Here is a 144,179-nt window from a genome sequence, read left to right on the forward strand (position 1 = left end):
AATTTGATAGGAGAAACCAAGAAATTCACACTAAAATAAAGGCTGAAATGCAGTGAAAATTACGCAGGTACACATCCCAGTTCAACCACTAAATAATTCCATGAACTCAGTGAACTCACTCAAACTCAGTGGCCCAAATTCTAGAATAACAAGGAGGATGAGAAGGACAAGGGTGACGAGGGGTGGAGAAGGTTGGAAAGAAACGGTTTAAAAGATTCCTTGATTTAAATGAACCCTCCAGAGCTCCATGTAGATGTACTCTAATTTGAAATTAATAGTGTCTAGGATATAGTCATGGTTTGTGGGCATAAAAGTCTCTTTGATAATAATTTAGAAAACAACAATCATATGTCAGTCATATTTTAAAAGCTCATCGTTCTGGTTGGTGTGGTTCAGTGGATTGAGTGCTGGCCTGCGAATCAAAGGATCGCTGGTTTGATTCCCAGTCAGGGCTCTTGCCTGGGTTATGGACCAGGACCCCAGTGGGAGTCGCTTAAGAGGCAACCACACAGTGATGTTTCTCTCCCTCTGTTTCTCCCTCCCTTCCCTTCTCTGGTAATAATGGATGAATAAAAATCTTTTTTAAAAAATTATAAGAGCTCATGGAATAATTTTCACAAAAACTCAGTGAGATAAACACCATTAGTTTCATCCCCATTTTCCAGATTAGGAGACTGAGACACAGGGATTATGTAACTTGGCAATGTCACAAATGTAATAAAGAGCAGAGCCTGGGTTTGAACCCAGTCTAGCTCCAGAACCATACTCTTAAAATACTGTTATACTACTGCTCTGATGATACATGACATGGCAGGTTTGAGTGATTGATGAAGAGAGAGTTTAAGAGATTTTGACCAGTCTTTTAAGGTAAAATGGATAATAACTTCTAATTATACTATCCTTCTTAGGATTGGTTTCTTATATGGTTTATAACAGTGAGGCACCAATATTCATCCAGTTGCTCAGGTTAAAAACCAAAAAATAATTCTTGATATTTGCCTTCCTCTCACTCTAAAACCCATTAGCAATTCCTCTTAAATCTACCAACAAAGTATCCAAACACTTCTCACTACTCTACTGTTACTTGGTGCATCCTCATCTGCAGCTTCACCTGAAATATTACAATTATCTCCTAATCGACCTCCCTACTTTTACACCTACACTCACACATCACATCTCCATACAGCATACTGAGTAATCATTCTATTTTAAGTTATTTTTATTTAATTGTATTATTTTATTTTTTCCATGTTTGTGAAGTCTTTTTTTATTCCCACCCCGATGCACTGAGCATAGGACACACGTGGAAGTTAGAAAGTGATGGGTACAGTTTATTTTTTAATTTATATTTTATTGATTATTCTATTACTGTTGTCCCAGTTTTTTCCCTTTGTCCCTTTCCACCAGTACCCCTCATTCCCCAAGGCATTCCCCACACCTTAGTTCATGTCCATTGGTCATGTGTATAAGTTCTTTGACTACTCCGTTTCCTAGACTGTACTTGACATCCCCATGGCTATTCTGTAACTACCAATTTGTACTTCTTAATCTCCTCACCTCTTCACCAATTCCCCCACACCGCCCTCCCATCTGGCAACAATCAAACACTCTCTGTATTCGTGATTCTGTCTCTGTTCTTCTTGTTTGCTTAGGTTTTTTTTTAGGTTCAGTTGTTAATAGATATGTATTTATAGTCATTTTATTGTTCATAGTAGTTTTGATCTTCTTTTTCTTAATTCCCTTTAACATTTCATATAATAATGGTTTGGTGATGATGAACTCCTTTAGTTCTTTCTCGTTGGGGAAGCTCTTTACCTGCCTTTTAATTTTAAATGATAGCTTTGGTGGGTAGAGCAATCTTGGCTGTAGGTCCCTGCTTTTCATGACTTTGAATATTTCTTGCCAATGCCTTCTAGCCTGCAAAGTTTCTTTTGAGAAACCAGCTGATAATCTTATGGGAACTTCTTTGTAGGTAACTGTTTTCTCTCCCTGCTTTCAAGATTCTCTCTTTATTTTTAACTTTTGGCATTTTAATTATGATGTCTTGGAGTAGGTCTCTTTGCATCCATATTGTTTGGGACTCTCCGTGCTTCCTGGGCTTGCATGTCTATTTCCTTCATCAAATTAGGGAAGTTTTCTTCATTATTTTTTCATATAGATTTCCAATTTCTTGCTCTTTCTCTTCTCCTTCTGGTACCTTTATCATGTGAATGTTGGAACACTTGAAGTTGTCCCAAAGATTGCTTACACTATTCTCATTTGTTTTTGTGGGGTTTTTTTATTCTTTTTTCTTCTTCTTATTCAGATTAGCTGTTTTTTGCTTCTTTATATCAAATAATTGGCTTCATCCACTCTACTGTTGTTTCCCTTTAAATTGTTCTTTATTTCTATTAGTGTATCCTTCATTTCTGACTGGATCTTTTTTATGCTGTTGGGATTCTAAGTTCCTTGAGCATCCTTATAAACAGTGTTTTGAACTTTGTATTTGATAGATTGCTTATCTCCATTTTGTTTAGTTATTTTCTTGAGTTTTGATCTGTTTTTTTGATTTGGGCCACATTTCTTTGTCTCCTCAATTTGTCAGCCTCCCTTTGTTTATTTCTATGTATTAGGTAGAGATGCTATGACTCTGTGTCTTGGTAGTACAGCCTAAAGTAGTAGGTGTCCTATAGGGTCCAAGCTGGGTACTTGAGGTGTCCCCTTCATGTGGGCTGAGTATACCCTCCTCTTGTAGTTAAGCCTTGCTTGCTGTTGGCAGATCAATGGGAGGGATTTACCAAGGCCAGTCAGCTGTAAGGGCTGACTATGACCACTGACCACTAGACTCTACCCTGTATGGAGGCTCAGCTGTGCAGGGACAGGTTGGTGGTGCTCTGCCATGGTCTATAGCTGGACCACTGGGTGCGAGGCTCTGGGGTTTCCTGAGCGGTGCAGGCCAAGGTCAGCCTAACCTGTGTTCTGTCCATGGCCACCATGCATGAACAACAAAGCCATCTGCAGATGGCTGCTACTTGTGCAGGCCTTGGAGGTTCCCAGGCAAAGCCAAGCTGTGAACGTAGGCTGACTGCTGCTAATGCCTAGCTGGGCCACTTAGCAAGAGGTATGTGGATTGGGGGCTCAGGGACTGGGGGCTTGCTGAGGCCAACTGTTGCTTGTTTGAGAGAATTAAGGAAGTTGTGAAGCATGAACTAAGACCAGCCATTCACATGCAAAAGCCACTGTTAACAGTTTGGGTGGTCCTGTAAGTTGGGTGATGCAGAGTTTCAGGGGATCTCTAGGGTGGGGCAAACAGTGTTAGCCAGGTTGATGGAGTCTCACAAATGGCACCTGCTTGCTTACTCTGTGGCTCTGTGTGGGGAGGGTTCAGAAAACAAACTATAGCATCTGCCTGTCCTTCTGTCTGGAAGAAAGCTGTCCCCCAGCTCTCAGTCTGATGCCAGACACTTCAGTTCCTCCCCCATGCCACTGGTGTCTTTCAAGCTGCTACCCCAGAACCAGAGTTCAGAGGGAGTGAGTCTGAGTAAGTCCGTATGCATGTTCTTTAAGAGGAACTGCTTGAGGCTCCAGAAGTTTCTTCCACTGACTCAATCCCTGCTGGTTTTTGCAGCCAGAGGCTGTAAGGACTTATCTTCCCGGCACTGGAACCCTGGGCTGGGGGCCTAGTATGAGGCTGGGACTCCTTTCTCCCAAGATATCCTTCCCAAATTTTCATCCACCACATGGGTGTGGGTTCAGCCCATTCCATGGCTCTGCATTTCTTCACTTCCTACCATTCTGGATGGATGTGGTTTCTTTAATTATGTAGCTCTTGGACTTCTATTCAACTCAATTTCTGACAGTTCTAAGTGATGGTTGTTTTATAGTTTACTTGTAATTTTGATGTGGTTATGCAAAGAGGGAAGCCATGTTTACCTACGCCTCCCTCTTGACTAGAAGTTGAGTAATCATTTTAAAAACACAGAATATATTACACTACTCCACCACTCAAAAACCCTCCTATGATATACCATCATATTTAAAACAAAATCCAAACTCCTTGCTAAGCCTGACTCTACATGATCTACCTGACTACCTCTCCCATACCACCTTTGCCCACCCTCCCTAACTTCACTAACTTTCTGGCTGTTTCTCAAATATGCAAACTCATCAGGCCCTGATCACTGGTATTTCCCTTTGCTTGGAATACTTATCCCAAAAACATTTATACATTCAACACTTTTGTATCATTCAAGTCCCTAACTAAATGTCTCTTACATAAACAGCAATTCCTGGCCACCCTATATAAAACTACTCCATCTTTCATATTATCTCTTTCCCCTATTTTACATTTCTCTCCATAGTTTTTGCTATTACCCAAAATCACATTAATAATTTACTTGATGAAAACTTTGTTGAGGGCAAGACCTAGGTGTCTTGATAACTGCTTTATCTTCTAGTGCCTAGACAGTACCAGCTATAATAGTAAGTGCCCAATAAATATTAAATCAAATGAATGAATTCCTCCAGACTCCATCATTTTATGATGTTATAATACTCACAGGATTAGTGAAGTAGGTTGTATGCTGACTCTGTCAGATTGTGAATAGACTGGTAACTTCACCACCATTTATCTTAGGACAGATACCCAGATTGGCTGAGCATAATAGCACCTTCTTTTCCAAAATCAGGTGATGCTCCTACATCCTCCCCTGGTGCTGCTCCTCTCATACATCCTCGTATCCAGGGATGGTTGGAGGAGACTTTCACTGTTGCCTTTTTCCTTTGAAATGGACACACAACCTCATGTGCATTTTATCCTTTTTTTAGTTTAAATATTTTATTGTTTACACTATTACAGTTGTCTGAACTTCTCCCCCTTTGTCTCCTTCTGCCCAGCCCACACCCCTACTCCCACATCCATTTTCTTTTGAGGGAAAAAATTTTATCTCAATAAAACTTCCTGAAGTCTTATACTTCTGCTGTGATGTTCTGTATTTTTTTCCTACCAAAATATAACTGCTATATATTTTCTGGTTAAGAGTTAACTCATTAGCACTAAACAGTAAGGTAATTACTGCATTAAAAATCCCATGCCACTTGGAGATACAGAAATGAAGGCTGCCCCTTGCTTCCTTTACTCTTCTCAGTCTCTGGAGACTTTCTAGACTGCCTTTAGAATTTTTTTATTTTTCTTAAATAACAAAGGCTGCCTATTCAGCAGTCTTTTATTCTCTAGGTATCGTCTATTCATCATTACAAATGATAAGTTGCTGGCTAAGACTGACATTGTCCACTTAGATGGAAACTGTAATAATTGATTATATAGTTTATTTTTAAAACCTGCAGTAAGTGAGGTAGCATGCACATACATACATGAAAAGGAAAGTCTGCTGCTTCCTGGAACCTGACTTCCCTGTCATGGAAGATCAGATACGTCAAACATAGCTAATACATGAAAGTTGAAAATGAAGCCCTGATTTCTAGTGATAGTTCAGGAAAATACCCTAGAAGATTCTATGTGCATCTTTTAAAAGCATTCGTTCCTTACTTCGACTCTATGGAAGTAACCACTAGTAGTGATTTAAAAGACCATAAAATAGATATAACCCATTTTCTTTTCATTAAATATTCTACTGCAACATTGACGACTTGACTTTCATACATAAAGACAACAATAAAACTAAAAATGTCTGAACTGGCTGATTTCTCCATGCAAGCATAGGAATTGAAACAAGTTAGCTCTCAGTTTCCAAAAATACTATTAAGAGCAACAATCCTTTTTATGTGTTATCTGGGACTGTGCATTTAATTTTCTAGAAACAGATTCGAAGCTGTGCTCTGCTAACTTGCTATTAAGATTAGATCTACACATTTTAAACTTTATTTGATGGATATATTAAACTTTCTGTGACTCTATCATTAAAATAAATAACCCCAGGTAAAGTATAATCACAATGGACCAAAAAATTAAGGTGAAATACTAAGTTAGTAATTCATACAAAGGACAAGTTAGCTTCCCTGCTGTTAGCTTCAAAGATTTTAGATAGTGAACTAAAAACTATAAGCAAATTGAAACAAAGGGAGAGAACTAACTCTTGAGACTGATTTAGGTCTCTCCCAGAAGATAAAACAGAGACTGAAGTGTTGCTATACTAACCAAGAGAGACATTAAACATATTTTACAATCAATATGGTATTAGCACTGACCTGGCAGAAAAGACTCCAGCCTGCCAGAGTGAGGAAATAGGGTGTTGGGAAACGCCCTGTCTGGTTTCAGGAACTATAACCCTGCTGACAGGCAAGAGGACCCTAAGGCTGGAAATGAACAAGGAGGCTTTGGGAAAACAGGCCATTGAGGAGATGGAACCTGTCCCCCTGCCACCACCCTCCTTGGCCTTGTAATGGTTGCTTGTTGATGACAGCAACGAGGAGAAAGTGACGTAAGACAGGCATCGGCCAGTATGGGCAGCAGACATGGGCACGGGGGACACGGAGAAAGAGCAAAAAGGCCCGCATCCCTCAGTTCTGCTTCGACATAGCCGGAGTCCTCATTCTATCTGAAAGAAGTCTCCTTGTTTCTTGGAGGCTCCCTCCCCACACCTGGCTCAAGCTTGAAACAATACCAGAGACAGATCTGGAAGTAAATTCTTTAAAGTATGCTTTGTTTTTCCCTCAGAAGTTATGATAGCCAGTTCATGCTGGGAAGGAAATTTACATTATTCACAGACTCCAACCCTATACCCTTAGGCACTATCATGTTTACTATGCTGTCCTGTTTAGTCATCTCTCTGTCTCTCTTTTTGACTAGTCTCCTCTCAGACCCAAGTAAATCGGTGTGTTCCTGCCATTTGTTTTCTTCAAAACATCTAATCTCTGTAAACATTAACATACTGATGTAATGAGATAACCTGAGCATTCCTATTACCTGGCCCCACTGATAACCTTTTCAATGAAAGCCTTTGAACAAAGGGGCTCGGGGCCTTCCCCACTAGGGGGATGTGCCATGCCCCCTCACCTGGCAAACAGAGAAGTGTTTGTGATGACTCGTTTATTCCCTGCATCTGTGACAACCCCTGGACAGGCTCTGCAGGATTCAGAGTACACAGCCCCATCTCAGCCAGCCCCAGACAGTAACCCTCAGATCCCAGAGCGCTGCACTCTCTGTAATATGCTCTGCCCCCATAGCAGTTGTTCCCCAGACCAGGGACAGGAAGCGGCCCACCATGCTCCCCCCGGGCGTCTACGGCAATAGGGTCTTAGGGGACCCCATTTTGTGGTACACATCAACCATTTAATTGCTGACATGAGGATGGTCTGTCTAGTGTGTTCTGGGGGAAGGTCCAAGGCCAAGGTCGGGGTGGGCACTCAGGGAGCTTGGAATAGAAGCTTTTATTACCAACCAGTAAAAAAATATTTCAGTATTTTCAAGCCCTGGAAGAACCATACAGTGCATAGTAATTAAACATCACCCTTTTCAGTTCCATGAACCTTGAGTAACTGAGGAAGGGAAAGGAGAAACAAATCAACCTACCAGTCCCTCTAAAATATTTTCTATCTTGCTATTTCTCTTCTCTTTGTGAGATTCTACTCATCTCTCAAAACTCAATTCACTTGTCAATTATTAAGTCAACCTCCTTATTTCCAACACAAATTCCCTACCCTCCTCGTTCTCATTCTCCTCTTACTGTAATTATATATGTATGTGTATGGGTATTTGTTCAATGTTTCTCACATTAAACTCTAAGCCTCAGTGGGTCTTAGATCTTGTCTTATACCTTATCTTTTGGCTCACCATTTTCTTCCTACCAACTAGAAAAATACTTGAGGTACATACAATATTTTTTGAATAAACAAATGAAGAGGTTGGTTTGATTTTAAAATGCTGCATACTAAATAAGACAAAATGAAAGAGCAATTAACCATACTCTACTCATAGTAGGGAAGAAAGTTGTACAAGCAAAACAAATGATAATAAAAATACCTAACATTCAGTTCTTACTACAAGATACTAACTGTGCTAAGTATTTCAAATACAATGTTATTTAATGTTCCCAAAACCCTATGAGGTAAGTACTATTTTCATTGTCTTAATGTTGCAGATGAGGAAACTAAGGCTTAGAGCAGCAATTTTCAACCATTCTTCTGTGGCACACTGGAGTGCGGCAAGAAGCTCTAAAACATGCAGTAATACCTGACTACTTAGTCAGGAACACTGACCTATTTTTGTTTTTTCATAGACTGTTGAATTAAGAAAATGACAACAGCGAACACAACAATAGCTGTCCAGTGTGAATAAATCAAAATTATACCTATTTTCTTGTCAGATCGGCAAAAATATATTTTTTGGTGTGCCACAGAATTTTAGTAATTAGTTTATATGTGCCACAAGATGGAAAAGGTTGGAAATCACTTGCTTAGACAGAAAACGAAATGTTAAAATTCCAGAGCTAATAAGTGGTAGACCAGAGATTTGAAGCCAGGCTTGTCAAACACCAGAGACTGACTCTTTATATCCACACTTCTGCTTCTCCATGTTTAATCTCTTTTACATATGCCCATATCCTTTGCAGTAATGAGCTGGCAATTATTTTGTATTTCTGTATAGGACTAAATTAAGTATGCATAAGAACCAAAGTAATACATTATGAGGGGAGAAATAACTTCACAAGAAAAACTACTGCAGACATGTTCTGCTATCTATTCGATGAGCAGATGGTGTACTTCTGAGAAATATCAGGATATAGGAAAGAAAACATTTAGGCAACTGATGTTTATGTGGGTACAGATTTTTGGCTACAGCAGATGCCTGTTGCTTCCTGACATCTGTCATATTCCAATATAAGTAGTAAAAAAAAAAAAAAAAAAAAACAGCTGACAAAGTTGCATGGATTGTGGCTTTGCAGTTTTGTGCTTACAAGTCCTATAAGGCATCATTTAATCAAGAACTCAGGAAGTGAAACTTATCTCCCAGGTACTGTGGCATAACAGAAAAAACACAGATTTGGCATCAAATGAGCCTGAGTTCATAATCCCAGAACTGCCATTTAAATGCTGAGTAATCTTGAACCCTGTTGTTGACCTCACAGCATTTGTGTTTTTATTCAGTAAAATGATACAGCATTGCCTAATCTGATGGTTGCTTTATGATTTAAATAGGAATAAAGTACCTGACAAACAACAGGCACTTAATAAATGCTAGCCAAATATACAAGGCAAACCAAAGTCTGGCATAGTTAATAAAACAGTTAATTTAATATGCAGATTTGGAGGGTGTTTTGATGAGATTAACATTTAAATTGGTCAACTTTGAGTAAACAGATTACTTACTGGGTGAGCCTCATCCCATCCCATTGAAGGTCTGAACAGAACAAAAAGACCAGCTCCCTCAGCAAGAGGGAATTCTCTAGCTGACTGCCTTCAGACTTCACCTGTACCATTGGCTCTCCTAAGTCTTCAGCCTGCTGGCCCACACTGCACAATTGGACTCACCAGCTCCATGATCGCATAAACCAATTCCTTATAATCTCTCTCTCTCCTCTGTGTATGTATGTGGATGTATGTGTGTTTGTACACACATCCTATTATATACACATACTCACATCTATATACACATTTATATATACACATCCCATATATATATGTATCTCCATATATATACATATGTAATTTTTATATATGTATGTGTACACACACACACACACTCTCTCTCTCTCTCTCTCTCTCTCTCTCTCTCTCTCTCTCGGTCTGTTTCTCTGAAGAATCCTGATTAATGTTCCTTAACTGTCTGATGAAACAGAATAAAACAAATTTAGATCTGGTGACCTGGAGGGTAGGATTGGGCCTTTGGATGGAACAGGCTTGACACTGATAAAAACAGAGAGGGTTGGGCCTGAAATATCCATAGGCCTAAGGACCATCTCAGTTTGGAGCAATCACTTAGAAAAGGGCTCAGAGAAAGTGGACAGAAGTGTGGGAAATGGAACCACTGAGAGAGAAGATGAAAAGTAAATTCCACAAACCTGATTGTCCCTTTTGTAGAATAAGATTTCCAAATCTTAATTTGTGATGTTTAATTAAAGGAGAAAGGGGAGTCTTTGAAACAATGACCCATTAGGTGTTAATACCAAGGAGATACTCTAAGGCATGGCTCTCTACCTAGGAAAGGTAAGAGGCCCCTTAAAGGTTAACTCTCAGAGAGAGTCTAGGAACTCATAGAGCTCCCCTCTGTGCTTGCTCACACAACCAATGATCATGGGTCTAAATATGTTCATGAGAAAGCAGCAGGTCCCAAGGGCTGCTAGACTAACAAAGCCCAAGAGTGGACTCCCAACGTCTTGAGTAAAGTCCATTTTGATATTGTCTCCTGCATTCCCAGGAAAAGACTCTAAGGAAATTCATATCACTGAGATAATGCTTCTACAAAAATCTTTCATTGGTTCAGAACCACATTTTTTCTTCCAACTAACTGATTATACACCCATGCAGTAAATGACTGTCCATTCATGGATCAGCACATCAAATTTTTAAAAACTACCCTTAATTAATTTGGCACAATAACAACTGATTAGCATTGGCCTTCCTGTACGCAAAAGTCCATTATTATGCAGTTTTAAGCAAAGATGTTGTTAGTTAAGGAAGCTTTTAGAGAAACAGAACCAATAGTATATGTGAGAGATTAATTTATTAATTTATTATAAAGAATTGACTCAAGTAATTTTGGAGGCTCAAGTCCCATGATCTACCATTTGCAACCTGGAGACATAGCTAGGAGAGCTAGCGTAGTTCAGTCCAAGTACAAAGGCCTAAGAACCAGGGAAGCTGCGATGCAGTCGTAGTTTAACGGCAGGGAGAAAACTGATGTCCTAACTCAAGTAGTAAGAACAAAAGCCAAATCCTTTCTCTGCCCTTCTGTTCTATTCAGGCCCTTGGTGGATTTTGATGCCCATCCAAACTGGAGAGTACAATCTGATTTACTCAGCCTACTGATTCAAATGCTAATCTCATCTAGAAACATTCTCAGAAACACACCCAGCAAATGCCTGGGCACCCAATGACCCAGTCAAGCTGATACATCACAAAGAGTTTTGGTCATTAACAGGGGGATCTTTTTTCTAAGACCTTTTAAGAAAAGTTGTAACATTGAGAACTGGTGATTCTGTAAAACAGTCATTTAAAAAAAAAAAAAAAGTCATTTAAATTGTTATAGTCCAGTCCAGGAGTCAGCAAACTTTTTCTGTAAAAGTCCAGATGTAATATTTTAGGCTTTGCAGGTCATAAAGTCTCTGTCACAACTACTCAAGTCTGCCTTTTTAGCACAAAAGCAGCCATAAACAATACATAAAAGAAAACGTGTGGCTGTGTCCCCATTAACCTTTGTTCATGGATGCTGAAACTTGAATTTTACATAATTTACCTCTCACAAAAGATGATTTCTCTTTGCATTTATTTTTCAACCATTTAAAAATGTATAAACCATCCTTAGCTCACTGGCCATACAAAAACAAGGAGTTTATTAATCCTTGGTGGAGGCTAATAGTTCTAAAACTGTGGTCTTTGATAACTTGGGAGCAGCAAAATTCCCTACTGACAGTATCTGTCTCAAAATTGTGAGTTTCTTCTTTGGTTGTATGGACTGGAAAAATGACATGAAATGCTATAGACTTACTGTGATGTATACATAAGGCTACTTACTAATAACCTACTAAATGATTTATTAAGCATTACTTAATATAAAAACTAAAACTGATCCAATATTAGAATTTTTTTCCCTCTTAGTCTTTTTAGTTTTTATAAAGATGTTGTACACCCAAATTACTTCATAGATATGATATACTATCATAATCATAACACAATGTACTTGTATTCCATACCACTTTCCATAATTAATATGTTTAAAGTCTGTCACTATCACTAGATTATAAACTCTGTAAGGTCAGTGGTCATGTCTGGTTTTTCATTACTGTGTACCCAGTCCACAGCATATCTGGAACATGGTAGGTGTTCAGTATATATTTGTGGGCCGAATGAATAAATTGCTCTTGATTGTTGATTGCTTCAATTCTTATTTTTTAATCATAAAGAATGTTTTATTTAGTGAAAACATTATCAGTCCAGTTTGTTAATGGCTGTTTGATTGTTCTATTTTTTTTTAAATAATAAAAATTTTATTTTCTCACAGTTCTGGAGACAATAAATCCAAAGTCGAGTGTCAACAGGTTTGGTTAGTTCTGAGGCCTCTCTCCTTGGCTTTCAGATGGCTTCCTGGAGTTCGCAGGCAGTCTTTTCTTTGTGCAACAGTATCCCTGGTGTCCCTTTGTGTCTGATTTTTTTTTTTTTCTTATAAGGATACCAGTTGGATTGAATTACAAGCCACCCTACCAGACTCATATTAACTTAACTGAGCTTAAGCAATGTTACAATCTAAGAAAACTCATTTCCTTATTGTCTGTGTTTTATGAGTTTGATTTTTTTACTATATAGCAAGGTATGTGTTTTTTAAGTAAATATGTAGAATTGAGTGTTTTTCTCATTTCTTTATTATTATTATCTTCATGCAGACCTAATTCATACATCCAGATCTGAATTGGATGATTATTGTCCTTAATCCTATATTAACATTAATCAGCTTTGGGCTATCTTACTGGCTTCAGTTTATCTTGAAATAAAAATTTTGCATTTCATTCAGATGTGGTAAAGGTCTCTGCATAATGCATTATTTCTTTACTTAATTATTATTTAATAAATATTATTATTTAAACATTATTTATTTAAGCCACTGCACTAATAATGAATGGCCATCATTGTAGTTTTATGTTTTTATTGTATTCTTAGCATTACACATCTTCTCATCAGCCAAAAAATCAAAACACTTCCCCTTTCTCCTCTGGTCTAAGATTCTCTGATTTCTCTTTCCAAATGAAAGGAAAAGAAAAACTGTGTAGATATTCTTTACTTACCAACTGTTGTATATCATCAACACTATTTATAATGATATTATGTTTGTACCCACATTTTGGGTGTATAATTTTTCACTGTCAGGTCTTTAAGACAAGCATGAAATGTGGTTCTAACAGGAGTCACTCACACTTCTATTGTTAAAACAGTTACATGAAATTCACTCCTGGGGTGAGGATGCAAGATAGAGGGGGGAGGTTATGAGGGATGCTTTTATTATTACCTCCAAGTTCTTATTCCACTGGAAAATGGTCAAAAGGTGGAGAGTCACTGTATTTGCCAAAAAAGTGCTTTGGCGACAATAGGGACATAGCTCTTTTAATTGATACTCTCTGGTTCAGAGGTAATGAACACTTAATTTCTAGAAATTCTTGCTTCTTCTCAGCCATAGGCTAGACTTTCAAAATATTTCTGTGAAGCCTCACCTCAGCTCCACTTGGGAGTACTAGCTGTTTCTAAAGTGAGATGAGAAGGAAAAATCCTTCTAACCCAAGATAATATTTCCAAGTCCTTAGCCTTCTGTGTGTTTTGTTTTCACAAACGTGAAGGTACAAGATGGAGCTCCAGAGTAATGGCGTGGACCTCCGTGTCTTAAAATCCAGGCCTAATGTGAGACATGAGAAAGACTTCCTTGGAAAATGTCAGGACCACTGATCTGTACTCAAGAGTGTCAGATACAGTTTTGGTTTAATTAACTTCAGTATTTCTAGCATTTAATTAAGAAAGACCCAATTCAAGAACTTTTATTTTAAACTATTTCACTAAGGCCAGCAGTAAGGTAATTGAGATAAAAACAAAATTTAAACAAAACAAGAAAAAAGAATGTTAATTACCTAAGGGAAATGTGTAAACTTCCTGTTCATTGAATGCTCAATGGTTATTTGTTCTAATTGCTCTTTAGTGAGTATTTATTGGACACATTTGCAAGTGCAAGCTGCTCTTTAGAACTGCTGATTCAAGATAAGAGGAAATCTGTAAAACTACCAGTAAATTCACCAGATATAAAAAGTCATGAAGTCTCTTCTTATGTTCTTAACTCTTTCGGCAAACTTTGCACAAAGTTATCAATGAATCTAAAGACCTAGTTCTGCCAAACTCCAACCTGATACTCTGGTATGTAGTCAGAATTTAACCTACAAGTTTTATACAGATTGACCCAATCTGCAGAGTTGTAAGAGGTGGCTAAATTGTTCTTGACACTATAACAAGTCCTTGAAAATAGATTATCTTGTCAAACTGCGATGTCTAGCTATCTTTTAAAAACTTAAGAAAAGGAAGCTTTTTTTAAAAAGTGTGGAATTGTTTATAAAGGGGTGCTTATATTAAAACTGTCAACCTTTATATTGTTTGAGAAAGAACATTCTAGTACTAGCAAAAAAAAAAAAAATCTGCCCAAGTTTTGCATTCCATCTTTGGACTAATGTATATAAGTTAACATCTCTCAGAGAGCCCCTCCCATTCTCCATCTATCCAGAGCCAATCTCTTCTTCAAATTCCAGCTAAACTCTCTCCCTTCCAATTTCTGAGTAGCTTCCAAATGCTTCAGCCATATAAGTTCCCTTTTTTTCTAAAGCATCCTTGTCTCTGCTGTTCATTATATCTCTTATTTCTTTGTTGCTTTGCTTTCATTGAACGGTCCTCTTCTCCATAATCAGAGTATAAACTTCAGGAGGGTTAGGAAAGTGCTTTATTTCCTTTTACTCTAGGAGAGGGGTGTTATAAGGAGCTAGTCCTAGAGTGCTTTTAGAGTACCAACACAGACTGAGGGAGTCAGGACTGCCCAGAGGCAATACTCCAAGGCAACGTTCTGTCATTCCTAGTCTTCCACCTAACCAAATGATCCGTCAAAGGCTCTGGTTTTCTTTGGCTTACTTCTTTTTATACTTAACCTCTTTTTGAAAACACATCTAACATACTCAACACTTTTGGTTCTGCAACATTTTTGGTTCTGCAATGAAGGAAAGAAAAGACTTCCTTTGTTTCTTTCTCCTAAGGACAGAAAATGCTGAGCTAGAAACAAGTCTGCTGAAGGTTTAATGGGTACTCTGATGTATTTTTTCCTTTCTGATACCGCTGTATTATGTATGCTGTGATGCTACTGCATATGGATTGGTTACAGGTCACTGGTTGGCAAACCTGTACTACAGTTCCAGAGCAGTATTTCAATTGCAGACTTCACTGTCTGTTGAGCAAGTATGTTATTCATGTCAGAACAGAACATAAATAAATAATAATGCAGCAGACCTTCCACTCAGGGATTTTTGTGTCCTGCAAACAAGTACCACAGTAACATTATAGCCATTTTATTAGTAAGTGGCTCAGGATGGAAAAATTATATGCATCTAAAAAGCATAGAAATTAATTTCCAGTGGTTTTTCTTCCCTAAATTAGAAAAGAGGACTTCATACTTTTAACAGATATTTGCCCATGTCCATAGCAGCATTATTTACAAAAGTCAAAAATTGGATACAACCCAATGAATGGATAAACAAAACGTGACACAAGCATACAAGGGGATATTATTCAACCTTAAAAAAATGAAGGAAATTCTGACACATCCTCTGACACGGAAAAACGTTGAAGATGTTATACTAAGGGAAATAAGCCAGTCACAAAAGCACAAATATTGTATGAGTCCATTTATATGAGATACCTAAAGCAGTCAAATTCACAGAGACAGAGAGAAAAATATTTGTTGGAGGGAGAGAGGAACGGGGAGTTAGTGTTTAATAAGCGCCGAGCTTCAGCTGGGGAAGATGAAAAGTTCTGAAGATGGATGGTGGGGTGATCGCACAATGTGGATATGTGGCTGGTACCATAGAACTGTAGACTTAAGTGGTTAAAAGAGTGAATTTTATGTTATGCATATCTTACTACAATAAAAGGGGAAGCTTTCTTTACCAATGTCAATAATACTTCTTTTTTCCTCAAAAGTAACAGAAAGATGAGGGACTAATATAGGATCCTACCCATCTCTTCACTTGGCTGACTACAGCCTAACCGGTCCACCCATGAATGATGCAAATAAGATTAACCCCTAACTGTTTTTGACTTAAGGTGTTAAAAAAAAAAAAAAGTTGCCTAGAGGAATTATATTTCAATACCATTTTAAAGCTTTTCTTTAAATCATAACCTTCACATACCTGGCAGATTTTTATTGACTCTGCCTCTAAATATTTCCCACACATTTTGATATCTGAAATTCCATTCACAGTGACATACAACTGTATTCCAAAATAGAAAATAGGAATTAATATGTACAAATAACTTAGGAAAGGAAACATATTTTCTTAAATTCACTAAGCCAGTACTGTTCACAGTATGATCTTACAGCATCCTGCATTTCAACAACTAGAGAATCTATTAAAGTTTTCTCCCAGACCTACTAAATCAGCATCTTTGGAACTGGTGACTTGCAACCTACATTTTAAATTAACTCCTCTAAGTTACATTTAAGCACACTAAAGTTTGAGAATCAGTTAACTAAAGCAGAAGTAAATAATACCGATATCAGGAATATCTCTCCTAAGAAAAATATAATCAGATAGGAATCTGATCAGAGGACAGAACATGAGAATGGGTACACAGAAATCAAAATTATAACATGTCTTTGCCATGGCTAGCCCTTGTACCCACTGATCCCTTAACTAAGATAGACAACATTGGAATAAGCCACAGATTTTAATAACAAAAAAACAGAGAAGCAAAAGATTTCAGGAGGAGATACACTGAAGGGAACAATCTATCTTTATTAGGTGTTTTGCAGAACTTGAAGGAAAAACCTAGTGTGTCATTCATCAATAGCAGGAATGGGAAAGGGCACAGTCTCTTGGTATTTCCATCTTTGACCAGCCTGTCCAAAATCAGATATAACTTTGTATTATACAGAGCCCATGTTTTATTTGAATTGCCTAAGTAACTTCTATACAGGACCACCCAAAGATCTCTATGCTATGCTTCCTTGCAGTTTTCTATCTTTCATTTTTGAGCATTGTGGAATGTCTTCCTGTAGTCAAAAGTACAATATAGAAGGTGTCAAAGCAATTAAAAAAAAGCAAAAGATGACTGTGTCTCCCTATGAGCTACCATATTTTGCTGTGTATAAAGTGCACCCATGTTTTTGACCCAAACTTTCAGAAAAAAAATTTTAATTTTGTAATTCAATTTTTTATTTATGTTTAGATATTTTTTGTGTTATAAAGGAATTTTAGCATTTATTTTTAAACACACAGATATCATTATTGCTTTATAGAGTTACCCTGTTAACACATAAGCATAAATACAAGAATTAAAATCATTTATCAGAATTAGTACTGCCCATGTATAATGCTTGTTCTCATTCTTCCCTCAAAAATTTGGGGGAAAAAAGTGCACATTATACATGGCAAAATACAATCCTTTTCTATCCAAAAAAGATAAAAAGAGGAGGAAGGAGGCTGCTTAAAATCCAAAACAACAAAATATTAAATAGTTTAAAATATTGTGAGTGACGCAAAAGCCTTTGGGTTCACACAGCCTTTTTCAAAGCCCCAATATGGGAACGTCCAGTCAAGGTGGCAGCACAGACAGACATGGCTCGCCTCTACACCCAACCACATCAAAATTATAAAATATAGGACAACCATCATTCAGAACTGTCAGAAATCAAGTTGAATAGAAGTCCGACAACTACAGAATTAAAGAAACCACATCCATCCTGACTGGTAGGAGGGGACCAGATACAGAATGGGCTGGTCCCTCACCCATGTGTGGTAGATAAAAATTTGGGAGGGATATTTTGGGAGCAAGGAGTCCCAGCCCTACACCAAGCCCCCCAGCCCAGGGTTCCAGTGCCAGGAAGGTAAGTCCCCACAACTACTGGCTGCAAAAACTAGCAGGGAATGAGGTGCTGGAAGAAACTTCTGAATTCCCAAGCAGTTCCTCTTAAAGAACCCGCATATGAACTCACCTCCTGAGACTCACTCCCTCTGAGCTCCAGCACTGGGGTAGCAGCTTGAAAGGCGCCAGTGGTATACAGGGAGAAACTGTAAACCAAACCATTATTATATGAAATGTTAAAGGGACTTATTTAAGAACAAGACGATCAAAACTAAACAGTAAAACAGTAAAATGGTAAAAAATATAGATCTGTCAACAACTGAATATAAAAAACAAATTAAGCAAACAAGGAGAACAGAGACAGAATCACGGATATGGAGAGCATTTTGATGGCTGCCAGATGGGAGGGCGGTGTGGGGGAATGGGTGAAGAGGTGAGGGGATTAAGAAGTGCAAATAGCTAGTTAGTTACAGAATAGCCAGGGAGGTATAAAGTACAGTATAGGAAATGGAGAAGCCAAAGAACGTACACATGACCCATGGACATGAACAATGATATGGGGATCACCTGACAGAGTAGGGGAGGGGGTCCTGGGGGGAGGGGGTCAAAGGAGGAAAACCAAGACAACTGTAATAGCATAATCAATAAAATATAACTAAAAAAAAAATCACAGTCCCAATATGTATCTTATAAAGAGAAATTCAGAACATTGTGACTTCAATATGTATCATAGTCAATGTGGTTTGAGTGGTAAGACTCATTTTTCTTCAACTCCTCTAATGTTTATATTGTGCTCTCATTGTCTTTTCTGCCTATATGTCTACATTTAACTCTTTCCTTCCAAAGAAAGAATGCTACCTGTGAGTTTATAAGAAAAATTCCTTTTTTTAATCATTGTTTCATTCATGAGATTAGAATGTTATCTGTTAGCCTTTTTGTAAAAAGTAACATGAATAAGTCACCTTGGAGCAATTATCTACAAAAAGGCCATCATTTCTACCCACCTCATCCTGTGGTGTTTCATATCCATGCCATAGTCCCAGGTACTCTGTGTTCAGAAAGAAGCAGTTGTCTGAGCAGCATGTGAAGACATCAATCTCTGGCACCAGAGAGAAGAAATAGAAACAATGGGCATTAAGAAGTAAGAATCTTAAGGTCTTCCTGAATGAAAGGCTAAGAGAGAATAAAGTGTCCAGGTTAATTAAGAGATTTCGAGTTGAGTGATAAAGAGAATTATGACCCCACCAGCAGAAATAGAAAAGAGAACTGCTGTTACGAGTAAAATAATGTGTTTCACTTTGATATGGAATTTTCAAACTAATAACAGGATGTTCAAATAGAAACCTCTGGCATATAACTGCAGATACAATAGTGCAGCTAGCAAGAGGGGGCAGGCCTAGAGATGGTGATTTATTCATTTTCAATTATTCAATGGTTATGTCTTTATAATGGATGAAATATCTGAAAGGAAAAAGTGAAAACAGCATGTGACAGGACTTTTAAAGTGTGACCAGGAAGAGGAGCCAGTGAAAGGGACAGGGAAACAGTAATCAGAGAAACTGGATAAGAACTATAGTGGCTCAGAGTTACAGAGATGACGAGAGGAAGATAACCAAGAAAGTGGAGATTTCAGACACATGAAGCATTAAAACAAAAGACCAATGAAAATGGGGACCAAAAAAATTAGGTTTAAAAATTAGAAAGCAATTAATATGTCGCAGGAGAGCCAGATTTTAGGATAATGAGGAAGTGTGAAAGATAGGTGATATCTGCACTGGCCAATAGGAATAGAATGTGTATCACATATGTAATTTCAAATTTTCAAGTAGCCACATTAAAGAAGAAACATGTGAAATTAATTTCAATAACATACAGTTTAACCCCAATTTTTAATTTGCAATTAATATAAAAATTGAGAATTTTACATTCTTTCTATCTTTCATCATGTTCAAAATTTAATCTGGATTTTACACTTACAGCACATCTCATTTTGGTCGGTACCTTTCAAATGCTTACTAGCCATATGTGAATAGTGACTTCCTTATTGGACAACTCAGAGTCAGAGAATGTAAACATGAAACACGATGAAGACAGGGATGAGTCATGAAAGCCTGTAACCAATGCTGCAAGCAGGAATAAGGTAGCATAAATGGATTACCTGAACCTCAGATGAGACATAACATGACAGTGACAGATAAAGACCCTAAAAATGATATTGGAGAACAAGGAACAAACCTCTCTGTTGGCAGTTCAATGTACTGGGAGAAGAATGAGAAATGAAGATGAGGCCACGGTAAGAGGGTTAAGGGGGAGGTTGGCCTATCTGTAAAAGAGTCATGTTTTATTTACGTTGAAGGAAATATTTGATTATGAGTAAGAATAGTGGAGAAATTAAATGAAGACCAACCAAATTAAAACAAGCAAAGGCCACATATTCAGAGCTTGCAATAGCAAAAGAGTTAGCTACTATCACTTGCATTTTGGCAGAGACTCAAAGCAGGCAGAAGGGGTAGGGGAGCTTTGTAGTGGAAAAAAGGGAAGACTTCAAGTATGCCATGAATAGAGGCTATTAGCATGGGAAACATGTAGGCTGGCTAACTAGAAGTGATGCATGATATGTGATTGGTTAGGGGTTCTTATTGGCTTTCTCTGGTTAGTCCTTAGTTGGAAGCACAGACAAAAATTAGGGAAGTTGTTAGTTATTAAGTCCTGGCCATTTGGGGCAGATTGTTTATTGTTTAGTTTCAATGATTGTTACTAGAAATAGCAGTCTGACTTCCTACAGGCCTGATTTATAGCAATCGGCTTCCTCAGCTGCTTATTGTAAATATTGAGTTGGTTTCCTAGGCATGTTGCTGCAGATGTCAGAGTTCTATTCATATATATGTTCTGGCCTTTGTCCACTTGTATATTCAGTCTCTCAGTAGCCTTGTTTCTGTTATTCATTGGAATAGTCCTTTTAAATTTAGTATAGCTCACCAAGGTTCCATGCTTAAGTCAAAAGACCTGAGTCATAATCTCCAATCTAATTAGTAGGGTGAACCCAAACTCATAATTAAACTTCTCTGTAACTCAAATTTTATCATCCAAAAATAAAGAAAAATCAAAAGTTTTCAGCTTCATAGAAAGACAGAAAGCAGAGAAAAAGGCATTATATTTTTAAAAATTGGTAGAATTAGTATAAAGATAACCACTAGAACAAAAAATACCTTCTTAAGTACAAAAAAAATGTTATAAAAAGGACAAAGGAAACATGATACAAATGTATAATTGACAGAGACCAAAACTATCAAAGATGCTGATGAATTCAAATGGGTTTAACTCATATATTAAAAGCAAAAGATATTTTAGCTTACAGAGCAAAACCCAACTTGGTGGTATATAAGAAAACCTCTAAAACAAAATAATTCAGAAAGTTTAAATAAAAAATGATGGGCAAAGGTATACCAAAAATAAATGAAAACAAAAAGAAGGTAGGAGTTGTAATCGTAATATCGAACAAGTCAGGATTCAGTACCCAAAGCATTAAAGAAGGTAATAAATGACATGCCATTATGCAAAAGACCATGAATCACAATGGAAATAAAACAGCCTTAAACAATATAACCAATAAAATAAATTTATAAATATATTTCAGACTTTGCATCCAAAAAGAGAAAATACATCTTCTTTCTAATAGCACATAGACATTCATGAAGATAGACCATATATTATGGTCCCAAGAATATCAATGAGCTTTATAAAGTAGAAATGACAAGAAAATCATTCTCTCATATTAAAACATATAAATTAATAACAAAATCAAAACATAAGTAGGCCTTTCTAAAGTTAAATAACGCTATTAAAGAACTCAAAACAGAGTGGAACTGAAATTTCAGATTTCTAAAGTAACAGTAATAAAAAATATATATGTCAGAAGCAATGAGAGATACAACTTAAGCAAAGCAAAGAGAAGCAACCATAGCCTTAAATAGTTACAAAGAATTAAAGAATGAAAATAAATATATATCCAATTGAATTAATAGAAGTATATCCCATGTTCTTGGATAGGGTTTATTTAATATAACAAAGATATCAATTCATCATAAGTAATATAACATTTAAACTGAGATGAGTTAAAAAATAACAGAACACAGAAAGAAGGAAATATTAAAATAATGGCAAAAATAGTGAGTTATAAACAGAAAATAAGGTAGAATAATAAATAAATAAAATGTTGATTCTTCGGAAAAAATTAAGAAAATAGGGAATCCACTAGCTAATCAAGCCAAAAAATAAAGAAGCACAGAAGTGGAAGCTACACTAACTTCCTCCCGGGACCAATCTGGAACTGCAACTAAATTGTAGAGAAATCATACTGAATTACCAACTCAACACTAACAGGAGATTAGCCTCATGACCAAAGACAAACAGAAGAAAATACTTCATCACAACAAGCCTGGTAGGGAGCGTGGAGGAGGCAAGAGGGCTGGCTACGCTCCCACAGGCAGCAGCTGAAGTTCTGGAGAGATATTTCAGCAACTACCTGGGTTCCCCCTGAGAAGGGTGGAGTTGAAACCCCAGGCTGGGCTTCCCAGCCTGCAATACCAGATCCTGAAAAGAACCCAGAAACAACCAGCTGTGAAAAGGTTTTCTGGGAAACCAGGGTTTCTGTCTGCCGGGGAGTGAAGCCTGGAAACTGAGAGCCTCTTAAAGGGCCAAACTACAAAATTTTGCTTTCAGCCACTTACCCTGGGCTATGGCAAAGGGAGGGCAGAGTGGACAACAGACACTTGAGGAGAATTTGGTGTTGGTGGTCCTGGGGAGAGAACTGAAGGAACTGCCACCAGGATCCCTGTGCTGAGTCAATCCCCATATTGCAGAAGCCACCTTTCTCAAGCAGAGCACTCCTTTCTGAATGACATCAGCCTGAGGAGTAGCAATAGCCCCATCTGCAGGAATTATTCTGCTCCACCCTGTGGAGCTTAAGGAGGCTGCTGATTACAGTCTGAGGCTATATCACTTATTAGCTTAAAAGCTAATGTGCATCTCTGAGAGCTCTATGAGACTACAGCTGACCCTCCTCAGGGCTTGGTGCTGATAAAGCCAGCCTTGGTACACAGCCTGGCTCTTTCTGCACATACCCAGACCCAACAGAGGGAGCCACAAGTTGTGGATGGCTGATAGCTCCAAACAGGTTGACTAGGGCCAGCACAAGCAGCGTCTGACAAAGGCCTACACCAGAGACTTTGCAGATCTACCTAATACATAGAAACTAATATAAAGAAGCAGTCAAAATATGAAGGCAAAGAAATAGACCCCAAATGAAACAACAAGAAAATTCTCCAGAAGAAGAGCTAGATGAAATGGAGGCAAGCAATTCATCAGATAGAGAATTTGTAGTAATGATTATAAAGATACTTAACAGTATGAAAAAAGACATAGAACCATAAAAAGGGACCAGTCAGAAATAAAGCGAATATCTGAAAAAAATAATATACTGGAAGTAATAAACAGTGGGTTAGAGGAAGCAGAGGATTGCATGAGTGATTTGGAAGACAAGATAAAAAAAACAATAAGCATAACAGAAAAAGAAAAAAGAATTTTAAACAATGAGGAGAGTTTAAGAAATCTTTGGGACAACATGAAGTGTAACAACATCCACATTATGAGAATACCAAAAGGAGAAGAGAGCAAGCAAGGGATCGAGAACATATTTGAAGGAACAGTGACTGAAAACTCTACTAATCTGGTGAAGGAAAAAGACACACAAGTGCTGGAAGCTCAGAGAGCCCCAAACAAGTTGGACCCAAAGAGGCCTACACCAAGACATATCATAATTAAAATGATAAGGCTTAAAGACAAGGAGAGAATCCTAAAAGTCACAAGATAAAAGCAGGTAGTTATCTACAAGGGAGCACCAATTAGACTGTCATCTGATTACTCAACAGAAACATTTCAGGCCAGAAAGGAGTAGCATGAAATATTCAAGGTGATGAAAAGCAAGGACCTACAACCAAGGCTACTTCACCCAGCAAGGCTAGCATTTAAAACTGAATGAGAAATAAGGAGCTTCCCAGACAAGAAAAAGCTAAGGAAGTTTGTTAACACCAAACCAGGACTACTACAAATGGTAAAGGGCTTGCTTTAAGAAGAAGAAAAAGAGAAAGAGAGAAAAACAGTCTAACAATAAAACGACACTACATACGTATCTATCAATAATCACCTTAAAAGTAAATGGCTTAAATGTTCCCATCAAAAGACATAGGGTAGCTAAATGGATAAGAAAACAAAACCCATATATATGCTGCCTCCAAGAGACTCAACTCAGAATGAAAGAAACAAACAGACTAAAAGTAAAGGTATGGAAAAGATATTTCATGCAAATGGGAAGGGAAAAAAGCTGGGGTAGCAGTACTTATATCCAAAAAAATAGACATTAAAACTAAGGCTATGGTAAGAGACAGAGAAGGACAGTACATAATGATGAAGGGAACAATCCAACAAGAGAATATAATCCTAGTAAAATTTATGTACCCAACATAGGACACCTAAGTATGTGAAGCAAAAATTGATGGACATAAAGGGAGAGATGGACAGAAATACAGTCATAGTTAGGATTTTAACACCCCATTGACTTCAATGGATAGATCTTTCAGACAGAAAATCAAAAGGAGACAGTGGCCTTAATCAACATACTACATCAAATGGATTTAATTGCTATCTTCAGAGCATTTCACCTCAAAGTAATAGAATATACATATTTTTTAGGGTACATGGAATGTTTTCTAGGATAGATCACATTTTAGGACACAAAACAAGTCTCAATAATTTAAGAAGATTATAATCATATCAAGCATCTTCTCTGACCACAATGTTATGAAACTAGAAATCAATCACAAGAACACTGAAAAACAAACAAAGACATGGAAGGGTCAACAACAAGATCAAGGAAGAAATCAAAAGATATCTTGCAACAAATGAAAATAAGGACACAACAATCCAAAATCTGTTGAAGATTGGGAAAGCAATCCAAGAGGGAAATTCATAGCATTACAGGCCTATCTCAAAAAACAAGAAAAAAGTTCAGATAAACAATCTACCTTCACACTTAAAGGAACTTTAGAACAACAAAGTCCAAAGTGAGTAGAAGGAAATAATAAAGATCAAAGCAGAAATAAAAGAAATAGAGTCTAAACAATGATATAAAAGATCGATGTATCCAAGAGCTGGTTCTTTGAAAAGCTAAACAAGGTAGACAAACCTTTAACCAGACTTAACACAACAAAAAGAGAAAGGACTCAAATAAATAAAATGAGAAATGAAACAGGAGAAATAACAACTGACACCAAAGGAATACAAAGGATTGTAAGAAAATATGATGAACAACTATATGCCAACAAACTAGACAATGTGGATGAAATGGATAAATTCTTAGAAACTACAACCCTCCAAAACTACATTAGGAAGAATCAGAGAATCTTATTTGACAGATTACTCCTAGTTAAATTGAAGCAGTAATCAAAAAATTTCCAACCAAAAAAAGCCCTGGACCAGATGGCTTCACAGGTGAATTTTACCAAACATTCAGAGAAGAACTAACACCTCTCCTTCTCAAACTATTTCATAAAATTAAAGAGGAAAGAAGGCTCCCAAACTCATTTTACAAGGTCAGCATTATCCTAATTCCAAAACCAGATAAAGACACTACAAAGAAAGAAAATTATAGGCCAATATTCCTGATGAACATAGATAATAAAATCCTCAACAAAATATTTGCAAACCAAATACAGCAATGCATCAAAAAGATCATATACCATGATCAAGTGGAATTTATTCTGGGAATGCAAGGTTGGTACAACATTCGCAATATATGATTCACCACATAAACAAAATACAGGATAAAAACCACATAATCCTGTCAATAGATGCAGAAAGAGCATTTGATAAAATCTAGCACCCATTTATGACAAAAATCACTCAGCAAAGTGGGATTAGAGGGGTATCTAATAAAAGTGGAATTAGAGGAATACCTATTCATACCTAACCATAATAAAGGCCATATATGACAAACCCACTGTCAGCATCATACTCAACAGGCAAAAACTACAAATGTTCCCCTTAAAATCAGGAACAAGACAGAGATGTCTGCTTTCACCTCTGTTATTCAACATAGTACAGTTGTCCTAGCCACATTCCTAGCCACAGAGATCAGACAAGAAGAAGAAACAAAAAGCATCAAAATTGGCAAAAATTAAACTGTCATTAAATGCAGATTGCATGATACTGTATATAAGAAATCCCAAAGATTCCACGAAGAAACTACTGGGACTGATAAATGAATTCAGCAAAGTAGCAGGATACAAAATTAATATCCAGAAATCAGTTGCATTTTTAAAATATTATTTAAAGATTTTATTTATTTTTATAGAGAGGGGAAGGGAAGGAGAAAGAGAAGGAGAGAAACATTGATGTGCAAGAGAAATATCCATTGGTTGCCTCTTTCATGCCCCCAAATGGGGACCTGGCAAACAACCAAGGCATGCACCCTGACTGGGAATCGAACCAGCAACCTTTCAGTTTGCAGGCGAGCATTTAATCAACCAACCCACACCAGCCAGGACTATCAGTTGCATGTAGATATGCCAATAACAAACTAAGAGAAAAGGTAATTAAGAAAACAATCCCATTCATAATTGCTTCAAAAAGAATAAAATACCTAGGAATAAACCTAACCAAGGATGCAAAAGACCTGTACTCAGAAAGTTATAAGGCACTGAAGAAATAAAAGAAGATACAAATAAGGGGAAGCATGTACCGCTTTCATGGATAGGAAGAATTAACATCATTAAAATGTCCATACTGCCCAAAGCAATCTATAGATTCAGTGTAATTCCTACCAAGATTCCAACACCATTCCATTATAAACTTAGTCTGGGCTTTCCATTCCTTCTCCCTCTAATTTTCCAGCATGTGATACTAGAATGTTATTTTTTTGAAAATAAAAAATGACCCTATATTTCTTAGGTATGAAAATATAGCTAGAAACTCTGTTATCATCTTAAACATACTCTGTTTAATAAATCTGATTATCAATCGGTTTTCAGACATGTGGGGTTTAAGGGGCCTTCGGTACATGCAGGCAGATTCTTTGGGAGCCTTTATAGAATTGAAAAGGTAGTATGGCTGAGAATGGAATTCTAGAAAATATATAAGAGGACACTGAAGAAAAGAAAGAGAGAATTTAGTGGGGAAAAGTTGCGGGCATGAGACAATCTTCCCAGTGACTTTTGTGGGATGGGTAGGTAAGTAACTATCTTTGAGAACCTTGCCTCAGTATATTTAGCCAAAGCCACATAACTAGCATGTGATGTAGCAAGGACTAAAGCCCAGATTTCAGTCCTAGCCAGCATGCTGCACATGCTGCCTCTTTCTTCATCTAACAGTCTTAAGTATTCCTGTCCTCTGAAATGTCACGGCTTCTTATGCTGACTTGTGTTGATAGCTCACTTCTATTAAATTAAACTACAACCTCCTTAAGCAATAATCTTACCTTATTGTACTTTTTAATCAACAAAGGTGTCTAGTACAATGAAACACTAATTCCTGCTACAAAGCTCTTGGGTGATATTAACTATTATTATTACACATATTTTATTGAATTTATTAAATATTCTGAAGACTGGCACATAGTTTTTAAACTATTTGCTGCAGAAAGAGATTGAGAGGATGTATGCTACACACATAACGTGGTACTCATAGCAACCTTATGGCTTAGATTTTTTTTCCTTAGGTCAGGAGACCTATATTAGGTCAATATTTCCTTATGGAATATTTTGTTCCATTATTACCATCACTATACATTATGGTTCAAAAAATATGACAACTACATCCTTAATAGTATTTTGAACTGTTTTTTCAATGTATAAATTGTGCTGTAAGAGAAAACACAGATGAGGAAATAACTTGATTGATTTAGTAAAATGTTCTCAACTTAAAATATAAATAATACTTTGCTTCATCTTAAATATTAAATGTACCTCATATTCTCAGGGTAATATTGAATATCCACCTATTGTTAATCTATTATATATGTTCATTATAGTTAATTTTCAAAATATCGTATCATTTAAAAAGCTTATTAGTGGTCAACATTCAGACTACTTGAAAAAAAGGTTAACATGGTAAAAAGTTTCAATGACAAATTATGGTAAAGTAATTCACAACTTAAAATATTCAGAGTAATGATATGTATACTAGTTTAGTTGTTCAGAAATTTCTTCAGTGAATAAATTTGAAATTAGAGTGTTTGCAGCTATGTCCCTGAGAAGTATATAAAAACCTACAGAGCCCTGGCTGGTGTGGCTCAGTGGATTGAGTGCCGGCCTGCGAACCAAAAGGTCACTGGTTTGGTTCCCAGTCAAGGCACATGCCTGGGTTACAGACCAGGGCCCCAGTAGGGGTTGCAGAAGAGGCAACCACACATTGATGTTCCTCTGTTTCTCCCTCCCTTCCCCCTCTCTAAAAATAATTAAATGAAATTAAAAAAAAATAAAAACCTATAGAAAGTGTATTCCCTTAAGTACTTTTTAACATAAACCTACAATTTTGTTAACATTGTTAAATTTGCATAGAAAACCCTTTTAACATAGATGGCACAAAAGAAAATTTTGAACAAGTCATCATGGAAGGTAAATTCACTGAGTAAATGAATGATTTACTTTCATATAGATTGCTCTCACTTAATTTCTATATTATTTATTTATGAATTTTTCACAGAAATTCAAGTAGCTCTCTTTCTAATACCTGGAGAAGTGAAATGCATATTTGTGAGAACATTGTAATGCTTACACAGAGCTACTATGGATAGCAAGCCAGGATTCTACCATGGTTCCATTAAAAGGTAGTGATCTGGGAGCAATATACTAAAAAGGAATCAAAAATCTTGAAATAAGTCCCTGCTTATATAGATGCCAACAGCCCTCAGTTACCTTTACCAAAGAGTTATTAAAATTCCATGCATTTCAAATTTTTCAGGTAGATACCCAGTAGGGGGATTGTTGGGGGATTGCATGTGGTAACTCTATTGCTAATTTTTTGGAGGAATCTTCATACTGTTTTCCATAGTGACTGTACCAGTTTACATTCCCACCAGCAGTGACTGAAGTGTCATTTTTTCTCCACAACTTCTCTAACACAGTGACAGAAAATCTAACTTAAGCTTGTCTAAGCAAACAAAGGAATTTATTGACAAATATATCTGAAAACTATAGGGGTACCTCTATCTTCAGGCTATCTTCTAGCTTCCCCCCCAGCATCATCTCAAAGGATGTCATTAGGATTCAGTATCTTTCCATCTCTCAGCTCTAGTCTCTTCCATGTAGACTTTATTCAAAGTGTCAGGATATTTGATAGCAGTTTCATGTTGAAGTCCAGAAAAAAATAGTAAAATAATAATAAAATAAAATGAAAAATATAAAGTCTTTTCAATCATTTAATCAGAGTTACTGGGTTTGACTCTCCCTGGCCAAAAATAAAATATCTGTACATTCCTAAGCCAATCAATTTAATCTGAGAATAAAACATGATAATTGGCCTGTACTGAATCATATGCCTATCCTTAGACTCAATAGTTTAGGCCACACAAAGCCCAATGGCAGAGAGTGGGGAAAAGGTGGATGCTGTTAACAAAATTAGGAAAAACATATACTAGGCAGCAAAAAGACAACAAATGACTACTAAGGCCTATTTGATTATCCAGTACACTTCTCAACTCCAATTATCATCATGTTCAGGAATTTATGAAATCTACCATTTTGGGCTGACTAAGTAATGTTAAAAAAAATATGGTAACAACTTCCACCTTTGATTTAATTTCCAAACTTTATGCCAAAAGACCATGATACAAATATTTATATGTATATACTGGTATCTATGTAAGTATGTATATAAAACTTATATAAAACTTCCCAATATGCAATAATTTGATTTGTTGTGTTATTGAACATTTATATTAGCTTTATAGATCTATAAGCACTAAGCACAACATAAGCACTTTTTTTCAGAGTGCTAATTCCTAAAAAAGAGAGGCCATTTCTGTTATGATTGTTAGTTTAATTTTCTTTCCAAATTATTGGCATAGGAGGATGTGCTCGTATTAATAAGTCAATTTGATGTTAATGAGAAAATTAGACTTTGGGGTATTTGTCTTTGAAAAGGAAGTATTTTTTCCAACATTAAAGGCTTTGTAACCCAAAATAACACAGTCATAGAAGTTTAAAACTGAAAAGACCCAGACTATTTTAGGAACTGAGAACCAACAAAGTTCAAGTGACCTAAAACTAGATAGCATTTTAAAATCAAATCTTGAAGAAATGAAAGTCTATCTCCCAGAGAAATTATAGTATGATGAGTATGATAAGGTGATAGTAAATTTTACCATGTGAATAGCAAAGGACTATTAAGGCTGAGTTTAAATGTGTATTCCCCTTAAATCATTCTATTTAGAGTAGACATAGGATTCAGTTCTCTCAGCTCACATTGATAGGGTAAATGGAGTTCTTGTTGTTTTCTTTCTTTTTATTGCAGCTGTGTATTTGCTGATAAGGCAAAAAGAGGAATACAAGTACTTAATCATCACATCTTCTCTAAAATGATACAGAATAACATTTATTTTTAGCTGTCTATTGCGCTTCTTTACCTTTCCTCTCAATTATGTACTTATTAGTTATTAAGTTGCTTACCTACACAAAGCACATTAGCTTCTCATAGATTTGTAGTCTGGCTGCATGTTTACTCCTCTAGAGAAATGACTGCATCTCCAAAATTATCCAGTAATAAATCTAAAGCCAGATGCTTAGAAAAGCAATTGGGGAGAAGTAAATCTTTTTTTGTTTTTAGTTTGTTTAACTAGAAACAAACTGAAAGGTACCAAAATAAAAACTCTGTACTATTTGATTACTTCCCTTTGTCCTCTTCTTCTTTCCTGGGTGTTGCTGAGCTGGGGGACTTAACCAATGACATGATGATATACAAATAGAAGGGTTGTCCACTTTGAGTTTGAAATGATCTCATTTTTAGACACTGGTATCCTTGGAGACCATGTTTCCCCACTGTGTTGATAATCTACTGAGATGTGGCAGCATCCTCTTCTGATCTTCCTTCATCGTGCTCAGTGGTCTTCTTTCCCTGCTGAAAGTTCAACATAAACTTCCTGCAAGGCTACTTAATCTTTCTTTCTCACCTATATTCTGGGCCCTTTTTTTCTTGAGGACACAGGCAAATAAATGTTCACTGGTTTTTTGATATACCTGTTGGACCACAAAGGTTCTATGGATGTTAGCAGGCATTCACTATGCCATGCCAGCCCTGCACATTCTCTGTTCCTTTGCTCCCCAGTTCCTATGGTGTGGTGAACCTCAGAAAGCCTACCAAAATCCCTGAGGGAAAGCGTGATTCACAGAGACTAAACCCACCAGAAGAAGAAGGGTAAAGGGATTTACCATCATCCTTTCCTCTCTCTGTACCTGCTGCAGAATTCATTCCAAGGGAGAAATCTACACAGGAAATGCCGCAGCTCTCTTTACTTGCCTATGCCTCCATTCCCACTCTAAATCTTTATACGTATTTGTAATAGCTACTTTGAAAGTCCTTGTCTGTGAATCCCATCATCTCTATTATTTCTAGGTCTGTTTCTCTTAATGAATTTTTCACCTCACTATGGGTCACATTTTCATGCTTCTTTGTGTGTCTAGTAATTTTGATATATATTATACAGTGAATTTTATTGTTGACTGATTTTTATGTGTTTCATTAAAAGTAGTTGAGATTTGTTCTGGCAGGCAATTAATTTACTTGCAGATTACGTTGATCATTTTGAAGCTGCTTTTTCAACACTGTTAAGGTGAGTCTACTATAGACTTCACTCAAGGGCTAGGGTTAGCCTTCTTTTTAAGGACTAAAACTATAAATACAGACTTTTGGGGATTCTCTTTTGAATTCCCTCAGTCTCAATAGGCCTTTATACCCTAGTTGGTCATAATTCAAACTTTTCCCAACCCTGTAAAACTCTGATGGTTGTCCAGCATACAGCTTCCCTGTAGTTGGTCTTTGTCTGGCCTCGTAGAGTCTCACCCTACACATGTACAGTTTATTACTCAATCAAATAGTCAGAGGGTCATCTATCCAAATTATGGAGGTCTCTTCCTGCTTAGCTCCTTCCTCTTTGGTCCTCTGCTCCATAAATTCCAGTTGCTTAGTGCTCCCTGAACTCCCATATCTGTCTTCTTGGCTCAGTGAGGCAGCCATGCTCTGCCTGGGTTCCATCTCTGTGCACAATTGCCCAACCATAAAACTAGGCAATTGTAGGACATATCTAGCTTAATTTCCTTCCCTCAAACACTAAACCCCTGCCTCACCTATTGTAAAATGTCTGAAAATATTTGTTTCACATATTTTGTTCAGTCTTTTAGTGGGGGCTGGGGGTGTTTATTATGGAATAGTTAGTCTAGCACCAGTTAATCAGTCATAGCTGCAAGAGTCAAGGCTTTTGGTTTCCTCCATTTCTATCATTATTGACAATCCCTAAAATAATGAGTATCCTTCTAATTTTCCCAGCTGAGAAGTTCACCATTTAATCATCTGGACCAGAAAAAAATTAATAATTCATAAATCATACTGTCATATCTTATCCCCAATTTCCATAGATATATAAGCTAGATTGTAGAGTCAAATTTTATTACTACTATAATGACTATCATCTAGATATGCAATGCAGAGAGATAGGACTAGAAAATTGATTCATAAAATAAGACAAAAGAGAACTTACTGGAAGAGAGGAAGAAGATGCAATCTAAAAATGACTTATTGGACAACAAAAGAAAAGCAAATTTCTGGAGAACAAAGAAGGGATTAACTTCTCTTTTCTAATAAAATTGAGGAGTTTCAGACTTTAATAATATAAGAACCCACAGTCAAAGGCAAAATAGGGAGCTGGGGTTTGCACACTGAATAGCCTTAAAATATATATATATATATATATATGCACACACAATCATATAATGTACTACAAGAAGGCAAAGAGAAGCTCAAGTGAGGATGATCTAATAGAATTTTCATGGTTTCCTCCAGGACTAGAGATGGGATGTGGTAAGGCTAGCCTTAGATAAAAAGTATGTCATATGCCCCAGGTAAACATGGGTCTTTCATGAAACTTAGGAGAAACTAAAATAAACATTTATGATAGAGTTTCAGGAAAATTTAAAGGGTATACAACCTAAACGGACAAGCATGCCGAAATATCTCATATATGAGCTCTAAGACAAGGTAAGGCATCAATATTTGAAAAAATATATGTAGGTAAATAGTACCTACTGAGATTGTCCAGAAAATTTCAGCAACAATGTTATCAATCCACTTAGCATATCTTATATAAAACATATTATTGTTTAACCTTACTAATAGAATCTATAGGAACACTTACAATTCAATTCTGTTCATGAACACTGAGAAAGGGGATTATGTCAATTCTAAATATCCATAAGACTAATTTCCAAGGAAATAATATAAAAATTTCATTGATTCAGTTTTATGCCACTAATTACAAGGGTCCTACAGGGACTCTTTTGTTCAGAAAATGAGTTATCCTTAATTTGGCCAGAAAGAAGGGACAATGGCAAAGGCTTAAAAAAAATTTAATTGTACAGAGATAATCAATGAAAAAGTATTTGTTATTGTGAAATTATATTATACTAATGTGAATTTTATTATTCTCTAAATCTTTAAATTTTAATAAGGCTACCACTTCTTTTATCTGTGGAACTGATAAAAGCTATAAAAATAATCCACTTTCCCTTTCATATAAAAGTCCATACATGTAGAATTAAGGATGGTTCATCATGATAAAAACAAAACATCAGCAATAACCATTCATGCTATCTTTTCTCAATTAGGTTGTTCATATGGTTTGTTCATCACTGAACTCCAGCACCTACAGGTGCTTGGCACAAATAGATATTCAATAAACAGGCAAATGAATGAATTACAATTCTTATATTCATCTAGTCATCATCATGTCAATGAAAATGAACACAATAAATTCTGGATCATCATTCAATGAAAGGTCTAATTGCCACAAAAAAATAGCAACGGGAACAAAAAGAAATATTTTCTAACATGACAGTGTTTCATTTTGTTTGTCATTATTGGAAAAGAAGTTTAAATAAGGCCACAGAAATGAACATAAAATGGCTAACACCAAAGCCCAAGGCTGCTAGGGTTTTAGAGTAATATTTTATAGCTCAAAAAGTGAAGTCATCTGGAATCAATGACTCATGAAAAATAGAAGATAACTTTTTAATCAGTGTTCAACATGGAATTTGTTTTGCAGAAATCACCATTGTAGATAAAAAATTTCCTTAAGTTTTACCTCTTGCAGATAGCAAAGTAAAAGCATTATAATCTTAAAAATTCCATTTTTAACGGAAATTAAAGCAATTTTAAACCAAAAGTCATTGAAATGTCTACAATTCACACTACAACTTTGCTATAAATAAGAAATGACCCAACTCAGAAAGACAGGTATGGACAAGTGTGGAATACAGTAGATCAAACAATGCAGAATTTCTAAACAGTCCCAGTCCCTTCAGCTGTTCGTCATACAACATAGCCTCTAGCTGCTTTCCCATCATGGGTTGTACTGCTCCAAATAAACTCCATGGTCTTAACATGCAGCATTAAAGTAGAACATTATTGTAATGATTAATTTTATGTGTCAACTTCGCTGGGCCATGGTGCCCAGATATGGAGTCAAACATTATTCTGGGTGTTTTGGGGTGAGAATCACATTTAAATTTGTGAATACTGAGTAAAGCAGAATGCCCTCCACAATGTGGGTGGGCCCCATTCAGTTAACCGAAGGCCCCAATGGAACAATAAACCAAGTTCCCTGGAGCAAGAGGGAATTCTGCCAGCAGAGGGCTTTGAGATTTGAACAGCAAAATCAGCTTTTTCTGGGTTTCCAGTCTGATGGCCTTTAGACTTGAATTGGGGTATCAACTCTTCTGGGTTAAATAGCCAGCCCACCCTGTATATTTTGGACTTGCCAGCCTCCATAATCACATGAGCCCATTTCTTAATATAAATCTGTTTATATATATAGACATAGACATAGTAGAGTATAGACATAGAGAAGAATGATTAGAATACACACACACACACACACACACACACACACACACATCCTACTAGCTCTTTTCCTCTGGAGAATCCTGATTAATATAACAAATAGGCAGATATTTGTTCTAGACGAAGAGAACACCACAGACACTGTTCCAGATACAATGAAATCAACAATTAACAAAAGATAAAAGACAAAAACCAAATGTAAACCAAAGAGAAGAAAAAAATAAAAGAGAAAATTACATTTGTTCTTTTAGCTCTCACATAATTTAACTCATATTTGAGCTCAAAGGGGAAAAAATCCTTAAAAGTATAAAAAAGAAAATCATCCCATCTACTTCTGGAGTACCCAGTTATCATGCTCCCTGCACTTTTCCAGAAAGCACTTTTATTCCAAGTTGAATCAAGAACATGGCCTACTTTTCTGGAATATCACCTTTTGTCTGTTGCTGTAATTTCCAAATGACATGTTTTGTCTGCCATAACTTCCCAATGCCCAGAACTGAAACTTACTTCCAGGTTCCTTTCCATGTAACCTGGTTAATTAAATCTTGCTCTCCATAGATGTGATATTTATGATATATTATGTGTCATGCCTTATTCTGAATAAGTGTGGTATCTACATGTAAATATTTATACGTTGTCACTTATCCACTCAAACATATTTATGTAGGGTCTAGTATGTTCCAGGCACTGAACTAGTTATTGACTAGAGTCGTGAGCAAGACAGACATGGCCTTTACTTCATGGATCTTATATTTTATTGGGGAAGACAGGTAATCAATGAAAAATAAATTATGATAACTGTTATGATGGAAATAAATGAAGTGCTGTGAGAGAAGCTGTCTTTAACCTGAGACCTGAAGATAAAAAAGAAAATAAAAGTGAGGGAATAGCATATCAGAAAAGAGCAAGTATAAACACTCTGAACTGGGGAAAATTTGAAGTATTTAGAAAATACCACAAAATCTATGTTGAATCCCAATGATTGATGAATAAGGTTGAAAGTGAGGTAGGATACATAGAGACCAGATCATAAAAGGGTTTATAGTGAATTTATTAGGAAGGATCAAAGCATAATACAAAAGAATTACCATCTGTGGAAATGGCTACAAGCAGAGGTGCAGAAGGTATCCGGCCATGTAATATGAAAAACAGGGACATTAATTGAAGAAGTTATGGTACAAGGAACATTGTACACAGGACAATGACATCTCAGTTCCTTTCAAAGTAGGCACCATGGGACCTCACACATTTCTCCCAATTGCCATCAGCTGCCCTGTCATATTTTCCTGAATTTCATCAACAGTCTGAAATCTCTTCCCTTTCAAAGGTGATTTCAGTTTGGGGAAAAGCCAGAAAGCACAGGGTGCCAAATCTGGGCTGTAGGGGAGCGGAATCACCTGGGTGATTTGATGTGTCACCAAAAAACTGTGAGATGTGATATATGAGAGGGCATGTTGCCATGATGAAGCTGCCAGTTACCAGTTGCCCATAGTTGTGGCCCTCTCAATAATCCAAATAGTTTCCATTGAGAAATGTTGAAGCTTAATGCAAAATTTAATGCAGATGTGTTGCTCTACTCAGTCATTTTGAATGTGACAACCACACAGTACACATGCTTACTCAACGGCATCTACCACCACCACGGACTAGTATAGCGAAGTTGTCATTGTTCACACATGTGCATTCCAGTCCACTCTTCTTGGCTGGCAGGTTACATTGATGTCACGCAAACTGCTCTCATTATATTAACAATGGCTGTATTTTCTCCGAACAGACCTTCATATATATAAAATCCTGAAGTGAAAATTCCTATTTCACTAAAAGTAAAAGCCAAGTTTCAATAGCCTACAAACCCTGTACTTCCATGATTTCTTCTGTTCCTGTCACAGTCTTCCTTGCTACTCCTCAATACATCAAGCACCTTTCTGCCTTAGGATCTTTGTACTGACTTTTCCCTCTGCCTGGAACTCTTTTCTCCCAAATAGACTGAATGATTAATTCCTTCATCTCCTTTAAGTTTTTGCTCACATATCATCTTCTCAATGAGACTTGCCTTGAATATCCTATTTTAAAACTACTACACACAACCTTCTGTACTTCCAATGCACCTTACTCAGATTTACCTCTTTTTCTATAGGATTTGTCACCTTCTAATATACTTACTATGTTTATCACTCATGTCTATCTCCTTCCACCAGAATGAAAGGTCCCTGAAGGCAATAAGCTTGGTTTATTTTGTTTATTATTTTACCCCTACCATATGAAACAATGTCTAACCCTCAACAAATATTTGCTGAATAAATTCATTCATTAAATCAATTGCATTTGGAAATTTGACAACTCTATGTCTACTATTAATCAATTGTCATACCTAAAGTGAGTAGGATCAAAGTTAAATCTTTGCCCAGATATGCTGGATCTTCCAATGGAGAAGGGAAATGTACTAAACCAATAATACATTTCTATTCTCTGAAATTATCCTTTGGTTCTGTCATCAATAAAATAAAAACGTTAGTTAAACAATTAAAATATGATCAATCACTCTTTTTCAAAGAAATGTCCAAGTTGCATTAAAAATGAGTATCAAACCAATCCAAAATGTAGTGACAGGCAACACTATTTATGTAGCATCAATTAAGCTGTCGATTTTCCTTGGTTATAATTCTGACATGTTCCCTGACAGAAGTATTCTGAAACATTTCCACAAAATGGGAATCTAAGAAGCATGTATGTTAACATCTTTCTAAGCAGTCATGACAAAGTACTTGAAATAAGCACACTGACCTATTCCATGTCAGCATCACATACACCTTTAAACTGTATTTTTCAACAATTATAATGGATTTATTCCAAAATATCTTCATTCTATTTCCAAGTTCTTTATGTAAACAAAGAAAAACATGGGGAAAATCACTGAGAATAGCATGGCAGATGGCCAGAGCGTACAGTCAGGCATTGCACATCTCTGGGAGTGTCGGGTACATTATACATCATATATGGATTATGATGTAAATGCACCAACTCCACTCATGCTCTTCCCTGAGGTTTTTGCAGTGTTCACCTCTGGGTCTGTTCAGCATTAACTGGCTCAATTAGAACTGAAATCAGTGCTCTTTCCTCTTGGAAAGAGTAATTCAAGATTCCTGAGCTAATCAAGCCTAAACAATGAAAATGAACTGATTTACATTAAAATAATATCTTCAAAGCATTTTACAGGTAGCTAAAAAAAATGGAGGTATTAGAGACAGAACTATCTTAAAATGGCTCTATATGACAGGTTACAATTCCCCATCCTCAATTTTTGCTTAGTTGGCAGTAAGTAGGTTTTTTTGGTAAACAGTAGAAAATGTGATATCCACATGATCTTATAGCACCCTCAAGTGGATAAATAGTAAATTGACAATGTTTTTCTCTTGAGGTTTTGGTCTGTGATATGAAAAATAAAAAGAGAAGGTTGTGGAATCCCTTAAAACAAAGACTGTTGAATGAAGATACACCAACCCTTATCAGAAGAGCCTATAGTTTAAATTATTTCTTGAATAATGGGGATGGATTTTTGCCTGATCTAGCCATGCTTTCCATTTAGTATTCTTCATTCTTCCTCAAGTCAACTCAGGGTGCCTCTGAATAGAATTTTGAACAGAACAAAACTAACTACCTTAGATGGTAGCTAATCCATAATCTAAACCTCTTTCACCATGTGCTTATGAATGAAATCAAGAGTACCCATTATAGGAAAATGGTTCAAAGGTATCTTTAGATGTTAACATAATAATATTTTTAAAATAAGTTCCATATATATTTACAAACAATATCCTTAAAGAGCATGGTTTCAGCTGACCCTCTAAACCATATGGCATGGTAGAAAGAGTACTAGATATACAGTAAAGTTATTTTGAACAAATTATTAACCTCCCCATATGTTTGTTCATTTTTTAAACAGAAGCAGAGACACTAATTAGTGGCTTCTTAATGTACTAGTTAAGATGCTTTTGTTTCCATACCATAAATTTACTCAGGCTGGCTTAAGCAACAAAGGGGGATTTTTTCAAGAAAAAAAAGGGAGCTAAAAATGCTGAAAAATTAAAGGGAGAAGCATTAATATACCCATAGGGTCTTAATCAGTTCTATTCACCCTGTCCTGATACACACATCCCATCCTTTACCCTAGATAAGGAGGAGGTGAGGCTTTGTTGAAATTGTTTACATCAGGGTCAAGAACCAGGAAGAACCTGTCTACAAATATTTCTTATATAATCATAGATTATTTGTGTAAGTCCTTCCCAAATGATAATATACATGTTTCTGAGATCCAGATAGACTTTACCTTTTGTATATGATGTCATTGGCAGCTGTACATGTTATTTTGGGAAACATGAGGGATCCAAGAAGAGTTACTTTGAGACATGTTCTGCCCCTTCTTTATGTGGCTACCTTGCTTCTGCTAAGTTTTTGTGTTCTTTGCTAAATAAATCAGGCATTTCATCTGTGTGTGTATGTATGTGTGTGTGTATACGCTCACAGAGGAGACAGAGGGGTCTCTTCCGACCAATCTATAACCTACCTGAAATGACATGCTTACATAACTTATACATCCATAACTAAAATACTCCTGTCTACCTCCCTTTCACGCTTGCAGTCTCCAGAATGCATCTTCCTTTTCATATCTCTACTTTAATTATATTGCTCCATTTTCCTAAAATGCACATATTTGCTTCCTCTTCTCTCTTATCCCTATCAACTTCCACTATACCTCATCTCTCATTTTTTTTAAAAAAGGAATCTAAGCAGAAACTCAGTAGGTGTCCACAAAAATAGCCTTACCACTGTGCCATATGTGTTTCTTCTTAAGTCTGCTTCTCTACTGGATTTTTGTTGCTCAAGAATTAGGTGGGGTTTTTTTTTTCATCTTTGTATGTCCAGGCCTTAGAAAGTATTTTTTAAAAGATGTGCATGTGTTTATGTAGAAATGAAATTTGACATTACAATAAAAATAGTCCCAGGACCCAGACACCAAAGGTCTCACTTCTTGAATGCCCTGCCCTGTCTTCTCGCCCATATATTCACTTAATTATTAATGCTGCTTAACCTAGAAAAGGTATTTAGAAAAAGTTTTTTAAAGGTCAAACCAGTAAACAAAAAATTACAGCAAGAAGGAAAGAAAGTGTTTTCTTTCTTTCTTCATTTTGAAAAGCCCGATGTGTAGGACTGGTTTCTCTGATAAGCAAAATTAGTCCCCTCACTTTCTCTCCTCACTCCCTGTGGTCCTCCCTCAAAAATCCAGCACTCTGTCCCCTTCAAAGCCGAAGGATATCTTTCCCAGCATAAAATGAACTCAAATCCACCTGTAAGTGTAAAACACTTAATCCACTTATGTGGGAGTGGTATTTGGGAATGGAAGAACAAGCTTGCCTCTGGTACTTAACTACTGTGACTATTTCCATTTAAGGACAGCACTAACCACAGATTTTTTTTTTTTTTTAACAACCTGAGGTCTTATTACACCTGCTTGAAATTATACAGCAAGCATTCAACAATGGTCACATTTGATGAATGCTGCTTACCCTATAAAAGCAGCAACTTTCTCCTACTTTCATGGCCATATCACACCAATTTTAGATGGTCAAGATGTGAGGCATGATTGAATGTTACTCTAGTGTTGGAATTAGGAAAAGAGTAGACATATCCCATAGTGGTGAAGGCATGTACTACTCAAGAATGGCCTCGCAAGGTAGCATTCTCAGGGCAGGTAAAGGCCACTGTCTGCCATCTAGTTCTCAGACACTGAGCTTCTCAGTCCCTCCAAAGATAATTAGATCCTTAGTAACAGATCAACTCTAATTATAATTACATATCTTATTTTCCAGATGTGTATACAATTCCTTCTTAGTAATTGACTTCCTTTTCTATGACAGCACCCTCTTTCCTAAGAACAGCCAACCTCTGCAGTGATAATCTAATACAAATCAGTCTGTATCACTGATGAACCCTTAACAGCTTGATATTTATTATCTTCTAAACTTGCATTCTTCTTTGTTGCATTTTCTCAAGCCTCAGTAATGTTTACCTATTTGCCAGGATTTTTCACAAAATAGTATGTCGGCATACACTATATTCTGGACTGGGTCTTCTATCCAGGTGCTGAAACAGTGGAAAGCAAATTGATCTCCCCAAAGACACGTAGCTGGAGAGGCGGCAGAGTAACTTCTACCACTTACTTATGTTCAAGAAGACTATACTAAGCTAGCTACACATAGTTAAGTGGTACAGATTTTACTATTGCAATACAAATTCATATTGAAATAAAACTTATTCTCAAAATTAAAGTTAGTCTTTTTATGTGATAAATATATTCTCTCCAGCAACTCTGGCTGTGAGGAGTCTATTAAAGCGAAGTTGGAATCCTAACTCTACCTTTTATCAGCAAGATGACATTGATCAATTTTCTGATTCTCTGGGCCTGTTTCCTCAATCTCTTAAATGAGAGTATATGATATACAGTGGTTAGGTTTTCCACTCAATAGGTAACAGGGGGGAAAAAAGCCTAAGTGACTAATACTTTTGAAAAATGACTTGAATTACCCACACGTACAATATATTGACTTTAGTGTACACAACACCATACTGTAAATCTTATGGGCACTGAATTTTGAGAACCCACTTAGATAAAAGAAAAAAGAATTCCTATGTTCATTCCTATAGCCATTCTAACTATAAGTTAATGCCAAAATAACTACAGTGAATGGGGTTATGGAGAACATAATTCCAGTGCTTAACAAATGTTATTGTCCTCCCTTTAGCCTACCAAGCAGTCGTTTTATGTGGTTATGCCTGAGACGTATACAGTGATTTATCCAATTAGTACTTTGAAGGAAGGGCCTTTGTAACTCACTTGGAGTTCTCACCTGTTTGGAGCACTGGCACTCACATGCATCTCACTAAATTAAAGGATGAATTCTTATTTATCCTAGATTAAAGCTCGGGCCATTGCAATATAAGAATAACACCAGGGAATTTTCAAAAGTACACTTCTCAAACACACCACTACCTTGTAGCCGACCTCAGCCCTTAAATCAAAAAATGCTTGGCTCAATCCTTCAGGCTTCCGTAGTCTCGCTCAATTTCGCGAGACCGACGCTAGGGCGGCCCCGGAATACTTCCGGGAGGCCAATCAAAGTGCTCGTGATGTGTGCTTCCGGAGGTTCCCTGGCTGCTTGCTCAGGCTCAGGGATCACTGAGCTACAGTAGTGGACACTGACGCGGGGTTTCACGGAACCGGGGGCCTAGGAGCCCACCGGTAGTTGAGCCCTGCAGTCTCTAACCATGGACCGGGACCTTCTGCGGCAGTCACTGAATTACCACGGGCCGTCATTGCTGTCCCTGCTCCGTAGCGAACAGCTGGACAATCCGCACTTCCGGAGCCTCCTGGGGTCGGCGGCCGAGTCTGGCCGGGGCCCGCCGCTGCAGCAGCCGTTACAGGGCAGGTAATGGGACGGCGGCGTCGCGGCGAGGCGGGGGAGGGGGCCCAGCCTGGGGCATCACTGCCGCAGCCGGGCAGATGAGTCAAGACGGAGCGGAGCTGTGGGCTTGAGCACGTGAGGACTGGCGCTTGTGCGGAGGGCTGAGTGGGGGAGGGTTCGTGCTGCTGCTATGAGGGCAATGAGGGATACGGGCTGAACTTTTTCTGCAGTAATTGCTTATCAAAGGCACCGATTCTTTAGCTAAAACTCCCTGCGTTTTCGTATCTGGGGCTGCGGGCGTCACCTTTTAACAACTACAGGCTAGCGAATGAGGGAATCCCTGGTTAAAACTTTTTGTCGGAGGATGTACGGCCTGGAGCTTAGGATGGACCCGATTGGACGATGAAAGCGGAGGCTTAGACGTACCCAAAGGTTTTGTAAGTAAACCAGTTTTCGTGAATTTTGTTTTTTTGTTTGTTTTGTTTTAAGAAAAGAGAAGAGAGTCGACAACGTTGAAATACAAAAATTCATTTCCAAAAAAGCGGATCTGCTTTTTGCACTATCCTGGAAATCAGATGCACCTGCAACATCTGAAGTTAATGAAGACAGTGAAGGTGAGTCTTAAAATCTTTTCATTGCTGTTCGTTTTCACAGCACTTAAGATAAAGCAGAACACAAAACTATGGTTAGTAATTTTGTTATTTTTTTTCAGATTCTTACGCAGTCATGCCTCCTTTAGAGCAATTCATGGAAATACCTAGTATGGATCGGAGAGAGCTGTTTTTCCGAGATATAGAGCGTGGAGATATAGTGATTGGAAGAATTAGTTCCATTCGGGAATTTGGATTTTTCATGGTGTTGATTTGTTTAGGCAGTGGCATCATGAGAGATATATCTCACTTAGAAATCACAGTAAGTTACTCACTTTTTAGTTACTTGATTGCTTGTTTTTGATAGTCATCTCAGTGCAAGAATTAGTCTTTGCATCCAATTTTGTTTAAGTGTACCCTACTGACAGTTTTTAGAACTATTTTAATTTAAGAAAAATAGGGTAATTTTTTCTTTTTAAAAAATTATTAGCAGTGATAGAGTTACCTCTCCATTCCTGGTTGGTTTGTTGTTGTTTTTTTTTTTGTCCTCTTGCTTGGCAGGGGTGGAGTCCTTTTTCAAATATAAAAGAGATCTCAGTTGGTATGGTGAGGTTGATTGGTATTTGGAGCTTATTTTTTCCTAGCTGAATGTGTTTTTAATTAGTATTTGGCATTAGATATTTGCATATGGATAATTTAGAAATAAATTTCTGGCCTATTTATGTATTTATAGTGACTGAATGTGATTTGTACATTATAAGATACTTTGCCTGAGATAACTAGTTCTGAGTTTGAAATGATGCGTCACTTTAAAAGGTTTGATACTTGCTATCTGTCAAGGCAGATGAAAAGGAAGAAAAGCAGAAAGTATCACAGACAGGGTAACAGACATAAAATTTGGAGAATTCACATTCCATTTTCATTGGAATTCTCATACTTGACAAATTTTTGTTTCATTTTTAACAAGTGCAAATTATCTTTTTTCCCCATCATCCATGCTTATGGTATATTTGGTTCCTAAAACTAATTGCAAGTTTCATGAAATTTTGGCTTTTGAACTAAATCAAAAACTTACTTAATTTCGTTTGGGCACAAAAATTATTTATAATTGGACTCCTTACTTAAATTTAGACTTAAAGGTGCTAGTTGTCTTTTTAAGTTTATGTCAGCTATTAGCTGTTTATGCTGAACAACTAGGATAAAAGAAGACCTTTATCCACAAAGAATGGAATGTCTGTTGTTTTTAAATACTTCTCTTTGCAGGCTCTTTGTCCATTAAGAGATGTGCCTTCTCACAGTAACCATGGGGATCCTTTATCCTATTATCAGACTGGTGATATCATTCGAGGTGATCAATTTCATCATATTAAAAAGTAACAGTTGTCAGGTTTTTTTTATTTCATTAATTTTGAAAATGTAGTTTAAAAAGAATAATGTTTGAAATAAGGATTGGGGGACTACATTTTCTTCTTAATCAGCTTGGTTTTCATATTTTTTTTAAGCTGGAATCAAGGATATTGACAGATACCATGAAAAACTTGCAGTGTCTCTCTATAACTCATCTCTTCCACCACACCTATCTGGTATTAAATTAGGCGTAATTAGTTCTGAAGAGCTTCCTTTGTACTACAGGTAAATTACCCGTATCATTTCAATAGCAGTTAATTTCAAAACAGTTTCTTTACTAAATATAGCAAAGTTTATCCAACTTCTAACAGTAAAGCAGAATTTTAATTTCTCTTACTTTAGAGTACGCTCACTGTATTTTTATAACCCTTAAATTTCTTCATACTTGATAAAAGGAACCAAGGCATGATATTGCCACACCTTCATGTATACAAATAATATACGTATTTAAACCTTATTCAATAATAATATTTCTTTAACAGAAATGGGACATGCTAATTATATTAATCATTTTTATATTTTTATTGTGTGTGTGTGTTTTTGTTTTTAAGGAGGAGTGTTGAACTACATAGCAATTCTTTGGAATCCTATGACAATATCATGCAGAGTTCCTTGGGATTTGTTAATCCAGGAGTAGTTGAATTCCTTCTAGGAAAATTAGGAATAGATGAATGTAATCCACCATCTTTAATGAGAGGCCTGCAAAGGTATAGTAAATCACTGTTATTTTATTAAGTGGTAAGGTGACTGGTAGGAGCTCAAAAGCTATATAACTGAGGGACATATGTGATTATACTATGCCTAGTGGCAGCAATATGACAAAGGTTGAATGAACTAGGTGATCCTGTCTCCTGATACTAAGTCTCTTATCAGTGATTAGATGTGTACCATGTGAACAGAGAAAGATTTAGAAAATTTATAGGAGTTTTATATATATGCTAAAGAAAAATAATGTTTAAGAATAATAGTTATTCCTGAGAGGTCAAGATTGTGTGTGTGTGTGTGTGTGTGTGTGTGTGTGTGTGTGTATGCACGCGCGCGATGGTACGCAGATTACTTTTTTGGGATTTGTTTTTTCAGTGTTGAGTTTTTATTCTCTCTAGGCAGAGTAAACTGTAGCTCTCAGTAAAATGTATTTATACAGTTCGACTTTTATTTTCTTTAACAGCAAAAATTTCTCTGAAGACGATTTTGCCTCTGCATTAAGAAAGAAACAATCTGCATCTTGGGCTTTAAAATGGTATGAAGACTTTTTCCTTTAACAATTATCTAACCTAAAAGGTTAGGGTAAGGCAAGAATTCTAATGTCATCAAGACCAAATTTGTGTAAATGAATTAAAGTGAGTTTTTGACATTAGTTTTCTTACAGGTATAAATGCTGTTATGTTGTAAACTTAACAGACTTAAGCTTTAGGCAACATTAAATTTTTTTTTCAAAAAAAATTATTGATACCTAGATTTCATAAATTTGTTACAAAACTATCCAAAGGCAGAATACTTCTTAGTTATGGAGAGTATTGAAGACTAAATATTAGCCAAATTTTATTTGCTTTAAAATTTTATCCATGCTAACATTTTGTTTGGATATTGTGTGAAATGTTTGTGATGCTTTATGAATATCCTTTTAGTGTGAAGATTGGAGTTGATTATTTTAAGGTTGGGCGCCACGTGGATGCTATGAATGAATACAATAAGGCTCTGGAAATAGATAAACAAAATGTGGAAGCTTTGGTAGCCCGTGGAGCATTGTAAGTGGATCATGGGTTTTAAGAAATATTTATAAGGTGAATGTGTACAACAGTTACAAATGCTCCACAGGATAAACTCCTCTAATTATGTTTCATATCTCTAGATATGCAACAAAAGGAAGTCTGAACAAAGCAATAGAAGATTTTGAGCTTGCATTGGAAAACTGCCCAACTCACAGGAATGCAAGAAAATACCTCTGCCAGACACTTGTGGAAAGAGGAGGGCAGTAAGTGTTAGATTTTGTTTGATAGAGGAAATCTAATGTTCAGCCAACTACTGTAAGATATTGAACTTAAGGGAATAGCATCTTTAACTCAATTCAGAACAGTCTTAGTTTCAGTTTTGATTGAAAATGTTTTTTACTGGAGATATTTTAGTGACTTGAGTTTATTATTCTGAATACCTGCTTTCATTACATAGAAATATAAATGTAAAGGTACAAAAAGTTAGGTAAATATCCTTTTCCAGGACACACACTCGCAGTTTTAATAGAGAGGAATTTAATTTCTAATTCATTTCATCGTTTTGGTGGAAGAGTGCCAGAAATATTGAGAGTGAGTTAATTATGAGTGAGATTTGCACTGTAATATTCAGCTTACTGCTCTACTCTGTCCAGCAGAAACCACAAACTCATATTAAATGGAAGAGCAAATCATTAAGAACAAGCCCTATAACTCTTGTTACTCTCCTGAGATGCTGGCATGTTTCACATAGTAGTTGTATATTAATATTTAGAGACTAATCAACTAGTCTAATTTATAAAATATTTTGAATACTTAAAAATAATTTGCTAACAGCCTGATTAATAATTAAAAGCCAGTTTATAATTAATAGCATCTCTTTACTGTTAACTTTTAAAAATAGAATTATCTGTTTTTCATAGTTTGCCTCATCATTTCGGTTTGTATAATCATACCAGAATTCCAGTTAATAAGATTTTGCAGTAGTTGTTTTTAACTCATATGAACTTCTGCTTGGATTTAAGTGATTGGAGCAGTTTTTTACTTTCTTACTAGGTAGATAGCTAGTACCTACTTAGATGTGGCTGTCTTATTACCCACGCATTCACTTTTTACTAAGTGAATGACAATGCTACCTCTTCAGTTACCCAAGCCATAAATGTTGATCGTTTTTGACCAGTCCTTTACTCCCCACCCCATCTGACACAAAAGATATTCTATTGAAGCCATTGGGGTTTTCTTAATTTGTTTCACAGTAATTACTTTTTCCTGCTTTCTAAAAACTGAAAATATTTTGCAAAGTCCTTTCCCTGCTCTATATCCAAATTTTCTAAGTCTGATTTTTCATAGCATTGACTTCTCAGCATCATCTGATAATGATCTTTCCTGCAGACTAATTGTGATATACACGTACATGTTGGTATTTCCAACTTTATTCTGGGAAAATATTTCCGTTGAAAGGAAACTGCTTCATAAACTACTAGGAAAAGCCAGACTACTTAATTCTGTGCTAAAGCTCAAGATCCTGCTATATTTACAGAGGACATGAGTTGACGTGTTTTCAAATGCATTATACTAAAATGCCAGTGCTAGACCTACAGCATGGCTTTAGTTACCAGTACTGGATTCCTATTTGATTTTTTTTATTTTGGAGTTTATTTTTCAAATTGAGATGTAATTGACATTATAATACTTTCAGGTGTACAACATGACGACTTAATATCGTGTGTACATATTGCAGAGTGATCTCCACAAGTCAGGTTAACGTCCATTTCCACACAGTTACAAATTATTTCCTTTACTGTGGTGAGAACTGTTAAGTTTACTTTTAGCAGCTTTTAAATATAAAATACAGTATTATCAACTATAGTCACCATGCTGTACATTACATCCTCAAGATTTACTTATTCTTAGAACTGAAAGTTTGTACTTTTAGACCACTTTTACCTATTTCACTCGCCCTCTACCCCCACCTCTGGCAACCATCAATTTGTTCCCTATATCTGTGAGTTTGATTTCATTTTGTTCTGTTTTATGTGGTTTTACATGGTTTCTTTATCAAAGAAATAGTATTTAAAAGCTATTGGTTTAGGTATTGTTCAGTTTGGAAAATAACTTGCTAAACATGGTTTTTTCCTATGAAGTTTTCTCATATAAGCCTCTGACTGTATGCATGTTTGAGCACTTCTGTTTTTACAAAAAGTGCTAATCCCTTCCTCTCATTTTTAGGTTAGAAGAAGAGGAAAAGTTTTTAAATGCTGAAAGTTACTATAAGAAAGCTCTGGATTTGGATGATACTTTTAAAGATGCAGAGGATGCTTTACAGAAGCTTCATAAATATATGCAGGTGATTCTTTATTTCCCCTTAGAAATTTAGCGATATGTGAAATTAGTGCCAAAACTTAACTTTCTTCTGTGGAAAACTGTCCTAGATTACTTAAGGCATTGTGAAAGATTTCTTTTTAGATACAGCATTTCCTAATTGGTTTTCACGTTGCTTCATAATGCCTCTTTTTTTTGTTAGTACTCAAAAGTAAAACTAGTCCTATGAGAAAATTCTGATTACCTAAATTTGGTATGTGAGCTTTCCTGGTGGTTACAAAATTCAGTGATGTTACTGTAATTGAGCTAATTCTAAAGATCTTTTTGAGAGCTATTTTAAACTGTCTTTTCCTGTAATACTGATGATGATGTTTTCTCATGCATTTTCTTCTGAATTGGACCATTGCTGCTGTGTCTGTGACATCTGGTGCTGCTCATCCCCATCCTCAAACTGGAAAATGATATCTTATGTAATCATGCATCCAACTGGGCTGTGCTATTTTTTAAATGGTTTGTATTTGAACATGGTGATTTCCCCCTCAATTCACCTTAATGGAATTTATTTGAATTTCATTTATAAAATCTGTGTCCTGTTTAAATTTTTCCATTTTAAAAATAATTCTTATTTTTTTCCCCTTTCTTGCACTCTGGGTTATGGGTACCAATGCAATGGCTTCCCCTTTTTTATGGAATACCAACTGCAATATGGTCCTCAAAACTGTTCTGGCTATTCCAATGATTAATGCCAAACACCTGTACGATTAATTTTTATATGTTAAAAATACTTGTTTAATGCTGGATATATGGTTATTTGGGTATACCACATTTGGTGTCTGATGGGGGGATGGTTTTTTGAAAACTGGGTTTTATATATTCTGCTATTTTTAACGTGTGGTTTTTTTCGATATCTGGGTTCTAAAAGAAATCTTTGGAATTAAGAGAAAAACAAGCTGAAAAGGAAGAAAAGCAGAAAACAAAGAAAATAGAAACAAGTGCAGAAAAGTTGCGTAAGCTTTTAAAAGAGGAGAAAAGGTAAACTATAATATTTAGTATTTTTTAACTTAAAGCAACTACTGAGTTGAAACAGTGCCATATGGAAGTAAAGTAAGTAAAAATATATAAAAGTATTTCAAGTCATAACCAGTTATTCTGAACAATTACAAGTACAATAAACTTTTCTATGAGAGATTAAGGAAAGTGGAATTCTAAGGCTGGAAATCGGGACCGGTGGGGGGGAGGGATTAACCTTAAATTTAAAATTCATGATGTTATTTTAATTAGCTGTATTTTAGGGAGAAATGTTTTAGAAATAGAACAGTAGGTCTCAACTGGGGACAGTTTTGTACCCCAGGGACATTTCTAGTTGTCATACTAGTGGAGTACTTCGTCATCTAGTGGGCAGAGGTCAGGGTGCTGCTAGACATCCTACAGTGATTTTGTAGGACCTCTCCACCCCCGACACTGCCGCCCTATACTCCCAAAAGAATGTCAGTAGCGCTGAGGTGGAGAGACAATACACTTAGAGTGGCCAGATATAAAATTTTAATTCTTTCTTTTATGTGTTCAGGTGGTCTTGTTTTTAAGGTAATGTTGGAAATGTCACTGTGTCTTGCGGAAATGGATTTGCTTAGAGTGACAGCTGTCTATACAAGGATTTTTTTTTTTCTCCCAAAAGTAGTGCTTGATGGTAAAATTGGATCTTATAGTAACTAAGATTATTATAATTGCTTATCTAAGCCACAGCTCTTAGGAAATCTTTAAGAGGAACAAAAAAGAACTAAAATATATATGGATAATTAGGAAACATTTGTGTGCTTAACATTTGATGAATTAACCACTTTTTTAGGCTAAAGAAGAAAAGAAGGAAATCAACGTCATCATCTTCTTCAAGTGTTTCTTCTGGCGATGAATCAGTTTCTTCATCATCTTCCTCTTCTGGTCACAAACGGCATAAGAAACATAAGAGGAATCGTTCAGAGTCTTCTCGAAGTTCCAAAAGGCATTCAGCTAAGGCATCCTCAAATCAGATAGATGAGACTAGGAAAGATGAGTACTTCCCAGTTCCAGCCAATACATCAGCATCTTTTCTTAACCAAAGACAAGAAATGGAAAAAATACTGGAAAAGCAAGATAGGGTACCGTATGAAAAGAAGCAGGTAAAAGAGAAAGATAGGTGCCCTCTCTCTTCATCGTCAGTTGAAATTCCGGATGATTCTGGAGGTAGGTCTGAAGATCCAAGAGATTTTTATAATACCCATAAAACTCAGGCAGGTAGTAGCAAAACAGAAAAGCCATATAAATACGAAAGACATTTTTCCAGTAGAAGAGATTCCTCAGATTTCTTCCCTAGGAATCCAGAAGACAAGTTAAAAATTTATGGTTATAGAAAATTTGAAAAAGATACAGAAGGAAGAAAAGAGCACTACAGAAAGTGGGAGCCGGGTTCCATGAGGTATTCCACTTCACCAGCAAGTTCAGACTACTCTTCAAAGTCACTTGAAAAGTATAAAAAATATTCTGGGGCACGTGATTACAGTAGACATGAGCAAAGATACCAATTAAGTAAAAACCATAGAGAATATGAGAGAGAGGACAGTTATGAGGAGGATAGTAAAACAGCGGTTCCAGAAAAAGATGAACTAAATAGCAGAGAGCATTCAGAAAGCGGAGTTAAAAAAAATTTACCTCAAAATTTACTCAATATATTTAATCAGATCGCTGCATTTGAGAAAGAAAAAGGGAATAAGCAAAAAAATTAATGCCAAGGGAGTCAGCACTACTATCTAAAGGCCATTAATATAAGCTTTGGGTCTTTAGTCGTAACAGTCCAGTGCAGAAATCTGTGCTTCTAAAGTTATTTGTAGAGATCGAAGAAAGCAAACAATTTTTAGCTATCATTGTATATTTGTTTTAGTTCTTGGTCCTCTTTCACAGCTTGATTTGTAGGCTTTCATATGTATGTTTATGTACAGTATTTCTTACTCTGATGATTTAAACTTCAAGAAAATTCTCAAAGCGTTTCTTCATTGTATTATGTTGTATGAGAATTCCTTGGATCTACCTTATCCTGCTGTTTGAGAGAAAATTAAATTTGTGCACTGAATATTTGGGTCATTTTCATCAAAAATTATTTCTTTCATTTTTCTGTTAAAAGCCCTCCGCTTTGAAAGATACATTTAAATGTTCTTTAACACTTTATATTCATTTATTAAATTTTGACTAACTTTTGTTTTAAAATGGTATACAGGCTATCTATCTGGTGTAATTGGCCATTAATGCCAGATTCAATTAAAAAAAGACGTGTACCAGCTTAACAAATTTCTTAGGAATAAAGCATGAAAATTGAATAGGGGTCCATTTTCCTTTTCATTTCTTTCTCCTCTTCTCTCCCCTGCCCTTTTCCCTCCCCCTCCCCTTCATCTTCCTCTTTGTTTACCTACCTACCTACCTTACTGCTCAGCAGTATAGCTCTTGAGAAATTTTTTAACTTTAAAATATTGGCAAGACTGGAGACTACATTCCCAGCAAGGATGGATCAGAATAGAAAAGATTCCTTTAACAAAAACAGATAGCAGTGGCAAGAGCAGCACACTATAAACCTGATTTTCTCTGACAAGAGAGAAAACTAGAAACTCATAGTGTTGCATGTATCCATTTTGGAACATGCTGGTCATGTAAATAGTCTAGGGCTGGCCTGCACTTTTGTTTTTCTTCCTTGACACCTCTCCCTGATGCCTTTTTTCAGAGTCTGAATAAATGACTAGGTGAACAGAGCCTGGATTTACTCAAAGAATTCCCAGCAACTAGAGCCGAACAAGGGACCTGGGTTGTATGGATCCTCCCCAAAGTACTGAAAACAGTGTAGTTTATTATTTGGGAGATAGACATAGGAGTTGTAGGTGTTGTGTTTATGATGGCCTTTACAATCTTTCCAATTTAAGATTCTAGACTCCGTACATAATATTGGGCCTTTAAAATTATCATTCATGATGATGATGGGTGGGTGGGGGGATAGATGAGTATCCATCTACAAAGGTCTCAGTATGATTGAGGAGGAAGACACTTTCAGTCCTTGTTCTGTCTCACCATTCTTGCCACAGTAAAATACCAAAACTTTCAAGTATAACTGGTTATGTACTATTTGTGACCTTCAGACTTCAGTGATGGGAGCCTAATGATTTAGCTGAAACTTTTGCAATACAACAAAAACTAGTCAAAAACAATAGGTAGTATCAGGAGGAATTAGTTGGACATTAGTCTTTGCACCAACAAACATGTTTTAAAAGAGTCCTCAGATTCTATGTATTAAGAGCTTTGGTATCACTACATAATCCTACATGGTGTTTTTAAAGAATAAAATTCTCTTGACCTTTAGGAATTCCTAGTACAACCTCAGAATTTTACATACATCATTTTTATTTAATAAAATTAAGCATCACTATCAACCAGCACTGTAATTTCCCAGAGCATGTGTGTGGCTTAATGTGACATTCAGATACCAAAAACATCAGGATAGTACATTATACAACAACTTGTGTGAATTCCATCTTGCCCAGAGCTTGTTTCCTGGGATGTAGTAAATTTACGCAGAGTAGACATGCCACCACAGCAAAAAGGTATTTGGGATGTACTTGTAAAGAATCCCTAATGATAGTTTCAATTTTTTCTTCCTTACCATCCTCGTCTCTATATGTACCAGGCTGTGTCCTGGTTGCCATAGTAGATGACTTCCTAACACAACAGGTGAATATTAACCCCAGATTTGGTGGTGATGGGGTTGATCTGTGTGTCTCTATTTAGCATTGTTGCACTGAAGTTGGAACTGTTACTCTAACAGTTAAATGTAGATTTCTATGTTGGCTGGAGAGCCTAACCATTCCACAAATACTGTGCTAGTCTTTGGATAGTAACTCAACTAGAATCTATTGTGTGGTTCCTTTGTGTCAGGCCATGCACATTTTGTATGTGTTACCTGATTATTCCGGTAAACGTTTGATGTGGGTAACTGACTGTCCCTGTATTACAAATGAAAAAAGCATAGAGAACTGACTTTCCCAAGGTCACAGAGCTAGTAAGGTACAGTCCCTGCCTTCAGCAGTATGTAACACTATTTCAAGTTCCAATTAAGTTACAAAGAAATATAGGGCAGATAACTTCCAGTTATTTTTTTTAATTTTTAGATCTTATAAACTCCCATGCATTAGAACAGTATTTCAGCAAAAAACTTGGTATCCAGCTTTTTCACCCATCTTACGGACCTGGACATGCCATTGCCGGTTATTTCTGAAAGGAGTAATATTTTCAAATAATATTTAATACCACTACTGCCTTTCAGAAGGGAATACATGACAGTTCTAAGTAGTAACAATTATATTTTTTCCAAGGTTTGAAGGAGACGGTACTCATTTAAGCATTTAGATTCTAATACATTTATTTGAAAATTAGTTGAGTAACATACTTACACTCCACAGTATTCCAAGAGTTCAAAGTGTAGGGGACACGTTATAATGAAGTATTAACTAGAATGAGTAATTCTATATCCAGCGGTCTACCTCCTCTAAGTTTATAGAATTCCTATTGCAAATCAAATCAAACCTAGTATTCTTTATATTTTCTACATATTATTAAATTCACTCTTATTTATACTTGGTGGTTTGTATCTTGAGAGCAAAATCTTTAATGTGTATGATTCCTGAAAACGTAAGCTCCATTTTTATTGATGCACATTTTGTCTCTTTCCTATCAATTGTTTTCTTGGTGGAGGGGTGAGGGGTAATGCTATTTTTTGGTTAAAAAATTTTAAATTATACCAAAGAAGGAAGTTAACAGATTTCTCACCCCAAAGTCTGGGAAGTATATTTCTTTGAATAAAAAAACAATTTCAGTATCTTCTAGGGTAAATGAGAATTTTAGTAATGTTATAAGCTCTTTATGAATCTTCAAAAATTTCTTCCTGAATGATTCTAAGTGAATGTAGTTGCATGGCTAGCCTGAAATAATAAAGAAGTGAACTATTTTCTAATGTAACAGGCAAGAGTTAACAAAAAACATCATTTTCTCTATGCTTGTGTGACATGAAGCCTTGTTAAAATCAGCTACTACTGCTTTCCTTCCTTAAGAAGAAGATAGTAGGAAAAAAGAATATTAAACATTTCTTTGGCTTGGCTTTATCTACCAGTTTTTACATTTTCTACTGGATAAAACTTGTCTGGTCATTTCATTTTCTAACACTATTTCAGTAGGACTGTATCATACCACACCCAAAAGGATAGAGTAGAATTTACTATTTTAAAAGTCAAATTTTTGTTTTTGTGCTTACTATTCAAAAGAAAGATTAAAGTGTTTATTTGCTGCTCTTTTTGCTTTTACCATTACTGGAGCTACTGGTAGAACTAGTTGGCCTCAAAGCGCTGCCAGTTAGTGAAGAGGAAGCCGGGAAGGTTAGCTCTAATACATTAATCGAAGTCTGAGAAGCAGAAGTACTTGTACTCCTAGATGACCTAGAAGAAAAAAACAATTATTGTAAATTTAATTCAAAAATTTGTATTTTAATAGAGGCCCCCTCATTAAAAATGAAACATACCGTAATCCCACAAGAGAGCAAAAAGTACCTAATATTAATAGTGCTAATAAATTTTTTAAATGACCATTAATATCAACAAATTAGTTTTTTTAAGAAAAAGAAGAGTAGTGAACATAAATTTTAAACCAATAGAAAAATAGTTTAACAAATGTGTAAGGAAAACGTTTTCAGCTAATTTAGGGATGAAATCATAAGCATTGAAAGTTTGCAAAACTCATAAGCATAAAAGGTAACAGGAGCATGGGAATTTGGGTACTGTCAAAGGTAATTAAAATGATAGATTACATAAGAGGAGAAAGTGATTTCTGACTTGAGCATCTTTTCATATGTCTATTGGCCGGCCACCTGTATGTACTCTTTGGAAACGTGTCTATTCAGGGCCTTGGCCCATTTTTTAATTGGATTGATGGGGGTGGGGGGTTGTCAGGGCTTGGGGGGAGTTTTTTTGGTGTTGACTTTTTATAAGTTCTTTATAAATTTTGGATATCAACCCTTTATCCGATGTATCATCGATGAATATGTCCTCCCATTTACCTGGTTGTCTTTTCCTTTTGTTGATGGTTTCTTTTGCTGTGCAAAAACTTTCTACTTTGATTTAGTCCTGTTTGTTAATTTTTCTTGTGTTTCCTTTGTCCAAGGAGATGTATCCGAAAAAAAATATTGCTACAAGAAATATCTGAGATTTTATTGCACGTGTTTTCTTCTAGGATTTCTATGTTTCCGGGTCTAACATTTAAGTCTTTAATCCATTTTGATTTTATTCTTCTGTGTAGTGTAAGAAGGTGGTCTAGTTTCATTTTTCTGCACACATCTGTCCCAATTTTCCCAACACTATTTACTGAATAGACTATCTTTAGCCCACTGTATGTTTTTGGTTCCACTGTCAAATATTAATTGACTATAACGGTGTGGGTTTATTTCTGAGCTTTCATATTCTGATCTATTGATCTATATGTCTGTTTTTATGCCAGTACCAGGCTGTTTTGATGACTATGGCCTGGTAGTATAGTTTGATACTAGGAAGTGTGATGGACCTGGAGAACATTAGGCTAAGTGAAATAAGCCAGTCAAAGACAAGTACCATATGATTTCATTCATATGTGGAAATCTAATGAACAAACGGATGTAACAAGCAAAATAGAGACAGACTCAGATAAAGAGCAGGATGATGGCTCCGGGCGAGGGAAGCTGGGGTGTGGAGAGATTGAGGGTTTTTTTTTTAAGATAAATAAACTCAAGGGCATGGACAACTGTGGGATTGCGGGGGGGGGGGGGGGGGGGGGGGGGGGAGTGGAGATGGAAGAGGGTATGGGGAAATAAATGGTGATGAAAAAAATAAAGTAAGACCCATTTATAGAAAAAAATGGTGGGGTCATTTGAAAATCAGTACTAGTTATACAATTCTGAAATGCTAAACTTAAATAATATGTTTCATGACAGTTATAGGGATGTTAAAGTAACTGCCTACCATGTTTATGTAGAAACAGTTCTTTCTACTTAAAACCTATCTTTCAAGATGTCCCTTTGTTTTTGTGAAATCCCAACATGGAATAATGAAAAGTTACCGCTGAATGTAGGAGACAGGGACTTTTTATTTTATCACTAAAACACAAAGACTGTTGACTGAACATCCCTGATGATAGAATTCTGGATTAACACTAAAGAATAATTTCCTTTTTATACATCAAAGTAGCATAAATAAAATCAAATCCCAACTGTTTACATGTCTCTACATCTAAGTTGCCCTTTTATGGTTAAAAACTTCCCCACTCGGGGTTGATCATGCTAGAGGTAACCTCCAAAAGGTCTCCCTGCTTCGCCCTACTGGTAGTCACAGAGCCGTAATGGAAATGGTGGCACCAGATTTAGGTTGGAAAGGAAGTTGCTCTGCTGGCCGTTTCTGCATCTGACATAGGCAGGTGGGTAAGGATGAGGAGAGCGGCGGCAGATCCAACCACTTTGGTGATGTGGAAGTGGCTGGGTTCACTAAGGGTAGCAGTTAAGGAGATGGCTCTTTAACCTTCCACTTACCTTGCTGATAACAGTGAAGTCTGTGAAGAAGATCTAGAACTCTGACAGCTGCCTCTAGTACTAGCTGTAGGTAGTTCTAGGCCATTCTGGAAGAATATTCAATAGCAATCATTAGTACCACTGCATTTTAGAAGAAGGATATTTTTAATTAGAATGCACTTTGATGAATGCTATAAATTATCTTCAAGAAGTGTTTAAGAAATGTATTTAACTAAGAAGGTACAGTTACTACCTGTCGAAAGTGTGTTTGAAGGATAATACAGATCTCAGCATTTTCTGTGACGTCAACCAACATTCCATCAATGATCTTGTGAAACTGTTTCAATTCACGAAGGTCAATGTCATCTTCTTCTAGTGTTTTACCTTTTGTGTCTTTCATAAGACGGATTTCCTTGGTGAGTTTTGCACACTGTTGGTCAACAGTAGTTCATTATTATATAAACCTATTTCCCAGAACTTAATATCTTAAATGAATGAAGGAGGATTTGGGCTTACCATTTGAAACTTGAAAAAAAATGTAAATATGACAGGTCAGGGTTTGTTTTTTTTAACAATATCAATACCTGTTTGGTTACTCTCTCTAATTTTGGCTTCTGCTCCTCAATTTCTTTACTTAGTTGAAGTGAATAAGCCTGCTTCTCTAATAATTTTTCTTTGACATTATTTATTAAGTGTTCCATAACTTCTAAAGTATTTTCCATGCTCTGCAGAAAATAAAGTATTAAAATATGAGAATCAAAATAAGTTCTATCACTTGCTATTTGTGACGTATCCATTTAACCCTAATTCATTTATCTTTGTATATACTATACATTCTATTCATATGTAATACATATAGTGGCTTTGTGGATTAAACTTTGTATGTAAATCCACCGATAAGTATTTTTATGGTACTTGGAAAAATAAACAACTCAAAAACTATTGAATGCATGCAGTTTTCAGAAATTCACAATTCATCTTTTCCTTCAACTTTATTAGCAAAAAAAAAAAAAATCTAAATTTTATGTAGAGCCTGCTTACCAAGCATCTTATTTTCTTTCAGTGATGTGCTTCAGTAACTTCTTTGTACTAGATTATTTGTATCTTTCAGTTTCTTTTTGTTTTATGGAGCAATCTTTAAGGTGATTTTTAAAGAATTAAATGAAAAGTACGTTAAATAAAAGGAATAGATTATAATTTAGCAGTGATTCATCAGCTAATTAACAGGTGATAATCTGGAGTCCACCTTGTGCTTACCACTGGGATTTTAACTATTTAATGCTTTAATCACTTACTTTTTTTCTCATTTAAATAAGACATCCCCTGCTACCTACTTTTCTAAAAAATTGTCTTCGTACAGGCTAACAAGAAAGTAAAGGTAATAATGACAGGTGACTTCTACTAAGGACTTATTACTAGAGCTTGTAGAATTCACCTGGATATCTTCCTGTAGCTCTCTCAGTTGTCTTTGTTTGTATCTGTATTTTTCATCAGCAGCTCTTTTCTGTTCTTCTAGTTGGATTTTTAGTTCATACTCATCACCTAGAATTAACAGAATTTTTAATTTAAATTTTTACCATACTGTGTAGAAAGTGATCAAAGTTTTACATATATTAAAGTCCTAACACTTTTTCCTAATGAAAGGTTAAATTCTCTACATCGTCTTATTGAAAAATATGGGAATATGTAGTAGCCACTCTTTTTAGTCAACACAGAGCAGATAATGTGCTGCTATTTTCTGCAGATTGGAAATTAATCCCCTAGAGAAGTGATATGTTGTATCAACAGAACTACTAATGGAAATTAACACCTGGTCACTTATTTGGGGGGGGGGGGGGGGGCGTTTTGTCTGACTCAGTCAAACATAACTATACAGCTTTCATTGCATATATTCATGTAAAAATGTTAACTCCTACATACTAGATGGAGTCACTTTTTTAAAAGATTGTCTGTAGTTGTTGTTGCAACTGTTCAGGACTTGCAAGGTGTTTTCTAGAGCATAGATTTCTTTTTCAGCTTTGTTGATCTTAGCATCCAAACTGTCACCTTCCCTTTGAAGTTCTTCTTTTTCTTGAGCAGCCTATAAAATACAGAATAGAATGATTAAATAAAAGTATTTCTCATGAGGGAGAATGCTTGTTTTCAGGGCAGGAAATAGTTAACTCACAATACCAATTTGCCTTGAGGTCCACATAAAGCACCATTTATTTCTTCCACTTGATTTACAGAAGATCAAATCCTCAAGGCCTTCAAGTTACAGCACATAGGGTACAAAACCATGATGAAAATGTAGTAACTAACCAAAGCTTACATAAAACTCCCCAACAGAAATCACCAAAAAGTTAAGCAGGTATAAACTTCACTGAGAAACGAAATAGTTAACTAGATGAAGGTTTCAGAGGGGATATCAAATAGAATGTATATTTCTGGTCTGAAGGAGGCTTGGGGACACTTTCTCATTTTATATCTTACAAGTAAAAGAGGTGAGGCAAGGTGTTTACCATTTCCAACCCAGCTGTGTTTGTGTGTGTGCGTGTGTGTTATTAGAAGTAGTGGTTCAACATTTTTGAGCAGTTAGTAATGTTAAAATTGGAGGAAACTTACTACAAGAGCACAAACTAAAACTGGAACAATACAGAGGTCGTCAGCATGGCACTTAGGCAAGAATGACATACAAATTTGTGAAGTGTTCTGTATTTTTAAAAAGGTAAATACTGCATGATTCAACTTAAATGAAGTACCTCAAGTAGGTTCATGAAGACAAAGTAGAATGGTGACTGCCAGGATTTGGGGCAGGGGGCATGGAGAGTTACCGTTAAATGCGTACAGGGTCAGTTTTAGAAGGTAAAACAGTCCTGGAGGTTGACGGTGATGTTATATCACAACATGAATATACTTAATACCATTGAATTGTACATTTAAAATGGTTAAAAAGGCAAATTTCATGTATATTTTATATTTTACCACATTTTAAAATTTTTTTAGAGAAAGAATTGTGATAAATATGGCTAGAAAAAAATGAAATTTTATAAATCGCTGAAAACCAGAAATTGCCCAGTGAGCGGGCACATTCAATGACTTTTTCCATCTTATGTCTGTCACAGGGCTGGGCTCTCCAGGGCTGTACCCAAACAATTCGAGAGAACTTCTCCAAGTAAAGGTTAACAGGGACAGCATGCATATATATTTAAAAGTGCCCCAAACTCATTGTTAGTCAAAATCAGCTAATAATTTCATTTGTTAATATATTCAACCCCTGGGTATATATATTCAAACCAGAAGATAGTCTTTGGAAAAATATTTTTTGGTAATGTTTCAATTCTTAAAGTTTTCACTGGTATTTGTTTTATTGTGCTACAAAACTATGGATAACATATAGTAACTAATAAAAAATAAGGCAAATAGTGTACATAATAAAAATAGTAACAAATAGTGCATAGTAAAAATGCCTTGCAAAAAACTAAAGCTTTTAGATAAATTACATCTAATTCCCTTAAGTCTAGAATTAGCAATGATTTCATTCAGAATACAGCATAGTGGGAGAACTAGAATAAATCAAAACAGCTAGATTCTAGTTGTGGACTTCCTACTAGTGAGTTGAGTGACATTAAATAATTCTCTTTTTTGAGTTCAGTTTATTTTTCAAATGAAGAGATTGAATTTGTTCATTTATACAAATTTCTGATCTAATCCCACATATACCTTAAACTTCTAAAAATTCTGACCCCATTTGCCTCTAAATCAGCTTATATAATGTATACCTTTTATACTGGATTAGAAAAACTGATATTTGGAAAGATTTTTTATTTATACATTTATGTCAACATTTTAAAACATGTTTCTAGTAACTTCACTGGAGAGTTTCATTAAGTTGTCAGAATTGAACTGTTTCCTTACAAAGACTAAGAGAAACTTGTAAATGAGTTTTGAAAGGTGCTAGTCCTTCACTGGTTACTGATCACATTTTTCAGTCTGGCTCTTAAGAGTCAAATACTAAAAGGTACAGGGTGGGTAAAAGGGAAAACAAAGCCATGTGTTCCCCATAGACATGAACCTATTGCAGGACCAAAAATGAGGGCTGCTGAAATACCCCCTCTACTTAAGAGTGTGATCTTATCTGGAAACAGGGTCTTTGCAGATGTAGCAAAGTTACCATGAGGTCATTAGGGTGGGCCCTAATTCCATATGACTTGTGTCCTTATAAAAATGGGGCATTTAGACACAGACATTAACAGGGAAGACTGAAGAGACGGGAAAGAGGCATGTGAAAATGAAGGCGGAGATCATGGTGATGCTTCCAAAAGCCAAAGAACACCAAAGGTTGCCAGTAAACCACCAGAAGCACAGGACAGATTCTCCCTCAAGAGCCTTCAGAAGGAACCAACCCTGTTGACACCTTCCTCTCAGGCTTCCAGCCTCCGGAACTGTGAGACAAGAAACTCCTATAATTTAAACTGCCAAGTTTGTAGTACTTTGTTACGGCAGCTTAGCAAACCAATACAAGAGATCAGTAGACTGTAAAGAGAGAAATAGTACATATTTTAGGCTGTGTGGACCATTCCATCTCTGTCAAAACTACTTGTACTTAATACACTGCTACTGTAGCATAAACACAGCCATAGGCAATACATAACTGAGTGAGGCGATACATTGTGTGTATAAAACAAGTGGGCAGCATTTGACCCAGAGTCCGTAATTTGTGTACCCCTGAAATACAACATACAGGATACAGAACAGGGGTTAGCATTGTGACCAAATTTCTCTTCAGTGCTATAAACACATGCATATATATATATACACATTGGGAAAGATCAACTTGGGGGTAACTTAAAGGATATAAAGAAGGGAAAGAATTTTGATCTGACTAAATTCACAACCTAAATCTATCTACCACATTCAAAAACAAAAGTGACAGTTAACTTCTAATGGCAAGTTTAAGTTTTTCCCAGTGGTGAACTGCTGAAAATTTTCGAAGGGTCAAAAATTATGCAAATACAAAATCAATGTGTCAAAGATTTTATTCAACTCATTAATGAGGGAACTAGTAAGATGTTCAGACAAGTTCAAAAGGAGAATTGGGACAGAATATAGAGAGTCAGAAATGCTGAAACAAATTTGCTAAGAGATATGAATCATACATTTTTATGGCAATAAAACATGCTTGGGTTATCTTTCCTACAGAGTATAAGTCAGTTGTATTTTTACTAGCTAAAATTCATTTGCATTTTGGACAAGAATCTTGCTTTAATATCAGTTTTCTACAAGTTAACACCTATCCCTACGGAATTATAAAACAGATCAATAGAAACTCTGTCAAAGGTGTACCTTCCTACAGAATCAGATAATCCCTGCAGGGTCCACAGGAAAATGCTAAGTCTGCAGTCACCAAGCGGTGGCATCATTGCACACCCACTGATTGCTTTTCCGATTTTTCAGGCCATGGATAATTTTGCTCAACATAAGACACATTAAGTTTAGTTATAAAGAAAGTTTCATTTTTACACATTTGGCACATGTGAAATGTTATGTACAAAACAAGTAAGTATGCTATACAATGAAAAATGTGAATAACTAGTAAGCTGTGGACCCTGGAGAAGGGAAGCGTGGCATCAGGAAATAGAGAAGTGTAGGATAGTCTTGGTTCATTTAACACACTGGCATTTATTCAGCACCTTCACTGAACCAAAGGAATACTGCTCTCGGAAAATGTGCCTGTTTTCCTGAGAAGTGGATTATTACTACTAATAACAACAACAGTGATGATAGCTAACTTTTATTGAGGGCTTATTTTGTTCCAGGCACTGTCTTAAGAGCTTATATATATATTTCTCACTCTTGCAACAAAAGTAACTATCATCATTTTGCAAGTGTTGCAAGTGAGGAAACTAAGGCTCCAAGTGGTTACATAACTTATTCAAAGTCACCTGCCTAGTTGGTGACAGAATAAAGACATCGACAAAGACACTCTAACACTAGTGCTTTTAGGTAACTCATCACAGCCCTTGGTAGAGAAACTTAGCTGGACCTGCAACATCTAACTTCTTCCCAACGCTTTACAAGCTAGAGCACACCTCTCACCCCCGGGGAACTCTCAAACCCCAAGAAGGGGAAAGTCCTGTTAATATTGGGCAGAACCCTGCAGTACCACAGGCTGATGAGTTATAAAAAGGGTCTGACAACTGAGACTCATTTCTTATACAGATCAGGTAGGACTTCCTGAGGTAAAGTGGCAGGATGTCACACTTAGCGATGCGTTAGGAGCAGCCTCCAGGGCTACAGTAAGAAACTTGGCAGACTGTGTGATGTAAGTCCAAATGGAGGGAGCGCCCACAAAGGCCAGTCTCTAAAGGTGAGAGCCGGGGGGTCTCCTGCCTACTCCTATGCATGTATGAGGCAGGAAGAGTGAGTTAAAGTCGCAATTTCCATTCCTCCTTTGTCATGTTTTGAACAACTAGCGAAACTTCTCTGTAAAGGAAATCATACCTGTTTAGGGGTTTGTTTTTTTTTTACATGAAAAGATGACTATATTCAGGAAGGGAATTACATCCAATTCCTAATCACTTCTTTATTTTCCATTATGGATTCCTAGGTAAATAGAACCATGTGGTAGCAGACAGCTCTCAAACATCATAAAGAACAGGGCAGAGTCACCTGTTTAGTTTATCTCCCACCTAATATGAAGGAAAGGGACAGCCTCTCTTCCTCTCTCAGCATCTGCCATACCAGGACTGCAGCGGTAAACTGGAGAGTAAGATTTCAGAAGTGGTAGGAATCCAGGTGACGCTAAGGTCAAGGGGGTGTGGCCAAGTGAGTGGGAGGCTATAGTGAAGTAAAAGCTTTGAGCCTGAAGTGTTGAGCAGATTGTCACACGTATGCTAAATACACCCGGAGTGATAGTAGGTCTCAGGGTAAAAGAGATTATGAATCTTGAATAAATGAGGGAAAATGACAGGACACAAAGACGGTTAAAAAAAAAGTGTCAAAGTAGTGCCCCAGACCTCTCAGTGACCTCACAGGCAGGAGGTGTATAACTAACAGCGCTTCAGTATTTCCATTAGCAACTAATGTTTTATGGCCCTAATTAAGTGCAATAGCTACCACAGTGCTCTAACATTTTAAATTTCATGGCAAAAAAAAAAAAAGCTATTCTGGTTGTTAACCAAGAAAGGATACTTCATTCTATCACAAGCGTAAATCGATTAAGAGTACCTTTATTACATAATAGGCCTGTGTCTTCTCCTCTTCTCCTTCAGGGGGCAGCATAACAACAGTAAGAATTTCATATCTGCTCTTCAGCTTATCAATTTTACTTAGCCGCTCATGAAACTCAGCACTAATATGGGAAGAAAGAAAAACACTGGAAAACAAATACTTTTTTTAAAGGAGTATAGTGTTCCTATAAGAGACATTTGTGTTTGTGTTACTACTCTACTGAGATTAAATATGTTCTCACTTTTCAGTTTTGTAATTCAGAGTGAAGGGCCTCAGATTTCACCCTGTTTGAAAGGTAACATATTAGCCTGCCAGTTTCGTAGGTGCTGGCGGAAGACACAAGGTTCCTGGGTCAGAGGAAAAGAGCTTCTTGTTTACATTGGTTCCTCTTGCTCCCAAATTACCATGCGGGCGAGGAGGGGCTCAGAGGAATGCTGCACTCACAGTAGGTGTGTATGACAACTGAGGAACCTCAGGCTTAGGCAATCTAAATACTTTATAATAGGAAATAAGCAAATATACCTAACCTTTTCTCCAGAGGGAGATAATCAGTACCTCTGGATTCTGAGACTGTTCACTATCCAAACATCTTTTAAATGATAATCTTAATGCAAATCAAAACTGCAATGAAATATCACCTCGACCCTTTGGGAGGGCTACTATCAAAGAAACAAAAAAATAAAGTATTGGCAAGGATGTGAAGAAAAATGAAACCCCTAAGCACTGCTGTTGGGACTCTATAATGGTGTGACCATTATGGAAAACAAAAAACTAAAAATAGCATATGATCCAGCAATCTCACTTTTGAGTATATATCCAAAAGAATTAAAAAAGATTCTTGAAGAAATATCTGCACAGTGTTCATAGCAGAATTATTCACAATAGTCAGGTGGAAGCAACCCAAATGCCATAGACAGAGGAATGAATAAATAAAATGTAGTGTATACATACAAGGAAATATTATTCAGACTTAAAAAGTGAATTTTGTCACATGTTACATGAATGAAACTTGAGGACATTACGCTAAGTAAAATAAGTCAGTCACAAAAAGATAAATATTGGAATAAGTAGACATAACTTTAATAACCTGATAACTTACAAGGGCTGTAGAAAAAGGAGAGTTATGAGCATAGATGAAAAATTGCATAAAAATATTACCCCAAAAAACTATATGTATACAAAATACAATACATGACAGACAGGCTTAGTTTATTTCAGAAACATATGGCTGTTTAACTTTGAAAAATCAATCAACATATTTAATTATATTAACAGATTCAAGTAGCTATGCATCAATGCATGCAGAAAAAGCACGTAAGAAAGTTCAACATCAACTTCAGATTAAACAGATTAAAATAATCTCTAGACAAAGAATGAAAATATGTGGGAACACCCTAATATTATAAAGAGCAGCTCAAAAAAGCTTACCACAGCAAACTTCATGCTTAATGATCAAGCAGTGAAAACTTTCCCTTTGATTTCAGGCACGAGACAAGGGTGCCTGCCGTCACCACTGCTGTTCAGCAGTGAACTGGAGGTTAGACAACAAGAGCCATGGCGCAAGGAAAGGGTATAAAGATTGAAAAGGGATGCAGAAAAAGTTATTTGCAAATGATTGAGTAAAATACATAGATTATGTACATAACATACATAGAAGTTGATCTAATCTACAATTAGATCAGTTACTAGAATTAATAAGAGTTTAAGCAAGGTTGCCGGATACTTAATAGACAGAAATCAACTGTATTGTCATATTCCAGCAACAAACGAGAAATGAAATGTTTTAAAAGGAGATAACACTGACAGTGACATTAGAAAATTAACATGTAGCCAGGAAAAAAATCTCATAAAAGATATGCAAGATCTCTAGGGAAAATTTACTTCAATGAACAGTTATTAGGTATCCATAAGGGAAAACATGTTAATGAACCCTTACACAAACCATACAAAAAATCAGTTCCAAGGGAATTAATGATCTTAGTGTTAAAGGGAAAATGTAAAGAAAGAGGAGTTAGCTGAAAGAAAAAGGAAAAAAGCACAGGTTTATGGCTAAAATACATCCCATATATTATATTAAAAGGTTTTTCAAACGAATAAGAAAAAGATGGACATCCAAGGGGGTAGGGGGAGGAGTCAGTTCTTCTGGCATCACCCTTATGTTTTCAAAATTCATTAGCAGTATGTGAAAATTCTCATTATTACCTTATGTTTTGCCGTTCTTGATCAACATATCTTATTTGTGATGCAAGCATTGTTTTGTGAACCTTAATTTCTTCAGTTCGTTCTTCCATAGCTGTTTGTAATTGCTGTTTTCTTTTTTCCAGAGAAAGAACTTCTTCTGCTTTACTGTGAAGCATTTCACGAGTACGTTTAACTTCAAGTTTTAAAAGATTGTCTTCTATCATCAAATCCTATCAACAACATTATCAAATATTGAAATAACTATTTTTATACCCAAACACATTTTTCTTTATTATTGCTACAAAAGTCATACTTGAAAATATAACTTTTTTTAATTTGACCATTGACCAAGATATATTAACTAAGGTTAAACTTTGATTGTTGAACTGAAAGGAAAAGAAATCAACAGAGACAAGAGGGAAGGAGGGAGCGGGGGCGGGGAAAAGGAAGGGAAGGGGAAAGTCAAGGAACATATAGCAAGGTCTCATGGACAAAACCAAAGGGGAAGAGCTGAGGGAGGGAAGGAGGGAGGGGGCAAGGGAAAGTGGTGGGGGGTAGACAGAGGCAAATGTATTTGAAAAAATAAATTAAAATAAAAAAACTAAAAAAAAAAAACAAGCAAAAAAAAACACTTTGATTGTTGAGTCATGACTCTGGCTTTTATTTTTTCCTCTTCCTTTCTTTCCTTTTCATTTATTTAAAAAACAAAAAAACAATTTGTGGCTATTCCAAGTCTTTATTATAATTCAATCTTAAATTCAAGTTTTGCTAGGAAAAAAAAGGCATAGTGTTCCTAAAATTGTGACTTAAAGTATATAAATCCCTATAAATGAGCATTTTTATATTCTAAACTAAATCTCACAAAATAATGTGTATATAAATGTGTAAACAATTCTATCATGAGAAGAAAATTGGTAAAGAGTACACAAATAATTTTCAGAATAGAAAGCCCAAAAACAAACACTCCAGAATATAATATTTTACTATTTCAAAAATATAGTTTTTTGGTTAGAGAAAAGATTATATCCCTACATTTCATGTGCACCAAAAATAAATTCTAGATGAATGAAAAAACTTAATTCAAGAGATAAAACCAATGTAGCTACTTGAAAAAGTAAACATTTCTTTGATTTTTAGTGTGACAAAGAAGTTTCTAAGCACTAAAATTATACAGGGGAAAGCACTTAAGTATTTGATGTTTAAAAAGTTTTTAATGTCAACTCTTTCCAAAAATTCAAGAGGAAGGATGACTCCCAAGCTAATTTTATAGGCCAGCATTATCCTAATTCCAAATGAGATAGACACTACAAAAAAATGAAAATTGTAGGCCAATATCCCTGATGGACATAGGTGCTAAAATCCTCAACAAAATATTAGCAAACCGAATACAGCAATACATCAAAAAGATCATACACCACAATCAAGTGGGATTTATTCCAGGAATGCAAGCTTGGGATGATATTCACAAATCAGTAAATGTAATACACCACATAAAATGAACAATAAAAACCTCGTGATCATATTAATAGATGCAGAAAATGCATTTGATAAAATCCAGCATCCATTTATGATAAAAACTCCCAGCAAGTGGGAATAGAGAGAATGTAACTAAACATAACAGAGGCCATATATGACAAATCCATTGCCATCATCATACTCAATGGGCAAAAACTACAAGCTCTTAAGATCAGGAACAAAACAGGAATGTCTGCTTTCACCTCTCTTATTCAACATAGTACTGGAAGTCCTAGCTACAGCAATCAGACAAGATGAAGAAATAAAAGGCATCCAAATTGGAAAGAAGTAAAACTGTCTTTATTATATATGACATAATACTGTACATAGAGAACCCTAAAGGGTCCGCCAAAAAACTATTAGAACTGATAAATGAATTCAGTAAAGTAGCAGGATACAAAATACCCAGAAATCAGTTGCATTTTTATATGCCAATAATGAACTATCAGAAAGGGAAATTAAGAAAACAAATCACATTTACAATTGCTTCAGAAAGAACAAAATACCTAGGAATAAACCTAACCAAAAATGTAAAAGACCTGTACTTGGAAAATTATAAGACACTGAAGAAAGAAACTGAAGAAGGTACAAATAAGTAGAAGCACATACAGTGTTCATGGATAGGAAGAATTAACATCATTAAAATGTCCATGCTATCCAAAGCAATCTATAGATTCAACACAACTCCTAGCAAGATACCAAAGATTTCACATAACTAGAACAAATATTTCAAAAATTATATGGAACTACAAAAGGGTCCACATAGCAACAGTGATCCTGAGAAAGAAGAACAAAGTTGTAGGAATCACGCTATCTAATATCCAACTATACTATAAGGCCTTAGTAATCAAAAGAGCAAAAATTTAAAGACAAATGGAAAAATACTGCCACCATTTATGATAGTTAATATTTTTATATATGAAGATCTTTTGCAAAGCAATTTAAAAATATAAACTCCTAATGGAAATATGGACCAAGAACATAAACTAAAAAATCAAAAAAAATTATGAAACACAGTATAATAAAAAAATGTTTTAAACATTTGTATTTAAACATAAATATTTAAAATTGTATGTAATGTTTAAACACAAAATATTTCCAAATGTCACCAATTTTTAAAATGCAGGCTAAAACAATGAAATACCATGTTAGATCATAAAATTGACAACAATATTATAAACTATAAGATCTAGCTTTGGGGGTAGTGAGTAAAATAGAAGGTTCACACACTGCAACTGGGAGTATTAATTTAACCCTCTAGAAGACAATTTGGCTTAAAAATCGTTTCAAGACACTGAAAATATTCATTCTTTTTGAACTTTAATGATATAGCTAGAGATTTATCCTAAGGAACTAATTGAACAACTGTACAATGATACATGTGCATAGAACATACAATACTACTAAAATAGCCAAACACTGGAAACAAACACAAATTAAAAAAATAGGAGATGGCTAAATAAATTACAGTAACTTCATGCAATAGACTGTAGGAGGACTCCAAAAATATTTTTAAGGATATTTAACATTTTGGAAACATATACTATATAGTAATCAATTTTAAATACAATATATAATGCCAATTTTCTTTAAGATTGGAAAGAAATACTTTTATACTGTTCATCTTGAGTACAGTAACTTATTGTGTAAATTTCTGTTTTTAATTTTTTCTATAATTAGCAGGAAAATGTGGTTTTTATTATCATATACAATATGATTTTCTTGTACCTGTTTAAAAGCTTTAACTTTAATGAGTTCCTTCTCTGATCTGTCATTGAAAAGGTTTAGTTCATTTATTTTGTTCGTGAGAGACTCCTTTTCATCACAATTTTTACTGTTTGACTTCTTGAATAAATAAAGATCGTTCTGTAAAAAGGTAAAAAGGCACATAAATATAATTTTAAATAACAATATTAAACACATATTATTAAACACCTTACATTAAATTACATGCTCCATTAAATATAATAATTGAATTTTTAAAAACCTTATTCTTCATGCTCTAACATCTCTAATACAATATACATGGATATTCCCATAAATTTTTTTTTCATTTTTATCATCGACTGATTTTTTGGGTTTAGTTTAAGTATACATGGTTACTGTTCAACCTGAATTCTTGGGTGATCACCGTTTATGGGAAGAAATAGGAAAGGGGAGCCCAAGCTTTGGTTCAATACATGGCTCACCTTCTACAGTTCATTATTTGATTCAGCCTAAGTCCCAGGAGGTAAAAATATTAACTGTATTCTTTTTTGTACAGTTAATGTTTTTACCTTCTTCCTTCCCTCCTCTGTCTTTCTCATTGCCTGTATGTCTCTGAAGTATCAAGACCTAGGACTGCAGCAAGACAGTAAGAAGAGGAATTTTGCATAAATATATGATTTTATAAAACTAACTTTAAGAACAAAAAATTAAATTTAAGGTGAATTTCAACCAGAAGAAATTAATTTCTACTATGCAAAATAAGAGCTGGAGTGGCACGGGAGAGGAAACACAGGGTGACTTTACAACCCGATGCTACCAGTGAGGGCAACCTTCATTAGGAGGGTAATTAGCGTCAATATCTTTAAAAATTAACTTGCATTTCTATTAATTTCTCTATATTAAAACCAGAGTTAGACGAGGCATAAGTATAGCCAACTACATAATGGACAGAGCCCCAGCACAGATCAAGAGGGAACACTAGAACCATCCCCGTGCAGCAAAACACACGTGGGTCAAGAAGCACGTTCCGATACACAGCTCTGCCTTCTCATGTTTCTATAGCATTAGTATTCTCATACTCTGTGTAATTAAAACAATACCATTTATTGAGTACCTGCTAAAAAGCAATGTGTTAAGATGTAAATTGCTTGTAATTCTCCCAAATGCCCTAAAATAATATCAATTTTTCCCTAGTTTACATGCTCCATTAACTATAATAATTGAATTTTTAAATTTTTAAATAGATGAGTAAATTAGGGCTCAGAAAAGTTGAAATAGGAGTGGTATAACCCTGACATTCAAAACTAATTCTTTCTGTTTCCAAAACATGTGCTCTTTGCTACTAAACCAAGGAAACAGTTAAAAATATATTTCATCACGCTGCTCCAAATCAAAATTTTGTCATCATAAAATAAAATGTGTTCTATTGTAAGAAAAGTGAATAATAGCTCCCTTTCTCCTGTGTTAATTCCAGGCAATTCTTTTTATAGCCACTAGAGGACATTCATCACTAGGCCTTCCCAGCTGTTTAAAAAAACATTTAAACTGTTCGGAGTTCTCACCCATTCGAGCCCATGCTCTCAATCTTTCACTCTTACTCTCCAATTAAACTTTAACCTAGGTATTATATTAGATAGGTTCCCCTGACATAGGTTTTATATTACCATAAATATTTAATATACCTAAATATTAAGAATATTTTTACCTTATTGGCAAAACCAAGTTATTTGAAATATGTAACTGAAATCTTAATAATACCGATAGATGACCCATACAAGAGCATCTTCTTTTAGAGGTCATTTTATACATAAAAGGTAATCAAGTTATTATGGCAGATGCGTAATAGAAAACTGGAATTTTCCAATGTTTTAAATCACTAAGAGTGTTTTGAAGTCATTTAAACCAGGGATCAAATCCTAGCTCCCCATGTATTGTACTAGTTATGTAACTGTGGACAAGTTACTTAATCTGTAAAACAAGTCATATTATCTTCTTCACAAAACATTTATAAGGATTAAATAAAATAAAATACCAAAGGCATGTGATATCTATATATATATAGAAATTAATATATATATGGCATATAGAAAATATATAATCAATGGTAATGTTACGTTTTCATAGTCAAGATAGAAATATGTGTATTAGTTCATATGTTTGTTATATATCTGGGTAGCTTTGCAATCATCTATCCAAAGTAAAGTCTTAGGAACATGTTCTCTTAAAATAGAATGATTAATGACCAGCATATCTTAAGCATAAGAAGTGTTCTGGATAAGTTACATGAAGCTTCTTGATCTGTGTTTCCAAAAGGCCACATGTAGATTTTTTCTCTTCCAACATCTTTTTAAGTTCAACAATTTTTGCTTCAAGAGCTTTTTTTTCTTCTGAATTAATGTCTCCCTTTAACCGTGACATTCGGCGTTCCATTTGCTGAATGTGAAAATCCTGTTACAGTTTTTAAAAATAAGTTAGTAAGGAGACACAAATGGTGCAAACCATTTCTGTAAATATAAAGACAGAGTAAAGACTTTTCCGAGTTGGCCTTAGTGTCACCGTTTACTAAAGTCACTTTAAACCTTCAATAATTTAGGATAAACATCCTTCTTAACCCTAAAAGGAGAAACAACAACCTATTCTTAAACAACCAGGGTACGTGATAGTGACATATAAGCAATTTGAAAATATAAGAAAATCATATAGGGAGCTGTTTATTGTACTACCATGATGGAGCCTCAGTAAATCCATTGGATATACAAGGACATAAATTTTGAGGGTATAGTTCTTAAGAGATGCAAAAAAAAAATGATATAGTCATAAACTGTTAGCCAAAAAAGGCTCAAAAGTTCTAATGAATTATTTTTAAAATTATGCTTTAGCATTTGTAATTTTGAGAAATGAAAATTATATTAGATGGGAAGATTAAGATGTAGAAAGGGAGGACATTAAGAAACTAATGAGAGAGATCATACAAATAGAAGAAATAAGGAAAACTGAAAAAATAGTTTTAACCTATTAGTCTAGGGATGGGGGTGGGAAAGCCTAAGTCTGCACAACTAAGAATCAGCACAGAGTTCTTCTAAGCTTTGGATGTCCAGCTTGTTCTGTTTTCCTCTGCATTCTGCATTCAGTTGGCCCTGGTTCCTTTAATGCATGGTTCTCCCTTGCTAGAGTTATCTACCCTCTTCCCTGTCTATTTCAGATCAAGAAAAAATAGCATTTAAGGCTCTCTCACCCTACTACTGACCTTACATGATATTCCATCTTCAATATCTGTCTATCCCTCCAAGAGTGCTTAGAAATCTTTGTTTTCTCAGAACACACTGCAGTACCTTACATCACAACTATAACAAATCAGTATGGAAGATATTCATAAGAGTAACATCTACCTGACTGTACATAATTTCTTGCTGCTTCAAAGTTTCAAAATCCAGTTTATGTAACTGGTGGTTGAGATGCTTTAGAGAGGAACGGGTACCTTCAATTTCTGATACAATAGCTTTTTCTTTCATTGTCTCAGTTTGTAATTCCTGAATTTTCTTAAATAGCACTTCTTTCACTATTTTCAATTGAACTCCCACTTCCTGATGAAAAGAATAATATTAGTTAATGAAATTATAATACCTTAAAATATTTTATTTTAAAAACAACATAATTTAGGGGCTCATAAAGAACCCTCAACGTTTTAGCCTTTGAGGTATAAAGGCCTTCCCACAATTTTAACAAATCCCCAACATTTCTTATAGTCTATTCTAGTAGACTACAATAGTGGTTTTCTATTCCTGTAATTATGTACCTTCATCTGCCACCTTGTTTCTGCCTTACCCTGGACTTAGAACTTAGCCATTCCACTGGTTTCCTTAGAAAACAAAATATTACACAGCATATAAATTCACAAAGTATATTGATGTCTTGAGGGAGTTACAGGGAGGAAATCACATCACCCAGTCTCCACCTTCTTTGGGTCACTATCCAGTAATGAGCAGGTAAATGTTTAACCACCAGCTTTCCAATAGATGAGAGATTAGGGGGAAGAGGCTGACTTTCATGGTGTAAATACTTCCACTATAGCCAATTTCAAGCTCCTAAAATGATTCCACTAAATGCAGAGTTAGGAAGAGAAACACATTATGCAGTATTTCCATTTTACAATGTAATCTTAAGTAACATCAGAAGCATAGGTAATAGTAAAATAATTTGGAAATGAGGACTGCTGAGTATTTGTTACTTTTGCTTTTAATATAATTTACTTAACTGTAAGTCTATATAATTTAATTTTAATAGTAGCTCTGTCTAGCAGCTAACTTGCAAAATTCTGGAAAACCTATCATTTCTTGTGAGCTGGTCAGGCTGGCCCCAGCACACTACTGGCACTATGTCTAACCCACACGTGTTTCCAGCTGGCCTCCCTCCACATGCAGCCCCACCGGAAGTAGCAGTCAATCCCTATTCTCATGGCTCCTTCCTTATGAGGCAGACCAGTCTTGACCTCAAGGCTTCACAACAAGTGTATTCTAGGCTTCAAATAGATCTACCATGACAAGATGTATTGGAAGTTATCATTTTAAAATGTTGAAGTGATTTCCCTCTGTGCTCTTATACCAGGATTAGCATATTTTCCTTTGGCAACCAGTGAACCTCAATATAAAACAACAGATGTCTGTGACAGGCACATTTAAATGTTCACAAATTGAGAAATATAATCTGATATCATCATATAAAATGCATTATTTTTCATATAACAGACAATTTTCATTGAGTTTAATACCTTCTCAAAGATTGCCTAGCTGTGTTTTCAAGTCAGTGCTTAGTGGTGAATAACACAGTACATCTTGAAAACATACAGGGCTGGGATTTTCCCAAACAAACAAAAAAAAATCCAGCAGCTACATAAATTAAGATAATGAACACAACCCTGCTAGAGCACATTTAATGCAAATACTGCAAACTTATTTTTTTCAAATTGAGCTAATTTCTTCAAAAATGTTACTAGTTTTTCATTCTGTCACCAAAAAGTCTATTTCATATGAATTTCACAGTTTTTACAGATTTCTCATAAGTTCTAGAACTGTCTCATCTCATGTGCTACATAAAATTATGCTCTTAGGAGAAAAAGATAACTTAAAAAAAATAATGTTGGACTCAAACGCCACCCAAGACAAGACTGCAGCATGACTTTGCACACTGTGGAAGCCAATTCTCTCCAAACAGAAGTGGAACCGTCCTTGAAACAAACCTCAACAAATGGGGGGTTTTGCTACCATCTCCAGCTACCCCTCTGCCTCCTCCGATCCCTGCCCCCCAAAAAAAAGGGTTAAACACAAGTAGTGCTCACAGGTTCAGGTCACACAGTCACTTTGAAGTTTTCAAAGAGGAAATGCTGACCCAATCTTTTCCAGTTTCTCAACATTGGCTGTAATGCTACCAACATGCCAAAGAGATTAAGGGGGGGGGGTGCCAGTAGAGTTAGGAAAGTGATAGCATTTAAGAACCCGATTACTGATAAATGATGCCTAACTATAAGAGGTTAAAAAGGCAGTAGTAGCAGATGATGAAGAAATACAAGTAATGAATGTAGACCATTGAGGGGAATTTGATCACAAACAAAAAGAAAGATAGCTATATAGAAATGAATTGTAAAACAAGGGCACCTTTTCAAGGTACATTCGCAATATAGGAACATAAATATATGAATGACAAGCAGGAACATGGACACAGCAGGCATTGGGGAAGCATGGAATCTAAGGTACAGGGCTACCTTCAAAAGACAGCATCAGCCCTGGCTGGTGTGGCTCAGTGGACTGAGCACCAGCCTGTGAACCAAAAGGTCACAGGCTGGATTCCCAGCCAGGGCCCATGCCACAGCCAGGGCTGTGGGCCAGGTCCTCCGCTGGGAGCGCAGGGGAGGCAACCACTCCATGCATATCACACACTGATGTTGCTCTCCCTCTCTTCCTCCCTCCCTTCCCCTCTCTCTAAAAATAAATAAAGTCTTTAAGAAAAAAAAAAACATCAAAATTTAATGCTGAAAACAGAGCAATTGGAGAATTAGGAGCATAAGACAGCAGGTCACCAAGAGCCTCAAAAGCAATAAAAAGAGAACCAACAATGCTCATTATAAATGTGATCACCCCAGAAAGCAGAGCTTCTTAAAAGACTGTCTACTCTTCTGATCTCAAAAGTCTAATTAATTGACTACTGCTTAATTCGCTGTGATTTTTTTAAATTGAAACTAAACTTTACCTTTACACTTTTGTCCTCCTCCTTTAGCATATCTTCCAAATTGGTAGCTTTCTCTTCTGCTGACATAGTTTTCTCAGTTATCGCCTTTAATTTGTTTTTGGCAATCTCATTATAATTTTTAATTTTATATAACCTAGAGAGGGTTTATGAGGACAAAACAGAAAACATGTCTAAAGGTATTTAATAGAAACAAATAAGAAATAGTTTGTCCAATGATTTCTTCATAGAACTTGAAGGTTTCTTTAACCATAAACCTTTTTATTACCAATACATATTTAATGAGCCATAACAATATTGCTCCTGAGCCTTTGTGATGAAAACCCTGGGAAATTTTTTAACTTAGTAAGTTCAATATTATAGTTATTTAATAAAAAATTTTATTTTCCTAGCAATAGTCAAAAACTATAAACATATTTAAATATCTTTTTTTCTTACCTTGTTGTTTCTTCATGAATATCCTTCTTTATTCTGGAAATATGTTTCCTCAGAGCTTCTAAATCACTGGAACTTCTATTCACAGTGGCTTTTAAAGAATCCAGCTATTTATTAGTTAACAGACAGAAATTATATATTTACTCTATATTTTATGAATTAATTTCATTTCCAAAAAGTTTTCTTTGGAACATTTTATGTTCTAACCTTCATCATTCCCATAAACAGTAACCATATTGCTGTAATACATATTAAGTTTTTCTTTTTAATCTAATATTAAGTTTTAAATGACTTGTATAATACTGGCAAATTATAGAGACCCACATATATTTAAAAGACATTAGAGCAAAACTTCACAACATTGGAAGGAAGGGAGAAGAAATTAAAAGAAAAATAACAAGTATTGGTGAGAATGTGGAGAAATTAAACTCTGTTGGTACAGCCACTGTGGAAAACAGTACAGTAATTCTTCAGAAAATTAAAAATCGAATTACCACATGACCCAGAAATTCTGAGGTAACTGTGTACCCATGTTCACTGCAACATTATTCACAACAGCTAACACATGGTAGCAACCCAAATGTCCACAGACAGATAAACAGATAAGCAAAATGTGGTGTATTCATATCATGGAATAGTATCTAGCCTTAAAAAGGAAGGAAATTTTGATATATGCAACAACATGAATGAATCTTGAGGATATTATACTAAGTGAAATAAGCCAGTCACAAAATACTGTATGGTCCACCTACAAAAGAAACTTAAAGTAGTCAAAATCACAGAGACAAAGTAAAATGGTAGCTACCAGGGGCTGGTAGGAGGCAGGAATGCAGAGTTATTGTTAAATGGGTACAGAGTTTCAGTTTTACAAAGGAAAAAATAAGAATTATGAAAAAAAAAAGAATTATGGAGATGGACCGTTGTGATAGTAGCACAACATTAGGAATGTATTTAATACCAGTGAATTTAAAATGATTAAGCTGGTAATTTGTATGTTATGTATATTTTACCACAGTAAAAAAACTGGAGAAAAGAAATGAATGTGCTACAACATGGATGAACCTTGAAAATATTATGTAAGTAAATGAATCCAGACACAAAAGGCCCTATATTATATAATTTCATTTATATGAAATTTCCAAAATAGGCAAATCCACACAGATATAAATTAGATCAGCAGTTGCCAGGGACTGATGGGGGCGGGGCCGGGGGGAAGGAGGGTGACTGCCAATGGGCGTGGGGTTCTTTTTAGAGAGACAAAAATATTCTAATATTAGATGGTGGTGATGTTTGCACAATTCTGTGAACACACTAAAAATCATCAAGCTATACACTTTAAAGAGGTGAATTGTGATGTATGGATTATATCTCAATAAACAAATTATGAATGAAGGCATAAATGAAGCCCTTGCACTCTTTTCTGCAATTGGTTTAAACTTCACAATGTTTAAAAATGAGTTATTAGCAGTGACATTTAGGTTAGGCAAGAAACTTATTTATTTGACTTTCTTAGGATCTTCTGTAATTGTTATCTTTGGGCAGAAGAAAAACCTTTCCTTCTTTATCAGAAATAAAAAGTATAACAACTTGTAGAATAAAATGCTCTACAATATTCCAATTTCCCACCTAAACAACATTAACTTCAGATAACACATAAATTTCATAAAGATTTCTTTATTGCTAACTAAGGAGAATGCAACCTCTCCCTATGGAATAATCTAGTTAGCATGTATACCACAAAAGAAGAACACAAGAGAGGTTTTCTTCTTTCTTAGTCTGTTTCAAGGTATTTGACCACTACATAGTCCTACCGCCAGACTGAAATTTATTCCTTAACAAGATGAGAAACTAGACTTAAACAGGTAGCTCCACCTAGAATTTCAGAGTTAAAACCACCATACATGTCTCACTGGAAAGACACTTCAAGTTATCGTTAACGTCAATATTCACCTTCACATTTTCCCATTTGTCAGTGACAGGCAAGTTGGGCACAGACAAACCTCCAGGGGAGCCCTTCACACGACCTGTCATGTGAATGGCGCCCCTCTGATGCCTTTGCTAATCAGGAGCTCCATCAGAGTATCCTAAAATTTCCACAACTTGAAAAGGTGAAACAAAAAGAACTATAAGGCAATTCCTTAATCAAAAGAAAGGCTTTGTGGTTACTTTTATTTGACATACCAGTCTTTTTAGTTGACATACCTCATCCTTCAACTGATTTCTATTAGCTTCATGATGCTGATATTCCATTCTACATTTTAAAGCTTTACGATCAGCAGCAGAAATCCTTTTCTCATACTCTGCATTATTTCCAATCTCACTTTCCAAAAACTTGATCTTTTCCTTAACCAAATTTTCTTTTTCTCTTATTTCTTGCTTTATTCTTGTTAATGCCTAGGATTTTTAAAAAATGTTAAGTATATGTTTAATATGATGAACAAAACAAAAACTAACAGGAATTTAGTTTTATTTTTCTATTATCATATTTAATATTTATTTTATCAAAACTTCTTAAGAGAATGTTTTTAAGAGAGACTATATTTATATGATTGTATACTTATATGAACTACATACTAAAAATAGTGAGTTCATATTTTTAAAGGTGTCTGTATTTCCTTTCATTTACTTGGCACTTAACTAAAAAGATGAGGAAAATATCAATCTTTTATAAATGAAAGGTGACATCTAAAAAATATAACAGTGTTAAATATTCTTCCACACAGAAAGTTGAATTTCAGTGAAATTTTCCAAATATTTCACAGGACCAGTTTTGTTGTGTGCTTTTTCCATCTTTTGAGAGTAGCATTTTAGCTATTGGCCACGATAGAAATGCCTTCACTCAGCCTTTTTGCTTGTCTTGATTACACAAAATTGAATATACAAAGTAGTAACTGAGATGTGGACAAAGTACTGTGGAAACAAAGAATAAAGTCTACCCAAAAGGAACCTTAAAAGGCATTACTATCTAAGAAGCTTAATTTAGGTCAGGCCTAAAAAGATAAATAGAGATGCGTAAAAACTCCAACGTGGTTAAAGTGCAGGGGTGGGAGGGCAGGGATAGAATGGAGATACATTCAGAAAGGGCAGGTGTACGATGAAAGGGATGCAACTGGAAAAGTTAAAGTTGGAGCCAAACAGTGAAAAAAATCACATTTTCAATTGTCATGTTAAAGAGGGTCAACTTTTGAGCAATGTGGAATGAAGATGATTGTAGAGCTAGGGAATAAAAAGATCATATGCAACATGTTAGATGAATTGAAGGGAGAGGAAAATTTATCCTAATACATTTCTTTCAAGTTTTCCAAAATGAGGTCCCACTAAACAACTAATCCTAGGAGATAGGGTTGGCGGAGGTATGTGATCTGAAATCAGTAGGTTTCAGAAACACTGCATAATAGTGTACACATTAGCATATTCAATGGCTATACATCTGAGATGCACTGCATTTAAAAAATTGTTTAATTTGTTTTATCTAGCATTCCTGAATACTCTCTATAACAATTAGCATTCTATAATTGTAGCATTCTGTATGTTTGCTGCGTTCATTCAACCAAATGACAGGTCAAAAGTTCTTAGGTTTGTATAGGTATATGTCAAATGATTTCTAGAATTTCCTGCCTTATACTGATTTTTCTACTACTTAATCAATGCTTTAATATCTACATCAATGTTCACATTATTTAACAGTGCTATCTATTCACAGTTCAGTTTTCATGTAGGTAATGCCTATAAATAATATCCCAAATTTTTTATACTTGAATAAAAGCATGATAGAAAAATGTTTCTAAATAATGTAAAAGTTTCTTTTTAGAGGCCAATTTCAGGCTCCTGTGGTCAGGCTCCTGCCAAGAAGACACAGGAAGGCAGGAACTGTTCTGGAGGAAAAGGAACAAAAGGATCCAACTCATATTTAATCCCCTAGCGACGTGAACTGGTATCACTGGCTCCCCACAGCTGACTTGCACATCTCTTCCCAGTGCTGTGTTCAGCGGAGCCATGCTGGCATGGAAGCAGTTTCACCACAGAAAGCAGAACTGCTACAGATAGCGAGCCACTGTAGACACTTAGAAGCATACCTCTAAGAGTGGTTAGACACTTAGAAGCATACCTCTAGCTACGGAGCTAGCACCCTCCCTATTCTCCTACAATAGACAGCCAGGAGACGTCAACCCCTAAGTAAGGAAGGAAGGAATCACTGTGACTGACAAGTTGTGTATTCTGCCGAATCGGCAAGCTGCATCAATTCAGCTGTGGGGTTGTATGAGAATTCAACTGCAGATCTGCAATCTTAAATTGGACAGATTGTATTTACACAGAGGAAATAGTCAGGATGTTTGAAAGCAATAAGAAGTCACAACAGAGAAACCAACGTCAGTCAGCGTTAAGAAACAAGAGGAACTCAATAGTTAAGATTGGTTCTCCCTTGTTTCTGTCAGGGAGACATATGCCATTTTGTTAATAAAACGTTGGTCACTTACAGAAATTTAAAACGAAAGAGTAACACACTTGTAAATAACAAGTTGCATAGAGCAAGTAAACTGCATCCAGATAATCAACATTCCTAAGTCAGGGATATGAGCTGCTTGCCAAATGCCTTTCCATGGTCTAGATTCAGACTGTTGACATACCTTCTCATCTGTCTTTTTTCCTTCAATCCCTTCTCCTTGCCAAGTTCCCCTAATTTTCCCATTTTTACCTACCACTATGTCACTTATTAATGAATTCCAAACAAAAAGTTCCAAAGTTTTGGAAAGTAGCAAAAGATGACACTAGTTCTGTATTTAATCAGTGTAGTGCTCCTCCCCTTCCGAGCTTCTACCCCACTATAGGTATCTCAGCTTCAAAAGTGAAACTTGACTGTGGTTCCCGTTTCTTCCCTGACTCTCCCTCCTATCTCTTGGCTCTCTCTAACTCTCATTGCCCTGTATCTACTGTCTACACTGATAGCACACGTTAAATCCAAGGCACCTTAAACAACTGTGTGTAAGTAGGACATTGGTTTTACTGCAATAACATTACCTGTTAGCTTTCTCTTGTTCCGTGTTTCAGAGATGGCAGGGTTTAGCCTTTGTCATAACATCATAAATAATATATATAAAATCACATTTCTAAATGGGTATGGAGTCAGCTTTGAAAAACATTTACCAACACTACTAAATCTCTTACAAAAGTGACTTTCAAATAACAATGTGATTCATGTTTGAAATGAGTTAGTTAAATACAAAAGAGATGAGTACAGCTGAACATTGCAAGGACCAAATAACTACTTTACCAAGGCACAGTTATCAATGTCTCGATCTCTCTTCTGCATCTGTTCTATTGTGTTTTCCCACTGTGTAATGAGTTCTTGTCTTTCATTATGAATCTTACGAAAATCTTGAGCTGCTTTATCCAATTCTAACTGTCAAATAGAGAGCAAATAACATTTCTGTGAATATAAGTGCTTTGGCAAACATCGCTGTGACGATTAAATAAAAATCTTCTCAAAACCAACCTGTGCACTCAGAGTCTCTGTCAGTTCGTTGTCAAGTATCTTTTTTTTCTGATTACCTTCCAAAGTCAGCCTTTCTAATTGGAGAGTCAGTGCCTATGAAATTACATGCAAAAATAAGTCATGATTATCATTTGATTAACTTAAAAGCTGTCAGCATATCTCACACTGAGTATTATATTATAGACATATATTTTATATCTAAAACACCTACAAAATATATATACTTTATTTTTTTTAACCTCAAAGTGCTGCAATCAAATCTCAATTGTTTTTTAAGACTTATAACACATTTTAAAGTATGTTAGGAAAAAGATTAAACAATGTTCCACTTAAAATAATGCATTTGGTATTGTCTATTAGAAAACAGCATGTTTCATAATACTAAAGTATTACCAGATTTCATTACAAGTAAATTTTAAATAATGACTATAATAACATATTAAATAATTAATAGCACTAAGGTCTCAAATAAGCAAAAACTATGTAACACTCAAATTATGATTTAGACCAAACAAGTTTATACCAAACATAGTTCAAGTATAAAACTTTTCTGAAATGCTTTTGAGAACCCTCCTGAACCAGGATTCTTAACCCAGAATCCAGAGATCCCTAAATGGTTAAAGGGCTTCGGAGGATCTAAAAAAAACTTTCAGTAAAATTTTGTAAGTATTTTAATATAATCATTTTCCTAGAGAGGATACTTGGCTTTAATAGATTCTGAAAAGAAACTCTGACCCCCCCCTCCAAAAGTTTAAGAGCTGCTGCTTTAAAATTCTAAGTCTGGCTTTGATAAAAAGGTTGACACACTACAGATTCAGAGAAAACCTAACATTACAATTTCTAATTTCTCACCCTAATTTTATTATCATCTTGTTTTGCATACTTCTGAAGAGTGAAGGCATCGCTGTCTTTGTGAGCTGATTCTTCTAACCAGGCCTCCAGTGCTTGTTGGTCCCAGTTCATTTGACATTTCAAACCATCCAATTTTTGAGTTAATTTAAATATGTTATTCTAATATCCAAAGAGAGGGAATGGGGGAGATTACAAAACATTATTTACTGTACGAACTAAAATAAAATATAATATTGCATACCATACAGAACATATAAAAAAGGGAAGAAGAAATCCTGTCCCTGTATCTGACCTCCAGATGAATATACCACATTTAATTACATAACTAGCATACTTGTATTTTAATTCTTTAGTTGTAAAACAGAGGAGAAATGATTATACGAGGTGAGAAGAGGAGTTGAGCCAAAGTTTGCTTGAAAAGGCTTTAGGGTAGTTCACCCAAAGCAATCTCAATTTCATTCCATCATACCTACCCCGAGGGAATGTGCAATCTTCGTAAAAATAATGCACTTGATACGCTAACTAAAATCCCCTATGCCTAACACAAATCCCCTTCAGCCCCATTTCCAGTCAGATTGCTACCTCTAAGAACCATCTTATACACAAATTATGGAAGCACCTTTAATTGAAATAAATATGCAGTTAAGAAGATAAAAATATTTCTGTTCATGTATTCATTTAACAAATCTAGATTCATAAAAGAAAATTGATGAATATACAAATACAAATCAATAAAATATGTATGTGTACACTCTCCCTTCCTTTCTCCCTAAAATCAATAAGCATATCCTTGGCTAAGGATTACAAAAATATATGTATGTGTGTATGTATACATATACATATGTATGTATACATTTCCATATTCATATGCATATGTAAAGAGAATCAAATTTGGAAAGAGTGCCCAAATCAAGTAACTAAAAACTAAGGAGAAGAAAAAAATAGGTATAGTAGTTTAATAATATTCACAAGCTGATAAGTTAATATGAAAGGTAAAAATTTTGAATAAAGAATAAAATTCAATATTAGATGATTTTTTTTAAATGAAGCTTTTAAAAATGTATCACTTATAAATAAATTATGCCTAGTATTATATAACAGGCAACCAACATGGGACTTTGCACATAGTAAGGCTCAGTGAGTACTTGGTAAATGAATATGGGAAAAATACATGTAACACTGTCATTGTTCTATTCAAATCACGGTTCCATTTGCCTTTTATTGCCCAAGAAAACAATATAAGTAAATGTCAGGAAACTAATGAATGCCTTTCCCATAAAGAAAAAAAAATGACTGTTTGTTTGGTAAGGGAAGAAGGAACAAGGGCACAAAATTTTAAGTAACATTTCAACACCTACTTCTTTATCACTTTTCTTTTCCTGTAGTGAGGCCATCTCATTCTCCAGTCGTTGGATTTCATTCTTCATTCTCTTCAGTTCTCTTTCGGCAATGATTTTAAAATGTTCTTCACTTTCAATCTCATGCTCCCTTGCTTTGCAAAGAGACTACAGAAAAATATACAAGAGAGACTTTTCAAATTTTAATATTAAAAAAATGTATAATAATCCATTAGACAAAAACATAACAGTTACCAAAAAATGCTTAAATTAAGTATTATTAATTCCACTTCTCTTAAACAAGCACCATATTAGACTCTGTGATTCAGTGTAGTCAGTGTTATTTACTAGTTTTAAGAAAGTTAGTTCCTAGAATGTTCTAAGAGAAAATATTGTCATCAGCAGTTTCCAGATATTATATTAGTCTAGGGAAACTGCAGAAAACCAAGGTTTACATTGTCTCTATTATCCTAGTTAATTGACATTTGGCTATAATAAAATACACCTACAAAGAGCCTCTCTTAAATCCCCAATTCAGTGGTTTAATAACGAGGAAAAGATGTTGTTCCTAATAATTTATTAATTACTCAATCATATCAGGATTGAAAAATCTTGAGTATTATTTTTAAAGTACATTAAATTTTTAACTTTCTAATAAGACTTGTTAAAGCATGAAATAGTTACTTATCTATATTAATTACAAATTGGTATTAAAAATGACTGTTCATTTTTAAAAATTGTATAATTTTTCAAAGAAAGGTAGATGCATTTTAAAACAATAGCTTTAAATAGAAGTTAGTAAACTCTCCAGTGCTGATGTGCCAAGCTGACTGATTTGCTGGGCATCATTAGGGAATGAGAGTCTACACATGAGTAGATTTTCCATAAAACAGGTGCTTTAATTAATCGCCCTAAGTTTTAACTTGCATTATTTGTATTAACTTTTCTAAAATGCATTATACTTTCCCCAGTTATCCTAAATAGTCTCCTAAATATAATTTAACTTATGTTTTACCTCAGGATTGTCATTATAAATTTCAACTCTTAAACTAAGCTAAAAGACTGTGGTGCCCTAAGGGCTACGGAGGTATGTGGACTATTCACTTCCACTCAAAATGGTCCCAGTGGGTAGGTTGTGCTGAATAATTAAAAGTAAACAGAACCTCTACTATGTGTTATATTAGGTCTGTTCCTGCTTAAAGTTATCATTTCTCATTGCATTACTGTACCCTTTCTCGGATAATCTGCTGCCTAACATTATATTAGACTGTTTGAATGGTGATTTCTCCTTTCAAATGAATTAATTATCCCTTGAACTTGGTGGCAGTACTGAGTTCCTCAAAGACTCTTTTCTACCTATTTTCAAATTCAAGGTTATGGTGACAATTGCTTAGTTACGCTAAACTTTTCTATTATATCTATAAAATAACACTACAGATGTAAATGCAATGGGAGCTATCCCGTGACTACATGTGATAAAATCGGCATTATTTCAATATTATATACCTGTGTAAATGAGAACTCTTGCTTAACATTTTTGAGGTGAGAAGTCATAGCATTGATTCGCTCTTCATAGTCACGTAGCTGATCTTGCAAGTTTGACTTTTCATTCTGCAGCTTTGACAACTGTAAATAACAAATACAATGATTAGCCAAAGTCTACTAAATTTTTACCATATTAAAGGATGTAAACTCAAAAGAAAATTAAATCTTAATTTACTTTGCTTTTTAAGATATCCATTTGAACTTCCAAAATCTATTGCCCTTTCAATTATAAAATAGTGTTGTGATTTAGAGATTACTGTGGGAAAATTAGCATCATATTAAAACAGAACAGAAATCTCTCTCAGATTTGCAACATTAGCAGCATCCATAGCCAAAATGCATTTTACAGAGAAAAAAATGAGATTCTGTCACTAATTAAATGGCAAGATTTGTAAACCAAACAAGAGCATAGTAACAATGCCTACCAAAAAAAAAATATATCATGAACCATAAATTTGAAAAGTACCTGGACAACAGGCATAAGAGCTCCTCTCTGAACAGCCACTCAAAACCAGTAGATTTAAGGCTATGCTTAACAGAATTAACTTCCCTGTACTTAGAACCCATTTCTTAATGTATTTCGTGTCTTTGAATTATAACCCCGAGTAAAAACAAAACAATATAAATGCAAAACAAGTAAATAAACAAAAAAGTCTAGAAAAATACAAGATAGATTCTCAGGATTATTAGAATATGTCATTCTCAAGCGATATAAATGCTCAACAAAACAAAAATATGCTTCTTTATAGTCTTGAGCTATGGTTCCCAAGATTGGAGGTGCAAACCAGGAGATGCACAACACAGTTCACTGAAGTGCATAAGAAAAATATTTGAATTTTAAACTAAACAAGAAAGAAAAACATACTGATGTACTCATTTGTTATGCCCTATATTTTATTAACTTACTAAGTAATATTAAATATGCATTTTTTCTTTTTACTTTATTAATTTAAATGTTTAAGTCCCTCTTTTGCTTACTTTGTTGTACTTTTGTTGTTAATCTATTAAAAGGAGTTCTTACTTATTTTTCGTCTTACTGATTGTTATGGGCTAAATATGTCATCCCCAAATTCAGATGTTGAAGCCCAAATCCTCAATGTGACAGTCTCAGGAGGCGGCGGGGGGCGGGGGGGGGGGGGGCAGGGCGGGGGGTGGGGGGCGGCGGGCGGTCCTGTGGGAGGTAAGTAGGTTTAAATTAGGACATGACGGTAGGACACTCAGGATGAGATTAGTGTCCTTATAATAAAAGAAACCAGCACCCTCTTTGCCATGTGCAAACATAGCAAGAAGGCAGCCATCTACAAGCTGGGAAGCCTGCTCTCACCAGACGCTGGCCCTGCTGACACCCTGATCTCGTCTTCTACCCTTCAGAACTGTGAGAAATAAATGTCTGTTTTTTTAAATCGCTCAGTCTACGGAATCTTGTTAAGCATGCCAAGCCAATTAAGACACTGATTCAGAATGAAGGTATTTAAGGCTGTATTTTCTGAGTTTTGCTGTTTCCCACGGATATGGGTATGAAGCAGTCTGCTTTTATAGTTTTCTAAGTGGTGACTTTTCCTTTTCAATTTTTCTTTGATATAAGAGTGATCCAGAAATATATTTCTGAGAAACTTGCCTAACGATTTCTTAGCTCAGACTGCCAAAACAAAACAACACAGACTCTTGGCTTAAACAAAAGAAACTGATTTCTCACTGTTCTGGAAGCTGGAAAGTCCAAGATCAAAATGCCAATCAGTTTGGGTCTGGTGAAATATCTCTTCCTGATTTGCAGCCTGCCTCCCAATCCTCACACCCAGTAAAGAGTTACTGGTCTCTCCTTCTCCTCTTGTAAAGAAAGGAATCCTATCATGAGGACCTCACCCTCATGGACCTCATCTAAACCTAATTACCGCCTAAAGGCCCTACCTGCAAATACCATCACATTAAGGTTCAGGGTTTCAACACGTGAAAGGTTGGTGGGGGAGAGTCACAAACATAGTCTCTAACACCAGAGGATCATTTTTTAAATTAACACAAATTCTATGGGCTTATAAATCAGAGAATGTGACCTATACAATTTCTATCACTAATTTTTAAACCATATTTCAAATGACAACCATTTTATAAAGTACATTTAGTGGCATTAAGTGCATTCACATTTTTGTACAACCATCACCATCATCCATCTCCAGAAACTTTTCATCTTCCCAAACTGAAACTCTGTAACATTAAACACTAACTCCCCATTCCCCTTCCTACCCCACTGCCAATATCACCATTCTGTGTCTCTATGAATTTGACTACCCTTAAATATCTCATATAAGTGGAATGATACACTAGTTGTCCTTTTGTGTCCAGTTTATTTTACTTAGCATAGTGTCTTTAAGGTTTATCATTCGCTTTTAATACATTAAAGTTTTCATTTTGGTCTAGCACATGATCTACCTTTGTAAATGTCTTATGGACAAATTTTTTAACATGTATGTTCTCTATTTAAAGGATATATGCTTTCTCTGTTTTTATTTTTATTGCCTTATTCATATCTTCTATATCTCATTTTTGTCTATTTGATTTATCCAATTCTGAGGAAGTCAGTATTGAAGTATCTCACTGTAACTGTGTTTTTGTCAAATCTACCTTTGTGTATGTACTTAGCTCTGTGTTGTTGTGTGCATATAGCTTTATAACTTTTATTGTTTCCATCAATTAGGACATTTATCATTGCATAATGAACCCCCAAAAAGCATCTCTTTTTTATGAAAGCATAATGATTAACTCCCCACAATTGATAATTCCTTCCCCATAAAGTTCTCTTGCCTCTTTCCTACATAAAAAAGTACACGCAAGGGCCACTAGACATTTATTGAAAACTTACATCATCTGAGGAATATCAAGATAAACAAACAAAAAGATCCCAGAAGAAACAGATAATTAAACATACAAAAGAAAAGAACCAAACACAAACACACACACCCAGAGAGATTGGAAATGGTATTATATACATCTAAAACAAGACCATGCGGCACAATAAAGCAACAAGAAAATAACTTGAGAATTAAAGATATGCTTGATATAGTTGCCAAAATGAAAATTGCGTTGTAAAGATGAAACAAAACTCTAAACACTTCCAGAGGTTAAAAAAGTAACCTACAAAGATATGAAAATCATTTAATATTAGATTTCACACTGCTGGAAGATAATAGGGCAGCACTTTCCAAATTCAACTGAAAAATTATTTTTAATCTAGAATCTACCCAGTCAAATAACCATAAAATGTTAGAGCAAATAAAAACATTTTAATTAGATTGTTTACCTCCCATACACCCTTCTTAGGGAGACACAAGAAAAGTATCCCATCAAACAAAGAGAATAATCCAAAAGAGAAGAAGACATGTGATCTAGAAAATAGAGTGACAGCCCAGTAAGGGGACAAAAAAGAGAATTCACAAGTCAACAGTTGGGAAATAAATCTATGGGAAAATTGTCCATATTGGAAAACATAGGACTCCAAAAGGAAGGAATAGGAAAGAAAGTATCTTGAAGATCTGATATAAACTTAAAGCAGTCAATGCAATGATTCAAACTAGCAACTGAGGATGCAAGGAATTAAGAACACAGTACAAGGGGCCCTTCTTTTGAGGGGAGAACACAACCAGTCTAAAGATGAGTCAAAATGAAGTAGTCAAGAAAAGATAAACTCAGTAAAAGTGGCTACATTAGAACAACTAAATCATTTTAAGTATAAAACTAAGACAAACTACTTGCAGTAGATTAAGGGCATTAACAGAATGAAAATAAGCCTTGATAATAAAAAAAATAATAAAACCACTATTTTAATGGGATAAAAGAATGTGTAAAGAGATAAGAGAGCTAATGTCTTCATTTAAAAGATGAAAGAACGAGGAGTCAACCAATACTATTTACAATTGGAACCAAAAAAAGGTTAAACAATTATTTAACCATTTCATTTTTTTCTTGTGTAGTTTTTCTTAATGTTAAAGAAATTTTTTAGCAATCACTCTCTTATAATCAAGTAATACCTGAAATTCAAAAATTCCTTTCTTTTTTCCTCTCTTAAATGTAACTAAAATTAAATTTAAATTTTTATGTTAAAAACAGCATGTACAGCCTTGGTCAGTATGGCCCAGCTGGTTGGAGCGTCATCCAGAAAACCATATGGTTGCAGGTTTGATTCTTGGTCAGGGCACATGCCTAGGTTGTGCATTTGGTCCCCAGTCTGGAAGCACATGAGAGGCAACCCACTAATGTTTCTCTCCCTCCTTTTCCCTCCCTTTCCCTCTCTCTAAAAGCAATAAGCATGGCCTTGGATGAGGATAAGAAAAAAAAAAAACAGCATATATAGTAGGACTCCATTTTTTAAATATTCCTGTGTGTCTTTCAATCTATGTATTGTAGCCCACGATGTCTGGAATATTTGTTTATGCCATGATAGTCACTTCTATGGTCAACAGTAGATAACTTTTGGAAGGCAGTATTTTATATTTTTAATTTTATGTACTTCTGTCTGAATATCTTAAATGTACAGGAGTTGCTTTTTCAATATCAGAATTTATTCAGGCAAAGTAATTATGGCCCCTTCATGCTTTTTTTTATTGCTTTGTAATATTTTTTAAAAAGCTTGTACAGGTAATATGTATGTAAATATCCTATGGGACAAATACTATGGCACTAATACCAAAAACTAACATTGGAATGGAACTTTAACCTACTAATACATTAATGTCTTTAGAGCTGTATAACAACCCTTTGAGATACTTATTTTACTTATCTTCAGTTTACAGAAGAAGAAACTGGCTCAGTGCTGGTAAGTAGGATCTAAACCCAGGGCCGGATACTTCTTAATCTTAGTACGCTTCAGTACTCAGTGCTAGATCTCTTACATTCCCTAATTTTGCCCTTCACTGAATACAGAAACTGCAGCCATCTAAATTAAGCATGAGTAAATAGGTCAGAATATTTTGGGAAAAAAAAAGAGTGAAGGATTTTTATTTTCATTTTTTATTGTATCTTTCCCATTGTGATTTATCCCCCCATACCCTCTTCCACCTCCACCCACACCACCCCCACGCCCAATCACCACATCATTTTCATTTTTCAGAGGAGAGAAAAACCTCTTCCATTCTCTAAGTAGTGTAAACATCATCTGTTCTTCTTGGATCCTCTTCCACACAAGACGTTGTCATATGACGGAACTTTAGACTGGCTGCTGAAGGTTTTTTCAAGTTTCCTGAGCTGTGTGCAATTTTAATTTGAACAACTGCTATTCACTGGTTACAAGCTGATGTAAAATATTCCCTGCAACTAAAATATTTTACAACATTCTGTGACAACAAAATCCTCCATTTGAAAAGCTGCACATTTTACATTCTTACTGGAACGTCCCTCTTAAAAACACTTCTTCAAGTCACTTTCAACTTGAAACATCATAGGCAGAACTCAAAGAGAAATGTCAACCAGAAGAGTTTTGTTTACACACATCCACGAATAACTGTTGCTACGCAAACCGTAGACGCCCCATTGCAAAAACGCTTAATTCTGAGGAAGGAGAAAGTGGGCACAGGAACCAGACTTTCCTCTTCTGCCCAAGAGTCTGGAAATGAGTACATGAAGGGGGAGAGGAGGAGGAAGTAAACATTCGGATTTTATAATCCTGACTATCAAGTATCGTTTCAATACATTTTTAATGCTTAGCAAGTACAGAAAAGGGCGGGCAGGTGAGGGAGAAAGGAGAGGTGCGGGAGAACGTCAGGAAGAGAAGAGATCGGATTAGGGAAGGAAAGGAGAGAAATGAAAGGATTGGGGTAGTCTGCCAACCAGAAAATGCTCCTTACTCCTCCTCCCCAGCCCAAAAGACCCCCCTTCTCCCTCAACCTTCTTCACCTGATCCTCACCTGATCTTCCAGTATCTTGTTCTCCTTGTTCGCCACTGGGATGGCGAACCCATCATCCCAATGCAGCTCCGCCAGAAATTCGCTACTCATGACGGCAAATGGTACAGGCGCAGAGAAAAGATTCGCCTTTTCGTAAGACCCATGAGCTGCAGCCGAAGAAACCCGCCACACCTGCAAAGCTTCGGTGTGGCGGCCTCCGGAGCCCTAGCAACCGTTCCGCGCCCTTAGTTACCAAACAGGAAGCGCTCAGACCTGGGGGCGAAACTTCCGGTTGAGAATTCACTCCCAGGTGCCCCCCAAACTTTCTCCTGTTAAGCACCCAGGAAAGCGAAGCAACTTATTCCTTTAGGGTTTTGCTGGGGGTAGCCAGGCGCCAGCATAACTTCCCCTCAAGGTGCGGCTCCAGATAAGTCCCCCCGGTGCAGTCGCAGGGGGGTCACAGGGAACCAGGATGGCGTTGAGCTACGCGACTGCCGGATAGAGGGCGGAAAATGAGTTACCGAAAGGAATAACCCGGGCTTCCTTTGCAAGTGGTGTGGGTTGAGTTTCATCCATCGATGAAATCTCGTAGGCTGAAATAGACTGTATTTTGAAGCAGAATTCTATTACCAGAATCATTGCTAGGTGTTTGGATCTTTTATTTTAATCTAACGCTGTTCCTCACCTGCCCCACTGTAGTGCCCTCGCGGAACTTTGAGATGGCAAACTTACAGAGAAGAGTTTGGTGGTCCCTCCCGCGCCACTCTACACCTTTGTTTCTCTTTACACTTTCGTTTGTTAACATTTACAGATCTTCAATTTTACATAAAAATCGGTATTCCTAATTTCGAAAAAGGCCAGGAAACACTGAACCCACATTATCGGCTAAAGAGGCTCCCCCTTTAGACTGCACCTACAATTTAAATTACCTGCTTGGTTGGCGCTCAGGCGTGTGAGTTTACAGCCTCTGTTGTGTATAACATTTCAGAACTGGAAAGGACAACACAGTCAACTAATGTAATCCTTTCATTTTTCTAAATAAATAAACTGAGGATCCCTGAGGGGAAGCCATTAAAGTAGGTGTTCTTGGCTGAAATACCCTCTACCACCGCAACGTGAGCATAAATTAATTTTGCTTATTCAATAAACTCTGTGGGGAGGTGCCCTTTTGAATCTTACTTTAACTTGTACTTTGTTCATCATCTTGATTTAACATTCATATTTTGCCAAATTAGTTTCCTCTATGTCTTTTGGTGAAGTATGTAAAGTAAATCACAAATATTATGTTTCACCCCTAATAACTTGAGCATGCATCACTATTGTTTAATGTTTTCTAACACAAATATAATATTATCACATCTAGCAAAATTACCAACAATATAAAAATTCTTCAATCTCTTCTAATAACCATTTCATATTCATGTTTCCTCAATTATCCTGAGACTCTTTTTACCATTGACTTGTTACTGTACTTTTGAAATCCTCTTGCAGTAGCTTCATCTCTGTAGTTACATGGTTTTCCATATATTTAATATTATGGACTTAGAAATGTCTTCAAAGACTAGAATTAGCAAGACATTTTATTCTGCACTTCTACAATACCTAAATTCCCAAGATGGTGGGGGAGAAAGACTCAGCTTGTAGAGGGAATTTTGACCTATATGGACTAGTGGAATTTTAAAGCTTCAATAACCTTATAGAAGATCATCTTTTATTTTATAATAGTTTAGTCATTCCTACTAATGAAAATGTTAGTATCCATTTCCTAATGTGAACACTGAGGCAGCTGGCTTGGCCTGTGCAGATCCCAGCGTCAGCTATAGAATCCCTTGACAGCAGCTGACTTTGCTGCGTACTCCCCTAAGCCCCAAGGGCATAAGAAGTCTGGCAGCCAAATCCCCACAAAGGGTCATATCTCTCACATCTCAAGGATTCTATTTCCTGAATTTCAGGATGACAGTTATACAATGTTGAATTTTAAACAAAATTTCTATACATTTTCCATATTCTATGTTTCTTCCTTAAAACAATATTCCTGCTTCTCCACTTTATCACCACAACATTCTACATCATCAATTTCCCACTTATAATTCTATAACTTCTAGATCATAATTCTCTTTCAATTCATTCATATCTAATTTAGGAAACATGACCCAAACTTGTAGAACTTTGTTGCTGACTATGAAATATCCAATTTACTCCCAAAATGCTAAAGTAGATGTTAGCTTTTACTAGTTTATTCTCAAGTAGATAACTTTATCTAAATCAGGTTGTTCAGGCTAAAACATAAAGAGATATTTTTGTTCTGAAAAAAAGATGTGCTTTTTTAATTGAAAATAAATATATGCAAAAAGAAAAAGGAAAAGGTAGCCTTCACTTCCGTGCCAATCTCATTCCCAAGAGGATGCCACTGTTTTGTTTATCGTAGTAGAATTTTTTAAATGAAGCTATAACTATATATATGTTAATTTTTTCTTATAGAAATGGCATCATATTACAGGTATTCTTTTGCCAATTTATTTTACACTTAACAATAATGGAAGAATCAAGATGGCAGAAAAGTGAGTGGAAGTCACACTGACCTCCTCCCAGGACCAATCTGGAATTACAGCTAATTGTGGAGAAATCTCCTGGAACAGAAAACTGAACAATAGCAAGAAAGGAGCCTTGTAACCTTGGAGACAGAAGAATCAGCTTTAGCGCAACTTAACTGGTAAGGAATGTGGTAGAGACTCAAGAAGGCGGGCAGGGTGCTCATGGGCGGCAGCACCACCAGAAACATTGAAAGGGCCACTTGGATCCACCTGAGGAGACTGTGGTTTAAACTATAAGTGTGGATCTCCAGCCTACAGCACCAGAGCCCAAAAAGTACACAGAAAACAGCAAGCTGCAAAAAGTGGCACCGTTGCTTTCTGCCAGAGACGGGCAGCTGGAGATGCAAAGAGCCATTTAAAGGGCCAATGCATAAATTTTTATTTGCAGCCACTTACCCTGATCTCTGGCAAAAGCAGGGGCAGAGTGGGCTAGAGACACTGGAGGAGAGACTGAGGAAGGAGGCTTTGGGGAGACTACAGAGAGAGCAGCTGGCAGGATCCTGGTGCTGTCTCATCCCCCATCTGGCAGCAGCCATCTTGCTCAGGCAGAGACCACTACCCCTGAATGGCAGCAGTGTCAGAGGACCCAGTAGCCCCGTCCCCAAGGGGAAATTCCACCATGCCCTGAGTTGTCTAAGCCGGCCTGCTGAGTGCAGGGTGACTTGATTAACAGCTGAACGCAACAACCACACACAGGAGATTCCTGGAAGTCTTGAACAGACTACCTAAGGTCAGACAGGGACAACATCTGACATCATCAGAGGCAGATCCAGAAAATAAAAACAGCAGTCTCCTACCAGAGAAGTTCACACCACAAAGTCAGGAAGTGAAGACAGATCAATTTAAGAAGCAGAAACAAAAAAGAAGAATCTCACAAATAATCAGAAGGCAAAGAAATACCCCCCACTTGAAGGGAAAGGAGGAATCCCCAGAAAGAGAACTAAATGACATAAAGGCAAGTGAACTATCAGATATTGAGTTCCAAACAACAGTTCTAAGGAAGCTCAGTGAGCTCAGAGAGAATTACAAAAAAACTACAGGGGAACTATGAGGAACTTATTGCAAACTATATCAGCATGAAAAAGGACATAGAAACTATCAATGAGAGACAAGAGGAAATGAAGAATACAATTTCTGAATTGAAGAACACAGTAGAAGGAATCAAAAGCAGGTTAGACAAAGCCAAGGATCAAATCAGCAAGCTGGAGGACAAGGTAGAAAAAAGCTCCAGAAAGAGCAAGAAAAATAAAAAAGACTCAGAAAGAATGAAGAGGCATTTAGAGAAATGCAGGACAACCTGAAACAATAATATCTATATAATAGGGATACGAGAAGGAGAAGAAGAGGAGTAAGGGATAGAGAACCTGTTTGAAAAAGTAACAATGGAAAACTTCCCTAATTTGAGGAGAGAAAAAGTCACACAAGTCCAGGAAGCACAGAGGGTCCCATTCAAGAGGAACACAATGAGGCCCACTCCATTAAAATGGCAAATATCAAAGACTAACAGAGAATCCTAAAGGCGGCAAGGGAGAATCAGGTAGCAACATATAAGGGAGCCTCGGTATGGCTAGCAGCTGACTTCCCAACAGAAGCACTGCAAGCCAGAAGGGAATAGCAAAAAATATTCCAAGTCATGAGAAGCAAAGGCCTGCAACCAAGACTGCTCTACCCAGCAAGGCTCTCAATTAAAATGAAAGGTAAAATAAGGAGTTTCCCAGACAAAATAAGGCTAAAAGAATATATATCCACCAAACCAGCATTGCAAGATATGCTAAGGAACTGCTTTAAGGAGATGAAGAAAAAGAGTCTATGAATACCCAGTTTCTTTCACAGTCACCAATACTTGATATTACCAATGCTTTTAATACTTAATAATCTGATTGTGACAATGATGTGTTATTTTAATTGTTACTTTATTATTTGTTGAAACTAAACCTGTTTTGTATATTTCTTGTCTATTTCTATTATTTGTTTAAAAAGCTTTAAATGACTTTCTGGTATTCTTTATCCATTTATCGATTAAAGCTTTGTAGAATTTTTTTTCCCTAAAAACAAAACAAAACAAAATAACTATTAACCCTATTTTAGATGTGTGGCGAATACTTTCTCATTCTATTACTTGTCCTTTAACTTTTTTATATGTATATTCCTATATAGTCTTAAATGTTTAATATAGTCATATTGTCAATATTTTACTTCATAGCTTCTGGGTTAGAATATTTTACTTCAGGATAAGAAAAAATATTAGTTTGTACTGTCTCCTAAAACTCCTTAGATTCTACATATTGATTTTTAACTCACCTGAATATTTCTTGTATAATGTATAATGAAAAAGGGCTCTATATTTGTTTTATTTCAAGTAATAGTGGTCCATGCACCTTATTTGTTGAATAAGACTTATTTTCCCCATTCATTTGAAATATCAATTTAATCATATATTACATTGTTAGATAGATACGATTGTTTCTAGAATGCTCATTGTATTTATTTGATCTGCTTGATTATTTCTGTGCTGGCATCATGTTGTTTTAATTGCTGAGAATGTATAATGGTTTTAAATTTTTTAATATTTTATAATTGACTTTGACATTTAAAAAAATAAAATCAGTCTGCCTTAGAAAGAAAGAGAAAGAAAGGAAGGAAGGAAGGAAGGAAGGAAGGAAGGAAGGAAGGAAGGAAGGAAGGAAGGAAGGAAGGGAGGGAGGGAGGGAGGGAGGGAGGGAGGGAGGGAGGAAAGAAGATGGAACTCCTACCTTTTGCAACAACATGGATGGAACTGGAGGATATTATGCTAAGTGAAATAAGCCAGTTGGTGAAAGACAAATACCATATGATCTCACCTATAAGTGGAATCTATTCAACAAAATAAACTAATGAACAAAAGAAACCACAGGCATGGAAACATGGAGCAGACTGAAAGTGACCAGAGGGGATGGGGAAAGAAGACAATGGTGGAAAGAAGGGGAAGGGACTAGACAAAGAACATGTATGAGTGACCTATGGACATGGACAACAGAGTGGGAATCGACTGTGGGGAGGTGGAGGGGATCGTTGGAAGAGGGTAAAGGAGGAAAATTGAGACAATGGTAATAGAATAAACATGATTTAAAAATTTAAAAAAATAATAGTGGCCATGTTTCCATGTTAGTACATTGTATCTTTGGTCTTTAAATACCAGATTAAAATCCAGCATTATTAATTTTAACTTTTTAAACAGTGCTGCAAAGAATATCTTTAAAGTACTGTATCTCATCATTTCCAGTGCATACTTATCTTCACATTTTAATATCTCTGAAATTGGGACTTACCTTTCAACCTGTGGTGTCTTAGATTTGTCAAATAAGATATATACTTGCACTCTTATGTCTACATTTCTGCTGAACATATTCTTAGAAGTAAAATTAATGGAAAACAAGTCTAAGTAATTTTATACATACCACTAAATTATCTTTCAAGATGTCCTTACCAACAAAGTATTATAGTACCTTTGCATGTCCTGAAGATTATGAAGTATTAAATATTTTACAACCCAGAAAAGAAAAATATGGAATCTCATTGTTGTTTATTGACAATTTTAAAATTATGAGACTTAGCTTCACATTTGTTTTGCTAAGAATTCCTTTATCACATCCTTTGTCCATTTTTTCCCATTTGCTTGTTTCTTCTTAATGAATTATTGCAGTGCTTTACATGTTATAGATAGTATTTCTTCTGTGTGTAAGTGTATGAATAACATTTTCCCCCAATCTGTTTATTTTGGTTTCTTTACCTTGGTTTTTAGTCCATCATGCCATACACACCTGGGAAACTGCTCTTGTTGTCATCAGTGTGCTTCATATTCCAAGGGATATGTTCATCATCAATCAACTCACCCAATCTATGAGCTCTTCCTTCATTCAGTTCAGCTCTTCCTTCCCTATTAAAACACATTCTTCTCTTGGCTTTTATGACTCTTTCTCTGTCAGTTTCCAATTAACCTTCTCCATCTCCTTCGCTGGTTTTTCTTGTCCTTGTTGGTGTCCTAATATTGCTGTTCCTCAAGACACAACTCTGCTCTTTCTACTCTTCTTTTTACACTTGCTTCCTAGGTTATTGTAATCATTTTGATTGCTTTAAATCCCATGGCTGTTATTTTTTTTCATGACTCCCATGAATATTTTTGTAGCTTAGATGTCTCTTCTGCACACCAACCTTGTATCCAACTGCCTATTGACAATTGGATAATTCCATTGAGATATATTCTAGATATCTCTCCCTTGTGCACTCTATCTCGGCTTTAAGGACAGTGACTGCTCATCATATCTCCTATTTCTATATTCTTTAGAGTTTTCTTTACTTTTTAACACCCAACCCATTGTTACTCCAATCCCCTGTTACAGTTAACACTTACTTATATTAAACTTTCCCTTTTAAATTACTGTGTGGATTCTCCCTCCTGATTGGACCCACACTGATACAAATGTACACTTTTTAATGTCACACTATTTTTCACTCAGCTTAATGTTTTTGATATTCATTCATATTGTGGTATGTATCAATGGTTCATTTATTTTTACTGCTGAATAGAATAGTATTTATTTACATAGATATAACACCTTAAAACAAAGACATACTTTGTTTACACATTCTCTTCATGCTGAACACCTGGGTTATTTTAGGTTTGCGGAAGTATGAATAAAACTATTATAAACATCTTTGTGCAAGTCTTTTAAATATATATTTTACTTGAGAGTAATTTTTGATTTGCAAAAATGTTGCAAAGATAATACACAGAGTCCCCTTATATCCCTCATTCAGATTCAGTTTCCTCTAATATTATCCTTATACATTACCAAAGTACCTTTTACAAAACATAGACACCAACATTGGTACATTACTGCAAACTAAACCCCATATTATTCAGTCCTTCCATTTATGTTCTCCTCTTGCGCCAGAATCCAATCCGGCACAGCACATTGTGTTTTGTTGTCACATCTCCTCAGTTTTCCCTGGTCTGTGACAAGGTCTCAGTTTCTTTCTTTTTCTTTCTTTATTTTTTCTCCCCATGATCTGGACAGTATTAAGAAGCACCAGTCATGTATTTTGTAGACTGTCTCTTGGTTTGGTTTATCTGATGGTTTTCTAATAATTAGGCTGGAGTTATGGTTTGGGGAAGAAAACCGTAGAAGTAAAGTGCACTTCTCATCACATGGTATCGGGGACCCATGATGTTCCTACGACATTACTAGCAATTTTAATCTTGATTGCTTTGTTAAGGGAGCATCTGCCAGGTTTCTCTATTGTAAAGTTACTATTTCCCCTCTCATACTCTACAAATAATTCACTAAATTTAACTTGACCTCAAGGAGGGAGATTACACTTTACCTCCTGAGGGAGAGTATCTTCATATATTATTTGAAATGTTTCAGTAAGTAAGAGTGTACCTTTTCCACTTATTTATTTGTTTAATTATTTATTTAATCACTATAGACACATATATATTTTATACTTCAGATTATAATCTAGACTACACTACCTATTTTCTTGCTAAATTTGTTCTAGCTTTGTACATCGGCCCCTATGCCTTTCTGATACGTCTTCATCTTTTGGATTTTTGAGTGCCTCCTTACTTTCTGGCATTGCAAAATGTTCCAGGCTCATCTTGTTATTTTCTCCTACCCAGTCTGTGAATAAACCATTTCTTCCAAGGGCCCTGGTTCTTTTTATTTTTCTTCCCGTGCCTTTTACTGTGGTATGGTATTTAGAAATGTAGATCTGGGCTCTCGATATGTTGGCCGTTACTGGGCTATTATTTCTGGGTCCTCTCAGCAGACAGAACTAGATATTATATGCATGCATATCAACCCAAGAATTCATACACATTTATGACTGTCTTTGTATCTATCTATCTCTGTAAGCTAAACACTAATGTATACTGATGTCTGACTCCAATCCAGTACCATAGATTTCATTCTAGTCTTCCCTTTTGATATTGAGAAACTTTGCTCCCACCATCTATCATTCATTTACTTGTTTGTTCAACCCCAATATACATTTAAAGTAGTTTCAAAATTATTAACATGTACTCTTGGTACAAGCCTTTTAAAAAGACATATGTTTTTATTTCTTTTAGATAAATACCAAGGAGTAGAACTGTTGACAATAGAGGGTGTGTGTGTTTAGTTTTATAAAAACATGTCAGACCTGTCTCAAAATAGCTGTGCAGGTCTAAGACTACTTTTTTAAAAATGTTTTTTAAAATCAGATTTTTTTCAGGTTAAAACTCTCCACTGGATTCCCAATTTAGTTAGAATTAAATCCAAACTCCTCAGCCCGGTCTACAAAGCCCTATGTGGTCTGATCCCTGTCTATATTTCCAATCTTACCTCTTGCCGTCTTTCCCCTCATTCACTGTTTCAGCCACCTTGGCTTTTAAAAACTGTTTTGTCAGAGCCTCAGAAAACCAAGGATTGTTTCAGCTTTGGGGTCTTCATATATGCCAATCCTTCTACCTGGAACATTTCCCTTCCATATAGGTAGTTCTAGAGTATTCAATGGAGCTCCATGTTCCTTAGTTTATATATAACATCCCTAGAAAGGCCTTTCTTGCCCATTTAATCCAATATAGCATTTTCCTATTATCCTCTTTTATAGTAAATTCTTCACATTTAGCAATTACATTCAGAGAATTTGCCACAATTAGTACTTGTATTTTTATTTGCTTGTTCACTTGTTTTTTTTATCTTTACCACTAGCCTACAATATCCATGACAGTAGAAATCATATGCATTTTGTTCACCCTATATTCAGAAACTAGAACAATATCTGTGCATGGTAGTGTTCAATAAAAATCTGCTGAGATAGTAAATATAAAAATGAAAAGAAGAGTTTTAAATTTTTATGTAGTTAACTCTGTCAGTCTTTTTCCTTGATAACTTTTGTCTTGTGCCACACTAAGGAAAACCTTTACCAGAAGACTATAAAAAAATTATCCTCAATATTTTTCCTAGTTCTTTTATAGTTATATATTCTACATTAAAATTTTAATTCACATAAATTTTACATTTGTGTATGAAAGTAGATTCATAGTTCTTTTTCAAAACAAATAGTAATTTTCCCAGCACCATTTATTAAATGGTATATCTTGCTACTTTGATTTGAAATGTGTCCTTTTTCTATACTAAATTCTCATATATACAAATCTATGTTTCTGGATATCTGGTACTTCATTTATTTATATATTGATCTCTACAAAAGTACCACACTGTTTTGAGTAGCATAGCTTCTTAGTATGGTAGGGCCAAGCATACCATCGGTCACTACCAGCACAACTATTCTTGTTGTTCTCAAACACTTCCTTGGAATCAAGTTGTCCAGTTAAAAAAAAATCCCCAGAACTCTAAGGATTTTCATTGAATTTCCTTGAATATGCATAATAATTTAAGAAGAACTGGGCCTTTCATTCTATTGTCTTCCTATCCAGAAATATGGTAAATGTCTCCTTTCTCAGATTTTATTTTATGCAACTCATTCTTAATATATTTGTATATGACTAGCTCCAGAGCATTTATATAACTTCAGAATTAGAAGAAACTTCCAAGATTTCCCCTGGCCATAATAGACACTTCAGCAACATGCAATGCTTTTACACTTCCACTGCTTAGGTGCTCACTTCCTCCCAAGAAAATGCATTTTAATATGAAATAGATAATGACTTGGATAATGATACAGGAATTTCATTGGAAGACTGTCAAAGGAGTCTCGTTACTGTCCTGTTCCACAATGCCCCTACAAAACATGTTTTTAGTGGTGAGTATCTTGACCAGTATCTATAACGTTTTGCAAATGTATACATTTCACAAGGCTGTATCTGATATTTAGCTGCTCTGTTGGGGGTCTGTGAGTGAAAAATGGATATACTGCTACAAATGAACATTTTCCTCACAACCAAATATTGTGCAATTTTCTGAAATCACAGTTTCTTTTCTTCAGTGTTTTTATCAATAGTGCTGAAACATAGAAATCCCTTGATCAATATTTGCTGGATTAATGAATGGATAATGCATAAGGATCTATTTGTCTTGATAACAGTGGGTATTACTAAATTTAAATAAAACAATTTTTACAAGAGAAAAACAGGAAACAAAACCTCTTTAATTACAGACTCTCTAATATCATTTTTATGGGAAATATATATTCACAAAGTTTATTTGCCTATGACAATCACTGGCTTGTAAAAAAACTGAGTTTGGTACAATGAAATGGGTTTGTGTGTATGTATGTAAAATCAATTGCTGTAAGATGGCTACATTTAAATAACAGCTAACAATTTTCTGTGACTATTTCGCTGATGCAAAGGCAAAGGGGAAAAGAAGACTGTTTTTATCAAAGTATTCTTATCTATCAGTAGAACAATCCTTAAAATCAAAAGAATTGGCTAAACCAATACTGTAAGGAATTTTGATACTCATAATTTTGTGTTTTTGCAAATAGAATGCATAATTTACAGATTTTATTCATTGACTATAATCCAGTAGGTGGTGCTACATGTCTGTATATGTAAAATACCACAAATGCCTTTTTAAAAAAAAAAAATCTTTTCTTTCTTTTTTAGCCAGAACTCTCATCAAGGCCTACTATTATAATGAAGCTCATTATTCCTGACATCCGAGCGAAATCTCTAGGTGCAGCATTAAAAATGTACTTAAGGAGAAAACCCCCCAGAAATAATTGTGGACCAAATACCAACCTAACAATCTATTAACAGGTTGTTTTTTCCCTCAGCTCATGCTCACTCTAAAATGATAAAAATCTTTCATGTTACACAGAACTTCATATCAGTCCATTAAAAACATCCAGATGCAGAAATCATAGTCCCTCTTGTTCTAAACACTGCTAGTTGCCATTATTGGGAAGCAACCATAACAATAATGACAATTAACTAACAATAAAAGTTTAAATTTAGTTTGTAATGGGTAGGTCAACCTGTAAATCAATCACTTAAGAAGATAACATGTGCTAAAAATCTTAGACATGTGAAATTTTATCAACAACTTTGGTTGTTGAATCATTGACTAAGATAACCGTATTGAGTTCATGTTTCTTTGTGAATTTGAAAGCTTTAGAAAAGTAGAGGCTCTAAGTATCAGCACAAATAATCCATATTACCCCACAACCTATAAGCAGTTAATTTATATTACTTATTTATTATAAACATAACTAAACTTCACATATAATCTGAATCAGAAGTTACCAATTTTTTGTCTCCTTTTACTTTGCAGATTTGTAATGTTATTAGCTCACAAATTCAGAATGCTTTGAAAGTGCTATTGAATTATAAATCAAAGATAAGAAGACATCAACTAATAAAAAATTAGAACATTTTTATTACTGTAGTAGTTTATTGTATTAAATTTTGATTTAGTTAACTGATGAAATTTCATAAAGTCCTTTCACATTCTTTGAAAATTCCTTCACTCTTTATTGTATCAGAAGAAAATGAGAGCTGTAGTCACTAATTTTAGATGAGTTCTATACATAATATAGGTGTTAATAATCTGTGGACTAAAGACTTAATAAAATCATCTTATTCAGTGAATAATATCACTTTAAGGACTAGATTCTAATACAAATACAGGGAAGTCAGAAGTAACCTTTTAGGTGACTACTTTATCATTTATGTTTTTCTTCATTCATATCCTCAGGAACTCTTTCACCAGTCCTCAAACAAACTCAAAAAGGCGGAATTGAATTGGGTATTCCTAAATAGATTATACAACATGGAAAAGCCACGATCTTAATCCAGGAACGACATCTTTATGAAAAAGACAAAAATAAACCCCCACAATTCAGTTACAATATAGGCAAGGTAAGAAGATATAAATCAATTTATCTATTGTGAGCAAAGTCAGGGTGGGGAGTCACTAAATCTCCTTTACATGACCAGCTTACCCGGAGGCAGTAACACTGATCCAGTGACGTGGGCCCACAAGGGGTACAACTTCTTAAAGGAAGCAGCCTTTTTATTTTTGTTTTTCTGAAGCATGATAATTGATATATAGAGAGTTCTTCATTGACAAAAGAAACATTACATTTGACCTAAGCCCTTGAGTTACAAAATTTAAAAAGTGATTATGTTTTCCCTCAAAGAGTTTGCTGTCAAGTGGAGAAACTGCCCACAAAAGCTGCCTCTTAACTGGTAACTTCCTCCAAAATTGATCTCTCCACACGTCAGCCAAAATGATTTTTCTAAACCTCCAATCTCAACACATCATCCCACCCCATAAAAACCTCTCTCTGGCTCTCGGAGACATTCCAGACGCGGCTTACTTAGCCCTCGTGCACGGGAACAGCTTCCTGCCTACTCTCTTCTCTCACTGTCTTTCACCTTGAATGAATTTGTTTTCAAGTTCTCTCTCACTTCAAGCCTTAGCACATCTCCATTTTCTTGGCCTGAGCACTTTTACCCCATTGGCTCAACCTTCCCTGACCTGTCTGTGCTACCCTTAGCCTCGTATTTTCACTGTCATGGCACTTACACTCCTTGATTCTCCATGTTCCCTATCACACTGTAAGCAACGTAAGTCAGAGAGTGCCTAGGTGATTCAACACATGCTCCCAGGACTGGGCACACAGTAAACATTCATTCATTCATTTTTAGTTATTGAGCACCTTATGTGTCAGATGCTCTCTGTAGTAAGTGATAAGAACATATATCAGAGAATAAACAGACTAGGATGCTGCCTTCGAGAACTTTTGTTAAATTAACTAAAGCGGGCAGTGCACACAGTATGGCAATCCTATCAGAACTCACCAGGGAAAGCCTGCTGGTCCCCAGGTGGGAGGGAATTAGGGCCAGAGGAGTCAACCCATTAAAATAGGGTCTTACCTGAAAATTCAGAGATGAGGATGCAAAAGCTTCTGGTAAAAAGTTGAGGTGAAAGTGCACTCCAGGGAGAGAAAATAACAATAAAAAGTCAATAATGTGGAAAATCTTGAGCCTGGGAGATGAAGGGAGGTAGGAGATTACAAGTAGTTCAACACTGCTGAATGGGGAATGGGGTGACCTTGCAGGGTAGCATTTACCTGGGAGAGTAACACGAGATAAGGCAGGGAAAGTTGAACGGTACCAGGTCACAAGATATTTTCTTGTAGATGAAAGGAATACATTGAATAATTTTAAATGGGGAGGATGAGCAGAGAAAAGATTCGTAATGATGATCTGAAGTAGGGGAAGAGAAAAGAGGCAGAAGGTAAGACTTTGTGACTGTTTAGAAGTGGGACCGACAAAGAGTGTGGTCTTCTTCTGTGGGAAATGTAGGGGACCAGTGCGAGCTTGAGATGAGAAAAGCTAGCTCGAAAATCTGCCAGCAATCTTGTGCCACAAATCGTAGTTTTCAAAACCTCCTTAAGATTATCTTGTTTTAAGATTAACAAAGTGTGTGTTTTTGCCTAACTTTCCAAACCTTATCTATTTTCATGTGCTTGCCAATGCCATTCTTGAAATCATCGGAGTATGCGGTAACACCTATGAGTGCCCGAATGTTTCTGTCTGTCATCAGAATGTCCTTATTCTCCAAGGTCCTTGGAAAACACAGAAAGAGAGAGAAAGTAAACAGGCAGGAAGTACATATTTTGTCTTACCTTGTCCTAACCATTAGGAATATTGGTAATGGCTTTCAGTATTGCTCTTTTAAAAAATAGAAACATTCTTCCATTTCCTTTTTTGTTCTTTTCTAAACTCTTCTTGTCTTTTTCATGAATTATTTTTATAATCAGAAGAAAAATATTTTTAACAACAATATACCCCCCCCCAAATTTGAAGGGACTATTGGGGAGTAATGAAAACAGCAAACAAAAACATACCCAGCATATAACTACTACATAGAAAAATGTAGGGTAGAGATACAAGAAAATGTGCGTTTGTCAGGATAACGCACACACCACCCATGCAAGCCTAGCATAGAAACAAGGCTAGTACGGGGGCAGCTCGAGCCTTCCATGCTGCTATATAGGAAAAAAAACCACTCCTGTGCTAAGAAACTTGCCTTTAAAAAAAATAATAATAATTAAGGCTTTAAGAGACACTGCAGAGAGGTGACCTGTTTTTATTCAATGAACTACAGCTGTCCACATAATATAAGGGTAAGTTTACTCAGAGCACTTTTGTCAACTGTCAATCTGTTTCTTAGCCTGCATTTGGCTACATTTTAGGTAGCAAAGGAGAGAGCAGAGATTATTCCATGTTTTTTTTTGCCATAGCAGGACTAATTGTTACCTATTACTTCAGTGAACTGTGTCTGGAATTGTTCTTCTGCTACAGTCTGTACTGTTAATTCACATAACTCCTATGTAAAGCTAGGTGTATATACAAGCTACTCAGTTTAGTCAAAAGTAGATGATGTCTGTATACATGTAACTAAATAGTTGGAAGTGGTTGTTTAAAAAACTGTCAGTTGTCATCCTGTATTGACATCCATGAAGGTATATTGAGTTTTTCCTGTTGGAATCTGTTCAGTGTGTCTGCCCGTATTCTACTGTGGACTAAGAATTTCATGCTCTCCACTGGTTTTCTTCTCTATACATTCAGCACTGATTTCTTATTATTCCTGTGTCATTATCGTACTTCAAACTGCTTTGTGAATGAGTTTCTTAAGTTTCTGTGAGGATTTCTGAAAATACAAATTATTCTACCCTCTTTCTTACTTTCTTTTACCTCTGTCACTGAAATTCATGTTAAGGGTGGCCCATAAGAGACAGAGACAGAGAGAGAGAGAGAGAAAGAGAGAGAGAGAGAAAGAGAGAGAGGGAGAGAGACATTAACCAACAGTTTTCTTTTATGAATAAGAAAATTGGCCGTTTTCCTATTAGCATATGAGGAACCTAAGAATGTCCCTTGTTGTCAAGGCAACAGCTGTTTCTTGGGTAGCTGCAATAGAAAAGAAGCCAGAGCAATCTTTATAGGATCAAGTCTTTTTTATCATCAAATCATAGAAAGGAAACTTGAGAGTCTACCCAGCCTATTCTCCTGCCTTTAGTTAAGACCCACTAAAATAATTTGAAACCAATACCAAGGTGTCCTATTTTAAATAATTCTGAAGAAATTACATAGTTTTATTAGTAATCAGCTGCAATGTTTCACAGTTCATACTAATAATACATTTTTTCAATCATTCTAACTTAAATCTTTCATGCTGTAGTGTGAAATTTACTATAGTTTCATTTTCAGTGGAAATAAACGACTGTACACTTTCTTCTCCAATACTTGAAAAAATAGCAAAACTGTCTGACTTAAATTTCTCAGAGTGAGTAATGATAGGTTCTTTTATCTTTCCAGCCATTGGTATTGTATGTCTCCTGTGATGACATCCTACATTCCACAAGCCTTCTCTGACCAAGAAACTCAGTCCTGACTTGTTACTTATATAGAAAGCTGACCAATGGTGTCCAAAAAGAGCAGGATACCACCCACTTTTCAGTCTCTCTACTCAAGTCTCCTAAATTAATTTAATCTGTAGGGTTCATTCACCATGCTTTCTTGCACAGACTGGATAACATATTTTTGCTGCCTGGTTTGCACATAGGCATCCATTCCTTACCTGATACTTGAGCAACTAATTTTTCTCTGCAAATAGGCAACTATCTCTTTTCCTTGTAGAATTGTAAATTCTTGTTTTTTCCTGCAAGATGTTCTCTCATTCCCTCCTTCACACTGTTGGGTTTAATGCACATGGTTTCTGTCTCACTGTTCATGACATTAATTAATATAGGCTGAACACTAGCCACACAGGATGGCATCCTGAAAATAGTTTTAAAAATATATACATTTTGAGTCTTTCCTGGTGTGGCTCAGTGGAATGAGTGCCAGCCTGCAAACTAAAAGAGTCACCTATTAGATTCCCAGTTAGGGCACATGCCTGGGTTGTGGGCCAGGTCCCCAGTAATGGGCATGCAAGAGGCAACCACACATTGATGTTTCTCTCCCTCTCTTTTTCCCTCCCTCCCTTCCCCTCTGTCTAAAAATAAATAAATAAAATCTTTAAAAATATACAAATAAGCAAAATATCCATATCGATCCACCGGGCACAGAAATGTATCACCTAGAAACAGCTATTCCCCTTTTCCCACTAGATTTCATGTGTTTCAGTCATGGGTGGATTGCAAACATAGGAATGGAGGGACTAAAATGGAGGGACTGCAAACACTGATGAATAGTTAGCATTTAATTGATCTGTCTGTCTGTGCTAGACAATGGTAAGCACTTAATTTACATCATTTCATTTCTGCTTCACAACAATTCTATAAAGTAGATATTTATTGTCATTTCCATTTTACAGAAAAGGAAAATGAAGCTTGGCACGGTCGAGTAGCTTTCCCAAAATGACCTGGCTCCTGGGTGATGGAGCCTGATGTGGCGACCTGTTCTTTCACGCTCTTAACCACTGCACCAGGGGGGCAGGAAAATGGGCGCCCCACTTCATGCTGCTGCAAGGAGTATAAACAGGTACAATCTTTCTGGGAGGTAGTTTGGTGATATATATCAGAATCCTTAAAAAGATACAAATCCTTTGCTGCAGTATTTTTTCTTCATTTAACAAACATCTATGTAGTATTTACTATGTATCAGGCCCTGCTCTAAGCATTTTTCAAATATTGAAAATGAACCTTTACAAAGACACCATAAGGCTCTAATATCTCTATTTTTCAGAAAAACAAACTGATACACTTAAAAACTAAGCAATTTCCCCAAAGTTTCACAATCCATAAGATGTAAAGCTTGGTTGTGGCTGCACAGTCATGTGTATTTAGTACTCTTACAGGAAAAGACAGTGTTGAAATAATATTATGTAAAATCTAATTTTTATTGTATAAATAGAAATTTAAATATGAGCACAAAAACAGACTAGAAGAATTTAAAACCAATGTGAACAACAGTCTCTGAGTGATTAGATTATGAATGAGTAATTTTTTTCTTGAATATGTCTTTACGGTCTTTTTAAATGAAGATATATTTATTTTCTAAATAGTAATTTTTAATTTAAAAGAAACCTAAAGAGATGTGGACCCTCATATACCCTAATCCTCATCAGACATTCATGCTATATTGTTTGACTACTGCCAGTTTCCATGGGAAAGGGATATCAGGTGGAATTCTACATCTTGTGAAAAGGAAAAATATCATGAGATCACTTTTTCCCATAACATTTTGGTTATTTTCAAGAGATATTCCTTTCATGTTTCCATGCCGGTGTAGGGAGTAATGTAATAGAGTATCTTTGGGGTCATTTTCACAGTGGGATGGTGTTTGCATTATATGAGTTTCTATGAACAATTATGATTGGTACAAACTTTAACTGGAAATCTGGTCTCCCTAGTCCGTTCTTTATTGATATCAAGCTAGCATGCGAGGATTTGCCTTAGTGAAGATTTTGTGTGATTTTGTGAACCCCTAATTTATGAATTTGGAAAACTTTACCCTAGATTCATCAATATGACAAGCCATTTAACTCCTAGCCATTTAACTCCTCTTGCTACACCTCTGGGTTATGTTGAAGGTGTTTGTGATTCTAGGTTAGAGTAATGGTAAAGAGACAAGTTCCAGGAATCAGGACTCTAGAGGTTCGATTCCTAAATCCACCACTTATTTTAGCTGTGCAACCTTGAACTCTCTAGGCTTTATTTTCCTCATCAGTAAAATCGGGCTACTACTAACACTAAATATACAGGGTTTTTTTTAGAGTATTTGTTGAGGTAATGTGTGTAGAACACCACTATGTCAGATAACTAGTAGTTACTCAATAAGTGGTAGCTGTTTTTATTATTACTATTTATTGTTGTTTAATGTTCATTTCAAAAGTATACTTGAGATTCACCAGAAAAAATTACTGTGCACTTTCTAAATGGTATTCTTACCTGAAGAATTTAAAATTTGCTTTAATAAGGACATCAGAAAAAGCAGGACATCATCTAGGATCAGAACCGTTTAAACTTGTTAAATATCAATATTTTAAATGAACCCTATGGTTTTCTAAGGCTTGTTTTCATAATCAACATGATTACCACACCTATACTAATTAATAATAATTTTTTGAACTATATTCCATAACTAGAATCCATAGTCAATCTATCTACTGATTATTTTGACTATGCCATAGACTGTTTGCTTTTGCATTTACATACAGTTTCAAATCAAGGTGTGGACCTTTATACACACGAAGCTTCATCAAATACCTATGCTATATTTTTTGACTACTGCCAGTTTCTTTGGGAAAAGGATATCAGATTAAATTCTGTGTCTTGTAGACAAGAAAAATATCAATGAGATCACTTTATCTCATAGCACTCTATGGCTATTTTCAAGAGAGACTTCTTCTATGTTTCCATGCCAGTGTAGGAAATAATGAATGAGTGAACACACATGTGTAAACACACACACGCACACTTAAAACTTTTTCAAGAAAAGAACTTAGGAGAATTGCACTTACATCCTTTAACATTGTTTCCTCTGAATTCAAAAGAAACAGCTTTGAGAAAACTCTTGCTGTCTTTTTCAGTAGAGCTGTTACACCAAAGTCAAAACAGGCTTTTCAACGAGTCTCGGCGGTGTGATTCAAAGCAGAGCTTGTGTTATTGCGTGTCTCCCTGCCTCTCCCCACGCCCCACAGGAGCTGAGCCCCACTGCTCTTCACCGTCATCCTCCTGGCACGCTCTGCACATGGACCGAGCCTTGGTGCTCCAACAAGTGATGGCTTCTGACACAGTGGAGGACAGGAGGGGCAACGTGGGGAAAATCAGATAATGTAGACACAAGCTGGACAGACTTGCTGCCTTTCGAGTGCCATGTTAGGAACTGGCCAAGTGAAACATGAAGGCACTATCCTGTCTTTTCTGGTGGTTGAAAGGGGGGCGGGGAGCCTCCTTAAGGGTAAGGTTTTTGGCTTGTTGCCAAAAGACTCTCACTGTAGCTTTTTCACATAGTCACCCAGACTGCTGTCTCCTCACCTCTGTTAGCTGTTCCGACTTAACCATGCTCCAAGATGAGAGATCAAAACCTGTCAGGATCAGCTGATGTCTCTGCCAAATGGGTTCCATGAAGAGCAGGTCAATTCTGAAGCCAATTTCTAAATGTCTGCTACTGGAGAGTGAGTTTAGGGACACAACATTACTTCAAAGATAACCTAAATTTCATAAGGTTTCCCACACTCAGGCACCTGCACAGGACTGGCTTTAGTCTTCTCCCAGGGTAACTCGTCATTCTTAGACCATTGTTTTCCTGCCTGGGAGAGAAGAGTATAAACACACAACCCCACACACATTCTTCAGATACAGGGTCTACATGAAATGGGTCCAGGGTTGTTGTTCTCAACAAGCTTCACAAATGAATCTGATGCCTGATCTGCAGTTTGAGAATGACTTCCCACAAATTTCCTTTAGTCTCATCTAGAAACAAGCTCAAGAGCTAACTTTGTAGATTTACGGGCCACTCTGACGAAGCAAAAACACTCAGAAGTTTAAAGTCCCCCTAATTGCTGATAATAATTAATAATTTAATGTATAGCACTACTTTTTGAAAAGATACCCAAAAAGAGTGCCTAGTTTTTATTAAATGTTATAAGTAAATAGCTTAGTATGCCAGAACCAAAAGCATAATTACACCATAATTAATTCTACAGACACCAGCACACAGGCCATTATCCAACTGCTGTTTGTGTGACCCTGAAGAAAATTACTTAAGATATGTGAGCTTAAATTTCAAGTTTCATCATAAGTAAAATGTATTCTGTGCATATCATAAAATTTTTCTAACGATTAAAGATAGGTAAAGAGGTTGGCCCATCACCCAGTTGGTGTAGAGTAGGCACCCAATTCAGGTCAGCCTTCTTCCCTTCCCTTTTTCTGTGCCTCCTTTACAAACAACTAGATTTTGTTTTCCCTTGGTCAAGAGATCTTGATTTACCTTTCCATTCATGATGCTAAGTAGCCACTATACTTAAGGGCTCAAGAAAGTAATGCATACCATCCTAGGAATTCAAAGGTGTTTATAGTTAATATTTAATTAAATCATATAAAAGTCTCATGTGGAAGAAAGCAAAGATTCTCATCTTCATTTCACAGGCACTTGAATTTTTTGAGGTTGCGTGCTTCCAAGAAAACAACCAATCTGTATCAAGATGTAATTAAGACCCGTGATTTCTAATTCCCAGGCTTTGACTCCAACCTCTGAAAATGCTTCAATTCAATGAAACTAATGGCACTTTGGTCTCTGGAATTAGATCCTGTTATCAATGACTTCCACATGGAAAGATCATTCCAAAATGTGTAATTAACCAAGAAAATGCAAATAAACCAATTTGTACCTGCTATTTAGAGGTAAGACATGGAAATGGCTTGAGTTAATTATTTGAAAATGTAACCTTTTTCTACCTCAAATGTAGCTCATGTTCTCCTGTAGTTCACATATTTTTTCAAAAATTACTTTTTCAGTGAATTATGTTAGGTTATTTGTGATTTTATTACCAGTGCAGAGCTTGGAATGGAGAGAGAAATACATACCATAGGCACAATAGATAGAAAACCCTTCTTTCAATGACCTTTGGCAATTCCATTTAATAAACATTTTTTGAAACTCTACTATGTACCAGGCCCTGTACTGAATGGGGTAGGAGTCAAGCTCACAGTCTAGCATAATTGAAAACACAATAAAACTTGGCCACTGTTATTAAATGAATGAGCCTAATGGAGTAGGTAAATACTTAACTATACCTTCTACAAGGCAGACGGTATTTGTATAATAAAATAGGTCTATAAGGGTACAGGCTAGAAAGGCTGCCTAGAGGAATAAATATTTAAGGTGGGCCTTATTTCAAAGTAGTTTAAGGAAAAAGGGATTATGGCTTGGCACTTATAGAACAAGGACTGGAATGCCCAGACTGTCTTAGTCTCTCTCCCTCTTATCAGATTCTTTCTTCTTGTTGACCTCATTGTCTCCTACTGCATGTGGGGTTTCCCCTTGTATTAGGGAACATGGTCACTAGTGGCTTTGAGCTAAGCATCATTCCAAATTAATGACTCAGAAGAAAAGAGTATCTCTTGCTTACCTTCAATCTAGGAAGGATTCCAACAGGCCTAGTTTGGGTTACTTGCTCATTCTTGAATCAATCATTGTGACCATAAGTATGATGGTGTGTCTGGCCTGCGTCATGTAGCCAGAATTTGGGCACTACTATGATTAGCAAGGCTTTTAGAAACATATCATTGCAATGGGAAAGAAGCAGATTCTTCTAGGAAGAGAAGTTCTAGGTAGACCAAAAGAGTGAATTCTATTGCATTTTAGAAAGACAGATTGGCCACCCTGAAACTGATATGGAAAAAAGTATAATTCCAAGCAAGATAGTTTGAGCAAAGGCAAGAAGAGGGAAAAGCCAATGTGTGTTGAGGGAATAGATTGTATTGGTGGTACACAGTGATTAAAAAAAAAAAGAAAGACGGGTTGGGGTCAGACAGTGTGCATATTTAAAGTCCTATAAAGAAGTGTGTACTATGTTCTTTAGGCAATACACAGGTTTTTAGAAACCTGTGAACATTTTAGAAAAATAATTATCCTATGTAATGGAAGATATACAGGATAGAAATGCTGGAGACATGGAGATTGGGTAGGAAGGATGGCAGGCATGTTGTTTTTGTCTGAAAGCATTCACTTCCTGATGAGAACTCCCTGTCCATTCTGTGGGGTCTTGGTGGGACTGTCAATCACAGTGTCTTACAAAACCACAAGGTTGAATCAATGCTGATGCTGCATTTCCTGGGATGCATGATTGGCTCATGGGTAAACACGGTGCTCAAGCAGAGCCAATATGAATTCTTTCCTCAGGTTTAATTCATGCATCCTTTTTGACAACATACTCTAAGGATGTAGGCTGAGAGTTCCCAGAAGTCATCCTGCTATTACATAGAATCTGTGTAAAACAGAAGCCAACACATGAGAAAAATAGAGGTAACTTTTTTTTCTTTCCAGAGGAAAAAGTCCAATGGATGTTGTGTCATCCCTAAATTGACAGTGTCGATATCATTCTTCTTTTGCTTGTCTTTTAATTGCATTTATTTTACAACTGAACACAAAAGGTACCTGATATTTATTGAATATCTATTTATTGAATACCAGGCATGGTACTGGGTACTTGATGCATATTACCATATTAAATCTTCACAATAACCCTGAAAAGTAGCTGTCATGATTTTTCATTTTACAGGGGGAAAATAATAACTCAAATAATTCAAATAACCTCCAAAAGTTTATTTAGCTATTAAGAGTTGGAAATGATATTCTAAAGGTTTAAAAGGAGCGGATATTCCTTTCACTTGACCATATCTATGTTGCAATGTATCTGTACCATGAGAAAGCAATAATCTCTCTGAAAGACAATAAAAGCCTGAACTAAAGCAGCAACAGAGAAGATAGAAGGAAAAGACAGACTCAAGAGATATTTAAGAAAGAGAAACAATTGTTTCCAGTGATTTTTTTTAAAAACTTAAATGTCAAGGAGAAGTAAGAAATCTAAGACAATTCTGAAATCAAGTTAACCTAAGTATATATAGAAAGAAAACTTGTTTTATTTAAAGTGTTTGTTGACCTACAACTAATATAATGTTTTATGTTAACTGTAACTGAAAAATAAAATGAAAATAAATAAAGGGCTTGTTGAATATTCCAGTGGAGCTATCCAGCGAGTTGAGAATATAGTTCTGGTGATCCACAGAAAGGTGGCAATAGATATATAGGCTTGAAACTACTGTAGCTATACCAGTGTATACAGCCTCTGGAGTGAATTAAATTGTTTACAGACAGTCCATAAAATGGGAAATTAAAAAAATGGCAGAAAATTAACCTAGATTTGAAAACATTGTCACTTAAAAAGTAGGCCTTTCTTCATGCTCCCTCCCTCTAGAGTGTCCTTTCCCCTTTGTCTACCTTATAAATGAATATTCAGCTATAATAACATGACATAATCATGATATCTCTTCAAGGTTTTGATGAATCTCGCATTCTTCAACCTCTAATAGAACTGAATGCTTCAACTTTTGGGCCAGGCCCCTGGAACTTTATACAGCAACGTTTTTATTACAGTTTTATAATACTTGTATTCTATAGCATTGGAGACAAAAGCACAGGCTTCAGATTTAGACAGACCTTGGTTGAATTTCCTCTCTATGATTCACTATTTGTGTGGCTTTTGGCAAATCACCTAACCTCTTTCAAGTCATGGTTTTCTCCTATTAAAAAAAAAAAAAGGAAGAAAAATATCTCCCTCACAAGGTTGTTTTGAGAATAAAGGAGAGATTTGAAAAGCTCTGCTATAGTGACTAGCGCATAGAAAACACTAAACTAATAGTAGGATTTCTACTTTCCGGACTTCTTCCTCGTTTTTGTATCTCTGCTCTCTGACAAAGTATCTGGCACCTGACAGCCTCTCAGGAAAGGTATCCTGAATTCACACATTAGCAGATAAGTCAGAGAAAGAAGGGGCTAATCAGGAGAGAACTGGGACAAGGAAAGAAGGGAGATGAGCATTTCAGGAAACGTGGAGTGGTGAAGAATGCCGAATGCTCTAGACAGATCTAGTAAAACAAGGTTTGCAAATACAGCATGAGATTGGGCATATAAGACTTTGCTTATTTCTGTGACAGCAATTCTAGTGAAATATTGAGTACTCAGAGAGGATGACGGCAATTATTGCATAAATGAGATGGGGGAATATGAAGGCAGAAAGTCTAGACAACATTGCAAGAGGTTGACTGATAAAGAGAAAAAAAGGCGGAGGTAACTTGAAAGTGAAACAAGAGAAGGACAATTTTTTTATAACAGGAAAAAATGAAAAATATATATACACAAGAAAAGGACATGGTTGTGTAAGGAAAAATATCTGAGACTTGGAAATGAACAAAACCATTACTGAATGCCCTATTGTGACCCTCCATGGTATGTCTGATTTTTTAAGGATGTGTACTTGTGATTGATTTTCTGTTGACCAAGCTATTTCACAACTCTGTAGAGGTGGAAGTTTACTTGTAAAAAAAAAAACAACTTGATAGTAATGCACATTATTCTTAGCACTAGCAATACAAAAACATTTTGTCCAGTAGAGATATAGTTAGCTTTTACCCTATAAAAAAGATAACCCCAAGCATACCATTTTATTACCCTAAAGGATATTAACTAATACAAAATTTATTTCAGCATTCTTGACTACTTGTACATATCTCTCCTTTTTAAATTCCCCCTCGATATAATTATTTCAATAGTTTTTCACTGATTGAGCTGAATACTTTTGCCATATATTCACTTTATATTTGTATGAGAATAATTTTATGAAAGTATGAGATTCATATTTTTAACATTTTGAAAATTATAATTTAGCAGTGGAAGGTTGCTGTTGAAGGAAGCACAGAGAAGAGATAGCCAGCTATCTTCTCCAGACCCTGGAAAAGGAATTCAGTTAAGGAGTAGGTGTGGATGAAGCATGGCTTCTCTGGGAGGAAGAAGGGTAGGCAAAAAACTCTTTTTTTTCTAGGTGGAAGTATATAAGTGTAACATTTGATTATGTATTGTCTTGTTCTCCACTGACTGTATAAGGAAATGAGTTCATTTCATACCAGATCTCTTTCGCTGCCTCCACCTTTGCTGGGCCATGATAAAGGCTGTGTGTGTAGTTAGTGTGAAGAGACACTAAGCACTTGTTTATTAGAGCAGGTATCTCTGCTGCCCCTTTTCAAATGAGTAACAAAGTAAATGGTCACATTTGCTTTTAACTCTAATATCTGGTATGTATTTCTGATTTAAAGACACTATCTGAAATGTTTCTGCTCTCTGGGGACACTTAAATAGTTTCCTGGAAACACAGGACACACTCAAAATATTGATATAATGTATAACGTCAATTTGGCATTTTTTTTAATTTTATTTTAATTTATTTTTTCAAATACATTTGTCTCTGCCTACCCCCCACCACTTTCCCTTGCCCCCTCCCTCCTTCCCTCCCTCAGCTCTTCCCCTTTGGTTTTGTCCATGAGTCCTTGCTATATGTTCCTTGACTTTCCCCTTCCCTTCCTTTTCCCCACCCCACTTCCCTCCTTCCCTCTTGTCTCTGTTGATTTCTTTTCCTTTCAGTGTTGCTGGTCTGATTTTCCTTGCATCTTTGTATTGTTGGTTAGGTTCCACTTATAGGTGAGATCATTTTGGCATTTTTTAAGAGACTTCAAGATGTGAGTAACTTTTGATTTACCAATTTCACTTCTAGGAGTTTATCCTAAGAACACGATAAAAAATTAATTACATGTTTTAAAATGTTTGTTGCCACAACGTTTATTGTGATAAAAAAACAAAAATAATCTTAATGTTTTGCAATAGGGAAATAGTTCAATAAATTACAGTACGGTGGATTTTGTCCTTTCAGTGCAGTCATGTTTTTAAAGATTATATGATGATGTAGGGCAATGTACACAACATAATGTTAAAATAAAAATCAGGACACAGTTGCATATACAATATGAAGACAATTTTGTGAAATGTATACATAAAAAGACTGGAAGAAAATATCAATATTTCATGCTGTCAAAATTCACTTCCTGAATTCAGATAATAAGCATTCAGACAGAAAACATCTGCATGTTAAAATAGTAAGAGAAACTATCTCTAAGTGAGAGATGGCATTATTTTCTTCATTTTTACAGGTTATACATTTCCTAAATTAAAATGCTTCCTTTATAGTTAAAAAGTTAGTCAAGTACTTACTTCTATTATAAATGTAATCCTATTTTTATAATGAAATGAATTTTCCTTTTAATCTCAGCTTTATATCATTTCAAATCCCTGTTAAGGCACTTTTTCTGCTTTGCTGTCAGGTGGTTAGAGAAATAAACTAAATCAAATATAACCAAGTAAAGTAACCTACAGATGCCCCAACCATGGGCGTCATCTACAGTCTTCTCTCTCCTCAGGCCACACAAGTCCACCATCACTAAGAACTGTGTATGTTGCCTCCTTAATATTCTTCAAACAGTCCACTTCTTTTCACCACCACCACGACTGTCTTCAATCCACCACCATCTTTCCCTTAGGTTATGTCACAGCCTTTTAATTTGTCTATGTACTTTCAGCCTTGCTCCCTCCCCTTTAGTCCATACAGCAAGCCTGAAATACAAATTGGACAAGGTAAAATTCTTCAGAGGCGTCCCACACCCACTATTCAATGGATAAAGTCTCAATTCCTTGACACGGTTCATGAGCCTCATCTTTTGGTACTTAGTACTTCTCTAGCCTTTTCTCTTCTAACTTGTCACACTCTATGCCCCAGCGCATGAAAACGCCAGCACCTTGAACATGCCATGTGCTCACTCCCCTCTTGATCTTTGTACATTCTAGTCCCTATGTCTAGAACAACTTTTTATTTTTTTAAAAAATATATTTTATTGATTATACTACTACAATTGTTCCATTTTTTCCTCCCCTTTATTCCCTTCTACCCTGCACCCCCACCAGCACTCCCCCGCTTAGTTCATGTTCATGGGTTGTACATATAAGTTCTTTGGCTTCTCCATTTCCTTTACTATTTTTAACCTCTGCCTGTCTATTTTGTACCTACCAATTATGTTCCTTATCCCTGCACCTTTTTTCCTATTCTCTCCTTTCCCCCTCCCAGTTGATAACCCTCCAAATAAAGGAGTTCATCATCACCAAGCCATTATTACATGAAATGTTAAAGGGACTTATTTAAGAAAAAGAAGAAGGTCAAAACTATGAACATTAAAATGGCAGGAAATTCACAACTATCAACAGCTGAATCTAAAAAAACAAACTAAACAAACAGCCAGAACAAGAACAGAATCATAGATAAAACGCTTGTTTCCATCTCCCTTTCCCATTGTGCCAAACAACAGTTGATATCTAGTTATCCTTCAGGTTTTAGCTGACATAGTTCTTCCTGAAGAAGCCTTTTTTTTTCCACCTCTTCCACTTGCTTCTATGACATACTATCATAGGCATTTATTGTACATTATGGTATCAGAAAGTATGCTGTGATGAGATACAGTGTGAAATACATTGTAAAGTGTTTTATCATAAGTACCTATTTTTTCTTATGATTGTGTACTCATTTAGATTTATTTGTTTGTTGGTTGGTTGATTGGTTGGTTGGTTCTCCTTAACTAGACTGTAAGCTCTTTGAAGAGAAGTGCACTATCTTGTTTCATTCTATAGTCTCAATGCTTAGTGTAATGTTGGATATGTAGTAGGAGCTCAATGGTATCACAGAATGATTAAGAGGACACACGGATGAAAACATTCCAAAGCCAAATAAAAGTGCTTCTTGGGTTACCCACTAGACCCTGGGTTAGCACAGGTGCAGAACAGCTACTATTCCACTATCAGCATAGAGGGATGAACACACTCTCTTATATAAAACTGTTTAAGGAAAGAAATAAATGAATGTTAACTCATAAAATTACAACTAGCTATCTTTAAAAATATTACTCATTGTCTTTAATCAAACTGAACACCTTTATTTTATCTTTTACCAAATTTACCAATTTTGAAATCATCCATGTGGTTTTCCCCTGTGATTTCTTTAAATTTATTCACTCTCTTTTCATTGCAGTGGCAAAGTAGCACTCTATTGCTGCAATCCCCAAAGGGCATTCTACACAACCAGTGAAGTTGATATAAACTGTGGACAAAAAGAGTCTGAGCCAAGTAACTTTGGGAAAAGCTGCCCATTATTTCCTGCCCTTTCTAAAAAGGAACAACACAGGTGGCACGTCTTAACGGCTGAAAATAATTTCTTAGTTTAACTTTTTTGGCGCTTGATTTATGGGATCCATTTGGGCTTGAAGTCCAAGTAAACCATTTTAGAAAATGTTGCTATACGGAGAGAGGATTGGATTCAAGATTAGGAGATCAGCTCCTGTCTGTCCCACTCCCTGTAAGTCACTTCAGTTCCAGAGCGTCAGGTTCCTGATTTGAAAATGAGGAATTCGGACTAGATAGTGTTAAAGATCCCTTTCAGGCCTAAAATTATATTTTAATCATGTCAAATAATTTATCAATCTACTTTGCATGAAAGATACTTTTAAAATGTATGTCAAAGATTATTTAATGTAATCAGAGAATTGAATATTGTTACACTTATGTTCTGCTTTTTAATTTTTCATCATCATCTAGACCGCTTGATGGACATTCAGATAACTAAAACCTATTTGATCCTCATTCATGAAAATAAAAAATAGTTAATTTGCTCCTCTATGCAATCGTCCTCTTGAATACCTAGTGCCATTTTCTTCTTTTCCTCCCTGATAAGTAACTGAAATAAAACTAATGGATATACAAGTACAAAGATATCATAAGGTTGGGACCTCTGAGTCTGACAAACAAAAAGCCGATTCTGCATCTGCAGCTTGCTGTAGACACATCTGGCTTACTTTAGCTCACAATGGAGTAATATGAATTGTGCTAAAAAGCACTATTTGTGCAAATGCAAATAATATTCCATCTGCTCGGGATTTTTTTTTCTTATATAGCTTTTGTTCCAGTGTAGTAAAAGCCTACTTCTTTACCCTGAAGTGCTCCTGCTGATGAAGAGTGAAGTACATGACAATGAACTAAAATCCATTATCAAACAAATACAGTGAGCTTTTCAGCAAGTCATCACAGGGAACGTTGTCTTTTTCTCTGGCATTAAGTTGAAAGCGATTTGTGCTCATGCAAATAAGACAAAGTAGTGGGGTTTTAAAAATCATATATATGTGATATACACATATATACATATATATAATACACTGCAGTTTGCTTTGTAAATCTTCCATTTTTATCTCTCTCTTGATGGGGGAGGGCAGCAGAGAAGCATTTTGGCAGCTTTCGTTAGATTTCCTTATGGGTTGAGTAGTGATAAGTTCTCAACAGAAAAATATGAGCTCTGCCTTATGTTGTCTTGAATAACTTACTTGGGAATTGGGAGAACTGCCTTCCCAACTCCTAAGAAGAGGGCAATTGGAAGAAAACTTAACCCCTGTGCTGCTGGAAACAAACATAGTAAGTTTCAAGCGATCCAACTTCAGGATTCCCTGGTGATGACAATCAAAGGTAAACCATCCAAGTTCATTCTTAAACATTTCTGAGTGCTCACACATTCTTTTCAACGCCTTGTGTCTTAATCTGAGGGCTTTGAAAAAGTTATACATTTCCTAAAATTAATAGCCTATTTCTCTATTTTCAGGAAGAATATAGATATGAGTGACAATTATACTACTACTACTAGACATTGATAAACCAATCCAGAGAACAGTTGGATCTGAGAAAATGTATTCAGCCTTTTTTTATATCCACTTCGCCCTCAGCTTTTCTTTTGTTTCATCTCCTTGTTCCCTTCTCCTAAGATCTATGATTTTTATTTCAACAAAACAGAGAAAAAAGCAAAAGAACTTGATCCTTTCTTCCTAAGATCAGAGAAGTGAGGCAGAAGAAGATTATAAGCTTTTGTAAGCATGAAAGCACTTTTATTTTACACAAAAGTTGAACACTTATTTTATAATATTTCTGGCTGTTTTATGTATGCCTGATAATTTTATGCAATATTTGTTGCATTTTAAATAATCCAACTAATAATGTTGTCCTTGTGAAATTTGAAGAATATTCTTTTATGGAAAGAGCATTTTTGGAGGTTTGTCTGTTTTATAATATTTATACTTTATAATTTCATATTATGCAATTCTCTTTCAGAGTTAAGTTGTATAATGCTGTTCTCAATTAACATTTATGTGTGAGTTTAAAATATAATGAATCATATAGTGATGGTAAGGTACAATGAAATAATAGATATAAAAGCACTTGAATTATTAGAGAAAAAGTGTTAGAGATATCCGAGATGTTAATACTGTTAATGCATATAATTTATAATTCTGAGGGAAAAAATGATTGCCAGGAAATGAACAGTATTTTCTTTCTGGCGTACACTGTAAACATCAACAGACGATTATTTTCTTACAGCTTACTTTCTAGGATATATACTGCAGGGATCATTTCTATAGTTTGTTACTAAACTACCTTTTACAGCACAACTGAAACCTGAAATTAAGTACTTGGAAACACAACTGTGTTATAACAACAGTTTTACACTTAAGCTACCTGCAAATATTAACATTATTCTCCAAAGAGTTCAGTTTAACAGCTAAAAATGTGTTCTAAAATGACTTAGTATTTTAGAATGAAAAGCTACTAAACTATAGCAGTTACTGTGGTATAGTGTCTATAATTATATTTACAATCTTGTGCTGTGTATTAGAGCTACTAAGAATTGTTAAGAAATAAAAATAATATTTTTCCCAAATAAGGCTACTTTTATCAAAAGTGATTTCCTTTTATGTTAAGGCAAAATAACTTTTCACTCTTACTGACTTCAAAGGACAGCGCATTATTCCAAATATGTTTTAAATTTTTAACATAAAATCCTTAGACATTAAACTGTTAATATATGGCTGGTCAGGAAAATGTCTCATTTCTCTCACAATAATGTCTTAGTTTAATTAGATCCTGAAAAGTAAAGGATTTAAATTCAAATCCTGGCCAACATTAATTATAGAATTCTTAACATTGTCGCATGCCCTTTATGAGTTCCTAGGGTATGTCCTATGCTACATAAAAAAGGAAATTAGCTTTTGGGGATAAAGCACTGGTATTGTAAAATATCATATGTATTGATATGTAGTACGTCATCCTAAAGTCCTCTCCCAAGACTCAAAGAAACGGTAGGACTTTTATGTCTCAAAACTTTGAACTTTGAAGAACTGGAACTTTGTTTCCGTTTTCTTTCTCCACATGGGTAGGGTGCCAGAGACGTGCTGCTTCTAACAGCCATGCATCTTGAACATTTTTTCAGCCTGTTTAACAGGGAAATGACTCTCTTTGTCACTCATCCATGGTCCCTCCCTCATCTTCATTAAATGCAGAGATCATCCACACAGAACAGCGACAGCCATAGCCAGAGGAGCATTCCTGAGCCTTTTCGTGGACAGTGGCAACAGGATCTAGCAGTGACCGCAAAGACAAATGCATAGGTCCCTCACCAGGTCCTCTGGAAGCCTATCCTGAGATCCTTGGCAACCTCTTTTCACTTCAGTTAGAGATGACTTGCTTCCTTATCAATCTATCAATCAATCGATCAACGGGTTTTTATGGAGCATTTATTTTCATATCAGGAGATCTAAAAACTGTATCCTCAGCCAGCTCACTGAAGGGCAAGATGTACTGACTTGATTCAGTATTCACATCCCAGTTCTGCAAATTATAAGCGGACTATGTGACCTTGGATGGTCTCTTAGTTGCAACCTTAACATGGCTCAGTTTTCTCATCTGTAAAATAATTATTACACCTGCCCCATTTAACTCTTGGCACTGAAAACTAAAAAAAAACCACTAGGTTATGGAGAGAATGCTATGGAATTTGTAATATACAAAGTGTGCAGAAAGTAGCAGCATTATTGTACTTCATTCTGTATGACTGATAAATTTCTTTAACTTCTCAAAGTCTTAAATAATTTCAAAATTGTTAAGAATTTTTATAAAATGCTCCCTGGCTGGTGTGGCTCAGTGGATTGAGCATCGACCTGCAAATCAAATGGTCACTAGTTCAATTCCTAGTCAGGGCACATACCTGGGTTGTGGGCCAGGTCCCCAGTAGGGGGGTGCTCAAGAGGCAACCAAACATTGATGTTTCTCTCCCTCTATTTCTCCCTCCCTTCCCTTCTGTCTAAAAATAAATAAATACGATCTTTAAAAAAAAGAATTTTTATAAAATGTACTTCAAATACGAACTGAACACTGCCAGCTCCAATTTGTGTAAATAGTCAAATAATTTAAAAGTTATTGTAGGACAAACAATAAATACATTTTTATTTTATTTTATTTATTTAATACCTCATTCACTTATTTCGTATTTAATTTCAGCCTAAAATTTAGGCAATGACTCTGAGTTTCCAGAAGTCAAAAGAAACAATTCATAGTGAATTAATACATTGTTATCTGGTTTTAAAGGAATTACAAAAATTCACAAGTGTTCAGTGCAGGATTCTTTCCTGGCATTTCTGAGGATATTTTTCTAAATTTCATATTCTGAGAAAAAATGCTATTTAAGTTGGGGTAACAGGAATGCATTATAATTATCCTTCATGATTTAAGGATTAACAAACAACACAGAGGTGTGACAGGTTTGAAAGAACCCTAATGCCATCAAGTCAATAGCAGTAAATGCCGTGTGCCTGGTCAGCAGTTTAGCCATTCTTCGGCATGGGTCTGTAGTCTGCTCACCAATCCCAAAACCAGAAAAATAAATGACTGTTAAGTAACCAAAATGTATATTATAACACCCAGGCAGAAAAATATATACACACCACTCATAAGAGAGACCTTATGTCAGTAATCAAAACCAATCAAGTCTTTAACGGGCATTTCTAACTTATTTCACAGCAGAAACTGAAGCAGCAAATTGGGAAGGGAGAGAAGAGCTGAAGAATATTTCCCACAAGCAGACCTTAGCACCTTAACAGGAGGAAATGTAGAAGAAAAAGGAAAAATAGAAACATCATATAAAGCAAAGCCAGAATTCAAAATGAGCAGCAGTGTGGAGATATTTAAGGATGTGGCAAATGGCCTTACATAATTCAGAGGAGCCCTCTGTAACAATCTTCAAAAGACTTTTGGAAATGTTTGCTTAGTACATAAATTACTGAAACTCATACTAGCAAAATTAAAATATTATTAAAAAGAGGCTGATTGTTGAGGGTTTAATTCTCAGGAAGCAGCACAGTTTTGCTTTATAGCACAACTCACATGCAAGAGTCCAGAATACCCAGGTGTAGCTATATTTTTACCTTATATGAAAACCAGCGGAATTTTACTACAAATAAATGATAATATTATTGACTCACTATTGATATGAAAAGCATTTAAGATACTACTTCATATGGTTTTGTTACACCATGGTGAATTCCTAAGTTCTACCCCGTAACTAGCAAAAAATGATGTTTATTTAGCATTGTTTTTCCTCAATTTCCATGTTAGTACCAACTACTCTTGTTTTGTGCTTATAACTATGATTACAAGGTTTGTAATCAATACAGTGGCCAAAATAATGAGAGCCACTACATTCATAACAGTTTGTCAACAGAAAAGGCTGTTGCTTAGGATTTGTTTTATAATTGCTTTGACATGTTATTTCATGATGATTGTTTTTGGCTAAAAATAGATTTGTATATAGGCTTTGTTTTGTTTGTTCATTTGTTTGTTAGCAGCTCACAATGTATCTAACAAGTGAATTCCAAAGTAGGGGACTCAAAAGCCAAGGAGAGATAAGACAACCCATTGACATATGGGAAGAAATAATGAATTTACATTTATCTATATCTTTAAAAGAAATAAAATAAACCTTATTAGCATTTAATATACAGTTGATGCTGTCACCATAGATTGGTCAACCTATCATAAAAGGTTTGTCAGTGTGGCTGAAGGAAGTGTGTGATTTTAGCAATGCAGAGTGGTAAGAGTAACACCCGAACCTGTCAACAAGCTTGCATCTTATTATGGACAATTGCAGTCTCTGTGTGAGGCTAACTGTAGATATAGATATTACTTTAAAGAACAGAATCTGTACAATATCAGAAGTTAGATTAAGAGTGAGCATAAGAAGCCTGCTGTACTAAAGATGTTTGCTTGTAGTTTCTTCAAAAAGCACTTAAAAGAGTCATTGAACTTAAAGGAGAATTGTGATATATTTTTTAAAGATAATTTTTCAAGGTTTGTTGACCTATCCTGGGATAAAAAATGTTTAGCAATGTGGTATTATCCTGCAGATTTTTTTTAAATAAATAAATTTAATAATGATGATGCTATTAATGGAGAAAAGGGGTTTTCTGTAACAAATAAGTGGAAAAAGTAATTATTTTTAAATTAGATATTTTATCTTTTCCTAGTTCCTTTCTAAGTTTGTGAACTTTTATAATGTATATAATAATATACAATGTTACATATAGTATATCTAAACTGTATTTTATCTATATATCCTATTTATATGTACAATAATGCATCTAATAAATAAGTATATTGAAGCTACATGCTCAAACACTTCTTGCTAATAGAGATGTGTGAGCAACTAACTCATGCATAACGGCAACAACAATTTCATGCCTAATGACATCTTAATGATGACAGCCACATTTTGCCACATTTCTGGTGATATTTTAAAGCAGCGATTTTCAACCAAGTGCTGCAAGAATTTTTAAAACATGCAATACCTGACTATTTAGTCAGGGGCACTGGCCTCTTTCCCCATAGGTTGTCAAATAAAAAAGTGACAACAGCCAACACAGCAAGAGCCATCTGGTGTGAACGAATCAAAATTACACCTATATTTTTGTCAGATTGGCAAAAAATATATATTTTGATATGCCCTGGAATTTTAGTAATTAGTTTATAGGTGCCATAAGGTGAAATATGTGGAAAATTGCTGTCCTAAAGCACTATGGAATCGTACTTTTATTTGCTTATCACAGTAAACTTGGAAGAGGCAAGTAACAGCAACATGTAAAATAGTGTGGGTTTCAAAGGAAAATAAGGGTTCCAGGCTCCACTTCATGTTATTGTCTCAGCTTTCCCCTTCTCATTCGGTCAGCTTTAGTCCTTGGACTAGTCCACCTCATGATCTCAAAATGACTGCTGGCAGTAGACAGAGAAACGGAATTTCCTGTTCATGTGTAGGGGAAATGTGTGTGTGTGTGGTGTGTGTGTGTGTGTGGGTGTGGGTGTGGTGTATGTGTGGTGTGTGTTTGTGTGTGTGTGTGTGTAAGAGAGAAAGAGAGAGAGAGAGAGAGAGAGAGAGAGAGAGAGAGAGAGAGAGAGAGAGACCAACAGAAACTCCTCTTGCCCATCTGTAAGATGCAGGAAGCTTCTTTCCCAGAACTCTTTTCCGGAGTTTTATTATTGGCCCAACTTGGCTTACAGAAGTCCTTATCTAAACCAATCTCTGTTAAGCCTGGTAAAACCATCATAATTAGTTACTAAAGAGTTGGCGTGGATGCCTGCTGAGGCGTCAACCCTAACGATCACTAGATACTGTTCTCATGTCATAGATCCTTTGCACTTTACTGCCACAAATGGGGTCAGTGCGAACCCACGGTTACCTAGCTATAAGGTCCTTGACTTAATGGTAGTGGTAATTCTTACCTTGTCATATTTATCATTTATTCTAATTATTATTTCATTATTGTCAAAAGTGATAATTAAGATTTGTATTGCATAAAAGAGTGCGATGTAAGGGGAAAGGACCTACAGATAAGTAGATCTGATAAATAACTGTAAGTCAGAAAGTGTCATAAATCCTTGAGACTAACCCAGTAGAAGAGGTTGGGAAAAGTGGCCTAGGGAATGGAAAAAGTAAAACTAACACCTTTTCTCTTAATAAATACAAAAATACATTTTGTATGGTTTGTATAAGATGGAAAATTAAAATTATAAAAGTAAAATTGATTTTAAGCAATATTTCTCTACTCTGTAGGAGTGAAATATTTGGAAGTAATATTTATCAAAGTATTGAAATTTAAAACATTATAAACAAGTAAAACGACTTATTTTTAGTATAAAAATGTAAAACTATATAAATTTTAAACATCATAATATTAAAAGGCCAAAAATAAATGCAACAGTTCTTATAAGTCACTAAGGAAAAGATTAACACACAAATAAATGATGACAGGATGATAAAAGTGATCCACCAAAAAAGACAACTAAAACTCCAATAAACACAGAAAAATGTTTAAACCCACTAACAATAAAAAATTTCTAGTAAATACAACATATCTTTCCTTTAAAAAAATTTAGTCAAAACAAATAAAATGACTTGTTATGTTGTCAGTGCTGTGAGGTCTATAGGAAACTCATACTTATACATTTTTGGTAGAAATTAAAATTTTCAATTATTAAATTCACAAAAGTTTTGTAAACAACATGTTCAATTTATGCAAAGGGGATTTGAGAAGGATATTCCTGCATTTTACTTGTTGGAGTATAAAGTCCTACAATGCTTCTGGAGTTTAGTGTTAAATCCCAAATACCTCAAAAATGTTTATATTTGTTGACAACTGCCTCACCTAAGAAAATAACAAGAAATGCATGCAAAAATTAACATTAACTTGAAAATTTATATGGTAGCCCTAAATTAGAAACAACTGAAGGATCCAAAAATAATAAATCATTAGATAAATTATTGTAAGATCTTTTGTTTTGAGTCATTAAAAATTATGCTTATAAAAATATTTGTCATGAAGAAGCACTCATGTGTTAATGAAAGTTGTATCAAATCTTAGCAAATATAATATCTTAATTTTTTAAAAATATTGTTATATGTGTAAAAATAAGCTGAGAAAACAACACATTCAAATGTCTTTGGGATATGGAAATAAAGGAAATTTTCATTTTTCCATTTATATTGTTCTATAATTCCCAAATAGTCTACAATGAGCATCTCAAGTATTTTCTTGTTTAAGAATGTATTGTAATCCTTTGTATTTTCAAAGTCCTGTCTTTTTTTTAATTTACCCTTAAAAAAATATCAACAGTTTATTGAGGCAAAATTTACATATGATAAAAGGCACCCACTTTAAATATACAGTCTAATGAGTGTTCACAAATGCATAAATCAAGATACAGAATGCTTTCTTTTTTAAAAATTTAATTTATTTTCTTCCCATCACCATTGGTCCCTCCTAAACCTTCTTCCACCTCTACCCACCAGCCTTAAGAAACAAGTCCTTCTCTGCTTCCTTCATTCATGGTTGTACAAATAGAGGGATTATAGTTACATATGGAAATCAAAACAATATAGTACAAAAACATATATCAGATCTAAAATAGAGCCAGGTATTTTTACATACCTACAGTTGACTAAAGGGAAGTAAAGAACATATATGCATATTTCATAAACACAGACAGCAATGTGGTGATTGCTGGAGGGAAGGGGGCATGGGCTGGGTGGAGGCGGGCAAAGGGTCGGGGGAAATGGGGACATCATAATAGTAATAAATAAATGTGTAATAATAAATAAATAGTGTCAACAATAAAAATAAAGAAAAAAGAGAAGTTATATATGTAGGTCATATCTACAACTTTACAAAAAATGTATAAAATCTGACGCGTATTTTAAAAAGTCTTTCCTATGTACAGCTGATTAAATCCACTAAAGGAAGCCTAATGTTTATTGAGCACTTACATACCCAAGAGTCATTTTCAAACAAGATTTTATTCAGTCCTCCCAACATACTATGACTAAGGTATTATCCCATTTTTATAAATTAAGAAAGTAAATTTAAACTAGCTAGAATAATATAGCGAGGTAATGCTATAGCCACATTTCAGTTCTAAATAGGTTCGATTCAAAAGTTCCTAGCTTTCCACAACCCCATTTATGCTCCCTTTCAAGCAATTTTCAAAGAAAAAATAAACTGATTGATTAATGACAAATTAATTCAAAGCAGAGTCTGGCAGGAAAAGCAAACTACTACTTTTGAAGGATGGCATGTAATTGGTTTATCTGCAAAACTTTATTTTGGCTTTGGCCTGAATTATCCTGATAATTTATTTTCTATTTCCAATTTAATTTTCTTCTGAGTCTACAACCCTTAGAACTGACAGGAAGCCGTGCCAACCTTGCTGATACCTTTAAACTATCTGAAGGAATAGATGCTTCTGTTTTCATGCAGGTGCTAGTCTTTATGCAGATGCCTGGGGAGTAATGACACTGATTATTTGTCTTTCCTGGGATTTCTTGGCTGAACCACCATCGCGGAGGTAAAAACAAGACATCTGAAAAGCTTCACCTAGTTAAGTATCTTATAAACAGAGGATTAACATCTCATGGTTCAAGTAGTTTCTGATCTCAAACTCTGTATTCTGTCTTTTTGAGACATTTGATGAAACTCTATTGCTAGTGAATTTCACCTTGCAAATTTCAGAATAGATTTATTTTGAAGTCATCATAAGACCATAAAATTACACACTGAATTTTAGAATGAATAATGCCTAATACATAAATGGTATTTTCACCCAGTTCTCTCAAGGAACAAACACTGTCATTAAACTTTGCCTGGAGGAAGAGATGACCAACACTATTTGGAAATTGCTGTGGACAGACCTGAAAATGATATTTCCCTCTGGTATCTTACAGCAGCAGATTTCCAAAGTCATTTGTATGCCTTTTAGTTATGTTGTTAGGTTTTGTTCGTTTAGTATTCTGTTTGAAGATCAGTATTTTTGTTACATTGGTTTGAAAGATTTCTCCCAAAGAGGAAGAAATATGCCCGGTTTGGATTCGGGGCAGAGATGAGGGGGAAAAAAAAAACAAAACAAACATACAAAAAACGAAGTATGTATCTCCTGTCCCCATCCCACCATACTTTCCTAAGATTGCTCCACTCTCAGCCCCCACACATACCACACACTCTCATTTGTTATTCTGTTGTGTTAATGATTTATACCATCAATTTTTTAAACTTCATTTAGTTATGTACAAAGCTTATATCAAAACATTATGAAAATCTTAAAAACAGAAATTGATGAGCATATTTTCTAGAATGAGGCTAAAATGCTGTTTGAATAATGTAACCATCCTCCCACACACAGAATGCAATTGTCTTAAAAATTGACCTATTTGTATTGTAACTTTATGAAATGGCTTGAATGTTATGAAGTGTTCTTTATTTTACTTTTTTCAATATGAACTGGAGTTGAAGTTGCTTTTCAAAAGAGTGCTCTGCTAACTCTTTTTACACCATTGCATTGAAAGAGTAGAGTCTCATCAATGTTTATTCAGCCTTCAAAGACATGGTCACCTGATACTTTCTAAGAAATTTGTGATCATAATTGAACAAAACAAAATAATTAACAAAAATTAGTATTAAGTGATTGGGAATTTTGGACTTCAAAATCTTCTAGCCATATAAACTTTTAACCTGTCCTTAAAACCAAGAGGTCAAGTATTCATTGACCAATGAAGACCTCCCTCATCAGTTAGAAAACTCCCTTTGAAATCCAATTAACTCTTTCAGAAGCCCTCATTTTCCATTTTATCAGAAAGTTAAATTTGCCATTCTATGCTCCAATAAAAGTTAAGTTGTTTTGATCTGATAATTGTAAGATGTACTGTATGTATCTTAATTTGTAAGTTTTTAATGCTAAAGCTCAAAGCTGTTCAGATATAACAGGAGTGCTGGAAATGAGGTACAAAATGCTGGAATTCAAATTAACCAATAAATATATTTTAATATATATCAGCAGGACTCTAGAGGATTCCATTAATGTTGAAAAATAGAAAGGATTTAGGTTAATTTGGTAAGAAGGCAGGTCAGAACGTTTACAACAGTGGTATAGAATTGTATAGAGATGCAAAATTTTTCAAGAGAGCAGAATTTTTTCAAAAACGCTGACTCTAGCTGTCACAGCCCTGCCTTGGCTAAATCCAGTGGAGAGATAGGAGGACTTTCTAATTTGCTTTCCCTCTATTTTAATAATAGCTGTGCATAAGTAATTTATGAAAGGCCAACCAGGCAGTGGGCAACAGAAAATTAAACTCATTTTATCTGAAAGCAGGTGGATTTCTATATATCATTAGCATGCATAGAATTCTCACAATGTTATTTCTCATACTGATGGAATGTAACCAAATAATATATGAGTTTTTTGCTTATGCACGAGTGAAATTTTTAGATAAAAGTGCCAGCCCCAATGGCAATTTTCTACAAAACGAAAACTAATTCTGCGAAGCTTCTTATTACTGGAAAGACTCATTTGGCTTGCATTAGAGACTGACATAAGTGACTTTAGGATTTTACTAACAGATTAGATGAGATGTGCCACATACTGTAATATCATTAGAGAATGTAACAGCACTGGAACACTTTGGGGCACTTATTAAGGGTACCAGCACAAGTAAATTGTTTTCCTTTATGACACAAGCTTTTGAATTTTTTCCTCTGATTAGACTGCTTTATTTTTATGGATTTTTTTCGGACATTTAAAATAACTTTTATTTTACACTCCCCAAAATTGCACAGAAATTATGTCTTGCATGATTCAGTTCAGTGTTACTAAAAGCATTATCTATGCCTTATTTCACGAATATCACCTAGGCAGAGGGTAGATATATATTAAGAAAACAGCTTACACAATACTAAAATCAGAACTCTTCTAACAGAATATTATCCAAACTTAAAGCAAAGACTAATCTTCATGGCTCTGAGGAATTTTTTGCTATTAGTACCTTTCAATCACTCAGTGTTTGCAGGGGTTCTACTCTCAGCTTCTAACAAAATGTTCAAATTGGATCATTAAAAATGGTTACTATAATATGAATCCTCCTATTGTTCTGTTTAACTTCCATCCTAAAATTCATTCAAGTATATGAAATATTATAGTTATTCATTCTGATGAAACTTCCTTTATCAAAAATTATGTATCAAGCAAATATTTTCTGCTAAGGTAGGCAAAAACAGAGGGTGAAAATGGAAATGCTTGTCACTTTGTAACAGAAGCTAAAGGAAAAGCGTGGGGGGTGGGGGGGGCGGTATTAGGGAATAATTTCATGTTCAATGTTTTTTCCTTTCTATCTTTTTCCTGCTATAGATTTTTACCCCTTCCTGGGTATAGAGAGGTTGTTTGTTTGTTTGTTTTAACCTTAAAAGTCCTTTTACACTTCATCATCAGAGGGGGAAATTAATGAGAAAATGTGCGCACAAAGTTACCTAGAGAAGAGCAACCACTGGAGTGCACTTGGGAATGAGCTCTTCAGTGTTCCAGTCTATAGACAAGTGAGGTTAGGGGCTGTGGAGTAAGGCAGAAGGGAGGCTGAATCCCAGCTCTGCCACTTTATTGCCCACCTGACTTTAGGCAAATAACTTCCCTTCTCTGAGTTTTTATTTCCTCACCTGGATAATGGGATCATGACAGAACTGATCTCAAAGCTATCTGTGTAGATCCCATGAACTCATCCCTTTACTGTTCACGTTCCACCTTTACTGTGGAAGGGGAGGAGCCTGGAGACAGAGCATGGCCTCATGGGTTGAAAATTATGTCAGACCAATTCTGGTGGACGCTCCTGATTTCTATAAGAATAACTCAAGATTGTGTGTGTTAAGAAACAAAATGTGAAAACAATCAACAAGAGAATTTCCCATGAAGATTCCTGAGCCAGGGACTCTTCAATCTGGAAATCACTGGCCAGTCATCACTGTGCTCCACAGTCACCTCTTCTAAGAACTGGGCTGGGCTGAGTTAGTCGCAGTCATCTGTATCTTCCTAATGCTATTCTTATTAGTGCACTTATCAGACTGCATACATATGATTTACTTAAATATCTTCCACACATCTTGAATTCTTTGAGGGACCTGGTCTTTTCAACTTTGTAACTCCAGCCTCTAGCACTCTGCCTAATACACGGAAGTCACCAATGTAAGTCTCCATGAGCTTTTCTGTATACTTGTAAAAATGTTTGAGACCTGAAAAAAATTGTTGTAAAAGATAAAAAAAACTTTAAAAATAAATCAATAAATACTTAAATTTCCACAAACTGTCATGTTAATGTCTTATTTCTTGCCTGTGAAGTTTAATATTCATTAAAAACTTCATTACATTAAAAAAGTAAGGTATATTTTCTCATTACAAAAATTTCTGAGAATGCACAATGGGTACCAAGAAACCATAATCAATCTTAAACTAACCAAGATATATGTATATAGCTCAATAATTGTGCACGTAAAATTATTACAATCCTTTCAAATTATTTTTACAGAAAATAAATACATATAGTTAATTTGGATGTCAGTGCATTTTGATGTGATATGATGTGAGATAGGGCCTGTAAAAGCAGGAGGGCTTAGGACCTGAGATGTCTTCAACTGCCTTGTAACAGTGGAGGAGTGGGCTGGAATTTAAACAGCCTGGCTGGAACTATCCAACAAAAGCTTCTTAGTGGAAGTTTCCCTGATCTTTTGTATAAGGTGGGGAGAGAAAGATGGTTTGGAGGAGAGTTATACCTCACCAGAACTAATCTCGTAAGTAAGCAAAGTAAGAGACTGCCAGTATTTTCTGATGTGTTACACAAGACTCCTTGACTTACCTGCACCCCATCCCCCCAAAAATCTTTTCCAATGTCTTTTGAGATGTAAAATTCTACCAGTGAAGAATAATTTTATTATTTAAAACTTATTACAGCTAAAATGTAGATATTCTTCAGACATATAACCCTTTAAACAATATGATTGATTTAGACCATATTGAGTTTAAAAAGTTCTTTCTTGGGGTTAAATTTGGCAGAAAAAAAAAGGTCATGAGAGTACTAAATGACCAAGTAAGGACGCAACTGGAGAGGAGTGGTAAGTCCAGACGTCAGGGACTGCAGATTCAGACAGACTACTCTGGATGACATATGAGGGAGCTTGCATTTCTGGGCAGAACCCAAGATAAACACAAATTGTACCAAAGCATTTGTTGGAGATGTCGTGAATGGTATTTGATTCAAGAACCACTGAGGGCTCATGAGTTGTGGAGCGACCTGGCCAAACAAGAATGGAGAATTACCTGAGATAGAGAAAGGAACGAGGAACTCATATAACCAACAGAAACAGCCACATTCTTGGAGCCACTGCAAGAGAAAAACACAGATTCCTCTTATAAGTATGCTAAGGACCAGACAGTCAATCTTAACATCTCTAGAGGTAGTTGTTTTATTTTTTATTTTTTTCCCCTGAATCAAAGATATTTATTTATCATATTGCCCACATCAAGGGTACAAGTTTCATGCCAATGTCTGTTTTTAAACAAATAGGAGTGATGTAATAGAGTGATAATAATGGATGTGGAAATAAAATATTTGGAAACAGGAGCAATATTTTGGGGGACATAAAAATTAAATATAATTAACTTTTAGTAGTCACACTATAAATTAGTTAATGAAATAATGAATGAAAACAAAAATATTTTCAATGAAGTGAGCAATAGTATAAAATAATAGAAAAATGCCTGGAAAAGTCTAAATTATATTACTTGCCATTATTCTTTTTAATTTAAAATTTTTTTCACAATATTTTATTAGTTTCAGTTGTACATCCTAGTGTTTAGATGTTATATAACTTACTAAGTGATTGTCCTGATTAAATCTCATACCCATCTGATACCATACATAATTATTAGAATATTATTGACTATATTCTCTATGCTATACTTTATATCCCATTACTAATCTGTAACAACCAGTTTATACTTTTTATCCCTTCACCTTTTTCACCTATCCTCCCAAACACCCTCCTATCTGGCAACCGTCAAAATGTTCTCTGTATCTATGAGTCTGCTTCTGTTTTGCTTGTTCATTTATTCTGTTTTTTTTTTAGATTTAATTGTTGATTGATATGTGTTGATTGCTGTTTTATTGTTATTTTCTTTTGTCTTTTTTTCTTCTTCTTAGAGAAGACCCTTTAACATTTCATGTAATACTGATTTGGTGGTGATGAACTCAGTTAGCTTTTTCTTGTCTGGGAAGCTTTTTTTATGTCCTTTGATAATAAATGATAACCTTGCTGGATAGAGTAGTCTTGGTTGTAAGTCCTTGCTTTTCATCACTTTGAATATTTATTGATATTTCCTTCTGGCCTGCAAAATTTCTGTTGAGAAATTAGCTGAGAGTCTTATGTAGGTAACTAACTGCTTTTCTCTTGCTGCTTTAAAATTCTCTCTTTGCTTTTTAACCTTTTGCATTTTAATTATGATGTGTCTTGGCGTGGGCTTCTTTGGGTTCCTCTCTTTTGGGGCTCTCTGCACTTCCTGGACTTATATGTCATTCCTTCAACAGGTTAGGGATGTTTTCTGTCATTATTTTTTCAAACAGGTTCTCAATTTCTTGCTCTCTTTCTTCTCCTTACAAAATGAAACACAGATTCATATTATAAGGATCCTAAAGACAGGATACTCAATCTTAACACCTCTAGAACTAGTTGTTTTATATATTTAATTCTCAGGGTTTACCCTTATGTCCCAATTAATAGGTGGACTAAAATGGTCTCTTGGAAAAACCTAGCAATGTTTAATGACCACTCTGAAGACGAATACATGTGTAATTTTTAAAGTTAGTAACATCTGGGAAACCATCATACTAAGGCATCTCATTTTAGAAAGAAATTTAATTCAAGTTAACAAATAAAACAAACAATGTAATGCCAGGAGACCAGCAGACAAAAGGTTATAATAAGAGCATTTGTGACTCTTCATGTGTCTCAGAAAATCCCAGGAGGCATGGAAATACTCAGACATCACTGTTGGGGTTGAGTAGACCAGAAATTAATGGCAAGTCTTTGAGCTCATAACCATATTTCTTATTAATACCTAAATTTATTTTATTCTTACCCTTACAATGGAAATCTATGCAAGCAGTTGAAAGAACAGTAGCTATTTTTACATCATTGTTATATATTTTATCCTGTATTTTCTGTGGGTAAAACAATTGGTACAAAGTAGTATCGATGAGTTCCCCTATTCTTCCAACAACATTTTATTTCTTAATCTCCTTTCTCTGTTCTCACCATAAAATGCTAAATCTCATTACCTGTCATATTTAAACAATTTCAGTTTAATCATACCAAGAGAAGCATAGAATTATGCTACAGTTTGTGTCTAATCTATCTTCTAATTTGGGGGTCTCTAATTATTGATCTTCAGAGGACCTTTAGGAATGTTATGAAATGGGTTAGCATATGTTTTAGAACATACCATCTCACTCAGCAATGATCTCATTTAAAATAAACAACTTCATCTTTTCAAAATCAAGGAATAAAAAATAAACTGAATATTTTTCTCCATGTATGCCGAAGGGTTTCTCACATTGATTCATTGCTTATAGATAAAAGCAACTGAAGCTGATTTTTGTTGTTTATAAAGTAAATGTAAAATGTTCCCCTGAAATAGGTAATGACATTTTCGTGTCCATAAATATGCATGTAAATCTAATTATGTATTTGTTGTCATTTAAATATCAGTACCATTATTGAAACAGAAGTGCCAGTACTAATTCTTGCTGTCACATTTTCCAAAAATGAAAATAAGGCTTTTAAGTAAAATGCTAAGGTTTTCAATGTGAATTACTCATGCTTTGCATGGCCTTATCAGAACACCCCTAGCAAAATAGCTAAACAAAAGCCTACTAAGGTTCTGCTTTCTAATCTAGTTAAGAAATACATTGTAGGATTTTTTCTTAACTTCACAGTTAATGGAAAAGTTTTCTTTTCCTGAAACTCAGCAAAGAGTTCAAGAAAGCTCCTCTAACTGCCATAGCCTCCATCTAATTGAAGCACCACAAGGAGACCTTGAAAACAGTGGCATTAGTCACACAGCTAAAGAAACTACCTTTCATGGTACTGGTCGACCAATCAAAACCATTCCCCAGATGATCTTTGTGGGAATAGCAATCCATTAATAATAACTGAAGCAATGATCTTTCATGCACCTTTCTTTGATGCAAGACCACTCCAGTGGTAATCTCTTAGGGAAACTATTAGCTACTTCAGTGTCCTTTATGGAGGGTACTCTGCTATTCCAACATTTATTTCCACTGTAACATTTTTTCTCTCTCCTACACAGAAGTGCCTTTTAGAAATTAAAATAATTCTCACTAGGGCTCCAGCAGGTAGATAGACAGTAAAGAAAAGAAGAAATGGATGAGAGAGTAAATTAGTTGAAAAGAAAAATATCTTCCCCTCTGAATTTCAAAATTATCAAGGAAAAATAATGCACTAAATTATAATATCCAATAGTAGTTCATCTTCCTACCCTTTGCCATTAAGGAGAATAAATCTATGTGTATCTGAATGACCCAAACTAATTATAACATTTTGCAGGATTTTCTTATCCCTGATCTTAATACATATAAGCTGGGAAAGTGAGAAAATGAAAGGGTAATCAGTACCCCCAGGTGCCGACCATACTACATGCTCTACATTGAGGTGTGTGTATTAAGTGTTTTCTCATGCCCAGTGCCTTGCACAGCATAGGTATACAACAAATTTTTTATAAATTCCCTGCCGTAAGGGGACAAATCAAGGATAAAATCAGCCACTATTGCTAAATATTCTATGTCCTTTACAGTAGTTGCCTTTGTCATCTTTGATATCGGCATGAACATTATCGCTACTTTTAATACTATGTTTTACACTTACCAACTTCATTCTCTTAAGGAGCTTATTACATTTTCAAGAGTGTGTTTAGATTAATTTCCACAAACTCTCAGCAGTGGAAGCCATAATTTAGTGATATTCCCCATTAGCTAAACTCTGTAGAATAATTCATATTGTAAAATCTCTACCCCTACCATTACCCCCAAATCTGCTGGCAAATTGATTGATTTTTCTAAAGCCTCCTCAAAAAGAAAAACCTCATCAAGCCTCCAAAATATTTTAACAGTTCCAAACTTTCTTCATCAACTGTGCACATCTAACATAGTAAATGAATAACCAAAGGATATTAGGGAAGTATCAGTGATTCATACTTTAGGTATATTAACAAAATCTCCCTCTTCCAAGAATATTATTTTATTGAGAGTCCTCCCAATTGGTCAGAACTATTCAAAGAAGAAGGAATGACCTAAAAGAATACAGAGTTCAGAAACATTCAGTTCTTGTTTTATGACTGCTGTAACAGGCTGTTAGAACTCATGGCTTTTTAACAAATATTCCATTGCAGAAATTCTTAAACAAATACAAAAGCAGAGAGGTTAATATAATGAACTCTTATGTATGTACCACCTAGTTTCAACCATTGTCAACTCAAAGCCAATACTGATTTATTTACACCTTTACCCACTCCACTCTGCCCTGAATTTTCCCAGACATCGTATAATTTTACCCACAATAATCAGTATTTATCTTCCAAAGATAAAGACTTTTTTGTGATTCCCTTTTTTCATACCAATCTCTTTGTTGTGTAAGATGTATTATTTGGAAGAGACTCATTTCTAAAGATTATATAACAATAATATTGTTATCACACTTTAAATTTAAACATTGTCTTTAATACCTACCATTAAATATCTACTCATGTTTTCCTCAGGGCCCCTTAAAAGAAACACCAAGCTTAAGCTCAAAAATCTGATCGCTAAAGGATTCAGGACATAAAGTTTATCCATTAAAAAAAATGGAAGGAGACTAGTTGAAAAAACATACCATCTCACCCCAAAGGTTAAATAGAAGTTTTCCAGGCTAGGGGGAAGTGAAGGAGGATGCAGGTAGAAAAAGAAAGCAATAGTGTTAGGTGTTTGAAATGGATTGGAGAACTGGCTCCTGCAGCCGACTCTTTGAGCCAAACCCCAGAAACTCTTGGTGAGTATGCACCAGGTAAACCCTCCAGGATTCAGATGCAGAGCTGAATTAAATGGAAATTGAATTTCTGCCTCTGAGTGGAGAAAGAATTAGAGACAGATATTAACTGAACCCATAGACAAATAAATAAGGTGCTTTTTGACACATCTTGGTGTGTAGCCTATAAACTTATTCTCAATCCACTCCATTTTTTCTCTAGGTTGAGAACTGTAGTGTAAGTTTGACCAGCTATGCTTGGCTGCCCAGCCTCTTGGAGTACACAAACATAATATTCAATTACATAGGTCTGCTGGAAAAGTTGTATCTTACCTGATCCCCGCAAATAAAAGTACTATCACCCTGAAAATGGTTATTTGGAACCCTATTAAAAAAAAGTTCTAATTCCTGTGATTAGCTGGTTTCCTGGTTTTTTAATTCCATGGCAAATATAGACAATGATAACAAAAATAATAAAATAATAATTAATAATAATAGCTACCTTGATAAGTTTAAGACACTGCTGCATATTTTATGTGGGTTACCTCATTTAATTTTTATAAAATCCCTTTGAGCTAGCTGCTATTATCCCCAATTTATAGATGAGAGTACCAAAGTTACACAGCTAATGAGTAGAAGAGTCAAGGTATTAACTCAGCCAGATTTGTCACTTATGGAGCTTACAGATCTGAGCACTACACTACCCTGCATTCCTCCCTTGGTAATTAAAATTTTTTTTTAAATATTAAGAATATGTGACATTTTGTTGAACTCTTAATTATTGATATTTTTATCTTGAATCCTCAGTTTAAAGCTGAAAGTATAGAATGAGAACAAAATTTAAAAACTAAATTCTTTAGAATCCTAACCCATACTAATGTTTTACTTTTTTTTAAAACTACAATAAGCTTTGTATCTATTATCAACCTGCTTTTTCAAGCTACAAGTATAGAATTTGACCTGGTATTCATGAGCAGGGCTTCTGTAATTCCAAGTCAGAGTTATGAAAGAAAATTATGAGACAATGGTTGATAATATTGAAAAAATCCATATTTACAGGAGATTTTTTTCAAGTGACTTACTATGATGTCTATTCATGAGAAAGAAAGCATTTGAAAAGACAAGTATATAAAAAAGTTATCCTACAGTGAAGAGAACAAAGCCCATTAATGACAATGATGTGAACATTCAAGGAATTATTAAAAGAACCTTTCACTCTGAAGGAAAATTAATTTACCCAGAATTTAGTGTAATTGTTGAAATAAGAAAATCAGGGAGGCAAGGCAGCAGCAGACCCTGTGGCCAGAGTTTTGCCTGAAGCTACTGCAGTTGTGGAGACAGTTTCTGCTTTTCTCTTTTACGTTTTGTCAAAAAGTACTGGAAGTATATACCTTACGTGGCTCCTAACACTCATATCTTTAACAGCATGGTTTTTCTCTTCTATCATAACTTAAATAATTAATAGGTACATAGACTTTTACCTCTACAGATTTTAAAACTATTTCCTGCATTTTAGGGGAACACAACTTTATTTCATCAAGTTCCAGTTTTTATTTGTAAAAATATTGAAATACATAGAGCCTTGTTAAACAGAAATAGGTGTTTACCAGGTACACCTACCTGCTTTGCAGCAGGGAGATGGACTCTCTGTCTTGTTGCCTTCACAGTTAGTAGCCATTTTCGTGCCGGAAAGTAACTTTCCAATTCTATATAGGTGCTTCTTTCCCCAAACTAACCAACAACAAAAAATAATACTGCAACCAGAAAGAATAAAAATAATATTATGCATGTTCTTCGACTTCAAATTTCATATTGTGTCCCTCACTTAGTGAACAATTCTCATTTTCTCTGTCAGTCAAATGTTAAATTGCAATCTTGGACTCCACTGCTCCAGCAAAGAGAGGACACAGTCGAAAAATTAGCAAAGAAAAAAATATTAGCTAATTTTTGTTTTTTGAAGTTTACAGTGCTCAGCCCCTATCTATTTAAATGACAATTTAAAGAAAATGTAAAGGATAACATTCATACAAGAGTCAACTCTAGTGAATGACTTGAGTTGTATGCCTGATGTTCGCTTTAGACCATAACACTTCATAAGTTCAGAAGAAGATGGCACTGTGGAACGTAGTAGTCAGGGAAAGTTTTAACTGGGTATGCATGAAACTTGAACTCTCCTTAGAGGGTGAATTAATTTCAGATGAAAATGGAGAGGCAACCAGATTGAAAAACCAGTCTAAGCAGAGAGAATAAGTGAGATGATGCACTCACTTAAGACCCAGCAGTGGCCATGTGGGTTCCAAGAAAACCCACCTAGAAGGACTCCATCAGGATGACCGCAAATCCCGCTAGATTCCCCCATCTATAGTGCATTAAATACTGACCTCTTTCATAAATGTCACTGTGTCATAGATGGAAAACAGCTTTTAATTACAGGGTGACTTTATCGTCAGTTTTAAGAATTTATCACCAGTTCTTTTACACCAGCGCTCCCCAACTTTTCGGCACCAGGGACCGGTTTCCTTTCGTTGAAGTCTTGGGGAGGTGGGGTGAGGGGAGGGAGAGGGGCCCGGAGCTGGCACTCAGGCGAGCTCAGCCGGCTCCCGCAGCCGCTGCTCAAGTCCTGCTGCGGAAGGGGCGGGGAGGGGACCAGAGGGCGGAGCTCCGGCGAACGGAGCTCCCGGCGCCCAGGTTCCTAACAGGCCACCCGGTCCGCGGCCCAGGGGTTGGGGATGCCTGCTTTACACCACAAAAGGGCCACATGCTGCTCCGATCAAATCTATGTGCCCCTTGCTTACAGCTAAAAATCTGTCCTCTAGAATCCTTTTTATTCATGCTTCTAACCCTTTGCATTTCAGGCAATCCTTATTTCTTCGAGAATTACCTCAACCATAACTTCACACCTGAAATTTTCCTGACACCTCCAATTCCTGAAACACTGGGTCTCCTTCACTGCAAGGGGTCTGTGTAACCTAATTAAGCATTATGACACACAAAAGTAAGCATCCATTTACATATATTTCTCCTTTACTACTTCAGTAGTTCTTCAAGGACATAAAGAGTACATTGTTCATCTTTCGATTCTTAGCTTCAAGTCTAGTGTCTGACATATGTTAAATATCCAATTAAAGTTTCTCTTTTTTCGGTGCAGAGGAGGAGGAATGAACTTTCATTGTGAGCACCTCAGTCACCTCAATTAGGTAGATCCTTAGCTATGAAGGAAAAATAAGAACAGAGAAAGGAAATAGGGAAGCTGCTCTCCTGGCCAAACAGTACTAGATTAAACTGTGACTAAGATTTTGAAGGCTTCCTACTTAGGGCTTCAGCCTTGAGGGCCTTTGGTACCATGGTGACATCCTCGGTTGCTGTGAGCTTCTCACGTGGCCTTGCCCGTCCCAGAGTGAATCTCATGTCCTATGCCTTTTCCTATCCCCTCTCCCCCAAATCCACCATTCTGTCATCTCCCTTAGCTTCCTGCTCTGGGCTAACAAATATAAATCTTTAGTGTGTGAAAATAAGTCATTGTCTCTCCTGTGTTCTGTGGTCCCAAATCCCCTAAGATTCTTCATTAAAAGGGATTTTCCTGTTAAATTGGAAAGTATTTATACAAACCCTGCCTTTTGTAGACTCAAATGTGTGTTAAGATATTAAAGGCCCAGAGAAATCTTGCACTAAAGAAACTTCATTCGTTTAATCTAGTATGTCCCAAAATGATTTGACCATGAAACCTTTCTTTTTTACTACTGCCTCTTAATGTCCCATGGGACACCTATTCCACAGAACACACCCCAGGGAGCACCAGGCAAGGACTAGCCATTCCAAGTGACTTATCTGGATCATAACAAGTGTTTTCTAAAGACAATGTTTTAACCAAAGTCCTGATTTTCAGTAGGAATTTCAGGTTCTTACTTGTGATGAAGCTCTTGGTAAAGAGTCTCTGTGGAGCTCTTTATGTGATGCCACAATGAAGGAACTTTTTTATATCCTTATTAAATGCCAAGCAATTTACTGTATGTTTTTACATATGTCTTTCCAGTTAACATAAAGAAACGATCCCATAAAGTAGTATGTGTTTACCCATTATAAAAATGAGAAAACTGAGCTCAGAGGTAAATTAGCTTACCCAAGATCACACAGTTAATAAAAGGTGAAGATGCGTCAAAGCCAGATCTTCTGTTACTAAATCTGATAGTCTATCAATGTCTTCATGCTTCCTGAATTGCTAGGTCAGCATTTCTCAAAGCTCAGTCCTAAAATGCTTGTCAAAAATGTGAATTTTGGGGACCTATCACAGATGTATAAATCAAAAATTTTGGAGATGGGTCAGGGACAGGTGTTTTTAAGAAGCTCCTCAGTTAATTATTATACACACTGAAATTTAAAAACAACAGTTCTGGTTTTGCATTGCATTACCATGATCCAACTAAATAATCAACCAACATATGATGTTAGTCTTGACTCGCATTGCTCAACTCTCAAAGGCGACACAGTCAAGTCTCCGTCTTATGTTGTCTTTGAATGTTACCAGACAGCTTCCCCAGACTGAGGCACCTCACACTCTGAAAACGAAATAGTTGACATACAAATCTTCTTACATTGAATGCATTGTTTTCGTTGATGTTACAGGTGAAACATGACGACGGGAATTAGAACTGCTGTTTTTGGACATGAGGTAAATTCAGAATGGCAAAGCAGCAAGAACAAGGACGTCGGAGTCCCTGATGACCATGACGTCTCCACATCAGCCCTGAACTCATCACCTCTGAATTAATGTTATTTGAAAGAGGAATAGACATTTAATCTTGT

General features: G+C 35.6%; 2 protein-coding genes and 1 non-coding gene across 3 annotated transcripts; 2 read left to right on the plus strand and 1 right to left on the minus strand.

Annotated features, from left to right (window-relative positions):
• Positions 1-42,070: 42,070 nt before the first annotated feature.
• Positions 42,071-51,755, plus strand: TTC14 (tetratricopeptide repeat domain 14). Its single transcript, XM_054580942.1, has 12 exons — positions 42,071-42,398; positions 42,864-42,988; positions 43,087-43,286; positions 44,228-44,312; positions 44,467-44,596; positions 44,923-45,078; positions 45,540-45,611; positions 46,000-46,119; positions 46,224-46,346; positions 48,310-48,427; positions 49,325-49,434; positions 50,249-51,755. Exons 1-12 carry the CDS (start codon positions 42,238-42,240, stop codon positions 51,159-51,161), a joined length of 2,313 nt encoding a protein of 770 aa, XP_054436917.1. The 5' UTR covers positions 42,071-42,237; the 3' UTR covers positions 51,162-51,755.
• Positions 51,756-54,745: 2,990 nt separating this feature from the next.
• Positions 54,746-91,497, minus strand: CCDC39 (coiled-coil domain 39 molecular ruler complex subunit). Its single transcript, XM_054580955.1, has 20 exons — positions 91,408-91,497; positions 85,475-85,594; positions 83,990-84,136; positions 82,632-82,790; positions 81,780-81,872; positions 81,558-81,686; positions 78,488-78,679; positions 76,289-76,392; positions 75,854-75,986; positions 73,000-73,194; positions 71,894-72,058; positions 69,632-69,769; positions 66,410-66,618; positions 64,205-64,328; positions 58,916-59,075; positions 58,431-58,537; positions 57,580-57,720; positions 57,249-57,425; positions 57,017-57,102; positions 54,746-54,902 (listed from the first exon to the last, which is right to left on the minus strand). The coding sequence occupies exons 1-20, from the start codon at positions 91,495-91,497 to the stop codon at positions 54,746-54,748; spliced, it is 2,826 nt and encodes a 941-aa protein (XP_054436930.1).
• LOC129077361 (U6 spliceosomal RNA) lies at positions 59,594-59,696 on the plus strand. Its single transcript, XR_008529827.1, has one exon. It is a non-coding gene; the product is annotated as a U6 spliceosomal RNA (small nuclear RNA).
• Positions 91,498-144,179: the final 52,682 nt, after the last annotated feature.

This window comes from Pteronotus mesoamericanus, unplaced genomic scaffold, assembly GCF_021234165.1.
Source record: "Pteronotus mesoamericanus isolate MK-2021 breed Mesoamerican mustached bat unplaced genomic scaffold, CSHL_Meso_final contig_116, whole genome shotgun sequence".
NCBI classification, from domain to species: domain Eukaryota; kingdom Metazoa; phylum Chordata; class Mammalia; order Chiroptera; family Mormoopidae; genus Pteronotus; species Pteronotus mesoamericanus.

What these genes read in the sequence shown, in the direction of transcription:
- CCDC39 (XM_054580955.1), bottom strand. Translation starts at nt 91,497, where the DNA reads ATGAGTAGCGAATTTCTGGCGGAGCTGCATTGGGATGATGGGTTCGCC. An exon ending in ACATTGATAACTGTGCCTTG is followed by an intron (nt 78,680 to 81,557) that starts GTAAAGTAGTTA and finishes TAAAAATCCTAG; the next exon opens with GCATTAACAAGAATAAAGCA. An exon ending in ATTCATGAAGAAACAACAAG is followed by an intron (nt 75,987 to 76,288) that starts GTAAGAAAAAAA and finishes AACCCTCTCTAG; the next exon opens with GTTATATAAAATTAAAAATT.
- TTC14 (XM_054580942.1), top strand. Translation starts at nt 42,238, where the DNA reads ATGGACCGGGACCTTCTGCGGCAGTCACTGAATTACCACGGGCCGTCA. An exon ending in AGTTAATGAAGACAGTGAAG is followed by an intron (nt 42,989 to 43,086) that starts GTGAGTCTTAAA and finishes ATTTTTTTTCAG; the next exon opens with ATTCTTACGCAGTCATGCCT. An exon ending in CTTTTAAAAGAGGAGAAAAG is followed by an intron (nt 49,435 to 50,248) that starts GTAAACTATAAT and finishes CCACTTTTTTAG; the next exon opens with GCTAAAGAAGAAAAGAAGGA.